Source organism: Leopardus geoffroyi, chromosome A1 (assembly GCF_018350155.1).
Source record: "Leopardus geoffroyi isolate Oge1 chromosome A1, O.geoffroyi_Oge1_pat1.0, whole genome shotgun sequence".
NCBI lineage: Eukaryota > Metazoa > Chordata > Mammalia > Carnivora > Felidae > Leopardus > Leopardus geoffroyi.
This window is the reverse complement of record NC_059326.1, coordinates 103719917-103864095: the sequence shown is the minus strand read 5'-3', so window position 1 is coordinate 103864095 and position 144179 is coordinate 103719917. Positions and strand designations below refer to the sequence as shown.

The 144179-nt window shown below is 40.8% G+C and overlaps 1 long non-coding RNA gene and 1 pseudogene across 1 annotated transcript; both read left to right on the top strand.

The window, feature by feature from the left end:
* Positions 1 to 23251: 23251 nt before the first annotated feature.
* LOC123602940 lies at positions 23252 to 121392 on the top strand. Its single transcript, XR_006714642.1, has 3 exons — positions 23252 to 23330; positions 60346 to 60371; positions 121235 to 121392. It is a non-coding gene; the product is annotated as an uncharacterized LOC123602940 (long non-coding RNA).
* Positions 121393 to 140763: 19371 nt separating this feature from the next.
* The window catches only part of LOC123578880, a 20526-nt pseudogene continuing 17110 nt past the window's right edge, over positions 140764 to 144179 (top strand).

Here is a 144179-nt window from a genome sequence, read left to right as displayed (position 1 = left end):
TGAAGGTGAGCTGGGGGAGGAGAGCCTGATTCTCACGCCACTGGGGGCTACTTTTTTAAGCACTACAGTTGAGATCTGAACATGCAATTCATTTCCAGATCATGCAGAGCTGTGAATCCTGTACTTTAAAACAGGTTCTTGGCTTATTTTCTACACTCTCTTTTGTGCTACTCTTTAGTACTTCTGGGACTCCAAAACATGAGTACTAGCCATCCAGAATTTCTCTTACAAAATGTGGTATTCATGGGGCACCTGGGTGGCCCAGTAGGTTAAGCGTCTGACTCTTGGTTTCAGCCCAGGTCATGATCTCATGGTTCGTGAGTTTGAGCCCCGAGTCAGGCTTTGTGCTGACAGTGTGGAACCTCTTTGGGATTCGTTCTCTTTCTCGATGTCTCTCTCTCAAAATAAATAAAGTAAAAAAAAAAAAAAAAACTTCAAAAAACCAACCAACCAAACAAAAGCAAACAAATAAAAGAAAACCCCCACAAAATGTGGCAGTCATCACTTCCAGGAACCTGTAATACAAACAGATTAATAGGCAGGAATGCTACTAAAAATTTCATTAAAACATCCCCTCATACAATTTTATATCATTTAACCCCAAAGGTATCGATAAGTGAACATTGTAAAAATTTGAGGCCCAGTTTGGGTTGAATGACTTAAGCCACAGTAATAATAGACTTTGAGCAATAATAGTTGATTAAAAATAAATTTTTTTGATGTTTATTCATTTTTGAGAGACAGAGACAGAGTGTGAGTGGGGGAGGGGCAGAGAGAGAGGGAGACACAGAATCTGAAGCAGGCTCCAGGCTCTGAGCTATCTGCACAGAGCCTGATGCAGGGCTTGAACCCATGAAGCGCGAGATCATGACCTGTGCCGAAGTCGGACACTTAACCGACTGAGCCACCCAGGTGACCCGATTAAAAATAAATTCTAAAGAAATTAATCAGCTAAGGAGAGAGCTAGAAAGCACATAGCTTGATTTGAATTGTGCCAAGACAATTTTTGTGAACATTACCTCAATTTCAAGTACTGAGAATTTTTAATGATATAATGCTGCCATCTGGTGGTTCTGCTCTTTTACTGCAACAATATTTGTGGAGTTGACAAGTACGGTTTCTGTGGAAGGTTAGAATTTTCTAGGCAGTCATCATTTGCAGTTTTATCGGAGCATATGTTGAATGAGTTTCCTGAAAAATACAAATTTTCATCAGAAAAGCCTTGAACTCCCCTCATAACACCACAAAAGTGAGAAATGGAGCATTCCTCACTTACATTTGGTACATTATGATCACTTTTCTCTCTGTTCTAGTTATTGGCAACAAAGCAACTTTCACAATCGTGTGGTGATATGGCTTGATCTAACATTTTAATTAATTTGTGTTTGGAGCTTTGAAGGGGAGCTTGGAATTATAAATTTAAACTGAGGACGATATGGGGTTATGGAGGAGGTCAGAAAATTCTGAAGTGGGTAGGGATCACTTAAAGGAAGAGAGTCTGAGATATTTAGCTATCACATCGGAGGCAATGGATGTCACGCCTTGCCCATGGATGAGATTTGCATAGGCCACAGAGATTTTCCTAAAAATTGCGTTAGACTTCAACAATAAAAGAGGATTTCTGAGGTCTTTTTGAAAGTCAGAATCTCCACTTGTGTGATTGGCTGGGATATATGTTGTTCACTGGGCTCCAGGTCCTGCTAGGCAAGTTTCATTCATTTACAGGCCTGGACCCTGTCGCCATTCGTGTTTGTAGCCCCTGCCCTATCGTTTCTAGATTTTAGTGGGCACAAATAAAAATTAAAGCTGTTAGTGCTGGAAAAGGGACCTGAAATCATCTAGTCTGATCCCTTTCTTTTCAAGAAATGAAAAAGAAAGCCTGACTTGCCCAAGGTCACATACTTAGGGAGAGCCAGAGCTAGAGGCCTGGGACCTCCTGCAGCTCTGTGTATTTCCTTGGGGATGGCTTACAGTTCAGGTGAGTTATTGACCCACAAGGTGCCTTACTTGCTACAGTTGTACAGAGGGTATAGAATTGCTTTTAACTTTCTCAGAAATATACTTAATTTAGCTTTTAACATCCCACAGTCATGACATAAAAGCTATCTGGTCTCCAAATAAATAGAAGAAGGAATTTCTTGGATATTATGTATCTATTCTGTACTGTCCGATATGGTAGCTACTAGCCACATTTGGCTATTTGGGTTTATATTTAGATTAATAAAAATTAAATACAATTCCGTTTCTTAGTCTCACAGGTCATATTCAAGGGCTCAGTAGCTTCATTTGGCCAGTAGCTACTGTTTTGGTTAGCCTAGATTTAGAACATTTCCAATATTGTAGGAAGTTCTTTTGTACAGCACTGATACACCTAAAGATGAGTTTTCTTTTCTTTTCTTTTTTTTTCTTTTCTTTTCTTTTCTTTTCTTTTCTTTTCTTTTCTTTTCTTTTCTTTTCTTTTCCTTTCCTTTCCTTTCCTTTCCTTTCCTTTCCTTTCCTTCCCCTTCCTTTCCTTTCCTTCTTTGAGACCTTTTCTATAGCCTTATCTTGCTTTTTATGATAAACAGAATTAATCAGAATTACCTAGTGGGCAAGAGTGGGGAATTAAAACTAGGGAATTTTCAGTGTGAGAGTTCGATACTGAAATAAGAAATTTCTGTGCTAAAGAAAGAAATAAAATGTACCAAATGCAGATGATGGAGCATTTTGCCATAAAATGAAGAGCAATGGGATGGACTTGAGCTTTAAAGAGCTGAGCCTGGGGGTGCTTGGGTGACTCAGTCCCGCCTCGCTGTCCGGCTCTGTGCTGACAGCTCAGAGCCTGGAGCCTGCTTCGGGTTCTGTGTCTCCCTCTCTCTCCGCCCCGCCCCTGCTCATGCTCCGCCTCTGAAAAATAAATAAATGTCAAAAAAAGAAAAAGGAACTGAGCCTGGTAAGTCATTTCTCTAGGCTTCACGCTGTTGCTACCTGTACAAGTATGTCCATGTATGGCTGTGGAGGACAGACATTGGTAGTGCCTGTCCGGCATCCAGTCTACCCTCCTTTGGTACCAGCATTGGGGACCTTCCATGCAGTCTCCATCGGAATCTCAACCTATGAAATCACACCCTGAGCAAAGTGACATGAGGATCTGACTCATCCCTTTGGTGCTTCTGAAGAGAGCGTCTAGCATTTTCCCAGCATTACCCTGCTTTTCATCCTTTTCTGACATCTCGTTGCTCGTCTTCTCTTCCGTTTCTTCTACTACCCTGTTTCCTTCCAAAAACCTACTTTTTTTCTTTGATAAAATTCGTCAGAACCCATTTTTGTTACATCAACCCAGACAACCCAGATGAATATGATGTCGTTACGTGGATGTCATGAGGGATGGAAATGGGTATAATAGGGTGAGAGGGAAAAGAAGGATTCTTCCAGGAGCAAAACAAAAGAAACCAAGAATGAAGGAAACCATGAGAACACATGGTGACTTCAAGTAGGTCGGAAAAAATCTGTACGTGTGTGGAGCTGTGGTGAGAGAGGAAAAGGCTTCATCTCGATCTGCAACGTTCATATTTGGTCCCAGGAAGAGCGAGGCTAATGACTGCCACACACTTTGCGCCCTTTGGCTGATGCAGTCTCCCTACCCCTGGGACCATTCTCTTAATTTGTACTGATCTCATTTTAGGTCGGGTCCTTATCCCCTCATACCTGGAGAGGCCCTGCAATGGTCTGAGTGCCTTCGCTTCAGCCCGAGCCTTCATACAGTTTACCTACATGCACCTCCAACCTAATTTGCTGAGAAGACTTTGAAACCCTGTCCTCTTCTGTGTACTGTGGGAAGCCCAGTGTTCATAAGGCTACTTTGCAGCATTAAGTGAATGAGATTGTATAAAAGGAGATCATTACCCTTGGGGTTGGAGTATTTAAATGCAAAGGGTGGAGAGTGGGTCCTTGGTTGTAAGCAAGCCTGGACTCAGAAAATGGGAAACTCTTAACCAGGCGCTGCGTCCACTAATGTCTAATCCCACTCCTCCAAATCCCCTACTTGGCTAGGAATGTTTTATTTACTGTCCTGAAGGCCTTCCCTGTCTTTTCCTGATGCCTTAAGCTCTCCGAGTTTTATTGTCCTTCTGTTGACGGCCAGCATATTTTCTAATGAGGGCAGAGGGGGTCTGTAGCAGGCTTGGCTGTACTTTTTCAGTAAGCTGTTCGTGGCTACGGCAGATGTTTCTGTATTTACACAAAGTGCTGTGGAGTTTCCCATTAGGAGCCAGCACACAGAGAGGGGAAACCGTCAAGTTCCTGGCACACCAGGACCAGAGGAGGGCATTAACAGGGTTTATCTCAAATGCTGCATAAACTCCAGTGGCTTTTAGGGGGCACGGTGTGAATGCCTCCGTAAGGAATTTTGGTGGGTTACAAATACTGGGTTGTGTCCTGGAATTGCATGTTTAGTGACCTTCCAACTTCATGTCTAGTATCCTTTCCTTCCCCATCTTGATTCCCATCCACTGCTATTTAAAAAAAAAAAAAAAAAAAGGCACCACCAACCAAACAAAAAGCCTACAGATAAGGCAGATAAGGGAAGAGCCTCATCCATCATACTGTTAAGCTTTTGTTGCTGTATTCTTACTAGAGTGTTACTGCCTTTTGCTTTACTAATTTTGCGGACTGAACCAGGCAAGCGTGTTAATTCACCAAGGCTCAGTCGGTGGCTTGACAGCCAAAGTCAAATCAAGGTCTTGAACAGCACTACCTCTGTAAATCAGTAAAAATGGGAGGAGTCCTTGTGCTGATCCACTTTATGATGAAGAGGAGATACTCGTCATTCTTTGACATTTCCAAAAGGAGAGAGTGTCCCCAAATACTCTACGTGGTGATACGATCCTATTTTGAAAGCCTGATCTCAGTGTGTGTGATTCAGCTCTAACTGCCCCTTGGATAAAAGAGGAAATACAATTGATAAACATTGTGTAGGGGGGACGTGCCCTGGTTCCATGATAGAGAACCACCCTGGAGGTCAGTATTGCTCATGTCATCAGATGAAGGCCATGGGCTTCCAAGGCCCAAATCTTTCCCTCTGGCGGGCTGTATTTCTTAGGTGTCAAATCCGCGACTAGAAGACAGCTGATCATAGACTGTGGTTATATTAATTCTTGGTGCCGAGAACATCTAATGGCATTGGACAAGGACAGCTGCAATATAATGTAATGTTCCTGTCCCCCATTTCATGCTGTACCTGATTTTTTCTCTCCCTGTAACATTGATTGATTCGGTAACGCGGAATGTTTGCTTTCCAGCTGGCAGATCTAATTGTAAATAAACAGCTGCTGGCTGCATTTAGACAGTGGATGATGTTGGCAGGTACAAGAGCAGGGTGTGCAGGATGATTTAAGGCCTGTGCAGTAGAGTGTGTGGCCGGCTGGGGAAAGAGATGCGGTGGGAGCACTTGAGGTACAAAGTCCTCTGTGCTTCAGTCTAGAAGTCTCAAGACGAAGTATTTTGATTTAACCGTAAAGTAGGAACTAGTTCATAGATTGTGAGGGCCTTTGATAGCCACGGAGTCGGACTGAAGGTGAGAAAAATATAGGTCCTCGATTCTCCAGGACTCTCTGTTTTCGGAGAATGGAATCAGATATTGGACTAATTCTTCAGGATTGTTTCCCTCTACAAGGTCGATTTGAAAATTCTGAAGGAGGGGCGCCTGAGTGGCCCATTCTGTTAAGCGTCCAACTTTGGCTCAGGTCACGATCTCATGGTTTATGAGTTCGAGTCCGTGTCGGGCTGTGTGCTGACAGCCAGAGCCTGGAGCCTGCTTCAGATTCCGTGTCTTCCTCTCTCTCTGCTCCTCCCCTGCTTGCACTCTCTGTCTTTCTCAAAAAATAAGTAAACATTAAAAATTTGTGAAAATTCTGAATGAAAGCAGCAAGAAGATGAATGTGTGTGGGGGGGAGTTCTTCCTGGTCGTGAGGGGATGTGAAAATGGCAACAACAGCAGTAACAAAAATGCCAGGATCTCAGTCCATATCATTGCCTAGTTCAACTCCGACAAACTCAGATATGGGACATTTAGCACAGGGGAGCAGAATGTTTCCCGAGACACTTAGTGTTGGAGAGCCTGAACTAAAACCCTTGAAAGCTTAGGGAGGGTCATCACAAGCATCCTCTGTTAGCATCGGTGTTAGCCAAAGTTGTCACACTGTGTGTCATCTGAGCCAAAGATCCACAGTGATTGTCCTTTCCTTTGCTCTCATGTGGGGGTCTCCCGTGGCCAGTGCCTGCCCATCACCATTGATGTCATTCTGTGTTCTGTCTTCCTTGAGTAGAGGTACCTGCTTTCATGGCTCAGAATAACATTAAGCATACCTCATTTTACCTGCCCTTGCACCTAGACTGGACAGTTAAAGGATGGATGTTGGTGCGGAAGGGGAATTCCCTGTGGCTAGGCAAGGGGGGACCAAGGAGCCCCGGAATGGAGCCAGGTCAAGGCATTCCTCTGACCCAGGACAGTGCTGAGACATTCTTCCCCATTGTAGAACTAAGGATATAAAATGTGTATAAAACAAGGAAAATCCCCATTATGACACAAGACCAGTAGTAAGAATGAGGGAATGAGTGGCAGAAGGGGAGTTACTTCATTAGGCACGAAGTACCTGGTGGCATCAGAAAGGTTTAAAGCATCTCTCAGCTCTGTCCTTCAGCAGCTCCTCAGCCCTAGCTAGGGTGAAGATAGGCTCTGGGCAGAGCGGCACCAAAATCTTGGATAAGTATGGAGGTGTGACATGGGTGCTAGACAGTGACGTAGGAGGGCTCCTCTGTTCTTCCTGAATTCTCCTTGGTTTTTGTCACAGACTGTCCTAGAAATAGTGGCCCTCTTTCTTGTACTTTACGTCAGACTATCTGTTTTTTAAAAATGCGTATTTATTTATTTTGTGAGAGAGAGGGCACGGTGAGCGAGCTGGGGAGAGGCAGAGGGCATTGTCAGTGTGGAACCGGATGCAGGGCTCGATCTCATGAACCGTGAGATCATGACCTGAGCTGAAACCAAGAGTGGATCGCTTAACCAACCGAGCCACCTCTGGGTTTTATGTTCTCTTTCTCTTCCTTCCTCCCTCTACTGCCTTGCCTGTCTGTCTGTCTGTTATTTATTTATTTATTGTTATTATTTTTGCCAATAACGTTTAGGTCTTTCCAACCTCTCCTTTATTTTTTTATTAAAAAAAATTTGTAATTTATTTTTCATTCTTACCTGTCTCAGCAGAGGCCCCCTCCTCCTTCAAGTCTGTTTTCCCACTTGTATCTTCTCTCGGCCATTCACAAAACATACTGGCACATAAAAAGTCAACCCACGACAGTTTCTTCTCTGAAACATTTTATATGGGGGTGGCTGGGCGGAGAGAGGGGGAGGGGAAGCTCACTGGTTATCTCTTTAATCATTGAAACCCACTAGTGGGGCATTTGCTATTATTTGCATTCAACAGTGGGGCAGTCTAGGCTGTGAAAGACCTAATAACTTGCCAGTGGCTGCAGCGTTAATGATGAACGGTCCACGTTGCTTTCAATGGGTTGGGCTCCAAAGGCCACATTCACTCTACTACTCATGGGGCAGGGTCCACATATTTTCTAGAGGCGGGATGTCTTGTCATGCCTGGTCTTCTCAGAGTCCAGAGAAGGAGTCTACATAAGCTAGGGAGAAGGAGAACAGCTTCCACTGTAAACTGTGTATCATATTCTAGTTTACAAAAGGCTGTTGGTCTGGCTTCCATTTATTCTACTTCTGAAATAGCCCGATGATCTGTAATGACGAGGATTTGAATCTATAATCTGAATTTACTTAACAAGATAATTAAATATTTAAAGTCAGTTCATTTAGAGGCTAGAAGGGATTATAGATAGCACACTCATAGATTTCCATCCTTATATTAGTATGCACAGCAGCGCATGCTTAATTTTGGTTATAGCTGCTTTTCAGTTCTCCTATCTCTGCATTTGCCGTGGCAATTAGGACTGGAGGGGGCTTGTGGTGTCCTTGGAACTGTGCGGGAAGAGAAATTATGACACTAAATAATACCAAATGGGCCTAGTTCTCATTGCAGTAGAAACCACTCAGAAAAGTTAATTAAACTCAGGAAATAGGCTGCAAGATAATTAAGTTTAGGCCTAATTTTACACCACAGGCATTCTATATTGTTTTTGCAAGGGTCCAAAGGAACATGAGATAGAAAATGTCCAGGTTGTGGGCTAGATTCATAAAAGGATCATTATCTGTAGTTAAATGGCCAGATAAGATGGTAATGTGTGGGCAGCAAATTGTATTTTATAAGGTAAAAGTGATAATTATGCTGCACACATAAGACATTTATAATTTCTTTTAATTATCAGTAGAGGGGAGAGTTGTCAGTATATTGGGTGTAGGAAATGATAAATGTATAAACCCCACATCCAAGACATAAGACATTATATATCAAATAATGGTTGATAAACAATTCCTTATTGTATTATGCGAGCTTAGGTGTATTTTAAACCCTAGGGTTGGGGGCCACCTTGATCACTACCATATCACTTTGTATGCGACGGAATAAAAAACTTATCGCAAGTCAAGAGCAAATGCATCTTGTTTCCTGGGAGTGTCCCCATTAGAGGACTGGATGTTTGCATTCTGACTTGACTTGCAAAATTTTCCCAAAGTCCTGCTGGCTGTTACTCAGTACATCGTAGCCTTCAAGGACATTCATAAGTGATTACATTTTCAATTGTCTAGCATTTATCCTCGTTTTCTTATGCCTGATGTGAACTCGGTTCTGCGTTTGGACGAGGCAGAGAATTTATTGAAAAATTGATCTGGGATTTGCCACATTCCTTTCATGTAGTTTTTTTTTTCTTTGCTTAAAAAAAAAAAACAACAACAAACATTCTGTAGGACAGAAAGAAATAAACTGAATTCTGTGTGTTGGCTGCCAAAATGAATTGAGTCAACTTTATTTCTTATTTACTCTTTCTGCGAAGACAGGCGAACTTGTCTCTGGTTAAATTTGATCAGTAGCCATTCTTAAGGCTCAATGCTATGTTATTTCCTCTATTGGCTGAACCCAAAAGGGACTCTTCAGGGCTCTTTCTTTCATTGTGTATAGCTTTACTGACATTTTGCAGGTGACCTGGAACTTCCAAATGCTTTTGGAGGTAAAGAAGTCGCCAGGGAAAAAACAGGTGTAAATGTAACAGTTTCTTATTGTCTCATTATTTTGATGTAAAAGCCCAAGACTGAGAGCATTTGGTACTGGGTGGCCTCATGTTCCACAGAGACTTCCACGGAACAGACAGACCTCTATCCCTTTTAGTACTTACTAAGAAGGAACTACCCCTCAGGGTGCCTGGGTGGCTCAGTCGGTTAAGCATCCGACTTAGGCTCAGGTCATGAAGGAGCTCCCACTCTGCTGCCCAGCCAGGCTCTGGAAGTGAAGACCAGAATTGATGGAAAGAAGGCATCTATTTGCATCAGGAGCTGACTTCGTTCGGCGTGTGGGGTACTGCTTTCCCTCCCCATCCGTCTGAACTGGATGATGGAAGCAAAGAAAGAATGGCAGCTGCAGTTAGAGGAATGGTCGAATTTCCCCATCCTTAGAAAACCATCTAGCGTTGAATTGGACAAGTGATTAAGGAAGAAATGCCTGGCTGTTGTGCCATACCTGGCTCATATGGGTAGATAATTACACTCCCCATACCCACGTACCTGCTGCCTGTTTTAAAGGACATTCACAAAATGAGGACCATACCACCTAATCCAAGAGAGTTCATGGCTTTGGCCCCAAAGAATGTCAATGTGAGTCAGAAAGCTTGTTCCATGGCAGGGCCTCCGGACTTTGAAGAACCAAAAATAATGTATCGATAGCTAATTGTACTTAATGCATTTATTGAGTGACTTTGTGCCAGGCACTGTTCCAAGTCCTTCATAAGTACAAACTCATTTATTGCTCAAAGAGAAGTCATGATTTAAGTATTATCTCCACGTTATTAAGATTATACAGCTGATAGGCAACTGAGCTCCCAATTTGGACACCTTTCTACCTATTGTTGTGCTACAAGCATTCTGATCGCCTCGTTACACTCTGCTACCACAGAGGTTCAGTCACAGCATCTTGGACCCCAGCTAGTGAAAGGTCCCCTGGCTGCCTCCTACTAGTGACAAAACAATGGCTTCAAGGTCACTGCTGTCTTGCCAGGGACCCAAGGTGAGGGGCAGGAAAGTGGCTTAACCGCAGGCCTGACTTCAGGGAATCTTGTGCTTGCTCATCCTTTCTAGGACACTGGACTTCATACCCATCTTTGAGTCCACTGGGCATGGAATATTATAGCATGCTCTCCTTTGGAAAATTACTAGATGCAAGATTAGATGCCCTTGAAACTTACCAGGAAAGCCCGACAAATTATGAAGGAAATATTATAGAATATCTTCATTTGGGGGTTGGAGGGGGAGGTGATGGGCCTACAAAAATAGGTGCTTAAGGTAGGAAGAACAGCCATTAGTTTCCCTAATTATCTTTTCATCTGTTAAAGTCAAGGAGAATGCCAGCTGCCATATAAGAATGGACTTGAGTAATTTAAAACAGCAGTGGATGGAAGTTCTAAGAGGACAGTGCTAGAATTTACACTGTTTACCATAATTTAGGTACTTATCTGGAAGAGTTAATGCAAAATAATATGGAACGCTGGAGGTAATCTGAGAGACCATCAATATCATTCAAGATGCCATTTAGGCAACTATTTTGCCCTTTGGCTTCTCCATGTGATCATTTTAAATGATTTTGAGAGACTAACTGTAGGTTGCATCATTGATATGATGAAATCATTCCTACCTTTCCTAATACAAGATTTGAAGTTGTTTTATTTCTGGAAAAGATCTACCATGTGCCTTGTAATACTTGTTATGAGATTTGACCAGTGCGTTTACTCCTACCTCTGTACTTAAAAAAAAAAAAAAAAATCGCCAGTAGCCATTTGCATTTACCTCCATAGGACAGTAATATATTTCCACTATCTTGCCCCAAGGGTGTGTAAATTTTCTTGCTTTCTGTCACACTGTTGATAGAAGGGATTTTAAATCACTTGGAAACTTGAAGGCTTTGCTTTCACCTATTACAGAGATGATGTTTTAATCAGGAGAAACAAGAGAAGCTGTTTTCTCCTTCTTTATTGAGTTTATGACCTTCAGGGGATGGGTGATTAAATACTAGGAAGCTCATGAACCCTCCCAGGGAGACACTTCCTTGGGCATTCTACTACGTGGAGCCCACGGGGAAACACACAGACTGAAACCAATCTTCTCTGACTTAAAAGTCCCTCTTCTAACTACGAATTACTGTACCTTTAAGAATGAGGAGAGCTTCTCCTGTTTCTGCATTAGGAATAGGTGCTGCCTATTCTAAACAGAGGCGTCTGGGTGGCTCAGTCCTTAACCTTCTGGCTTTGGCTCAGGTCATGATCTCACAGTTCATGGGTTCGAGCCCCACATCAGGTTCTCTGCTGTCAGTGTGGAGCCTGCTTCGCATCCTTTGTTCTCTCTCTCCCTGCATCTCCTTGGCTGTCTCTCTCTCTCTCTCTCTCAAAAATAAGTAAACATTAAAAAAAAAAGAAAGAAAGAAATAGGCATTGCCTCAGCCCCTCATGCTGCAAAGGATTCAAATTGCTACATGGGCAGTAAGGCCTCATTATTGCTTTATAGCCGTCCCTGTCTTGTTTTATATTCTTTCAGTAATGCCTGAAAATGTTTCTTGTTGAATGGTGTTGTAGTGGGATACAGAGACGTGCAGTGTCCAGGCTCGTAGCAGTGACCATGTAGCATGTGCCCCCTGTAGCACATGCAGGTCAGTGGCAGCAGCAGAGAATAAGGCTTTCTTGTGGTCTGGCTACGGTTGGGTGCAAAAGAACAATTGTTGCCTTAAACATAGAAATATGACCTTTGGAAAGGGGAAGAGGTGGGGAGGCTAGCCTCCGCCATGGGTTGGGGTAGGCCCATAAACCACTTGACTTGGCTTTACAGAAAAGGGTGGCCCTTCAAATGCTGGAGGGCTCATCATCGTCCAGGTGACTTGTGTCCCATCTTTGGTTTGGATTTTGAAAGGAAGCTTGGATATTTCCTTAGTCCATCTTCTATATGTAGAAACGAAGCCCAAGAGAAATCAAAGTTATGGCAGAGTCTCTTCATTGCAGTTCTGGTGCATTTCTGGTGACTCCTTTAAATATCATCCATAAAGTCTTTTAAGATACTGTCCCTGAAAAAAAATCACTTCTGTATTGATGATTCTTGACTGGTATGAAGACTGAGTGTCTTCTAACAAAGTGTTACTGTCAACATCTTTTTAGCTCGGAGGTAGCATAGAATCTGGCCCAGAAATCCTGGGAGAATATAGTAGGCCCACCCCGGACCACTGGCAGGTCTTTGGCTCCTTTTTAGTCTCTCTGGGCTTCAGTTTCCTCATCTGTGAAATGTGTGAACTAAATACAATAATATATAAAACAATAGAGTGTCTAGCACGAGGCAAGTGAGTATTAAAACAAATTTTTTGGGGGGGCGCCTGGGTGGCTCAGTCGGTTAAGCGTCCGACTTCGGCTCAGGTCATGATCTTGTGGTTCATTGGTTCTAGCCCTGCATCAGGCTCTGTGCTGCCAGCTCAGAGCCTGGAGCCTGCTTTGGATTCTTTGTCTCCCTCTCTCTCTGTTCCTCCCCTGCTCATGCTCTGTCTCTCTCTCCAAAACAATAAATAAAGCTTAAAAAAATTAAGCTTTATTTATTGTTTTGGAGAGAGAGACAGAGACAGCACATGCGGGGGAGGGGCAGAGAGAGGGAGAGAGAGAATCCCAGTGCAGAGCGTGATGTGGGGCTCGAACCCATGAATGGTGAGGTGAGGTCATGCCCTGAGTTGAAATCAAGAGTCAGACACTTAACTGACTGAGCCACCCAGGCACCCCAAGGCAAGTGACTCTTAATTAAGTGTTAGCCAATATCATTATCATGTACTTTGTTATTGTATTAATTTTAATGGATCAGAGATCGGAAAAGTGTGAAGAGTGAAATGTCTGCTCTCCCCTCTGCCTACCTGCCATTCAGATTTTTTCCCCACTGACATTTAGTTTCTTCTGTCTCCTTCCAGTGATTTTATATGTAAATAAGCACATGTGAATACATATCCTCCCCACTTTGTTTTCCAAATGGTAGCACCCAGTTCTGACCTTGCTTTTTCTTTTTTTAATTAATAATATTTTTGAGCTTATATACATATATGTAAAGAGGATGTTACTCCAATCGCTGTCTTGTAATGCATAGAAAGGATTTACTGTAATTTATCGTACTTGACACCTGTTAATGGACATTGAGGTTCATACTCAATGAGGTTCATACTCAATTGAGGGTTTCCGCGAGCAAACCCTTGGCATTTTAAGCTTACCGTTTTCAGAGTTAGCTGTTTGTCAGAAGACATTCCATTGCTGTAGTAATCTGGGATTCTGCTGGGGCAAGATGGAGGCTGGGGACTGAGTTGCCCAGCTAATGAATGAGCTCAGCCCGTGACCCATGACACATACCCTAATGTGGCTTTCTAGTTTGCAGCTCTTCAGGCAATAGCTTTCACAGTAATAAAAATCTGTTTGACTTGTGAAAATGGCCTTGAGAAAAATGTCAGCTGTTGGTTTTGATGACGGAAAGAAATTAGAATGAAAAAAAAGGAGGTAGAGATGGAGGTGATATTAGAAAGGGGGTTTTAGCAAGAAGATAGGAGTTTTGAGATACATTTTAAAGGTGGTCTCCTAAATTCGGCAGGGACTCGATCCCTATGCAAATGAACTCATTCTCTAACCTATATGGAAACCATAAAATGTGATTCATGAACTGTTTTAACGAGAGACAAAACTGAGCAAGATAAAATATTACACATGCCGCTGCTGACTAAAGTGCAATTCAAGAGAAAGCCAGAAACCTGGTTGGGTGCTTCTGTGAAGCCACCTGAGGTGAAGATACTTATACAGTAAATAAAGTTTGCTTCTAGAATTTAAAAACAGCAACAACTACGACGACAACCTCATCTTTTGCTATTATTAACCATCCTGCAACAAATAACCTTGGACATATGTTATTTGCATGTGCCTGTAGGATTAATTTCATGAAGTAGCCTTGCTGGGTTAAAGGGTATGTGCATTTTAAATTTTGGTAGATGTTGGGGCACCTGGGTGGCGCAGTCGGTTAAGCGTCCGACTTCAGCCAGGTCACGATCTCGCGGTCCGTGAGTTCGAGCCCCGCGTCGGGCTCTGGGCTGACGGCTCAGAGCCTGGAGCCTGTTTCCGATTCTGTGTCTCCCTCTCTCTCTGCCCCTCCCCCGTTCATGCTCTGTCTCTCTCTGTCCCAAAAATAAATAAACGTTGAAAAAAAAAAATTTTTGGTAGATGTTGCCAAAAGGCCCTCCCGGGGGGTTATATTCATTTATAGTCTTCACAACAATGAATAAAGTCTTCACAACTTTCCCCTTACCAAGTCGGTGTGTTATCAAACTTCAGGGTATTTGCCAATCTGATCGATGAAAAGTGCTATTTCTGTGTAGTTTTGATTTACATTTCACTTCTTTTACATGAAACTGGACATGAAAACAAATGTTCAAGAGACATTTTAAAACATTTAAAAAAATTTTTTTTTAAATTTGTTTTTGAGAGAGAGAGAGGGAGAGAGAGACAGAGTATGATTGGGGGAGGACAGAGAGAGAGGGAGACACAGAATGCGAAGCAGGCTCCAGGCTCCGAGCCGTCAGCACAGAGCCTGATGTGGGCTCGAACCCACGAACCGTGAGATCATGACCTGAACCAAAGTCAGACTCTTAACCTACTGAGCCACCCAGGCGCCCCTCGAGAGGCATTTTTATACATTTTTTTCCTGAGAACTATTTTTCCATGTCCTTCACTCATTTTTTTGTTGCATTGCTTTTATTTATGTGAATTTGCATATATTTTCTTTAAAGAGTGAAAGTAATTATCAAAATGAAAACATGTGCATATTAAGTTCAAAAGTTATAGAAGTGAATCGAAAGATAAATGAAGCTTTTTTCCCTCATCTCTATTCTGATTACATCTGATTTCCAGAGATAACCTTTCTTAAGTTTCTTTTCTGGCTTAAAAAAAATTTTTTTTTAATGTTTGTTTATTTTGGGGAGAGAGAGTGTAGAGGGTGCATGAGCAGGGGAGGTGCAGAGAGAGAGGGGGACAGAGGATCCCAAGCACGCTCTGCGCTGACTCACGAACTGCAACATCATGATCTGAGCCAGAGTCAGCCATGTAACCGACTGAGCCACTCAGGTGCCCCTCTTACAGTTTTTCATTTATTTTATATGTGTGTGTAAGCATCTATGTGTGTGCTCTTTATTCACAAAGATGGAATCAACTGACACCTGATGTTTACCATTTTGCTTTTCTGATTTGGATGCTTTCTCTCATTTGTATTCATAGAGTCATTTCATTTTTCAATGACTACATTTATTTCAGTGGTCCCTTAAGTACATACATTCACCTCAAGATGATTCACTGGGAAGTGGGAAGAAAATATTATTAGCTCTTCCACTCAGGTTTATCTCATTGAAGAGGAAAAATTTTTTGTGTCTATTTTGTACCATACACACTATGTTATCAAGGGTATATGTATATAAATATAAGATAAAATAAAAATAATAATTTATATTTAATTATGTAATTATACATTTAATTGTATTTAATTATATTATGCATAATTATATACAATTATATATAATATAAAACAATAATATAAAAGTAACAGTTATAAATATAATGTATATTTAATTATTATAAATAAGTATAATAATTCATGTTTTCATATCAGGATTATGTGTGTTGAATTATCTTTCTTTTTTTTTTACTGAAGGAATAGGCTGTAAAAATATTTAGAGATAATGGTTATGATTGATTTAATCAGCCTTTCATTCATAAATATTTAAGTTTTTTACTAGTGATTTTAAAATATGTTCACAAGGGGCTCCTGGGTGGCTCAGTTGGTTAAGTCTCCAGCTTTGGCTCAGGTCATGACCTCATGGTCAAAAATAAATAAATTTTAAAAATTAAAAAATGAAAAAAAAATGAAAAAAGAAAAGAAATACGGAAACAATCCGTGGATTCAATATAGTATTGGAATGAAGAAGGCCTTTCAAAGAATGCCACAACTCCAGAACCCATAAATAAAAAGATAAATAAATTTGGTCACCTATTTTGTAAAAATAAATCTATACAGAAAAAAAGTTTAATAGAGCTTTTAATAGACTAATTGTTTAATAAAGTTTTTAATAGATTTTTTTAATTCTTTTTTTTAATGTTTATTTATTTTTCAGAGAGACAGAGACAGAGTATGAGTGGGGGAGGGGCAAAGAGAAAGGGAGACAGAATCCACAACAGGCTCCAGGCTCTGAGATGTCAGCACAGAGCCCAACGCAGGGCTCGAACTCACAGTTTGTGAGTCAGACGCCGTAGTCGTATGCTTAACTGACTGAGCCACCCAGGTGGCCCTAGTAGTTTTTAAGTTTGATTTAAAGTCAAAACGCAAAGACAACTTGGGAAAATGATTCGCAGCTATAACAAAAAGCAAATTTTCAACTACAGACAGCACTTATGAATCAATGAAAGGCTGAGAACCAGAATGAAAAATAGGCAAACATTTGATCTACAAATGGCCAGATAGTCTTATAAATATTCAACCTGTCACTTACAGAGGTGCAAAGTAAAACAAATATCTATCAATTTGGCAAAAAATTAAAAATACTTAATACCCTTTGTTAGCAATATTGTGAACAAAGGGAGGTATAAATTTATTTACTTTTTGGAAGATAACTTGTCATATATACCAAAATGTTTAGGATGCAAACCTCTTGATTCAAAAAATTCCATATCCAGGAATTTAACCCATAGATATGTTCACACAAGAGTGCAATTATATATAAATACATAAACACACACACATTTCTTTATAGGGATATTTATAATAATAAAAATCAAGAAGTATATTACTTATCTATTACATAGGTACATAGATATTACATAGATATGTATTACTTATCTATTACATAGATTGTATCTATTATCTAGATACAATAGATACATAGATATGTATTACTTAGATACATAGGCAACAAAATTTCTGAAAATATAGCTGCTTAAAATCACAGTAAACATTTACTATCTTGAGTGGTTTCCACAAGTCAGGAACTTAGGGAAACTTCTACAGGATAGTTGGTCTCCTGTTCTTTCATGGGTCTGCTGGCCTTCACTAGAGCTAAACTGTCCACATCCAAACAGGCACATTGGTGCTGGCTTTTGACAAAGGATTTGCTTCCTCTCCAGAGAGCTGACTGAGTGTCCTTGACATGGCAGCAGTTGTTTTGTATAGAACATGATCCAAGATCAAGAGGCAAGGCACATTGTCTTGTATGGCTTAGTCTCGGAAGTCATTGCCATTTCTACCCTAAGTTTTTTAGAAGTGAATCACCAAATCCAGCCCACACTCAAGGGGACAGAAATTAGGCTCCATCTTGGAAAAAATGAATGTCTAAGAATTTGTGGACATGTTTTATTATTTTAGTTTTTTTATTATTATTTTCTTAAATATTTATTTTTGAGAGAGAGAGAGACAGAGAGCAGAGGAGGGGCAGAGAGAGAGGGAGACACAGAATCTGAAGCAGGCTCCAGGCTCTGAGCTGTCAGCACAGATCCTGACGCGGGATTCAAACCCCGTGAGATCATGACCTGAGCCGAAGTTGGACGCTTAATGGACTGAGCCATCCACGTGCCCCAACCTTTTAAATAACTAATAAGTTGTCCCCATGCTTTTTCTGGTCTAGCATTTTCTCACGGAAATACCTCCTTCATTAGATGCTAAACTAACAATAATACTTGGGGGTTTCTATAGATTTAAAAATTCTGTTCTATTGATCCAATTCTCCCTCCATGCAATGCCATGTTATTTTAATTATTACAGTTTTATAATGTACAGTTGACTCATGGACAATGTCAGGGTTAGGGGTGCCAATACCCTGCGAGGTTGAAACCTGCCTGTAACTTTTGGCTCACCCAAAACTTAACACTGATAATCTACTGTTGACCAGAAACCTTACCGTCAACATGACATTAACACATATTTGGTATGTTATATGTATTCTATACTGTATTCTTACAATAAAGTAGGCTAGAGAAAAGAAAATGTTATTAAGAAAATCATAAAGAAGAGAATATAGGTTTATAATACTATACTGTACTGATATAAAAAAGTCTGTGTATGAGTGGATCTGTGCAGTTCAAACCTGTGTTGTTCAAGATCAAGTGTATATTTATACTTGTCATTAGACTTTTTGTTAATACTTTTTTTTCCTGGCCTAAATTTTAAAACATAATTCTTTCAAGTAAACTTTGGAATGATTTTTTCTTTTTTTGTCAAGGTGAAAACAAGCAAAAGAAAAAAGAAAGGCAGGAAAAAAGGAAAGAAATTCTGCAGGAATTTTGGTTATATTACATCGAATCTTAGAGTAATTTCAAGAGGCTTAATAATTCCCTAATCACCCCTAAAAATAGGTCTTTCTATTTAAGATTTCTTTTATCTCCCTCTATCCCCACTTACACTTTTAAAAATTGTAGTTTCTACTCATTTATTGCTTAATTTATACCTTCTTTTTACATAGGAAATCTGCTTTTTGTGCAATTGATTTTAGTCAAACAGTTTACATCTTTTCATACGATTTTAATAGCTTTTTAAGGAAAATATCTTTGAGTTCTTACATCTATAATCATGAATTTTATAAATAATTAGGTATTACATCCAACAGCCTTTCAGTGTTCAACTCTCCTTTTATTCCCGATAAGAATCTTATTTGGTCGTGGCATTATAATCTGTTAATAAAACTCCTTAAATCCATATGCTAATATTAAAAAAAAAATTTAATGTTTATTTATTTTTGAGAGAGACAGAGACAGAGCATGAGCAGGGGAGGGGCAGAGAGAGAGGGAGACACAGAATCCAAAGCAGGCTCCAGGTTCTGAGCCATCAGCACAGAGCCTGACGTGGGGCTCGAACCCACAAGCTGTGAGATCATGACCTGAGCCGAAGTCGGACGCTTAACCGACTGAGCCACCCAGGCTCCCCTGCTAATATTTAATTTAGCACCTGTACATATATAATCATAAAAATATTGGCTAGTAGTTTATTTTTTATGCTGTATTTATTAAGTTTAGTATCATTCTTATGATGGCTCTGTAAAATTTCTTTATGGCCTGGGAAAGTATACATAGGATCAAAATATCTGTTTATTAAAGGTCTGAAAAAATTCATCCATGATCCAACTCTTGTTGAATATCCCTCTTATGGCTTCTTTTTCTGAGATATGTTCTATTCATATTGATCACTTTTTTTCATTACAGAAAAGACATTTATTCTTTGTATAAAATTTGGAAAGATATACAGAAAAAAGAAGAATCACTCATGTCTATAATCAGATAATCATTGTAAACACTTGTTGCCTTAATTGTGGTTTAAAATACTTGTGTGGGGGTGCCTGGGTGGCTCAGTCGGTTAAGCGTCCAACTCTTGATTTTCGCCCCAGGTCTTGATCTCATGGTTCCGGAGTTCAGCCCCACATTGGGCTCTGTGCTGGCAGTGTGGAGCCTGCTTGGGATTCTTTCTCTCTCTCTTCCCCTTCCCTTCTCTCTCTCTCTCTCTCTCAAAATAAATAAATAAAAACTTAAACAAAAATTTGTGTGTATAGTTTGAAAAAAATTTATGCATTTGTTTCTTTGTAACCACCACTGATACCAAAATGTAGAATATTCTTTTTTTTTTTTAATTTTTTTTAACATTTATTTATTTTTCAGACAGAGAGAGACAGAGCATGAAGCGGGGAGGGTCAGAGAGAGAGGGAGATACAGAATCTGAGACAGGCTCCGGGCTCCGAGCTGTCAGCACAGAGCCCGACGCGGGACTCGAACTCACAGACTGCGAGATCATGACCTGAGCCGAAGTCAGACGCTTAACCGACTGAGCCACCCAGGCGCCCCTAGAATATTCTTTTTAAATTTAATTTTAATTCCAGTGTAGTTAACATACAGTGTTATATTAATTTTTTTCAGTTTTTAATGTTTACACTTCTGTCTGTGTAGAAATATGCTATAATAAGCTTTATGCCATTGCAAATATATTTGATGAAGCCACATTATATTTTTAATATTGGTAAGCTGGTAGAACAAAAATGCTGGTAATTAGTGTTAATCAAATCTTGTGCTCACTGAGGGCACCAGAAAAAATAAGGAATTTGGGGATGGCGACAGTGAAGAAAAATGTTGTAACAGAATCTATTTCTGTTGGCTGAAAATTAGAGACCATTAATAGAGAAAATAGTTGGCTGGGCATCTGAAAAGATTGAACATGGTCTTTTTTTTCTATCTTTATAAAGATCAAATAGGATTTGAACCAGGTAGATCATGGAAAAATTATACTCCTTTAAAAATGAAGAATTTCAGGGGTGCCTGGGTGACTCAGTTGGGTAAACTACCAAGTCTCAATTTTGGATCAGGTCATGATCTCACGGTCATGAGATTGAGCCCCGCATGGGGCTCTCCCCACTCTCTCTCCTTCTCCCCCTGCCCTTCCCCTGCTTGTGCTGTCTCTCTAAAAATAAATAAATAGAGTAATTAAAAAAAATTAAATTAATTAAAAAATGAAGGATGCAGAATTTCATTTAAATTATAAATATAATTGTTTTCCTCTCTTAATGTTTTTTTTTAAAGCACTTTGCTATTTTATTACAGGTATACATTATAATGCAAACTGCGTACTCCCTCTGAAGTTCTTACTTGAGTATTTGAAGTTGTTTCCATTTTTGCCCCTAATATTAGATAAAATGCTAAAATGAGCAAGATGGTACACTTACTATTAGGGAGAAATTTTCTTCATTTTTATACTCACTCAATGGGGATAACAGTCTCCAATGTGTCAGCACAATGATATAGGGACAGAAAACAATGAAAGAATGTGGTTTGATCTTTGTTAAGTGGTTTCTATTATACTTGGGGAGTCCCTCAAATGATATATATGTGCATATACTCAGAGTATATGTGCATATACTCAAGACTTTCCTTCTCTTTATTCTCTTAAAAATGTATCACTTCTTTGTAAAGTAAGCTAGTTTCTAAGCTGTTTCATATGTTTCATAAAATCTCTTCGGAAAGCTAGAAAAACCAGAATTCTATTAATTTATTATGAATGACAAGAGAACTAATAAAAATAAAAAAAACTCCCTTCGTTCTTTGTTCTGTTATTTTGTTCTTTGATTTTAGGTAGCTGTATTAACCCAAGGAAATCTTTTTGATACTTTTGCAATATGAGATGTATAATAAAGTATTTATATCTTCCCGTGTTTCGGAGCCCTAAAGCCTATACTTTGAAATTTTGAGTAGGCAATTTTTGCACCAGCAATATATCTTTCTTTTTCTGGACTAACCATATTGGAAGCTGACTTTTCTCTGTCCTCAGAAGTATTGCTACTAAACTTTATGAATTAAATTTAATACTACAAGCCAAAATATCTGTGTTTTTCTGCTTTCTGCAGCCATAAAAATATTACTGGTGGAATTACGTGGGAGTCAAGCCTTAGGCTCTGAATGTCACTTTGTTTCTCCAACTTGGAGATGTTTCATTTTCAATTAGATTGAAGCACCTACAATACAGGCAGAAGAACTTATTCAGAAGTAAAAATTACAGCTACAAGCTTTCTCTTCAAGGTGAAAAACTGTCTTTGCTGAACTGTTCTGTTAACATTGTTTTATATAAGAAATTGGAAAAGCTGTTTTTCTGTTTATTTCATTTTTAAAAATTTTGTTTTAAATTTAGTTTTATTTAGAATATTCTAGGAGCGCCTGGGTGGCTCAGTCGGTTAAGTGTCCGACTTTGGTTCAGGTCATGATCTCAAGGTTGGTGGGTTCGAGCCCTACATCGGGCTCTGTGCCGACAGCTCAGAGCCTGGAGCCTGCTTCGGATTCTGTTGTCTCCCTCTCTCTCTGCCCCTCCTCCGCTCATGCTTTGTCTCTCTCTGTCTCTCAAAAAATGAGTAAATGTTAAAAAAGAAGTAAAAAAAAGTGCTTTGAATTCTTATGTGTGACTGTGCATATGTGGGAATAGCAATACAGTTTTCTGCAGTTCATCATCAGACTCTGATCTTGAAATGAAAAACTTTAGTAAGCCTAGTAAGTTTAGTAAGAATGTAAATTCAGTAAGAAGGCTAAGATGTGAGGACAGTGGTTAACATAGATTAAACAGTGGTCTTAGATTTTGAATTGTAGGACAATAATGCCGATTGAGCCTTGATATTGCTAAATGAGAAAATTTGTACTGTATCAAGTAAGATTTTTTTCCTTTTCTGTGACTATATTCTGATACACAAATTCATTATTCATATTTTCTAAAAGGAAATTCATTATGCATATCTATATTTTTAAAGTTTCTTTCTTTATTTTGAGAGAATGAGAATGAGAGAGAGCACACACATGTGTGCATGGGTGGAGAAGGGGCAGAGGGGAAGAGAGAGGACCCCCATAGGCTCTGTGCTGTCAGCATAGGGCACACCAGGGGGGCTTGAAATCATGAACCTCTAGATCATGACCGAAGCTGAATCCAAGAGTCAGAGGCTTTATCGACTGAGCCACCTAGGCGCCCTTGCGCCACCTGTCCTGGATGGCGTTATATTTGTAAGCAATCCTGCGAGACCAGGATTGGCCTTAGTCTCAGTATCCCAAACTCACATCCAAATTCCTTTGAGCTCTGAGTCTTTAGTGTCTATTAGTGAGTTCCTCTCTATTTCTAACTCTTGGAGGCTTTCCTTTCTTGTCTTCAACAAATAAATATGTTTACATATCTGTATCTTTATCCATTGTCTTTAATCTAACATTTTAAGTACTAGCTGCTGGAAGGGGGAGATCTTAACATGCTGTCAGTATATCATCTTGGCCTGGATACTTTCTTTTAATGTCAGCAAAATGAGTTCCATTTTCCTGTAGTGCAGTTTACTTGTTAGATCTTTAAAAAGGCTTTTCCCGTTACAAGGGGGCGTCCTAGGAGGCATGGAGTTTAAAATTTAGGTAATAAAATAAATTCGTTTTTCTCTAGAGGCGGTTCTGTACCACATGTTCTTTCAGTGTTGAAATTTAATTGCCTATAACTGCTGACTTCCGGTAACTATCGGCTGGCTGTTTCCAGGTTTGGTTCCAGGCCTAGTAGTGACCCCCAAGCTTCCTGAATGTGCCTGCGTGTATCACAAAATACTCCGTGGAAAGAGGTGAGCACTAGGATGGAATATTTATATTTTTCATTAGAGGGAACTAATTCTTTGGGAGTGGGGCCGATTTACATTTTACCCGTTATGTAAAGAGTTTCACGTGGAAACACGAGTTAATTGGCCCCGTATTTCTGATGTCTTCCAGCCGTGTGTGGGGACTCTTTATAGATTGAATCCCAAGCAGCTGCCCTGTGACCCATCTTTTAAATCTGGCTCTACTTTCTTCTTCTGGTTTTAAGTCATTTTGCTATGAAGCCTACAGTTTAATGAAAGGAAAATATCATCAGTAACTTTTGCCAAAATGGATGTGAAGACTCTTTGAACTGTGGACCGTCCTTGTAGTTTTTTCCTTGTAGCAGTTGGTGTAATGCAATCTTATCATTCCATTAATAATATGTTATGCATGGTCACATCCCTGCTTAATTAGACTTGCAGTTTTCAATTAACAGCATTTTTTGATGATACATTATTATCCTTATTAGTGAGGTCGTAGGCTATATTATAACAAAGACTGAAGACTCTATTGTCAGCATAATCTTGAAAGAACCATTTAACTTTATGAAATGTATCTGGTGAAGGAACTTCATACTTTATTTGATGTATAATTTGACCCCCATAAAGAACCAAATGATTCTTTTTTCCCTCCCCTTCTTAGAATAAAATGTCCAGCACTTCAGATGGTATGAATATTTCTCTCAGTTAAAGTGAATAACATTGTCAGAAAATGGAATCTGAATTTTTAAAAATTGAGTAGATGAGCAGTCAGATATTCTTATTCAGCGATTTATCATGTCTTGAGTTGAAATTTATAGTTCTATGTGAAACTGATTAAGTCCATTAGATTTTAATTATTGTTCCGAAATCAATACTCTTCCGAGCTTCAGGGAATATTCCATTCACTCATCTCAATAAGGGGGTGGATTTGGGATGGACATATTCTTTTAGTTGATACTGAAAGCACGTTAAATTTTTTTTTTAATGTTTATTTATTTTTGAGAGAGAGAGAGAGAGAGACAGAGACAGAGACAGAGACAGAGACAGAGAATGAGCAGGGGAGGGGCAGAGAGAGAGGGACACACAGAATCCAAAGCAGGCTCCAGGCTCTGAGCTGTCAGCACAGAGCCTGATGCAGGGCTCAAACCCACAAACTGGGAGATTATGACCTGAGACCAAGTTGGACGCTTGACCAGCTGAGCCACCCAGGTACCCCTGAAATACTATTTAGTTTAGATTCTTGTAGTTCTTTGTTGTGTTTGTTTGTTTGTTTGTTTGTTTTTCCTTGTTCCTACTGGTTTTTTTTTTCCCACTGTTCAAATATAAAGAACTCAAAACCTATAGGGATCAGAAGAGATTTGTGACAAGGTTCTATCTAAACTACCCAGCAGCTATTGAATGATTGATTTTGCTTCATTTTGTCTTTCCAACTTGGGAGGCGAGTGATCTGACCCTCTGAGAGATTTACTAGGGGCCTGCACGGTGTGGTGGGAAAGGTTAGGCAAGTGTGGGTACTTCTCTATAGTTCTGCTTGCTTTAAATGACAGGGTCACGTTTCAAGAGAGTGGTCAGTTCCACTGTTGCTCTTACAAGTTATTATGTTTCCTGAAATGTAACCAGCCTTGTGGCCTCTGTCACTTCTGGCTGACTTCTGTTAATTTTAGTTGTGTTTGAACTTTGTATAAATTAAATCATAACGTGCCTTCTTTCACGTCTGGCTTTCCCCCACCGGTATGATATCTCCTGGGGTTTGTTCTGTGTGGTAGTAGAAGTATGCTGTATAGCAGAGGTTGGCACGCTTCTTCTGTAAAGGTTTAGTTAGTAAGTATTTTCAGCCTTGTAGGCTCTACGTTGTATGTTGCAGCTATAGGACTCTGCAGCCTTAGACAATACCATAAAATGGGCATGGGTGGATTTGATCCACGGGCTATAGTTTGCTGATCCCTGTGGCACAGTGTTTTATTCAGGGGCACCTGGGTGGCTCAGTCGGCTGAGCGAACTTCCGACTTCAGCACAGGTCGTGATCTCACAGTTCGTGAGTTCAAGCCCCGCATTGCGCTCTCTGATGACAACTCAGAGCCTGGAGCCTGCTTCAGATTATGTGTCTCCCTCTCTCTCTGCCCCTCCCCCACTCATGCCATGTCTCTCTCTGTCTCTCAAAAAGAAATAAACATTTAAAAAATTTTAAAAAATTAAAAAAAAAGACTATTCCACCATTTATATTGTTAATGCATGTTTGGATTGGTTTTGGCTTTGAAAACTTATGCATAGGCTGCTGTGAACATTCTTATATATATGTCTTTCATATATATATATATATATGCTTTTATGTTGAAAAGTTGTCAGATAATAGGGATTCATATGTTTAGCTTTGGCAGGTACTGACAGAATGTTTTCTTTTTAAAAAAATTTTTTTTTTCAACGTTTATTCATTTTTGGGACAGAGAGAGACAGAGCATGAACGGGGGAGGGGCAGAGAGAGGAAGACACAGAATCGGAAACAGGCTCCAGGCTCTGAGCCATCAGCCCAGAGCCTGATGAGGTGCTTGAACTCAAGGACCGCGAGATCGTGACCTGGCTGAAGTCGGACGCTTAACCGACTGTGCCACCCAGGCGCCCCTGACAGAATGTTTTCTGAAGTGGTTTTACTAGCTTACATTCCCATTGCTAGTGTTCCAGATGATTGAAGTCTTTACTAACGTTTGGTATTGTCATTTAAAAAATGTGATATTGTAGTGGTATCTCATTTTCCTTATGATGAATTATGCTAAACATCTTTTCATGTACTTATTAGGCAATCTGGAGAATATATACATATACATACATGCACATATATACACATACATACACACGCATATATATATACACACACTCCCAAAACGCACGCGCGCGCGCACACACACACACACACACACACACACACACACACACACACACATATATATATACACACACACACCCAAAATACCTATTCGAGAGTTTTTGTTCAATTTTTGAAATTTGGCTTTCCTGTCTTTTTCTGATGGATTTGTAATATTTCTTTATATATATTCTGGAAGTGAGTTCTTGGAAATGAATATTGCAAATATCTTTTTCCACTTGTTGGCTTGCCTCTTTCACTCTTATAATGGTATTTTTTGCTGTATTGACTTTCTTTTTTGTAATGAAATTAAATTTGTTACTGTTTTTCTTTATGTTCCTTCCATATCCTATATAAGTAATCTTGATTTACGCTAATATCCTAAATATATTCTGTGTTAGCCCCTAGAAGCTTTATTATTTGTCTTTTATATTCAGAGCTATGATCTAACCTGAACTGATATATATATATTTGGTATTATGATATATGTAGTATTATGGTTTCAATAGTAACTTTTTTCCTAAGTGGATATCCAAAGATCCAACATCATTTATTCTAAATATTGTTTAACTGTATTGCATTGTGATGGCACTTATCGGACCACATATGTATACGCTGGTTTCTGGACTCAGTTTTGTTGATCTGTTGTCTTTGGGCCAATAATGCACTATTTTAACTGTTATAATTTTACCACTTATTTTTAATTAAAAAAATTTTTTTAACGTAAACTCTATGAACAACGTGGGCTCGAACTCAGGACACCAAGATCAAGAGTCACATGCTGATTGACTGAGCCAGCCAGGGGTCCCAATTGTTATAATTTTATAGCTTATCTTAATACGTCCTATATCTTCTGCTCTAAACCCTCCAATGTGGTTTTTCTTCTCTAAAATTGTCTTTGCTACTCTTGTCCCTAGTCTTTTTTTTTTAAATGTGTATTTATTTATTTTGAGAGAGAGAGCAGGGGAGGGGCACAGAGAAGGGGAGAAAGAGAGAATACCAAGCAGTCTCCCACATTACCAGCACAGAGCTCGACGTGGGGCTCGAACCCAAGAACGATGAGATCACGACCTGAGCTGAAGTCAAGAGTTGGACACTTAACCGACTGAGACACCCAAGCGCGCACCTTTGTTTTTTTTATATTCATCTTAAAACACCTTTTTAAGTTTCCACACACTGTCTTTCTGAAATTTTGATTATGATTGTATTGAATCATTAGATCAATGTGGGGGCGAATGATATCTGTCCAACACTGAGACTCTAATCCACAAATATTGTGTCATTTCACACTATCCTCTTATCTTTTTAAGGATCTGTAATATCTGTAGGAACATCTCCCATTTCATTTCCCACATTGGTAATTTGTGCCTTCCATTTGCTCGTGTCCCATTCTCTCCTCTTTCCTTCTGAGATTCTAATCATATGTATGTTAGAACATTGAAAGATGTGTTCCTCGGTATCTGATGCTCTTTTCTGTATTTTCCTTCCATTTTTCTGTTCATGATTCAAGCAGACATTTCTGCAGACCTACCTTCCATTTTGTCAATGATCCTTTTTGTTCTTTTTTCATATGCTATTAAATTTGCCTGTGGAATCTTTAAATTTGGTTATCAATCAACCAGTCAATCAATCAGTCAGTCAGTCGTCTTCAGTGAGACTGCTGCAAGTTCCAGGCCACTGCTTTGAGTTTGGCTCATTTCTCATGCAGTGAGTCAGAAAATGGTATGGGGGTAAACGTGGAGGCTAATGCCAAAATTACCTATGACACACGCACCCCATTCCTTTGCTGTCTGGGATTTAGTCCTTCAAGTTCTGGCTCACCTACTTGATCTCTAAGGACTCCCAATATCTCTTTTGTGTATTTTATCCATCTTTTATACTTGTTTTCATTTAGAGGGTTAGTCTAATCCAAATGACTTTGACATATTGACTGCGTCCTTCTAAAACAAAAGTATTTGTTTCCATTTATTGTTGGATTTGGCCAATTCTCTTAGTGGAATAGGAGCCAAATCCAGTTTGCCACAGTTGCAAGGCATTTTCTTCTTTTATTTCCCCTTCTCTTGTACAGATAGGCTCCCGGAAGACTTATGGATGGATAAGATGTTTTTCAGGTTTTGGCATTGTCACTCGTGATTGAGATGTTTGTTTTGCAGTAGATCAGCTCTGTCTTATTTTCTACTCATTTTATGACTTTAAGCCTGTACTCGGGAGCGATCATAACTTATATCATGCAGCGCTTATCATTTATAAACCACATTGTAATACATTATCGCATTTAGTCCTCAGAACAACGTCCTGTGAAGCAGCTGGTATCACAACCTCTCTTTAGCAGTTGAGCAAACTCAGGCTGAGTTAGGTTAAGGGCTTTGCTCCAAATCACAGTCAGCAGGTGACAGATTAAGGGCTGAAATCCCTGCCTTCCACTGCATGCTTTCCCCATCCTGTTCTTACCCTAATGATGACCCGGCAATTGGCTAGAAAGTGAAGCTACAGATATAATTAAAACAGTGCTTACTCTCAAGGACTTCCAAGTTTGGTGGGTTACACCGCATTGCGCTCCAGGAAGTTGCGTGGTTATTTTTCAAAAATGCCAACGCTAAAATATTCTCAAGCTTTAGCAATTCTGATAAAATCCTGGGTGATAAAGACAGGAGTAGAATAGAAAAGAGAGAAGCCAGTGTCGGAAGTTGGGGGAAGGCAGAGCCAGGATTTGCTCTCCTTACATTTTTGTAGAATAATGATTCCTGCGTGGCTTCGGGGGAAGTAGGACTAGTCATGTACATTTCAAATGAGAATTCTCTTCTATACAACTCTTAGCAATTTAGGGAAACCTACGTCATCTTGACATTTTTCAAATTGTTTAATGCTTGTGGGTCTTTTCCTGTTACTTTATGAGACATGAGAAAAAAAATTAAGAGATGAGTCTTCGGTGCCTTCATTAGGGGAGATGCCCCCCAGAAAAGAGCAGACAAGGTTAGAAACAGACCCAGGCTTGCTCATGTACATGTACAGAGTGACATGAGGCTTGTCTGTATGTCCCTGGGGACGCCCTGTCTCCCTAGGTGTATTTGGAATTACATGTGGGCATGTTTCATGTGTCCTTGACCTTCACAATGACCTCGATAGGGGGCACCGCTGTCATGTAGTTCCCCAGGGGCCTTGACATGGTGGGGCTTAGACGCCGTATTAAAGAGTTTTGGATTTTACTCTGCCAGCAGTGATGAGTAAATGGAGGCTGCAATCACTGTTGAGGGAAGATTAACCAGGTGGTGGTTTAGGGTGACTTTCAGAGGTAGAGGCTGGAGGCCAGGCACCAGGTAAAAAAGGTTTTACAAGAAACCCATATAAACAGAAGCCAAGAGTTCTATTAGAATGTGCAGGTGGAGAGGGAGGGTTGGTTATGTTTGCATCACATCCCTCCTACAGCATTTGTGTGAGGTGGGAGACAGGGATGTGTTTCATATTTGGGGGCATTAATGAGGGGAGGAGTGAGGCAGTGAGACAGAGGAGCCATTTAGCTAACAGGCCCAGTGCAGAGGGAGGAAGTCTTTATAGCCAACCCACCTGATGCTCATTAGACTCTTGACTGTGAATGGAAATATTCTGGTCTTTATATATTTTGTTAATGTCTACTTTTGAGAGAGAGAGAGAGAGAGTGTGCAAGCAGGGGAGGGGCAGGAAGGGAGTGGGACGCAGAATCCGAAGCAGGTTCCAGGCTCTGAGCTGTCAGCACAGAGCCCGATGCGGGGCTCGAACCCATGAACCATGAGATCATGGCCTGAGCCGAAGTTATGAGCCGAAGTCGGATGCTTCACCGACTGAGCCATCCAGGCATCCCAATTCAGTTTATTTTTAAGAGCAAGCCCAGTAGGATTTTCTAGACAGGCCATCCTCTAGATAGCAACTGCCTTTTACGAGCTCTTTTTCCCCATTCCCAACTCAGCGTATGCAGCTTTCATACTTTAATCTTCCAAAACAAAAAGTCTCAAATGTACAAGTGAAAAAAAAATCCAAGCTGTTGACAGAGTCTTAACTAATTGGTGCGACTTGCATACAGCTGTGTGAGTTCAAAAAAGCTCTCCTGTATGTAGATGCAGGGGCCGTTTATATGCGGGTCTGTGCATAAGACTGTACATTTATTTCCTCAGAACGAACCTAGGTGCCACCTCTTGGTGAACACACCGGCACTTCATTCGCATATCTTACAAAAAAAAGAGAGACTGTTTCCGGGCTAACAGCACTGTGCACCCTGTATTCAGACCACATAGTCTCCGCTCCATTGAGGAGAGTCCTTCCATCCGTGATCGTAGCTTCATACGAGAGCTCCAAAGTAAGAGCCTGTAAACCAACCCGAGGTGGGGAGACAGAGTCCTGACCAGGCTTAGACGTGTTCGTCTGCTCTGCTTACTGTTCGTATCTCACTTTATCTACGCGGATGATTTTGGTGGGCGGGAAGGCAGGGGCTGCTGCAGCACCTGTCTTCATGAAGTTATATCCCCTAGTGTCTGTCCTTGTGCCATACTCCTAGTAGGTACTCAGTAAATATTTGTGGATTGAACTGATGGGACTTGGCAGATATATCCAGAAGCAATAGTCTTCATTGTGGAATGTAGCGTATGTTATTGATGAGCCGGTATGTTTCTAATTCAGCCACACAAATATCTCTTAATTACATACAATGATCCCTTATTTTAATCTGGATTTTTTTTTTTTTGCTGTTGTTGTAACAGGTGTGTTTCAGCAGAGAACAGCTTCTAGCAATTGCAGTTACTGCCGTATTCGGTATCTGTGGCAAGGGAAGCCCTCCACATTCTGACAAAGGCTAGGGCTCACGGTAGTTGAGTTTTAAAAATCTTTTTTAGAGAAGTAGATTATACACAAATGCCTTGCTTGTATTCCAACAGAGTGTGGGTGGACCTGGGACCATAGCCATGTGTAACAGAAGCCCTCCACATGCACGTTGGTCGATTTCTAATTGCACGGCTGCCCATCAGCTTAGTGTTAATGTACATAGGTGTATCTGTGTGTATGGGAAGACATGTTTGCGTTTAGCACTATCCGTACAGTTGTATAGGTGGTCAATATGGCTTAATAATAATTGGGGGGAATTCTTTAGTTCTGTTATTGTTACTAGCTTACAAGGTTCTCACCAACTCCTCACTCTGTTTTCAGTGTCTACAGGAGAAATTCTGAACAGAAACAGAGCTTCAGTGCATTGGGAAAAGCATCATTTTTTTTTTCTTTTTGTAAATTTTCCTTTCTTGTGGTTGGAAGTTAAGGGCTGGAGCAGGGGGTGCCCGGGATGTGAATAAGCAAGATGCAGTTGTGTGGGCGTGGGAATTCAGGTCCTGTTCTGGACTTGGTGTCATGGAGAGGTCAGTTTGGTTTGCGGACGCTGAGGACACCTCTGAAGGATTTTTGTCTCCATGAGGTGGTCTTACTTCTGAAGTTTCACTTTTCAGCAGAGCAGGTCTTTAATTTAACTTCGGTTGGGTCTGCATAATCTGAGAACGTTGACTATTCAGCTTCTGGAAAATGTATGTTTAAGAGCATGGACTTCAGAGTTCAAGTCTTGACTCCACAAATGAAGAGCCTGTGATATTGGGCAAGTTCACCCTTTAAGCCTAGGTTTGCTCACCTGTCAACATGAGGTTATTAACAGCAGCTGCCAGAAAGTTCAATGAGAGATTAAATGCTTATCTTAGGATCTAGCACTTAGTAACTGCTCAATAAATGCTAACTTTTATTGTTTCTAGTAAATCTGCTGGCTCTTATGGCACTCATCTCCAATGGCAGAGATATCAGATCATTTCACAGATAGCATTTTCAAGAAATAGACGACATGGGTTTGTTCAGCGTTAGAAATGTTGCATAAGATTTGACTGATCTCCCTTTTCAGCCAAGAAGTAGCTCACACAAAGCATGTGGCAGAGAGACACGTGGGCTGTATTTCTCAATCAGAATTTGAGTCCATTCTAAAGTGAGGGGAAAAGATAACCTGTGTGTTGATGTAGTGGCATTGATTCAGCACAGATACGTGAACAGCCAGCAAATGCAATCAGAGCTCATGCAAATCACACCTCTGGTGCAGCATGTTAATGACGACTCTTCTATAAGTAACACTTATTCAGGGTCCTACTTATTCTCATTAAATGAGCCTGTGGTTGTTTGCATTCCTCAAAAGGGAAAACTGTCAGTAGCAGCTCTGAGTCATCCTTCATGCAACATCTACACCTGTTTCTTTGATTTGATTGAATATATATATTTAAGGAACTGGAGAGGTTTTGACTTTCAAATAAACGAGTTAAATGCCCTTCCTTAAAAATCACATTGGTAACATGGTTCACAGTTATCTGGAGAGAGCTTTAGAAGAGGTTGAGATGTGAGTGCTCATTTCTTTGTAGAACCTAGATTTTCATTTGGCTGGAGTTCCCCTATGCACACCGCCCCCCAATCTAAAGGAAAACTGGCAGTGGAATTGAAATCAAGTCTTTTGATTTTGCTTTGGACATGTGCTGGTGTACTCATTTTCTTTGGATTCTTAGGGAACAAACTGTAAATGTTTAAGCTCTGGTCTCTCAGTTTGAGTTAGTAACCAGAAATTAGAATATAGGTGTAAATATCTACACTGGAGACTGGAGGTGTGAGAAGTTGTGTACATCATGTCTCTTCTGCTCTCAACTCAAGCAGATTACTACTTGCTAAATATGGGAATTTGAGTTGAACTTGACTTCAAGAGACGTCAGGGGGGCGCCTGGGTGGCGCAGTCGGTTAAGCGTCCGACTTCGGCCAGGTCACGATCTCGCGGTCCGTGAGTTTGAGCCCCGCGTCGGGCTCTGGGCTGATGGCTCAGAGCCTGGAGCCTGTTTCCAGTTCTGTGTCTCCCTCTCTCTCTGCCCCTCCCCCGTTCATGCTCTGTCTCTCTCTGTCCCAAAAATAAATAAACGTTGAAAAAAAAAATTAAAAAAAAAAAAAAAAAAAAAAAAAGAGACGTCAGGTACTGACTGTCCCTTGTGTAAACCCACACTTCTCTGGAATGGAAAATCTGTATTATCTTTGGCCCCTGAAATAAAACCAGTTATTTTGATCCAGAACTCTGAAATCTAAAGATTTAGGCTTTGAGCACCCTTTCTCATATCCTCTTTAATAAACTTACAAACGACTTTGGAAAATGTGAATTTTCCAGTGGGAGTCGGTGAGTATTCTGACTCAGAAGCCATTATGTCCATGCAAAGATAATGCATTTTAGTAAGAGAAGAAATGAGTGACACTTTTTGTTTTTTGTGTGTGAGATTAGTCAAAGGTCGGTGTGAAAAAATGTTTCTGAGAGGTCTTTCACGGGAAGCAGAACAACTTAGTTTCTGAATATTCAAGGTGATGTGCTGCGAGGGAAAAAACATTCTACCCTTTCAGAGGAAATGTGTGTGAGGTCATTTTCCTAACCTTGCTGAACTCCAGCATATCAGGGGCAATGTAATAATTAAAAACTCATTTCACAGCAGCTGATTAGGCTTTGATTCACAATTACTCTGTCTTTCAAAAGTCTCCTCTATCTGAGCATTTTGAAAATATGATGGCTTCATTATTTGTTATATTTCCAAAGTTAGAGCTTCAAAGGAGCTACAAAAACTTTCTCAATCATCTAGAAAGTCATGAATAAAACATGCATACCCAGAATTTTAAATTAAAGTAATTAGGCCACATTAGAATCTTAAAAAAAAAAAGATTTAACATCCATGTCAATGTGGAGAAAGATGCCCTTCATTAAATTACATCTTCTTCCTGTCCAACATTTTAAACTGCCACTTTTAATGTAACATTAGAAAAATAATTACTGTGATTAAGATAATTTTAAAAAGTAAATGTTAGAAAATCCGGACCACAACGTTTTCAGAGTATCCATTCCAATAACATTTTTTTCTATAAATTATTTGAAATTAACAAAACAGCATCCTGACATTCTTTTGCCAACGTTGTGAGTCCAATTTAATGAGTGTAAACAGGAGGCCGATACTTAACTCAAGGCTGGGGAGCTCCAGCAAGACTTAGACTATGTGATAAAAGCATCTAAGGATAGGGTGTTGAAACATTATAGCTCTTTGAGAGGCAACTCTCCAGGTCATGGTGGGAAGCTAAATCTGAGACGTGGGAGTGCTCATTTAGTAGACTTTTAAGTTTAGGGAAAATGCTTGCAGACCAAGAACGATGGAGATGGCTCCAATGAAGGAAAATGGAGACAGGTAGAGGAAATCCTGTGGCTTAAGTATCACACAGCCGTGTTTGTATGGTAAATGACTTCTGATACATAGTTTATTAAATCTTTCTTGCCCAAACTCTGCCTCTTGGGTCATTTTCCCATGGGTGGAGACACCTCTGTTACTGTAATGAGAGTCAAGGGAAACACAGAGTTCGTTTTATCCTATAGCATAATTTTACCTGTTAGCATAAAAACAAACTGCCAGTGATGCCAGCCCGGGATGGCACACTAAGAGTCACTGAGCTAGAGCAATGGCTTTTAACCCTGTCTGCATGTTACATTCGCTTGTGCAGTGCTCTGGACCTTCTGATTTAATTGGCCTGGGGAAAGGTCAGGTCATCTGTAGGCTTAAAATCTTCACAAGTGATTCTTTTTTTTTTTTTTTTTTAATTAAAAAAAATTTTTTTTTAATGTTTATTTATTTTTGAGACACAGAGAGAGCATGAACAGGGGAGGGGCAGAGAGAGAAGTGGGCAGAATTGGAAGCGGGCTCCAGGCTCTGAGCTCTCAGCACAGAGCCCGATGCGGGGCTCGAACTTGCAGACCGTGAGTCATGACCTGAGCCGAAGTCGGCCGCTTAACCGACCGAGCCACCCAGGCGCCCCAAAATCTTCACAAGTGATTCTTAAAAAAGATTTTTTGTAATGTTTATTTATTTTTGAGAGAAAGAGAGACAAAGTGTGAGCGGGGGAGAGGCAGAGAGAGAAAGAGAGAGAAAGGGAGACACAGAATCCAAAGCAGGCTCCAGGTTCTCAGCTGTCAGTGCACAGCCTGACGTGGGGCTCGAACTCACGAGCCGCGAGATCATGACCTAAGCCGAAGTCGGATGCTTTAACCCACTGAGCCACGCAGGTGCCCCTTCACAGGTGATTATAATGGGCAGACAGGATTGGGAACATTTGAGTCTGAGGATCGACATCGTAATTAGGCCCAAATAAACCATGGGGAACTTCACTAGACTTGAAGTTCCAGGAAATGTCAGTCTGGCCTGCTTCTGCACACCTTGGCTATCTGGGATGCGTTGGGGCGGGTAGCGTTAGATGACCAGTTTATGCCAAATGGTTGCTGTTTGCACCTGTGTAGATGTACAGAATTGTCAGCCTTGGGTCTGTCAGTACTTCTGGAGCAGTCTGGGTTTCCAGAGGAGTTAGGCCTTGCCTTGGTGTGTCTGAAAGGATTGAGTGACTTGGTTCATCAAGTGTTTGGGTACAATGTATTTCTCCAGCATCTTCTTGCAACTCTGCAAGGACCTGCATTTTGTTGTGTTTCTCCCTTTAGTGGGTGAGAGTGCAGGTATCTAGCTAGTACCCAGTAAGCCATCAAAGTCCTCAAAATTTGGCAGTCATGTCTCTGAGAGAAACCAACTGAAGCTTAGGGGGGAGGAGCTGGGGAGCGTAGATGTGGGAGAGACTTCCTCCAGCCACACCCCGGTCTGGGCTTCCCTTCCTGGCCGCAGGTCACTGTGACCCAGCTCTGCCTAGGACTGGGGCAGACTGGGGTGAGTGTGGGGAAGGGGAAGCTCCTGCCTGTTGGACCATAATGGCCACTTTCTCCCACCTCTGGGCGTTTGGGTGTGAGGTATGCACTGACTGTTCATGAGAGGACACAACTTCTGTCAGCAGAGTGACCAACCATCCTGTTTTGCTTAGGACTGTCTGAGTTTTAGTGCTGAAAAGTCCAGCATCTCGGAAATTCCTCACGCCAGGCAAATCAGGGCTGTCGGCCACCCCATGTGTAAGCCTAAATCTGAGTCCCCGCCCTCTACTTAGCTTTAATTCATCTGTAAAAGGGAGATGGTAATACAGGTTGTGGTGAGGGTTCAGTGCCAACACGGAGAGAACTCGCTGTTCCAGGCCCAGTGCCCAAGGAATAGCTGGGGTTTTCTAGTCCTGTAGGATAGGCTGAGGAAACTGCGTAAAGGATATCTTATCACTTCCTATGACAAAATCAAACAAGAGCCCTAGGAAGCCGTACAAAAGACCAAGGAGGTTTTAAGGATGAAAGAGCTCGTATCCCTTTAAGAGGAGCATGGAGGATGACGTCATCACAGAGGAGTAGAATCAGGACCGGCGAAGGTTGTAGGAAAGTGTTCAGGTAGCAAGACAGTAAGAAGCAGGAAAGCCCGAATTACGTGTAGGGACTATTTCAGGTTATATGGCTGGAACAAATAATTGTAGTAGCTGATGAAGTTAGAAGGGCACACTGGAGGCATTAAAGTCAAGGGAAAGGATTGCTTAATTTAGTGCACGATCTAGATTATTCAAGTTTTGTGTGTTTTTTTTTTTTGTTTTTGTTTTTGGCAGTATGAGAATACAATAAGGAAAAGGAAGAATACAGAAGAAATAATTCTGAAAGAATTCATAGGCATTTTCTTTCAAGTCAAGACTGATTCCAAGAACAGGTGCTAAATATTTTCCAAGTGATTTTCAAAGAGGGAAGAAATGCCCTTGAGAAGCTGTCTTATTAAATATGTGCTTACAGACACTGGAAATCAAGGACACTCTATTCTCCTCCCTTTAGTAATCACTGGAAGGGCTTCCTCTCCCCAAAAAGCTATCAATTTATGAGGTGTCAGACAATCATTTCAATGGTATTCATTCCATTTCAACTATGTGCCCAGGAGCACGTCATGCAGGGAAGATAGAAAATGATGCATCAAAGGCACATCTCCTGCCCGCCAGCAACCCAGTGTGGTTGGGGGAAAAGACTGATCCAGGCGTAGAAATTATCAAGTGGATCCTAGCAGAACAGTGTGTGACCAATCAAGTGACCCGTGCTTAGATCTTACAGATCCAGGTAGATTCCAGTGCCGAGACCTAATGTTGCTCTTTTCTTCATTCCTCTGCTTCAGTCGTATACCTAGCATTTGACTAAGCACGTAAAATAGGATTCAAATTGCTCCCACAGTAAAAGGCTGTCTTTCTTTTGATCACAAATACATAAATCACAAGATGCCTTTTAAAGTTCATCCCAGGGAACAATATAACACAGTCTATGATCAATTCACCAGGATTTACAATCATCTTCTCATTTAAAAGCAGATCTACTCTACGGAAAGTAAAAAACAGCTTTTTTTGTGGGAGGGATTCAAGTGAATTATTTGCTTTTTTTTTTTTTCTTTTCTTTTTATAACTAAGTCAGGTGGCTAATTTGGAAAGTTTTGAAAGCTGGCTTCTTGCCAATCAACTTAAAAAAATTTAAAGGATATAAAACTCAGTTTACCTAAACTAAGAAAGAAGGCAATCTACTTTTCAAGCTAATTTTTGGAATAAGTTGAATCAGAGAAAGTTTTTAGAACTTTTAAAATCATTTAAAACATAAATCTTTAAGAAAACACTTCTAACAGTTCCTGATATTGGGAAAATTAAAAGGATGTGCAAAGTGCTTCCATTTAATTATTGACAAATTTCATAAGGTCAGCCAAAGTATATGATCCTGTATTTGCCTTCAAGCAGTTTTCAATACAGACTTACATGCATTAAGATTAAGTATCAGGCAGCCTTTAAGAAATGCTCAATAATTGGAAAATAAAGTAAATATATTAAGATTTCTTGGTAGTGTTTTTAAATTAAAAAAACTTTTATATATAGAGAGAGCATGTGCATGGGGGTGAGGGGAAGAGGGAGAGAGAGAATCTTTTTAAAAAATGTTCATTTATTTGTTCTAAGAGAGAGAGAGAGACAGAGAGAGACAGAATTCACACGTGTGAGAGAGAGCGGGGTGAGGGGCCGGAAAGAGAGGACAGAGAGAATCCCAAGCACGCTTCACGCTGTCAGCACGGAGCTCAATGCAGGGCTCAATCCCACAAACTCGCGAGATCATGACCTGAGCCAATATCAAGAGTCAGACGCTCTATGGACTGAACCACCTAGGTGTCCTGGTAATGTTTTTTTTTGTTTTGTTTTTGTTTTTTTGTTTTTTGTTTTTGTTTTTTTTTTTTAATTATTGAATTCAAATGGAACTTTAGATCTGACATATACCAGTCCTAAGTCATTACCATTCTATTTCTATTTTAGGGCAACTTAGTGAGACTTAACAGAGACTGGTAGAGAGAGAAGCACTTCTATAGGTATAATGAGTGTTAGGTATTCTATACTGAAAGAACTTGGCTGCATTTCAGTGAAGAGGTAAACCCTGTTACTTGAACAGAGAAAGATTATATATGTATATGATCAGATTTTCAGAGACTGTTGAAACTACTCCACAATGTCAACAATACCATCAAACATCAAACATTTAGACATCTTTATTGCCATCTTTCCTCATTCTTCACTGTTGGAAGAGGACTATTGGATATCAAGCCATCATTTTTGAATAAAAAAAAAAAAAAAAAAAAAAAGAAAATAGAAAGGGAAAGCCTGAATGGCCAAGAGCTGAAGGGGATGCAGTCTGCTTGCTCCAAGAAGCTTTCTCCAAAGTCCCACCCAGTAGCATCTGCTTACGAATCGTTGACGAGAACTGGGTCATGACGCCGCCCACAGGTGCAGGGAGCTTGAGAAGGTGCTCTAGTGTCCCAGCGGTGAAGTGGAGAGAGTAACGGCTTTTGTGTAGTCAGCACTCAATGTCTGCCCCAGTGACTTCAGTCTCATTAAGTTTGGGAGAGTATATACCTGTTTGCCTGAGATACACCTGGTTTATCTGTAATATCCTGGTACCCTGTTTAGCATTTCATAGGAAATGAAATATTATTATTGTTAGTTGCCTTAAAATAAGCTGAAAGGTGTTAAGCAGACCTCCATTTTGTGCCTCTGGATACGTCCATGGTCTTGTTGAGAAATAGGTGAGACCTATGAGCACTGTGTTGGCAATGTGACCAATATGTCCCTTTCAAGACAAGCATGCAGGGTGTTCAGCGATAAGAATGAAGAGTCCTGATGACTAGAGACAGTTAACTCCTTCCAGTTTTGCGCACCAGAAATATTTGGTGCTGCTGCCCCTTCAGGTCACCTGGAGTACTAGGCAGTTGTGCACAGGCCAATGCTTCAGCCTGGAGCGCTTGAAGCCATAGGTTTGACATTCAGTGGGATCAGTGGCAAATTATGGGTTAGATGCTCATGAAACATGTGCTGAAATAGAAGTGCACAGAGAGAAACAGTCTGACTGCTCTTACAGAGAGATCTCATTATTCATTTTATGCCATCAATCTACAAAGGTCTTAGTTTTGCCAAACTTTAGACAAGGATTAGAGTGAAGGTACTTTATATATGGAGTGTAGGTAATATCAGTAGGGTAGACGGGGAGGGAATCGGAGAGGAAGGAGGGCAGTAAAGGGTGCACAGTTAAGCCATTTTCCATAGTACATGACTAGAACTTAATTCTGCAGAGAAACGCTGGGAGTAGTACAAAACGCACATTTAGAATTATTCCACTGAGGGAGCACAGCATTGAGGGCATTTCTATGCCGACTCTGGAGAATTGTTAGTTGGGGTTGCAGCAAACCTTTTAGTCTGCAAAGACCTCAAAAAATGGAAGTAGACGTCTAGTAAAAATTAAATACTAAAAACTTTCTACTAAATTGGATAATGAGAGGCACCTGGGTGGCTCAGTTGGTTAAGCGTCCGACTTTGGCTCGGGTTAGGATCTCACCGTTCCTGAGTTTGAGCCCCATGTCGGGCTCTGTGCTGATAGCTCGGAGCCTGGAGCCTGCTTCAGATTCTGTGTCTCCACCTCTCTCTCTGCTCCTCCCCCGCTCATCCTCTGTTTCTCTGTCTCTCTCAAAAATAAGTAAACAGAAATAAATAAATAAATAAATAAATAAATAAATAAATAAATAAAATAATGAATGGGTAATATTTGCTATTTACCTTGACCACCATAGTGGTACCATTGACCACGTGAAAAGCAGAAGCCTGGGAAATGCAAATTAAAACAACAGTGAGGTGCCACTATACCCCTGTTGGCATCTATATATCATGTAGAATGGCCAAACTTCAGAATATTGACAATGCCAAATGTCCAAGTGAGTGTGGAGCATCAGGAGCTCTCATTCGTTGCTGGTGGGAATGCAAAATGGCGCAGCCACTTTGGAAGGCTCGTTGGCAGTTTGTTATAGAACTAAACGTAATCCAGCAATCATGTTTCTTGGTATTTACCCAAAGGAGTTGAAAACTTATGTCCACACAAAAACCGGCAAATAGATGTATATAGGAGTTTTATTCATCCTTGCTCCAATTTAGAAGCAACCAAGATGTCCTTCAGTAGGTGAATGGGTAAATAAACTAAATAAACTATATACATCTAGATATGGGCTATTATTCAGCAGTAAAAAGAAACGAGCCATCAAGCTATGAAAAGATGTGGTGGAACTTTCAGTGCGTATTACTGAGCAAAAGAAGCCAATCCAATCTGAAAAGGCTACATAGTCTTTGATTCCGACTGTATGACATTTTGGAAAAGGTAAAACTATGAAGACAGTCAAAAGATCAGTGGTTACTGGGGATGGAGGAGGGAGAGGGATAAATAGATGGAGAACAGAAGGTTTTTAGGGCAGTGAAACTACTCTGCGTTAAACCGTAATAGTGAATATACATCATTATACGTCTTCCCAACCCCTAGATTGTACAACACCAAGAGTGAGTCCTAACATAAATATGGACTTTGTTAATGATGTGGCATGTAGGCTCATTGATTTGATCAGAGGTACCACTCTGGTGGGGGATGTTGATAATGGGGAGGCTGTGCATGTGTGGGGCAGAAGACATATGGGAAATCTCTGTACCTGCTCAGTTTGGCTGGAAACCTAAAACTACTCTAAACAATAAAGTCTATTAAAACACACACACACACACAACAGGGGCACCTGACTAGCTCAGTTGGAAGAGCATGCAACTCTTGATCTCGGGGTCATGAGTTCAAGCCCCATGTTGGGTGTAGAGATTACTTAAATAAATAAAACCAGAAAAAAAAAAACCCACAACAAAAGCAGAAGACACTGATTTACTGAAGGACCATTAGCAACTACTGCAAAAGTTTGTAGCTTTTAAAGACTCTGCCCAAAGGCAGTTGTTAAACATGTGCAGCTCTATGAGGTACACTGACTCTGTGATGTGTGACTTTTCTGTAGATCACATGAGTCCTCTTCAAAATTAATTGTGTTCATTTTCAATTTCAAATTTTCTTGTGCACGTACAAGAGTGAAGCAATAGTTATCACAATGTCGGCTCCATTAGCAGAAAGCCGTGTAGTTATATATGCCAATATTTTGTGAGTGTCCTTAGATGCTGTACCCAGTAATTCCAATAGTGAGTCACTTTTTTCCCCTCATTTATAGAATTAAGGTTGCTGTGACTTCATTTTGTTGCAAGTGATACAAATGACCTTGTTGCCAATGATACTGTAGGATTCAGTAACAAAGTTCCACATTGAAATAATGAACTTTAGAAGACCCATTGTTATCATTACAAAAAGTAAGAAAATAACAAGTTTTGTAGCAAAGCTGATGTACACAAAACAAAATAAGGCACCAGTCTGTCAGGAGGCTCTTTCTCTTTCTATCGTGCCCATCCTCAATCAGACTGGAAGTGTTCGAATCTTCAAACGTTGACTTTTAAGCCAACCTAAGTGTCTCCCAATAACATTTTTATAAAAGCACTCTGAATCTTTTTGCACGTTATTATTCATAATCAGTTAAAAATCTTTTGGCAAACGATTCAACAAACCTAACACCAAAACTTCAGCGTTTCAGCAAATTTTATTTTTATTTTTATTTTTATTTTTTTTTAAAATTTTTTTTTTCAACGTTTATTTTTTTGGGGACAGAGAGAGACAGAGCATGAACGGGGGAGGGGCAGAGAGAGAGGGAGACACAGAATCAGAAGCAGGTTCCAGGCTCTGAGCCATCAGCCCAGAGCCCGACGCGGGGCTCGAACTCACGGACCGCGAGATCGTGACCTGGCTGAAGTCGGACGCTTAACCGACTGCGCCACCCAGGCGCCCCTCAGCAAATTTTAATAACTGAAAACAACCCTAACAAACAAGAAGTTTGAAAAGTCATCCTTAAAAAGCAAGAGCATAACCAAACAACTTAGTCAAATACAGTGGTTTCAGATTTTCATCTGGGAATTTTGTTTCAGCGGTTGGCAATATCTGAATTCTTGGGACCAATCTTGTGATAGAGATGTGTTTTTGGTAGGAAAAATTTAGATATAAATTTATACATATGGGACTGGAATGGAATGAAGAAGTCCTCGTGTTTTGCTGCATTTAAAAGAATCAGAAACAGAAAAGGGGGGAAAAAAAAGAAGCAGAAGCAGAAAGTCTACTGCTGCTTCTGGAACTACCATGTACTACCATGGCTTGTGCTCATGCAGGATCCCAAGTGCTGGAAGCTTTCTCTTGTGCACCTGCTCAGATTTAGGCAAGCCCTGTGACCAGTTGGTTATCACCACTTGGTTTAGATCTGTGGAAAAGTTGATGAGTAGGATAGACTGTGTGTCTGGGGCTCCCGGGGACCCTAACTTGTTATACCAACCTTACTTGGCTCTCAGGATGTTGTTAAATGTGTAGCTTTTTTTCTTATTTGCATCTATGGCAGTTTCTTCCTCTTCTGGCTGCTCTATCAGACGTGGAATAATTAGTGGTTCTTGGATTTTCTTGGAAGAGCTTGTCACCCTGGCTTTTAGTTTGTTAGTTTATCCAGTGATTTTGTGTCTCCGATATAGTCTCTGTTTTTTTGTTAAGTTTTTTTTTTTTTTTTTTTTTGAGAGAGAGCAAGTGAGCAGGAGCGGGGGAGGGCAGAGAGAGAGAGAAAGAGAGAGAGAGAGAAAGAAAGAATCCCAAGCAGGCTCCATGTTGGCAGTGTGATGCCCGAAGCAGGGCTCGAACTGATGAACTGTGAGATCATGACCTGAATCAGAAGTCCAGGTGTTTCTCAAAAAAGTATTCTTTGTGTATTACTCAGCTTGCTCTCATTGTTGGGGTGAGAATAACTTTCACTTGTGACTTTGTATATTAGGTGTTGGCTAACTTTGATCTGTGGGCCAAATTCTGCCCATCCCCTGTTTCCCTAAATACAGTTTTTTTTTTTTTTTAATTTTTTTTTTTTCAACGTTTATTTATTTTTGGGACAGAGAGAGACAGAGCATGAACGGGGGAGGGGCAGAGAGAGAGGGAGACACAGAATCGGAAACAGGCTCCAGGCTCTGAGCCATCAGCCCAGAGCCTGACGCGGGGCTCGAACTCACGGACCGCGAGATCGTGACCTGGCTGAAGTCGGACGCTCAACCGACTGCGCCACCCAGGCGCCCCCCCTAAATACAGTTTTACTGAAAGCCAGCCATGCTCATTTTGTTTACATATTTTCTGTGACTAAAAACTGAGTCGTTATGACAGAGACCATATGGCCTGTAAAGCAAAAATTATTTACTATCTAGTCTTTTACAGAAAAAGTTGGCCAACACTTGTTCCACATCTTAAGTGGAAGCAGAATTCCCCTTGACACTATGAAAATTTTGTTGCATCCTGGAATGAAATTCCACGCTTTGAATGGGACTTACAGTGTCTATTGGTCAGAAGTGCGAATGTCTATTCTCTGTATTACACGTTACTGTTTTGTTTTTTTTTTTTTTAATCAGTGTACATGTTTTGTGTTTGATTAACCAGAATCTCAGAACCAGATATTTGTTTGGCAGATATTAGGTCTTGTTCTTAAAAATGGCATTTGCTACTAAAAATGATATGGACTGAATTTTGAGTCGTTTTTCTAAGGAGATTGCTTGCTTTGGATTAATCCATTTCTCCTAGAGGCCAAGGAATCCCTGATAAGGCCTTTGATAGAGGATATCAAGTTATTGGCAGAGGTTTTTTTGTTTTGTTTTGTTTTGTTGTTTTGTTTTGTTGTTTTGAGAGACAGAGGGTGAGAAAGACAGAGCAAGCAGAGGGGGGAACAGAGAGAGAGGGAGAGAGAGAGAATCTTAAGTGGGCTTCAACCCAGCACGAACCTGACACTGGGCTCGATCTCACGACCCTCGGATCATGACCTGAGTGGAAATCAAGACTCAGATGCAGGTGCCCCTGGCATAAGGTTTTATTTGTTTGTTTCTTTGTGTTTTGTTTTGGTTTGTTTAAAAAATTTTTTTTCAATGTTTATTTTTGAGAGACACAGAGACAGAATGCGAGTGGGTTAGGGGCAGAGAGAGAGGGACACACAGAATCCGAAGCAGTCTGAGCTGTCAGCACAGACCCCAATGCGGGGCTCAAACTCTCCGACCGCGAGATCATGACCTGAGCCGATGTCGGCCACTTAACCGACTGAGCCACCCAGGAGCCCCTAGTATGTTTATTTATTTATTCATTTAGAGATAGGGCGTGGGGCAGGGGCAGAGAGAGGGAAAGAGAGATCCCAAGCTGACAGTGCAGAGCCCTACACGGGGTTCGAACCTACAAACTGTGAGATCATGACCTGAGCCAAAATCGAGAGTCTGATGTTTAACTAACTGAGCCACCCAGGCACCGCTGACATAATTTTGATAAAGGAAAAAAATAAATATAATTTACACACAGTTCATAATTTGCATGGATAATTTATATGACCATGTTATCTTTGACTTCTTTGACTGAATGTTTAGCCAACTCTCTCAGCAAATGTGAATTTGTAACTCTTTTAGGCATCATTGTCAGGGAGATGGGAAACATAGTAATCAATATTTTCTGAGTTTTAATTTTTCTAATTAAACAAACGTATAGGGAAAAGTACAAAATAAGTCAATCTTGATCATTTTTAACACTGTTTAATCTTCTTCTAAAGCTTTTTTTAAAAAAAAAAAACACTAATTTTAACATTTTGTCAAATGAGTTTCTGCATCTGTTGAGATGATCATGATTTTTATTTTTCATGTGGTTAATGTAGTGTATTGAACTGATTGATTTGTAGATGTTGAATCATCCCTGTATCTCTGGAATAAATCCCATTTGATCACAGTGTGTGATCCTTTGAATATACTGTTGAATTTGGTTTGCTGATATTTTGTTGAAGATTTTTGCAGCTATGTTCATCAAGGATATCAGCCTATATTTTCTTTTCTTTTGGTGTTCTTATCTGGTTTTGGTATCAAGGTAATCCTGGCCTCATCAACTGAGTTTGGAAATGTTTCTTCCCCTTCTATTTTTTTGAAGAGTTTGAGAAGGATTGGTAAAAGTTACCAGTGAAGCCATCCAGTCCTAGACTTTGGTTTGTTATGAGGTTTTTGATTAATTCAGTCTCCTTACTAGTATTTGGTCTAACTTTCCTATTTCTTCATGATACAATCTTGGCAGGCTGTAGGTTTCTAGGAATTCATCCATTTTTTTTTAGGTTGCCCAGTCTGTTGGTATATAATTGCTCATACTAGTCTCTTCTGATCTTGACATGGTATTTTTGTGGTATCTGTTGCAGTGTCTCTTTTATTTCTGATTTTGAGTCCTCTTTTTTTTCTTGCTGAGTTTAGCTATAGGTTTGTCAATTTTGTGTTATCTTAAAAAAAACAGCTCTTGGGGCGCCTGGGTGGCTCAGTCGGTTGAGCGTCCGACTTTGGCTCAGGTCATGATCTCACGGTCTGTGAGTTCGAGCCCCGCGTCGGGCTCTGTGCCGACAGCTCAGAGCCTGGAGCCTGTTTAGATTCTGTATCTCCCTCTCTCTCTGACCCTCCCCCGTTCATGCTATGTCTCTCTCTGTCTCAAAAAACTAAATAAACATTAAAAAAAAATTAAAAAAACACAGCTCTTAGTTTCATTGATCTCTTCTATTGTCTTTTTAGTCTGTATTTCATTTATTTTCACTCTGATCTGTGTTACTTCCTTCCTTTTACCAAATTTGGGCTTTGTTTGTTCTTCCTTTTCTAGTTCCTTGAGATGCAAAGGTAGATTGTTTATTTGAGGTCTTTCTTGTTTCCTGATGTAGGCTTTTATCACTCTGAACTTTATGCACGCATCAGTATGAATTTCCTACAGTTATTCTTAAATTCAGTGAGTATTTGGACACAGAGGCGGTGTGAGAAGGTGGCTGTGCCTAGTGGTTTGTATGTGGGATGCTCCGGGCAGAGGAAATCCCCAGGAGCTAAGCTGTTGCTTGGCTTTCCTGGGGTCACAAGCAGCTTGACATTAGCTGGGGACTGGGACCCTCTTCCCCCCCTCCCACCAGAGGGCTTGTGGCTAGGTCTATGGGAGATCAGATATTTGTTCTCTGTTCTTGAGGACAAAGAGATTGTGATCTTGTTCTGTGGAACGTTCCTCTGCCCTTTCAGATGTATGATCATATTCTCAGCATTTGCTTTTACATTCAACCTCGAAACTTCCTGCCCAATTCTTAGTAAAGTTCTGCTGCCAGCAGCCTGCATGAGGCAGAATGCTGATTTAGCTTCTAGGCTGTGCTGAGCCACATTGCCATGGTAACCAGCAGTCAAACCTGGGAGAAGCAAGGCTGCAGAGGCACTGGAGTCATCACCAAACAACAAATCAAAGGGAAATGTCTCAGGGGAGATTTCTAATTATCACACATTTGTCCTTGCAGCCAAACCAGAGTGCAGAGGAAATGGCACCGTTGGCATTGGCACCTTTGGGCCACAAAATCATGGAAACTTTCTTGTTCTTCTGTGGGCGTTCCCTGGAGCCTCCTGCTGCCTTAAGGTCTATTGAAAACGATGTTTAGATTGACCTTTTCCTTAGAGTTGTCGCCAAGTCCTTAGTAGTGATAACTATAATGCTCTACAGCTTAAGGTATTTTTGAAGGCAGCAAGGCACTTTTCTTTTTTTTTTCACTTTTTTTTTTAAGCAAGGCACTTTTAAAAAGCCTTATATCTGTGAGCCTGATAGCTAATAAACATCTGAGATTGTTCTCTGACATCTTGAAGAGATTGCCTCTGTTCCTTCCATACTTTTTTTCTTTTCCCCATCCTTTTTAATATAAGCCAATTTACTTCAGGAATCCTTAAGACCAGTAGAGTACAAACTGGTCTGTTTGCATGTAAATGTATGCAAATCATGTTACAGTAAGACAGGCCTCCTAGAGTAACAATTGGTAACATCTCTGTTTGCTCATGAACAGAGTGTTCAAGGTTACAAAGCTATCACTAAAGATTTATAGTTTTCCAGGGAGATAGTTGTAGAAATCCTTTTCCTACTTTTAAATATGCTGAGGCCAAAGGCTGTCCAAGCCTTGAGACAAGGGAGAGAGGTGATAAATGAAGACACAGCATCACGTGAATAAAATTCAAGTTGCCTTTGTTAAGACAGCAGCTCCGACCTTCTTGTAGTCAGCCTGGTCTGCAAAGGTGTCTGTGTTAGTAAGGTTCTTTAACGTATCTGTTCTGCATTAATTCATATTTCTGAATGGCATATGCTGGAGGCTGGCCTGAATCACCTTTGTTTTATTATAGGTGCATTTAAGGTCAACTACCACTAACTGCATTGTTAAATATTGATTTAGCCATTTGAATTAATGTAATTTTCAGTCCTTTCCCTACTTAATGTGTACTAGCAACCGCATGACCCAGCCAGACAGGAGATCAATATGTGGGGACTCAGTTTGTACCGAGGCTGGGTTCACCACTTTCTCTGCTTGCTAATTTTCCTGTGGAAGCCGCAGTGTTCCGCTTAACCCGCCCCTTGGCTTGTCTACTTTCTTCCTGCAAAACTTCCAAATGCTTTCGTCTCTTGTAGAAGTTTTCTGACCTACGTAGTGGTCATTGTGTCTTGGGGTTCTGAACCACACGTTTCCCTTGTTCAGGAAAAACATCAAGAAAGCAAAAAACAAAACCTGCAACATTGTAACAGCAAGGTCAGAATGGCATGGATTTATAACATTGCAGGACCTAAAACAAGCCTTAGCATCCTTTATTCAGCACTCTTATTTTATGGCTCACCAAACTGGGGGTCTAAAGGACTTTTCAAACAGCCAGCATCAGAACCAGAATCCTTATCTTCCAGATTTCTCTTTTCATTGTACTTATTGACCTCTAGTACATAGTATTTGTCTTTGTGACCTGGGGCAAAGTAAAGGAATTTTGTGACCACATTCATTAAAGACACCATGGAATCAGGCCAAAGAGAGCTCGGTGAAAAATGAAATAGTTCATTTTAGCAGAGATCAAGTGGAGATACTATCCCTAAAGAACGGCCATAGTGGGGGCGCCTGGGTGGCTCAGTCGGTTAAGCGTCCGACTTTGGCTCCGGTCATGATTTCACGGTCCATGAGTTCGAGCCCCACATCAGGCTCTGTGCTGACAGCTCGGAGCCTGGAACCTGCTTTGGATTCTGTGTCTTCCTCTCTCTCTGACCCTCCCCCGTGCATGCTCTGTCTCTCTCTGTCTCAAAAATAAATAAACATTAAAAAAAAAAAAAAAGGAAGGCCATAGTGATAACTGCCTTCTTTGGAACTTTTCCGTTTGGGTGTGTAAACAATACACAGTACCAACTGGCTTGACTTATTCTAATTTAACATAAATATAGAAGAACAAACTGTAATACTGAGATCGTGATATGAAGCTGATATATGTTCTTTTCCTGCCTAGCCTTCATTTAAGGTTAGAGGTGCTCGGGGGGCCATGTTTGCTACCTTATACAAAAAGCCTGCCTAAGAAAGCAGGAAGCATTCTGGGAGACAGAGCCAAGAAATGGAGAGAGAGAGACCAGACCGTGGTGACATCAAGCATCTGGGTCCAGTCATGCCTGAAGCTAGTGATACCTCTCAAAATTTAGGTTACATAAAATCAATAAATTCCCTTCTTTTTTTTTTTTTTAATTTTTAAAAATCTTTATTTATTTTTGAGAGAGAGAGAGAGAGAGCAGGGGAGGAACAGAGAGAGAGGGAGACACAGAATCGGGAGCAGGTTCCAGGCTCCGAGCTGTCAGCACAGAGCCCAAGGCGGGGCTCAAACCCGTGAACAGTGAGTTCATGACCTGAGCCGAAGTTGGATGCTCAACTGACTGAGCCACCCAGGTGTCCCAGTAAATCCCCTCATTTTCTTAAGTTGTCTTTTTGTTTGTTTTGGTTTTTGGTTTTTGGGTTTTTTTTTTTTTTTTGAAAACCACAACCAAGAGTGTCAACTTCCTGGCTAATACATAAGCTGAATTGGGTATTCAAGAAATACCTGGACCTTGATGGGTGTGGTATCCAACTCCTAAATTATAGTGCCACAGAAATGTGTTCCAGCGTTTCTACTTGTGTTATATTTTTTAATTTTTTTTTTTTCAACGTTTATTTATTTTTGGTACAGAAAGAGACAGAGCATGAACGGGGGAGGGGCAGAGAGAGAGAGAGACACAGAATCGGAAGCAGGCTCCAGGCTCTGAGCCATCAGCCCAGAGCCTGACGCGGGGCTCGAACTCACGGACCGCGAGATCGTGACCTGGCTGAAGTCGGACGCTTAACTGACTGCGCCACCCAGGCGCCCCATGAACAGCTCAGCTTTGTATTCCATAATGTCTTTTGATGTTACAACTTTTTTTTTTTAAACACCTTTGTTTTTTGTTTTTGTTTTTTTTTTTTTCAACGTTTATTTATTTTTTGGGACAGAGAGAGACAGAGCATGAACGGGGGAGGGGCAGAGAGAGAGGGAGACACAGAATCGGAAACAGGCTCCAGGCTCCGAGCCATCAGCCCAGAGCCTGACGCGGGGCTCGAACTCACGGACCGTGAGATCGTGACCTGGCTGAAGTCGGACGCTTAACCGACTGCGCCACCCAGGCGCCCCTCTACTTGTGTTATAAAAGGCCAGGTGGTGGGTCTCTAGTAAACATTTGTATCTGACATCTCTCTCTCCCGTCTGTGTCTAGACAAACACAGACCTATTAGTGTAAGCATTGTAAACCGACATTTTATTTTCAAAGCGCTTGCCTAATGTCACTGCTTTCTAGTGTGTAATAACGTCTTAGTAATTGTAGGCTATTTCCTTCACGTAAAAGCCACAGTCAATAAAGTTGCTTTTTCCCCCCAAAACCTGCACTGAAAAAAAAAAGTCCTTTCTATTCCCAAACTGAAATGGATTCTCTAGTAAGAGAGGAAAGCTCTGAGACTGAAATTGCAGACCTTTAGTCTTGGAAAAGTAACTTTAGAGATGGCCCAAGGCTCTCGGTTTGCAGGTGACATCAAAACTCAGAGGGTGTAGGCCATGTGGCTTCAGTTGCACAGCACGTTTAACCGTGGAGCTGACACGAACACTCACATCTTTGACCACACGCTTTCCCACCCTGCTCTGCGTTCCTCCGCCTAATGCACTTGCTAGTACCCGGCTTCTTGTTTGCAGTGTGTGGGGCGATACTTTTTATTCCTGGCTGTCTAGGGTAAAAAACTTATAATGTTTACAGGATATAGGACAGTACCGCTATTTACCGACAGCCCACAGACGCAGATTAGTTTGTGTGCACAATTGTCTAAGTGCACACAAAGGCATAGTGACACTCGTCCTGATGGAGCTCAGGCACGTAATTAGAAAATAGAAGTTTAAACCAGGCAAGAAGAATCAAATTAACTGGAACAAACACAATAAACAGAATCAAATCTTTGGTCTCAGCACCTGGTTTTACACAGTGGAACTCAGGGATCAATGACAAAACCCACCCAGCTTTTTGACGGCATCTCTACCTGCTAAAAAAGGTGTATAGGTAGCAGATTTGAGCGTCCCGTCTCTTTGGGTGGTTTTTATTCACATCACATAGACCTCCTTGCAAACACTCTACAGTTCCATGCAATTAAATGAGACCTCACTCGTTGATGTGAAAGATTTGATATATCAATATATAATATATATATAATAGAAATGGATGATTTTTGCCTCTTTTTATGTATTGACTGTAGTTTATACAGAGCAAAATCCTCTAAGAACTAAAGCATCAAAATTATAAAATGTCTGGATGTGAAGTTCATAAAGCTGAAACTACTTTTTTCTTAAACAAAGGCAGATGCTTTGTGTAGATGGATATCTCTTTTCTGTGTTCTAGGCATTTACTTTCATTTTTGAAACTCTTTTAAGTGCTACATGAGGCACCTGGCCCTGGAGTGAAAAGAGATTAAAAACACCTTGGGGAATCTTAATTCCTTCTAAATCACTTTTTCCTCCTTAAAAAAAAAAAAAAAAAAAAAAAAAGGAGTTGGTCTCAAATGAAATATGGAACCTTATCTACCTTATGAATAATCTCCTCTCTTTTCTCCTCTCTGCCCCAGAGTTCCAGGGCTTGGAGATAGATAGGGGGTGATTAAAAATTCTCATCCTGCCTATGTACCTTGTGCCCTCTCCTTTGTCATTTTGCAGTTGGGTATCAAAGCGGTAGCATCTATGTTCTTTGAAGACTAAGCAGTTTGGACATGTAATTTAGATGAAAAACAATTACTCTGTGTTAGCTTGCTTTTGGCAAGAGTGTATTAAGGCTCATCTCATTGATGGGAAACAAAAGCTCCCCTTCATCTTCATGAATTTCAAATGAGACAGAGAGAGAGAGAGAGGGAGAGGAAGGAAAGCGAACAGTGAGTTTTCTGGCAGGAGCTTTTCTGCATAACCTTTCTCTGACGAGTTGGAGTTGGCGGCTTTCTTTCTAGAACACCCTTAGCCCTGGCTTGGATAATAATGCATTTCTTGCCCTTGCACAGATGGTGCAAATGATCATTCGCTTCAACTGGTGGGAGCCTTTGAAACATACAAAGAAGACTAAACTGTTGAAGGGCAAGCTGTGGCTTTTTTTTTTTTTTTAAATTTAGGAAGGGAAGAAAATTAATGGACACCTTGCATTGATACCTTTTGTTACAGTTGTGTTTCATTTTGAAAACACAAGCAAACAAAAGGCATGCTTGTGAATTAGCTATGTTCAAAGCTGTATCAGGGGCCTTTGGAAGGGCTCAGTTGGTTAAGGTACCCTTTGGCTCAGGTCACAATCTCATGGTTCATGAGTTCAAGGCCTGTGTCAGGCTCTGTGCTAACGACAGCTTGGAACCTGCTTCGGATTCTGTGTCTGCCCCTCCCCTGCTTCCTCTCTCTCTCTCTCAAAAATAAACAAAAAACACACTAGGGACAAAAAACACTAGGGGCCCTTAAAAAACACCATGTTATCTTTAAGGGCTCAGTTTGAAAATAATAGTTTAGAGAGTTACATTGGATCTTCAACTTCTGATTAATGATGTGTTGGCACATTGCTTGTGGTACTTGTGATCCCAGAATGAAAGCCCAACAGGCTTTGTGTGTGTTTGTAGGAATGTGTGTTAAGGAGAAACAGAGCTGGTTTCATGGGAAAGCGACCTGTGTGGTACCCTGAGTCTTGTGCTTAGAAGGTTAAATGTCAGTCGGTTAACCATCCCAACGCTTGATTTAGGCTCAGGTCATGATCTCATGGTTCATGGGTTTGAGCCCTACATCACCCTCTGTGCAGAACATGGAGCGTGCCTGGGATTCTCTCCCTCTGCCCCTCTCTCCCACTCATGCTCTCTCTCTCTCTCTCTCAAAAAAAGTGTGCATATATATATATGTATATATATATGTGTGTATATATACATATATATGTGTATATATATATGTGTGTATATATACATATATATGTGTGTGTGTATATATATATATGTGTGTGTGTGTGTGTGTGTGTGTGTGTATATATATATATATATATATATATGTATATATAAAACCTTCAGGGATGGTGTGAGTATTAAATAAACATAAAGTGATTAAAACAGTTCATGGCATGTGGTGCAGGTTTTTTAAAAATATTATTGTTATAACTGTATACATTTAGTTATTTAGAGTGGCTATTATTCTGTCTTTAAAAAAATTTTTTTTTAACATTTATTCATTTTTGAGAGGTAGAGAGAGACAGAGCCTGAGTGGGGGGAGGGACAGAGAGAGAGGGAGACACAGAATCTGAAGCAGGCTCCAGACTCTGAGCTGTCAGCACAGAGCCAGATGTGGGGCTCAAACTCATGAGCCGTGAGACTGTGACCTGAGCCAAAGTCAGATGCTTAACCGACTGAGCCACCCAGGCGCCCCTCTACCTTCTTATATGGCCTGAACTCACTGTTCAAAGCCCATGTTCAAATGAGATTTCCTAAGTGCATGTAGAAAAGAAAGCAATCAGAAAAGTATAAACTAGCTTTACTTAATTTTTTCGGATATTTCTTTTTATCATTTTTTTAATGTTTATTTTTGAGAGAGAGAGACAGACAGGGAGAGTGTGAACGGGGGAGGGCAGAGAGAGAGAGGGAGATGCAGAATCTGAGGCAGGCTCCAGGCTCTGAGCTGTGAGCACAGAGCCTGACTCGGGGCTCGAACCCATGAACCTTGAGATCACGACCTGAGCTGAAGTCAGATGCTCAACCAACTGAGCTACCCAGGTGCCCCTAGGATATTTCTTAACAAAATATGTATAATATTCCTGTATAAAGTCTGTGTCTTCCTACGCAATGGGCTTAGCGTTATATCTGTGTACGGTATAGACACAAATTTTTTCTGCCTCTGAATCTGAATGTCTCCCTTCGTATAACGCAGTCTCCCAAATGTCTGCGTAGCCAGTGTCAACCCCTAGCACATATTATAGGAATATGTCACAATTTTAAAAGGTAAAAAGAAAGTACTTAAATTCATCTGAAACCCACCACAACATAATAATATAAAGGTTTTTCGTTTATGGTGCATTTTGTTCACTCCTAAATAGTATGCCTCTGAGTTGTAATCCTTCTGCCACGGATCTCCCTCGGAGGAGGTCCTGCCTCCTGGTTAACATCACAGCTGTGACACGGGGACCTTTGCTTTTCTTTCTGTGAATGAGATCCTCCTGGGTGTTTGTTGGGGGTGTTTATGCATTCCTCCCACAATTTTAAAATTTGGTAACTTAATACATTGCAAAAACACACTGTGAGCATCTCCAGCAAACCAGTTTTGTGGAGTTTTCAACATTCTCCAGTTCAAATATTGAGACAGACACACATGCTGTCTTCAGTGATGGCGTTGTTCATTAGGGTTTTCTAAGCCATTGAAAACATTTTCCATTGGGTGCTGAGTTACTGTATGGACTGCCTCTCTGAGAAAAATCCTAACTTTCTTCCAAGTGTGGGGTTTTGATGAGGGGGCAGGCTTATATAGGTCCCATAAAAGCAAATCTGAAGGGGGGAGGTGTGATAGAAAGTAGCCAGGTAGTTCGTTGAGATCTGCCAGTACGTTTTCTGAAAAAGACATCAAGGCTGAACCGTTACCCGTTTGAAATAAAATCAGGCAGAAAGAAAGTACAATGCAAAATAATGAAATTGTCCTAAGTTAGGGCGAAATTTCATAACATAAAATAGAAACCATGTATATATTTTATACAAAAGGATCAATAACTCACATTTTCTGAGGCCAGATATGGAATAAAATGAACATTAGTATTAATAACTTTCCATTATTAAAATTTCAAATTTTATATTGTACTTTATAAAATTACCTTATGTATAGATCTATAGACCCGCGCCTCTCTAAACATTGCTGCATAGATCTCCTAAATGTATTTTTCTGCCTTCCAAGGTCCATGCATTTTCAAAATAAATCATTGAAGGGAGTCAAGTGATTGGTATGCTGATTATATTAACAGAGGGGAACTTGTATCAATGTTAGAAAATATATCACCTCTCTTTCATACCCTTCTCTTCCTGGAAATTCCCATTAAAGTAAGAGAAAGGAATCCAAAATAAAAGAGATTTATACTAGCATGGTTTTAACTTTAATATGGTAGGTGGTCACACTGGTAAAGGGGAACCCTTAGCCTAAAACTTCGCTTTCTGTTCCTCAGTTCTTTTAAGTTATTTATTTATTTAATGTTTATTTACTTGTTTTGAGAGAGAAAGCATGAGCAGGGGAGGGGCAGAGAGAGAGTGGGGGAGAGAGAATCCCCAGCAGGCTCCATGCTGTCAGCACAGAGCCCCACTCGGGGCTCAAATTCACAAATTGTGAGATCATGACCTGAGCTGAAAGCAAGAGTCATACGCTTAATGAACTGAGCTACCCAGGTGCCCCTGAAGTTACTCATTTTTAAATTAACTTTGTCATTTTTGCCATGAGTTTGATATTACTTGTTATATAGTTTTATCACTTTTTAAATGAGATATAATTGACACGTAACATTATATTCATTTCCAGGTGTACAAGTTAATGAGTTGATATTTGTATATCTGATGAAACGATCACTGCAACAAGTCTAGTTAACATCCTCATCACACCTTATTGTGGCTTTTAAAAATGAAGATGTAAGCAGTACTGAGTGATTTGCATTAGGGTGGGTGCCGTTGATTAGCATTTGGGAGGAACGTGATTTAGAAGAAAGAGCTCAGCTTCACAGTCAGAAAAATGTAAGTTTGGGGCCAGCACACATTCTTCATGTGCCGTCACATGGTTCTAGGGCAAGTGTATAAAATTCTTTGACCTAGTTTCTTGATGAGGAAAGGTTGTTATTAAGATTACATCCAATACACAAATCACCGGGTACCCTGGATAGAATGACTCAGTAGACCGAAGCTGACAGTATCAATTACAGACAGGTTTGTGCTGACCCCTCTGGACTTCTACTGCACACAGTGTGCATAAAGTCAGAGAGTACCCAAAAGCTTACAAATTATACTTTACCTCCTTCCTACAAAGTGCATTTTGAAAAACCACGGTAACATAAATCTATAACTCACGGAATGAAGTTGTGTTCACCAGTAGCCTTTGACCTTTCTTTGGTTTTGCTTATAGCAGAAAATGATGGCTTTTTTTTTTTTTTTTTTTGCCTTTGGAATATAGCGTGATGGCAAAAATTAGTAGTTGTCTTTACCAATCTATGTGAATGTTGAACTGCCTTTTTAAAAGAAGACTGGTGTCCACTTATATTTATTACTATATATGTGTGTACACATATACATATATATCTATATATATGTAAAATATTTGAAACCTAGACTTTGACTTAAATGAGCAGAACTTGCAATGCTGTTGTTTTTATTTTATTTTATTTTTATTTTTCAATGTTTATTTATTTATTTTTGGGACAGAGAGAGACAGAGCATGAACGGGGGAGGGGCAGAGAGAGAGGGAGACACAGAATCGGAAACAGGCTCCAGGCTCCGAGCCATCAGCCCAGAGCCTGACGCGGGGCTCGAACTCACAGACCGCGAGATCGTGACCTGGCTGAAGTCGGACGCTTAACCGACTGCGCCACCCAGGCGCCCCAATGCTGTTGTTTTTAAATGCTATGTTGGTAGACAAATCAGAGAATTTCTGTGCACTTAGAAATTAGAAAATAATATGGCTCCCCCCTGCCCCAACTTAAAAGCAGTTCAGAGATCTCTTATTTTAAATTTTTTTTTTTTTAACGCTTATTTATTTTTGAGACAGAGAGAGACAGAGCATGAATGGGGGAGGGTCAGAGAGAGAGAAGAGGGAGACACAGAATCTGAAACGGGCTCCAGGCTCTGAGCTGTCAGCACAGAGCCCGACGCGGGGCTCGAACTCATGAACTGAGAGATCATGACCTGAGCCAAAGTCAGACGCTTAACCAACTGAGCCACGCAGGCGCCCCAGAGATCTCTTATTTTAGATTATCCTAAGTTTCTATGTAAAAGCTACGGGTTGTAATGGAGATCAGACTTTTGTATGTGTAACAGGTTGTCAGCTATAATTAAACAAAATGCCCAGAGCTTCCCAGCTGAACATATATGACAATGAACCAGTGATCAAAAAATCGTTGTTGAATGAAATAATACCAATAACCGACATCTGTGATTGCTCAGAACCTCATATGGTTCTGGCATGCATCTACTTTTCTATAAATCTTGAGCTTCAAAGAGGCTGAAAATTCTTTTTGTATTGATTTTTTGTGGTTGATTTTGTTGAATAAAGCTAATGTGTGCAGTTGTTGAGAGCGAACATAGGAGGGGCATTGGAAACATGTGGCATTTGTCTCTTTTCCAGGACAATAGACTAATACCTCTGAAAAGAAAATTGATTCAGAATATGATATAGAACATATGCTAGAGTGGATCACCAAGTCCTGAATTCATCTTGAGCATGAAATGTTAGTACCTCTGAGAATATTCCCTCGAAATCCAGAAACGTCGTCTGGTTTTGACACGTTTCTTTTTCTTTCAGTAAACATCAGATCTGGGCTGTTGCTAGCGTTAAGCCCTCGGGTGGCTGGAATGAAGCTGCCATCCGGAGAAATTCCACTATTTATCATACCAGCTTCACGGGTGACTTAAATAGTCCTCCCCCAACATTTTGACACAATGCAATTATTTTGCTTTAGACAGTCAGCATTGGTTTGTTTGAAAAGGTTGTTGCTAAAAGTACCGTCTTCAGATAAATGTGCTCAGATTTGTATCGTAGATGTATTTCACAGCTACGCTTTTATAAATAGGTTGGAAATAGCTAGATACTGATTTATGGTTGACAGCTAGTTTTAGTGGTATTCAGAATTTCTGCAAGGATACTTTGACTTGTTCCCTTGAGTCTTTACAGCTCATGAAAACTCCAAACAGTTTTGAAGACAAGAGGAAGAGAAAATATTTAACACAATATGTTCAAACCTCAGTGGGTTATCTTGTTCCCAGATTTTCCAAACCAGCTTAAGTGTCATACAGTTTTTCCGCAATTGTTTATTTGAACATTCATTGCAATAGTTTCGGCGTGATCAGTGGACAACAGAAGGCCCACCCGGTGCCCGATTTAGACCTGGGAATGCCTAGTGCACGTGCTCTTTACGCCTTGTGTTTGTGTCATTTTTCCCGTTGGTTAAGAACATGGATTCTGGAGTCTGTGTCTCCCAAATGGGCTCTGGAGGAAATGTTGCTCAAGTTAGTAACTTCTTTTGTTTCAGTTTCTTTGTCTGTAGAAATATGGAGGCTGATAGTACCTCCTTCTTAGGGAGATATGGGTGTTAAGTAAATTAGTGCACCTAAAGATTTTTGAAATGATTGAATTATAGGGCATCTGTGATAAATATTATCTTCTATTACATGTATATGTATGTGTATGTGAATATATGTATACCCACACATGTATGTATGTATGTGTTCATAACAATATGTAGTGGAAATAGACATTGATAAGTCTAAAATAATTAGTGTTCCTTCTTATATCTTATTCCTATTCCCATCATCGGTTGTGTGGAAATTGCTGTATCACCAAATATGTGTTGAATAACATAAAATACTAAACTAGTCCTTTTATCAAAGATATAAGGACAATGCATGAAGCTGGATGCTTTCAAGATTTTTCACTCACCCGTTTTCCCTCATTTTATCCTCAAATATTTTAATATATTTTGTAAGTCTCGAGAGCATTTAAGTTACTTGAATGATCCATCCAGAATCTTCCAGATGTGTTTATATAATTCATGATGTGTGGGCATTTCTCTGTGGCGATTCTACGTGGCTATCAGGTTTGAGCAAAAGGCACAATAAAGGATTTAATCCAACATTTCTATTTATTTCCCTTATGAAGAGAGTGGTCTTCCTACTACCTGGTAACTTTTGCCTCTTCAAGCAGTGTTTCTTGGTGCCTCCAATAAATGATACTTTCCCACCATTCCTTCACATGCTATGCTGTTTGCCCGATCTCCCCAGGTTCTTGTGTTTCTCTTTGTCAGCCTCTGTGTTGGAGTATGGTCACAGACATGGTGTGGGTGAAGAGCAAAGAGGACTTCCGTGCCGGAAATTCGGGGAGCCTTTCCCTCCCAAAGATGAAAAATGTTCTGGACTCCCTCTCTGCCTCTAAACCCGAAGATGGTGCGTGTCACTTGACTTTGCTCTGTCACTGCTCAGCACAGAGCAGTAACTACTCTTCCTGTTTTACGTTTTTCATTTTAAAGATCCAATTAACTTCTCTTGAATATTGCAGCGGGCCTGCTGACCTAATAATTCTTTCATCCCTGATTTCCATCATTATCTCTGCTTGAAGTTACCTCACACGCACACCTCGGCCAGAGAATACGTGTGAAGGACAGACAGTCCCCTCTTACGGGAAAGGCTCATCTCATCTGAGAGCCGAGTCTCAAGTGCATAACGAATGCTATTTTCTCATTTTCGGGGGCATTTGTCAGACATGTTATTTTAGGTTTAGATGTGGTATCACCGACTGCAATAGCATGGCTGTTCTAGTCTTCAGAAATTCTGAGACAGGCACTGCCTGGGGGTGTCTAGGAACGTTCATCACTCATTGAGGCTCCAGGTTCAGAAGTCCTGAACCTTTTCTCTCCAGGTCTGTTCCTTTGTCACTTTCTGTGACTCCCAACACCAGTCAGTGGTTTGCAGTGCGTTCTTTCTGATATAGAACCGTCACATCTCTGAGAAATATACAGTTCCTCATTCTCAGGGATTCAGCCAGTGAGAGCAAGTGTCAGTTTCCTGATGATGTCTGAAAAGATGACTTTCTGGGGGCGCCTGGGTGGCTCAGCCGGTTAAGCGTCTGACTTCGGCTCAGGTCATGATCTCGCAGTCCATGAGTTCGAGCCCCGCGTCGGGCTCTGTGCTGACAGCTCGGAGCCTGGAGCCTGTTTCAGATTCTGGGTCTCCCTCTCTCTCTGACCTTCCCCCGTTCATGCTCTGCCTCTCTCTGTCTCAAAAATAAATAAACGTTAAAAAAAATTAAAAAAACAAAAAGGTTGACTTTCTGGACTCCGTTCCTGGGAGGCAGAGTGCTGGTAAAATAAAGAGAAGAGTAGACTAATAAGAATGACTATTTACAACTATTAATAAAACAATAAGAATAATGACTATTAACAACCGTTATTGAGAATCTGCTTTGTGCCAGACACGTTGCAAGTGTTTTATGTATCGTGGGTCTGTTGAGTACAAAATAGCACAATAGCCCTGCAAGGTAGGTGTTATTTCTCCCACTAGGTAGGCTGAAGCCCAAAGGGTGGGAGATTCTTGCTTAACATGACCTACTACTAAAGAGAGAGGCAAAGTCTCCTGGTGACTGAATCTTTTTTTCTTCTCCCTGCAGGGAAGCTTTGCTGCTGAGATGCTCCGGTGAGTTTCAAATTTCTGGCACAGTGTGTTTTGGGGAGGAATTGCCCACTGATGGAGATGCCAAAGGAAGGGTCAGCACACTGTGAGACAGCATGAGACTTTCTGTGTCTCAGCCAGCTGGGTTCATCTGTGGGTGTGCAGTCCAAGGGGAAGATGTGAAGTGATTGCCACGCAAGGCCAACCAGGCTTCCTGCCTTCTCCACAGTCTGCTCATCAGGGGGCCTCATTTAATTTGTTGGGGTTTTCTTTTAGTAGTAAAATATACATAACTTCATAGTTATCATTTTAGCCGTTTGTAAGTGTACAATTCTGTGACATGAAGTACATTTACAGTGTTGTGTAACCGTCCTATACTCAAAACTTTTTCATCATCCTTAACCAAAACTCTGTATCCATTAAGCAGTGATTCTCAGTTCCCCCTCTACCCTGCCCTCCCCTCCCCTGTAACCTCTGTTCTTCTTTCCAACTCCATGACTTTGCCTATCCTCAGTATTTCAGATATACGTGGAATCACACCATGTTTATCCTTTTGTGTCTGGTCTCTCTAAGCGTGCTCTCAAGGTCCATCCATATGCTTGCGTATATAAAAATTTAATTCCTTTTTATGACTGAATAATATTCCGCTGTGGGTATATATCACGGTTTATTTATCCCTTCATCTGTTGATGGGCCTGGGAGGAAGTAATCGAATGATTTCCTCTCCCAATTCCTCAAGGAACCTCATGCCATACGCTGCATACCCAGTGTTTTGTTTTGGAGAGTACGGAGTGCTTCATGGTGTCTTAGTCAGTTTGGGCTGCTGTTGCAAAATACCATAGACTGGGTGGCTTGTAAACCACAGAAATTTATATCTATATGATTCTGGAAGTCTGCGACCACAGTGCCAGCACTCTCGGGGTCTGGTGAGAGCCTTCTTCTGAGTTGGATGCTACTGACTAATAGCCACACAGAGCGGAGAGCAGAGAGAGAGGAAGCAGGCTCTCTTGTGTCTCTTCTTATAGGGACATTAATCCTACACATGATGGCTTCACCTTCATGACCTAATTATATCCTAAAGGCCCACCTCCTAATACCATAACATTAGGGGTTAGGATTTCAGCATATGAATTTTGGGGGAGGGCACAAACATTTGGTTCATAACAATGAGATCCTTCAGGTTGGGCCATATAAAGACTGGCAGTTTATAATCAGTTTCTTTCTTTCTTTCTTTCTTTCTTTCTTTCTTTCTTTCTTTCTTTCTTTCTTCTTTCTTTCCTTCTAGAAAATGAGATACTTGTTTTTATTTGATTTGATTTGATTTTACTTTATTTTATTTTACTTTAGAGAGAGAGTGTGGGAGAGCACAGGGGAGGGACAGAGGGAGAGAGAAAATCTCAAGCAGGTTCCATGCCCAGCATGGAGTGCAATGTAGGGCCCAATCCCATGACTGTGAGCTCATGACCTGAGCCAAAATCAAGAGTCAGATACCCAACTGACTGAGCCATCCAGCCTCCCCTAAAATCAGTTTCTACCTGTTTATTGAGCCCCAAGTGGAGGTCTGTTGCTGTACTTGCCAATAGGGGATGTCCATTAGCAAGTAATGAGTAAACTGCCTCCTAAGGAAACAACCCCCAGACCTCATGCTTACACACACTTACACTCCTTCATAGTTCCCATTGCCATCCCCACTATAGATCTTCCTCTCATATCCCATCCCAGATGAGTACATAACCATGAAAGCATGCATCCAAATGTGTTTTTGAGAAGAACTAATAGAAAGTGTAAGGAGGGCAAGATGGCTGTTCTTCTGAGTGGTCAGGCCTTTGAGAAGAGAGTTTGAACCAGTTCATGGAAGATGGGTATGACTTGTGTAGGCATAAAAGGGTAGAGGTTAAGGGTCTATCAGGGCACATAAACTCCTTGAAGAAAGTCTCAGAGTCCAGATTTGGGATAGTGAGAAGGGACAGTGAGGGATTTCTGGGGAAATGTCTTTGTTGGAGAAGGGAAGTGGGAAGGTATAACAGGAAGGGAAGGAATGGATGGTAGAAAGCTTTATTTATTCACTGATTTTTTATTTGAGAGAGAGAGGGGGAGAGAGAAGTGCACATGAGTGGGGGAGAGGGAGAGATAGAGAGAATCTTAAGCAGGCTCCACTTCCCGTGCAGAATCCGATCCGGTGACCGTGGGATCGTGATCTGAGCCATAATCAAGAGTTGGACCCTCAAGTGACTGGGCCACTCAGGTGCCCTGTAAACTTTTAATTCTAGACTGAGGATGTTGAACTTTAGCCCGCACACAGTGGGGAGATTTGGGATAAATAACATCATCAATCTGAAAAAAATCTGTAATCCAATAACATTGATTAAGGGGCTCTATGTGCAGGGGCTGCCATTGGGTTGGGCCCTGGGGACAGAAAGATGGAAGTTTCACTTAGGATGGGACCTGGTGACCACAAAAGTTCGAGGTTTGGGAGGGGAGACTTTGGAAAAGAAGACAGAAAAGAAAGATCTAAGGGAGGATGTTTAAGAGTGTGACTTTTTTTAAGTTTGCTTATTTATTTTGAGAGAGAGAGAGAGAGAGAGAGAGAGAGAGAGAGAAAGCATGAGCAGGGGAGGGGCAGAGAGATAGAATCCCAAGCAAGCTCAGTGCTGTCAGCCCAGAGCCCCATGGGGGGGTTTCATCTCACGATGTGAGCCAATATCTAGAGGCGGATGCTTAACCACCTGAGCCCCCTGGTGCCCCAAGAGTGTGATCTTCAAAGCTGCCCAGGGGAGTTTCCCAGAGAGCTTGGTTATTGTGTTACAAGTTGCACTAAGATCCTGAAGGGGAAGGATGGGATCTTGCTGTGGGTTTTCACGAGTGGAGGCATGTGGGTGGACTTGGGAGGCAGAGCCTTAGTGGAGCAAGGAGGAGAAACCAGTGTACAACAAGTGGGTTGAAGAAGGGGGGGGCTGCGGACACGAAGATGCTACGGGAAGACCGTGCTTCCCAAATACATGATGATGCATAAAAGTGGTGCATTTAGTGGTATGTTTTACACTAGTGAGAAAGAACAAGAGGCAATGGGGGTTTAGGAAGACGGTTCTGGCAATGGAACGCAGACTGGGCCGCAGTGTGGAAGTGACCGGAGGATGGGGGAGTTGTTGCAGGCAGCTGGGCAGGTGGCAGAGAACTGCAGCCTGGGCGGATGCTGAATGAAGCGGTAAAGACAGTTATCAGTGAGGCTTCAGGAGAGGAAGGAACAGGACTTGGTATTGGATTAAAGACTGAAAAATCAACATCCAAGATGTCCCCGAGCTTGGCTTGGGTGATCTGGTGCATTTAACATGCTGGGCCTGTTTTAAAAAAATGTTTATTTATTTGTCTTGAGAGAGAGAGAGAGAGAGCACACGTGTGTGTAGGGGAGGGGCAGAGAGAGAGAATTCCAAGCAGGATCTGAGCTGTCAGTGCAGAGCCCAAGGCAGGCCTCGATCTCGTGAGCAGCGAGATCATGACTTGAGCTGAAACCAAGAGTTGGATGCTTAACGGTCTGAACCCCCCAGGTGCCCCTATGCTGGGTCCATTTCTGCCAACCTCCCTCTAACAGTCCAGGCTGACTGTGACACACACATCCAGGGCCTCTGACAGTGACCCTGAAGAAACATCAGACTTGGAGTTTTTCTTTGAACTGTGTCCTTTTGTATTAGGATCAGTGTTATGTGATCTTCCCAAACTAATTGCTCTGATTACTGTGCATGTCCTCTGTCATCTTTGTTCCCGTGAGGGTGTAGCCATTGAAAACAGGCTGAGTCATTAGGGGAAGAAAGAGACACAAAGGCCACATCCACAGGGGCTAAATGACCTGTCAGGATAAGAGCCTTGAGCCGCTGCACAATGTACCTGCTCACATCATCATTTTGTTGTCAAAGCTGCTTTTTTTCGCTTTCTTCCTTTTGCTCCCTGCTTCCAACTTATTTTTGGAGCATTTTAGTGACCTTGACCATGAAATGAAATGATGATGCCACTTCTCAAGGGAAATGTGTTTAAGATGTGCTGGTTCATGAAAGAGAATCATCAGTCAGAGTTCCCCAAGGGCTTAACCTTCATCTGCTTTTCAAAGAGAAAAGCCGCTTTCTTCCACTCACACGGGGAGAGCAGGCTGGCAGCTCTTTCTTCCCTGTCCTCCTCTGTCGCTTGCCTGCTTTCCTCAGTAAGAGTAGATTTTTTTTTCTCTTTGGAGTCTTGCCGTACGGCCGCACCATCTGTAGCTCGATAACATGGTAATGTTTTACCTTTTTTTCAATTCTCTGTCTGTATTTCCCCACCCCCTTACTAATTCCTATCATGGTATTGCTCTAATGAAGGGCAAAAAGGTTGAAATTGTGGACAGAACATGTAATTCAACTGTTGCTCTTGAGCTTGGCACGTGTTTGGGAAACTTAGTTTCTAGAGCAGAATGTGAATGAATGTTGGCTGTAGTGACTTTTATCCTTTCTCTGTGGTTCTTTCTGTAAGGCGAAGAGGGGGAAAGAATCACGAGGTTATGTTTTCTGACAACAGAGCCATGCAAATGACCCACTCCCCCTCTATGGATTGGGAGTCTTTTTTTTTTCATAGTAGGCTCCACACCCAACGTGAGGCTTGCGCTCATGATCCTGAGATCTAGAGTAAGATGTCAGATGAGCCAGGAGGTGCTCCTGGAGTCATTCTTTTATTGCTTATGATTGCAGTCTTGACTTTATGCGTATTTGAAGCTCTTCCTGAAGAGTCATTCAAGATGTCATGGAAGGAAATGAGAGAAGCCTTCTGGTGCACCTGGGTAAAGAGAACACAGAAGCGAAGCTGGCAATGTGGAGAAGAGTGGGGAGGAGGCCGGGTGCAGGGGGCCCCAGAGCAGGGGTAATAACGCAGCCACCTGAGTGGGCTGAAGCAGAGAGTATTGTCAGCGATGGGCTTGGGTGAGTGCCCGGGAGCTGAAAGGGTCTAAGACCAATTTCCGTTGACCGTCAGTCTTCACGTGATTGGGTATTTTGCTCCACTTGTTCTATGTCATCTCATTTGCAGCCTACCCAGAAGTAATTTAGGAGCCATGACTTGGGCGTATAAATTTAGCTCCCCTTTGGACACCCAATGAAGATGCTTCCCAGGAATGCCCCAAGGATAATTGTTGGACCCCAGTGGAGTCCTGGATTCCTCGTGTTGGTGGTAAAAAGGGGCTTTCGTGCTTGGAGATGGAGGGTTGATATTTCAGTCTCTGTCTTTGGGAGAGTGAATGCCATGGTTACCTTATGGAATATACGTGCAAGGTGCTGGACCTAACCACTCTGGACCTTCCACTACAAGGTCTGTTTTTCTTTCATTCTGGGTGAAGTCTACCTAGTACAAGGGTGCTAACATTTCTGAAAAAATTGCTGTTCCTTCCTCTTTGTTTCTACCTTTGCTTATTCTTACACACACACACACACACACACACACACACACACACACACACACACTACTCCTGGTAAATTTTAAAGAAAGAATGGACCATATTCTTAGTCATTGAAGGAAAGAACCCAAACTACTTATCTCATTTAAAAAAAACATGTTTTTGGTGAATTGATGCACATAAGTCTCAGTCTTTTAAGCACTAATTTAGTACTTTTTCACGAGGAAAGCAGTTGCATGGGAGAAGCTGAGGCACTACAGATGAGGACCCCCTCACTTGTAATGTAATAACTCGGGAAGATGTTTGATTTCATGAAGTAAATTATTCTTGCTTCCATATAATAAGACACAGAAAGATGCTTCACCTTAAATTGATGTAAAACTGGTGTCTATTAGTATGTTTAATCTTCATTCCAAATCTATGAGATTTTGATGTTTGAAGAAATGTGGCAAGACAATAAAAGCAGCTTTTTTTAATGTTTATTTTTTGAGAGGGGGGGAGAGGCAGAGAGATAGAGAGACAGACAGACAGACAGAATCCAAAGCAGGCTCCAGGCTCCGAACTGTCAGCACAGAGCCTGACGTGGGGCTTGAACCCACAAATAGTGAGATCATGACCTGAGCTGAGATCATTAACCAACTGAGCTACCCGGGTGTCCCCAAAGCAGCTCTTACTGAGAGGTTAGAATTCAGTAATTTTGAAAGATTTAAAAGAAGTTTGAAAAAAAAAAAAAACACATAGCTAGTTTTTCACGTTGACTTTAAGTGAAAGTTGAATTTACTTACCTCTCATAGTTTTTTGAGTGGGTGACACTAGAAAAGAGTAATTTTTTTAAAGCAGAGTTGAGGCTTCAGGAAATTCCTTCTTCCTTTTGAAATTCTACGAAGTCAATTTCTTTCCAAAGCATTAAGTACGAGCTTGTTTTAGAATAGCTTCTTTCTCCAACAGCAAGCTCCAAATGATTCAGCAGAAGTGATTTTTTCAAGAGTATTATCTTGGGTGAGGTAGGGAGATCTCACTCAAAAGAGAAGCTGGTAAGTGCAAGCTTTCTCTTTCTCTCACTCTCTCAACACACACACACACACACACACACACACACACACACACACACACGAATATATGTATGTCCAAAGAATAACTATTATAAAAATAACACAAAACTCCAAAAAACACACACTCTGACAACACTAGCGAGTGTGTTAATTTATTTTATGTTGCCAGCACGAGGGTAATGGAGCTGTGATGACTGACATTTCTTGTGAGATATCGGTGAAATTCATTATCTGTGGGATGTTTCCTGTACCGCACACAGATTTACTAGGAGCTGATCCAGCACAGGCAGGCGTGTGGGGAAAAATGTAGCAGCAATTTAGAAAGGGAAATGGCCTGGGATGATAGCCTAGCTGGAAGTACGGATGTTCCTGTGTTGAAGATCAGTGCAATTAAAAGGATTTAGCAGCCAGATTACCAACGTAGTAGCTGGAGGGCTTCATTGTTGGCCTCGACATGTCTTCTGTTGCCGTGATTTGAATGGGAAGGGTGATAGAACAATCACAGTTCCTAGAACAAGGTACTTCAGATTTCCCAACTCCACAATAACTCAGTAATTTAAGACCCAGTGTTTAGGATAGAAGTGTGGCCAGGTGTCAAGAGGTTTGAGGAGTTGGGGACCGTGTGTAGAGAGCTGATAGCAATTACAGGAATGTTTGCTTATGTTGGTTGTGGGTCTTATAGTTCTAAGGTATTTCTCTGGGATGCTGAAGTTTTATTGCAAATTTCTAATCAACTTCAAGTCTAGGGTCTTAGTATTTTTTAATTTTTTTTTTAACGTTTATTTATTTTTGAGACAGAGAGAGACAAAGCATGAACTGGGGAGGGTCAGAGAGAGGGAGACACAGAATCTGAAGCAGGCTCCAGGCTCTGAGCTGTCAGCACAGAGCCCGACGCGGGGCTCGAACTCACGGACCGCGAGATTGTGACCTGAGCCGAAGTCGGGCGCCCAACCGACTGAGCCACCCAGGCGCCCCAGGTCTTAGTATTTTTTAAAAAAATAATGTTTATTTATTTTTGAGAGAGAGAGAGCACACAAGTGGAGCAGGGGCAGAGAGAGAGGGGGACAGAGGATCTGAAGCAGGCTCTGTGCTGACAACAGCAAACCTGATGTAGGGCTTGAATTCGTGAACTGCACGATCATGACCTGAGCTGAAGTTGGATGCTCAACCAACTGAGCCACCCAGGTGCCCCCAGCGTCTTAGTATTAAAAGTATTGCATTTGCTAGACAATTCCAAAAGCATGTTGTTGGTTATACCTGTATTCCAATAATTAAAATTATGTTCCATAAGCTCAACGTGGCATGGTGGAAAAGAACGGTCTTTGAGTTTGGAGTCGGATGATGTAATTTCCAGACCTCCACTGGGAAATGACATCAATTTTGTCCCCCAGTTCAAACTCTCTGGGTGGGGGACAAATCATGCAGCCTCTGTAAGCCTTAGGTACTTTGTCTGTAAAATGGCAATGTTCCCTTGGCTCTACCTCCCCTAGGTGAGGGCGCGAGAATCAGGCCATGCTGTATGTGAGAGAGTTTTGTAATAACAACAGACAAAGGGAAATTTCCTTCCTACTATGTTCCTTTATTGTTTTTGTCCTTTCATCTTTCGTTTTGATGATTTGTGTCATTTGATGAAGAGGTGTCATTGATTGAAGCCACCTTCCTTTATTGGAAGTATACATAATACATTTAAAAATGAGCTACTTTTATGATTGTCTACATCTTACAAGTTCTGAAATCTGTAATTCTAACTTCTAGAAATATTCAGAAGAAAATATTTCTTTAACTGGTGAGTTAATAACAGTGTAAAATTTGATTTACATATTCATAGCTTCTATTTGACCTCTAAACTTTAAAAGTATTTACCGTCTAACTTATGTACACTATCTGTATCATCATGGGGCGAAAATGACATTACTCATGTGGGTTGCTTAGAAATGGGGAACATATATATTTCACTCTTATTTCCTTCTCTTTTATACTTTTGTGGTGGATGGAGCACTGTCCGAGGATTTGATCTGGAGCCTGTTAAGGAAAATTATAATTTCAAAGCTCTGGCTGGCTCTTCCCCTGTTCAGGATGGAAATTCAGCCTGCGTTATTTAGAAAAAAACGTCGACAGTAGCTTTTTTAGGTTATGAAACTCAAGTTCCCCGACCACCACCACTGTGACCTTAGCTGGAAAAAGGCACTTGATAGGAAAAGTGCCAAAGTGCTCTGTCAAATTTTGGAGTTCTTCTGGTGGGGTATGTACTCTGGGACTAAGGGTGTGGAGTTTCAGCAACTGGATGAGGTCTATGGAGTAAAGCATCCAGGGAGAAATTCCCATGGGTGGAGATAGCCAAATTAACTTTAAGAATGTTAAGATCTTGTTTTATGCTGTGTTGTCATTTCCCCTCTGTTATTCCCAAACCCTTGGGAGGAATCTATTAAATCCTACAGTGGTGCTTTAGGGAATAAAGAAAGGGGAACTGTTAGTGGTGCTTTAGGGAATAAGGAAAGGGGAAATGTTAATTACATTGGGAAGGTACAGGACTTGCCATGGTGTAGGGGCCAGGGCTCGGATGTTAAACTGGATATTAAGGAAGAATCTAAACCCAGAAGAATGGACTAGAGGACATCTAGATTGTACTAGTGTTGGAAAAAAATTGTGAAGTACTTACAAGTGGGTACCAAGATGGCTGGGTGATATAGAGGTTTGATGTGCAGAGTAAAGCAATTGGTCCCTGTTCAGTGAGATGCAAATAAATTCTGTCAGGTAGGTGGAGTGTAACTGATGCCTTCTTCCCCAGACAATTCCAAATATTACGTTTGATTGCCTTGGATAGTGACCATTTTTGCATCTATTAGCAAATTCGTTTCAGCGTTGCCCGTATAGAAAATCCTTTGGAAAGTCATTGGGATTGTTTTTGACATCTTACCGATTCTGTCATTAATTAATGAGTTAAATGAAATCTTGACATGTATTCATATAGTATTTGTATGAAAATCATGATTTTATCTGTTTAAAAGCGGTCTTTTAACACAAGTTTCCACAGTGCTGATGTGATCGCACTGATTTTTCAAATGACTGAGTAGAGACAGAGAGACAGAGTGCAAGCAGGGGTGGGGCAGAGAAAGAGGGAGACACAGAATCTGAAGCAGACTCCAGGCTCTGAGCTGTCAGCACAGAGCCCGATGCAGGGCTCGAACTCACAAACCGTGAGATCATGACCTGAGCTGAAGTCAGATGCTTAACCGATTGAGCCACCCAGGTGCCCCCAGCATCTTTTCTTTATTGCTACATTTCTGTGTTGTGGGAGACACTGAAAGGTTTCTACCTCTAGCCCTCACTGATGGACCCTGACTGTATCCTCGCCTTCTCAGGCTTTAGACAGAAAGGCAAAGGAACAAGGATTAGCCACTGGAGGTCCCACTCTGAGAGGTGACCTGTGCAGAAAAAAGATGATTAGTGCAAACAAGTCTGCAGCTACCCACAAAATAGAGTATTCCTGATTTTCACTCCCTTACTCTATTTTAGGAAGCTACTGCATGTGGTGAATGGTGTAGGCTGAATTAGTAAAAATTATAAATGAATTACAATGCACAATAGCTCTAATGATCGTTACTGATACAAATTTCAATCAGTAATAAATTCAAGCAGTTGAGAGAACAGAAGATTCAGGAAGATAGCTTGAAATGGATGCATTTGTGGAACGAGGGAGATTTACTCTTTGATTCATAGAGTTTTCTATCAGAGATATTACGTCTGTCCCTATTTTCAACTGTTTGATTTAATGTTATGTTATCCAGAGACTGAGGAATTCGGAACATATAATTTCCTTCCAGAGGGAGGTGACAGGTCAGATCCTATGATCATTTTTGCTCAAGAATGTTAATTTCTTGTTAAGATGAATGACGTCTCCTCTTACCATGGCTCGCATAATAATACTTCTTGTCTTTCATTTGTGACTTATAAAGAAATTGATTCATGAGATGCTCTTCAGAAAATACTGGATTCCCCAGTTGGTATTTGTAACTGTTTCAAATGTAACTACAAGACTTTCCTAGTGTGACTTTTATGAGTCCATACTGATTTCACAGTCTTTTAAAAACATCTTCTTTATTGAAGTGTAGCTGACATACAATGTTATTAGTTTCAGGTGTACAACATAGCGATTCCACAATTCTATACATCACTCAGTGCTTATCACAGGAAGTGTAGTCACCATCTCTACCAATACAATGTTATTACACTATTATTGACTGAATTTCCCATGCCGTACTTTTCATCCCTGAGACTTTTTTATTTCGTAACTGGAATTTTATGCCTGTTAATCCCCTTCACCTTTTTCGCCTTTCCCTCCATACCTCTCCCATCTGGCAACCTGTAGTTTGTTCTCTGTATCTATGAGTCTATTTCTGTTTCTATTTGTTTCATGTTTTTTTTTTTTCTTTACATTAGGCATGTAAACAAAATCATATGGTACTTGTCTTTCTGTGTCTAACTTAATTTTGCTTTGCATAGTACTCTCTAGGTCCATACATGTTGTTGCAAATGGCAAGATTTCATTCTTTTTTATGGCCGAGAAATATTCTGTGTATATATACATGTGGAGATATGCGTATTTTTGTATATCACATTTTATTTTTTTATTATTTACTTATTTTATTTGATAGAGAGAGAGAGAAAGAGAGAGAGAGAGAGAGCATGAACAAGAGCGGGGGAGAGGGGTGGAGGGCGAGAGAGAATCAATCTTAAGCAGGCTCCACATTCATTGCTGAGCCTGACATGGGGCTTGATCCCACGACACTGGGTCATGACCTGAGCTGAAATCAAGAGTTAGACCCCCAACTTGGGGTGCCTGAGTGGCTCAGTCAATTAAGCATCTGACTTTGGCTCAGGTTATGATCTCACGGTGTGTGAGTTCAAGCCCCGCGTCTGGCTCTGTGCTGACAGCTCAGAGCCTGGAGCCTGCTTCAGATTCTGTGTCTTCCTTTCTCTCTGCCCCTCCTCTGCTCAAGCTCTGTCTCTCTGTCTGTCTCTCTCAAAAATAAATGAACATTAAAAAATATATTTAAAAAAAAGAGACAACTAACTGAGCCACCAGATGCCCCTACACCACATTTTCTTTATCCGTTCATCTATCGATGGATGTTTAGATTGCTTTCATATCTTGTTTAATGCTGCAATAAACATAGGGGTGCATATATCTTTTGAATTAGTGTTACCATTTACTTTGGGTGAATACTCAATGGTGGAATTACTGAATCATATGGTAGTTCCATTTTTATTTTTTTGAAGAGCCTCCTTACTGATTTCCACAGTGACTGTGTCAGTTTATGTTCCCACCAACAGGGTACAAAGGTTCCTTTTTCTCCATGTCCTCGCCAACACTTGTTATTTCTTCTTTTTTTTTTTTTTTTTTTTGAATGTTAGCCACTTTCACCAGTAGAAGATGACATCTCATTGTGGTTTTGATTTGCGTTCCCCTGATGATGAGAGATGTTGAGCATCTCTTCATGCTATTTACAGCCATTACATTAATATTCATCTAGGCCTTCAGTTTTTCTCTTTTCTGTTAAATTCATCATTAAAGTATGTCTAATCTATGATTTCCTTATCTGGCAATGTAAACTCTGCATGTTATTATTGTAACTAAAATACTTTTGTTCTTTTTTTCTTTCCTTTTCTTTTTTTGAGAGAGTGTCCATGAGCAGGGGAGAAGGGCAGAGGGAGAGAGAGAATCTTGACCAGGCTCCATGCTCAGTGCAGAGCCCAACACAGGACTCGATCCCGTGATCCTGGAATCATGACCTGAGCCAAAATGAAGAGCCAGATGCCCAACTGACTGAGCCACCCAGGCACCCACTTTGTTCTTTTTTATCATCAAAAAAATATAAATCACTGTTGAAAAGTTAGAAAATACAGGGGCACCTGGCTGGCTCAGTTGGTAGAGCATGTGACACTTGATCTCAGGGTTGTGAGTTTAAGCTCCATGTTGGGTATGGAGATAGCTTACTTAATAAAAACAACAACAACAAAAAAACCAACCCAAAATTAGAAAATACAGATGAAAAATAATGAATTCTCCTTATGATTCTATCCCTCAGAAATAAGGACTCTTAATGCCTCTGGTATGTCATTTCAGCTAATTTTCTATGGATAAATGTAGATTTTATTTTATGCACACATATGTATTTAAAAACACACGTCTTGTTGTTAGAAAATTGTTTTTTTCACCAAAAGGAATTAAATGAAATCTTCTCACATGCATAATATATATTCTGGAGCATGTATTCTCTTTTAATTTTTTAAAATGTTTATTTATTTTTGAGAGAGAGAGAGAGAGAGCGAGAGAGAGAGAGATTGCAAGCAGGGGAGGGGCAGAGAGAGAGGGAGACACAGAATCTGAAGCAGGCTCCAGGCTCTGAGCTGTCAGCACAGAGCCTGACGTGGAGCTCAAACCCACAAACCGTGAGATCATGACCTGAACTGAAGTCGGACGCTTAACCACTTAACCAACTAAGACCCAGGCGCCCCCCGGAGCATGTATTCTTAACCGTGGGCTCTGGAGTCTGACCAATTGAAATCCCTGTTCTGGTTGTGTGGCTTTGGGAAATTAGTTAATCTTACTAAGCCTTGGTAATTTCATCTATGAAATGGATTTAATATTCACTACCTATTTTATGGCTGTGTTGTGATGATTAAATAAAACAGTACTTGTAAAACATCCAACACATGAGAGCATTACATGCCAACTTTTGTAACTTCCCTGTCATCAAATATGACTATATTTTGATTGGTCTTACAAGTTGAATTAAAAATTGAACTGGGGTTGAGGGAGCAGAGCCAGGGGAGGTATTTCTTGCATTGTCTTTAGAGATAATCAGTATGTTTAGTAACCTGATGCTGTAACCAGAAAAATTGTGAGTGGTTTTCTTGATGACATTATGCTTGGTTAGTGGGTTCCTCTCCATTTATCTACAGGGCTACCAGCTATAGACTGATGCTTTATAATTGAAGGTGAGCTACAGTGTCCATTATTGAATCAGACTCTAGCTCTAGTCTTCAAGAGACAACCAAACTGTTGTGGTGGGAAGCTGTGGAAATGTAATTTTGGTGGAATAGGGCGTCATTAATGATTAACAGAAGAACTATATACTTGAGTTCATCTTAACAGCTAATTCCCTTACTGAGTTTCTGGAGATGCAAAAATCATGGCAAATTAAATCACAGCTAATTCAAAGCAATATTTATTTCAAACTGGTCAAACAACTGATTCTAAGTCTCATACCACATTTTGGGGACTTAATCATTTTTTGGTCATGAAACCAATTTAGTTCTTTGATTACATACCAAAATGACTTAATAGCCCTGTTAAAGATAATTTCATGTTAATATTTTATTTTCTCTCTAGGCCTCTATTTATGATAAACTTAGTGATTTGAAAGTTGGCATTTGTTTGTTAAGGGATACGACCTTTTGTTTTAGGTCTTAATTGAATCTGCCAACTTACCATGTTTTGATTAAAGGCAGGTAACTGCTTTGTAAATATAAAGTTTTTGACCATGGCTTCTCACATCCCTACCTTTTTTTTTTTTAAATGAATCACAGTATTTCCTTTTTTTAAAAGATTTTTTATTTTGAGAGAGAGAGAGAGAGAGAGAGAGAGAGAGACAGAGAATCCCAAGTAGGCTCCTTGTTGTCATTGGGGCTTGATCCCACGAACTATGAGATCACGACTTGAACCAAAACCAAGAGTTAGACGCTTAACCCACTGAGCCACCCAGGTATCCCACACCCCCACCTTTTAATTTAAATTAATTTAATTTAATTTTTTTACGGTTTATTTTTGAGAGAGAGAGAGAGAGCAGGTGAAGAGCAGAGAGAGAGGGAGACAGAGAATCTCAAGCAGTCTCCATGCTGTCAGCACAGAGTCCTTTGGAGGGCTCGGACCCATGAACCGTGAGATCGTGACCTGAGCAAAAATCAAGAGTCAGATGCTTAACCAACTGAGCCGTCCAGGAACACATCCCCCCTACCTTTTTAAAACCAAAGATAAAAGATAACTACTGACTTAAGAAAAGAGATATTTTAAAATAGTGAAATTGTCATCAACAGCGTAAAACAAAAAGGTTGGAAGAAAAATGCATATTGGAAAGACAGAGCTCAGAGAGCTAATTGACTGTTCAAGTTTTCACACATCTGGTTGATGGTAGACTGTGGCTTTTTATGCTCAGGTTATGCATTTTCTGTGGCAGTACATAGCTTCTTCTATACATGTCTTATGAAGTGAACATGTAGTCACAAAAAATGTTATATACCTATTGGAGTTGAAACTTAATGTTCTTTTAGTCCTATTTGAAATGAACGTGCTTACTCTAATCAACATCAATCCCAGGTATTTATTTCTTACCTTTTAAACAAATTAAGAGTGAATTCCGGTTACAACTTGGGTGGGTTTTCTCTCTTAAGGGGTCTAGTATATTTGAACCAAGCCTTCACTCTGATCGAGCAACTGGGGATGCTGGTTGTTCCCCTGATGGTTTACACAGCACAGAATCTGACTGTGTGAAGGTTTGATGGAGAGCTCTGGTTCTGAGGGCTGGACACCTGTGTCTCCTGATCTGTGCTGTGGTTTCTTTTTCCCTTTGCTCTGTGCCTCTTCATGTTCAACCTGATTATCTACCTCCCTTCCCCACTCAGATTAGTAATGCCCTTTCTGCTGTTCTCCACAGCTTCTTTGATGAACTCTGAAGGACTGGCCTTGTGTAAATTTTGAACTAAGAAAACATTACGCACAAAATGTAATAAAGGAAAATTATATTTTATTAAAATCTTTTAATTTTAGCGTTTTAATGGACATCGTTGATACTTTCAATTCCACTGTCCTTGTGCCTTGTCTGGAAAATGACAAGTTCATGTCGTTTTGATTTCCACTGTGTTGAGATGCTCTTTTCCCCTCAGCTTTATGGAGGAATAATTGAAAAATATAATTGTATATATTTAAAATGTACATGATGATTGATATGCATATATATTGTGTAGTGATTACCAAGATAAAGATAGTTAATACATCCAGATGCTCTCTTTCAGTTAAAGAAAACCAAATGACTTTTTGCAAGAGTAGCTGTGTTAGAATTTTCTTTTTCTTTTTTTTTTTAAGTTTTTAAATTTTAACCCCACTATAATTAACATACAGTGTTATATTAGTTTCAGGTGTTCAATATAGTGTTTCAACAATTCTGTACTTGTCACAATAAGTGTACTCTTGGGTTGCCTGGGGGCTCAGTTGGTTGAGCGTCTGACTTCGGCTCAGGTCATGATCTTGCAGTCGGTGAGCTACAAACCTGCATTGGGCTCTGTGCTGACACTCAGAGCCTGGAGCCTGCTTCGGGTTCTGTGTCTCCCTCTCTTTCTGCCCCTCCCCCTCTCACGCTGTGTCTCTCTCTTTCAAAAATAAATAAACAATAAAAAAAAACCCTGATAAGTGTACTCTTAATCCCCTTCACCCATTCTCCCCACCCCCACCTGCCCTCTGGTAACCATCAGTTTGTTCTCTGTAGTTAAGAGTCTGTTTCTTGGTTTGTATCCCCGTCTCCCTGTCTTTTTTCCCTTTGTTTGTTTTGTTTCTTAAATTCCACTTATGAGTGATGCATACAGTGTTTCTAATGCTTATGGAGTTTTTCCAAAGCTTAGTTCGTTAATACTCTGTCATGTCATAAATTACTAATTTATGTTAGTTGGTTTCATATAAGAGAATCTTCTTTTACCATGTTTCATTTTATGCCCGTTATATAATATATTACAATATAATATACTATAAATATATAAATAAATATGTATATATTTTTTCCCAGGGACAAAAATGATGGCATAGCATCCCCTTATATGTTTCTTTATAATAGATTTTCTGCTGTAAAACACCATAATAACCAGAAAAGAGAGTATAAAACTTGAAAAATGCTATTTTATAGATTCCGAATGACTTTAAATAAGTATATAGTTGCAGGATCATTAATGGTAAGCCTTTTTACTTTAGTGTTGCTCTACTTGTGAGGATCTCTCACCAGGTCGTAAATGTTTAATCTGAGTTATTGATGTCCCTATATTATTCAGTTTCTAAAACACATTATAACATGCAATACAATTTTATTTGCCCAGAGAGCATATTTTCTTCGGGGATTTGTTATTGTATTTTACACTAGTTTTATCTCAAACCACCTATGAACGGCACTGTGTTGTCAGAGGAACTTGTATTTATATTCATTTTCAAACTTGGAATTTTATAAGTCCTTATCACTAAATAAGGTGGACCTGATTTGCCTGAGTCTCAGTGTCCTCCTTGTTAAAAATGGGGTGTGTGAAGGGTAAAGTATTAAGCATAGATTGAGGACAGAGGAAATCTCTGTGCATGCTGGCTGTCTTTTCTTCCTTCATGTCTATAAGCAAAGTAAGTGAGAGAATATAGCCTGTGATGGTTTGAATTCTGTCCTTGTCAAAAGACATGTTAAAGTCCTAAAACCCACTGTATCTCAGAATGTGACCTTATTTGGAAGTAGGGTTGTTGCAAGTATAATTGGTTAAGATGAGGTCATGCTGGAGTTGGGTAGACCTTTAATCCAGTATGACTTGTGTGTTTATAAGAAGAGGGAAATGTGGGCACAGAGACACAGAGGAAGTGGCCATGTGAAGACCGTGGCAGGGTTTGGAGTTGCTGCGGTAGACAAGGAGTGCCTGATGCCATTCATCGGAAGCTGGAATAGACCAGAAGCATCCTCCCCTACAGGCTTTGTGGGCCACATGGTCCTCCCAACACTTCCATTTCAGACTTTTGGCCTCCAGATCTATGAGAGAAAAAATCTGTTGTTTTAAGCCCCCCAGTTTGTGGTACCTTGTCATGGCAAGCCTAGGAAACACATACAGAGGGCAAGGGACCTGCATCAGATCAAGTGTTCTAGATGAGATTCTGGCTAGGATCCTGGCTTGTCCTTGGTCATCCAATGCCTCAAGAATCTGAGATGCTGCACTGTGTGTGCAGCTTGAAATGGGCGTGAGTCATACCAGTAGTTTATATTGAAAATCTTAAATTTGGAGGACCGTGAATCCCTCTGAAAATCTTATGGGTGCCATTGATACCTTTCAAAGCAAGGGGAATGCACACACAGACATACAGTATTTTACTTTGCATTTTATGGCATTCACAGCCTCTCTAGGGGATTTATGATACAAAGTTAAGAATGCCTGCTCTAGAATTTCACTCTCAGTGTGCTACTTGTAAAAACAGAGAATACACATCGGTAAACAGACATTGAATAAGTGATGCAACCAAAGTCATGTTTAACAAAACAGTGGTTATTAGAAGTTGGTGGATGGAGGGGCGCCTAGGTGGCTCAGTTCAGTTGAGCGTCCGACTTTGGCTCAGGTCATGATCTCGGGGCTTGTGAGTTCAAGCCCCGCGTCGGGCTCTGTGCTGACGGCTCAGAGCCTGGAGCCTGTTCAGAATCTGTGTCTCTCTCTCTCTCTGCCCCTCCTCCACTCACACTCAGTCTCTCTCTGTCTCGAAAAGAAATAAACATTAAAAAAAATTAAAAAAAAAAAGAAGTTGGTGGATGGAGAGATCACCTTGGGACTTTATGAACACAGGAGTTTGTCTCTGAATTCACATATTTGCCCCCTAGCGTTGCGGGAAGTGAGTAGGAACTAATTGTAATAGCCAGCACTTACTGTGTTCTGTGTGCTGTGTTGCTTTCTGTTCGTTGTCTCTAAGTGCAGGCCTGTGTTGGGGGTTGGTGCCATTTAGCCCCCGTTCACTCTTATAGGATCTTAAATTCTTACTTTTAATGTTATCTGCAAATTAGGTTATACTTACAGGCACAGTGATAACACTAGCAGAATCTAAGAATTTATTCAAAATGTGATTTTATATGTTTGGCCCATTAATAGGCCATACTGCCTGGAGTACAATTTGAAGGAATTTCTTATTTTATTTTTTATTTTTTATTATTTATTTATTTATTTATTTATTTATTTATTTATTTATATTTTATTTATTTATATTTTATTTATTTATTATTTTATTTCTTATTTTTTTAATATGAAATTTATTGTCAAATTGGTTTCCATACAACACCCAGTGCTCATCCCAACAGGTGTCCTCCTAAATGCCCATCACCCACTTTCCCCTCCCCACCTCTCCTGCCCCCCTATCAGCCCCCAGTTTATTCTCAGTTTTTAAGAGTCTCTTGTGGTTTGCCTCCTTTCCTCTTTGTAACTTTTTTTTCCTCCTTCCCCTCCCCCATGGTCTTCTGTTAAGTTTCTTAGGATCCACATAAGAGTGAAAACGTATGGTATCTGTCTTTCTCTGTCTGACTTATTTCACTTAGCATAACACTCTCCAATTCCATCCATGTTGCTACAAAAGGCCATATTTCATTCTTTCTCATTGCTAAGGAGTATTCCGTTGTATATATAAACCACAACTTCTTTATCCATTCGTCAGTTGATGGACATTTAGGCTCTTTCCATAATTTGGCTATTGTTGAGAGTGCTGCTATCAACATTGGGGTACAAGGGCCCATATGCATCAGCACTCTGAAGGAATTTTTTAAATATATCCTGAAACTGTCGTATGAATGGCACAGTTATATACATGTATGTCTATGTATGTATGCAGGTGTTAGTTTGAGTGTAAGTTTTAAAAATATCTTACTGTTGGAGCGCCTCGGTGGTTCAGTCGGTTAAGTGCCAAACTTTGGCTCAGGTCATGATCTCACAGTTCATGGGTATGAGCCCCACCTCAGGCTCTGTGCTGACAGCTCAGAGCCTGGAACCTGCTTCAGATTCTGTGGTCTCCCTCTCCCTGCCTGTCCCCCACTCACCCTGTGTGTCTTTTTCTCTCTCTCTCAAAAATAAACATTAAAAATAAATAAATAAATAAATAAATAAATAAATAAATAAATAAAATCTTACTGTTTTTGAAATCTCATTTTCACATCCCCCGCCCTTTTTAGCATACTTGGAATTTCAGATACTAATAGCACTCTGGGTCTCTTGCCCTGGGAGAAGCTCTCCAAACCACAGCTCTTAAAGGTGCTCCTTCCAGGGACAAAGAGGAGGGGATTTCTCAGCAGGGCGTCTCAGAGTCGGCTTCAGCTGGCCTGGGTGAGGCCTGAGCAGATTGATTAAAAAATTTTTTTTTCTTAATGTGTATTTACTTTTGAGAGAGAGACAGAACAGAGCCTGACACGGGGCTCAAACTCATAAACTGTGAAATCGTGATCTGAGTGAAGTCCGATGCTTAACCAACTGAGCCACCTTGGTGCCCCAGCAAGGAGAATGATTTTTAAGAGCTTCTCTGGTGATTGTGGAGCAAAGGCAGTTGGAGAACCACTGGCCCAAAGAGAAGAAAGAGAGCTGGAGGGCTCCATAAGGAAGAGATTTGGATTTCGCTGTTGCCATATCTCAGAGTCATTGTGTCCCCCCCTACAGAGGTTTCATGTTTGGGGAATATAGGGAGCAGTGACAGTCAACTGGCTTCAAAGAGCACCTAAAACACTCCACTGATTTTGCAAGGCAGAGAGGTAGTGATGCTCAGATGACTGATTCTAAAATGGAAAATAGAATGTATTTCCTGATTCTGCACCCCTGTCCCTGAGCAAATCACTACTTAGCTCATATGAGAAGGGAGATAGTTGAGACAAGTTTTTTCATTGTTCTAAGAAAAAAAAAAATGCATGCAGATGATCAAAGGAAGTGAAAGTACTAGATTAAAAAAAAATTGAATGAAAGAAGCAAATTGAATTAAAGCAGAAAGAGAACCCAAGAGCCAGGCCATCACAGTAAGGCAGGTAAACACTAAATGCTGGGCTCAAGGCCATTGTCATAGTTCCAATGTGGTTGCCTTTAAACAGTAACTGTTGAATCTCAATTGTCCTGAAGAGTGAGTGTACTTAGGAAAATGCTTGGAGCGATGTCCTTGTCCCTGCCTTAACGTTAACGATTTAAAGGCAAGAGTATCACAAGAAAGGTGGGCACAACAAAAGCTGTTTCTAAGTCTGGACTCGAAGCCGGCTGTGATGAAAATATTCTCCTTTCGATACAGGGAGGACATTTTTCTCATGGGAAATTTTATGACTTGCTTTTAGGTAGAAGAGAGAAGTCATAGAATTAAGAGAGAAGTCATAGAATTCTTTCTGCACCAGCTGTTTCTGGTGGAAATGAGGATCCCAAGTTGCCTCTGCACTGTCAGCACGGAGCTCGATATGGGGCTCAAACAGTCAAACTGTGAGATCATGACCTGAACAGAAATCAAGAGTTAGACGCCTAACTGACAGAGCCACCCAGGTGCCCCTCACATTGAAAGTTTAAGTAATTTCTCCAAAATTATTTATTTGCTATTAAGAGCCCTAACAAAATAAATTCTTAAATTCTTAAAACACTTCCCTCAGAGAATCTTTTTACTAGGGAGAATATAGTTCAGTATAATCTGCGATTTCAAGGTGCCCCTATACTTCTTATTCTAAAAGACTTTATATGATGGTTATCTTTGGAGCTTGAATAATTATACCAAGCCAATATGGTGGCTTATGAGAGGTGAAAGAGTGACAGATCCCATTGATTTAAGACATCAGAAAAGCTTCTGCAGAGGAGGAGGTGTTTACAATGTTCTTGGAAATACGGATGAAACTTAACCTGGAGTGAATGCGGGCGATGCAGTTACAGGTTTGTGTGTGACCAAAGGGGACAAAGTAGAGAACTCTTAGATGTGCTTAGGAATTATTCACTTTTTCCAGGGGGAAATAGCCTGTTGTCCATGAGAGTCAAGCTGAGGCTTTATTACTTGTTTTTGATGTCGCTTGAAGGAAAGATGATATGCCTGGGCTCTGTTTGAAAAATGTTGTGGTGGACAGAATGGACAAGAGTGAGGGGGCAGGTGGAAGTGGTCCAGAAGTAGGTCTTAAGGAGAACCTGAACTGAAACTTGGACAGTAGATCTCTTCCCCAGAGGGAACCTGTGGCATGGATTAAATGAATATTTGCGAACGTGATCTTTACAAGTTGGGGACTGGGAGAATGATAAAATCATAAACACAGGCAGGGAGGTCCGTCAGAAGGAAAGACCAGAATGGAAAGGAAGGTGATCTTGAGGAAATGCTGAGAAGAATAGAGAGAGGGTCAAGAAAGAGATAGGTAGGAAGAACTCAAGGGAAGGAAGGCAGGACATAAACATCCACTGAAGGAAAGTGAGTGGGCATGATCTTGAGGTAGCCACTAAATTTGTTCATTAGGAGAAGGTTATTGTCAAGCCTTAGGAGATTGTTTTCAGTGGAGTTCTAGGTGTAGAAGGACATTGAGAAGAGCAGAAAGGAATGGGTACAGATAGTAGGCTATCGCTCTTTGGAGAAGTGTGACTGATAACGTGTGTGTGTGTTTTAGTAAAGTTTTACTGGTAAAGTAAGGTCTAAAAATAGTGAAAGAGTGCCTGGGTGGGTCGGTCAGTTGAACAAATGACTCTTGATTTCTGCTCAGGTCGTGATCTTATGGTCGTGAGACTGAACACTGTGTTGGGCATGGACCCACTGGGCATAGACCCTGCTTAAGACTCTCTCTCTCTCCCTCTCTTTCTCTCTCTCTCTGTCTCCCCCTCTGCCCCCTCCCCTGCTCACATGCACAGTCTCTCTCTCTCTCTCTCTCTCTCTAAAAAGAAAAAGTAGAATAAAAAAAAATAGTGAAGAAATTATGTGCCAACTATACTCAGTTTAAAAAAAAATGAAAACAATGGTGAAGAAAATTGAGGAGGGAGTAGAACTCACTCATTCAGTCCACTGTATGCTATTGCCTGGCACCAGGCAGTGAAATGAAATAATCAGCAAAACAGATGGTCTCTGCTTCAGGAAGCATAGAATGGGAAAGACAGACATTTATCAAATAAGCCTAGTTATTTAGATACAAACTCTGGACAAGTGCTGTGAAGAAAAAATACACGTAGCTACGAGAAAATATGAGAGGGATCCAGTCTGGGGTGGTGTCAGTGATGGCATCGTGAAGAAATGAGCTGAGAGCTGGGAGGAAAGCAGTGTGGGTGGGGGAGAGGGTCTAGAGGAACAGCACAGCCCTGGACTGGGGGGTGGCAGGAAGTGAGAATGGGGCTGGACATACATGGCCTATTGTAGGAGCCAAAAAGAGTCCAGAGTTAAGGGAAGGTCTGTCCTTTTTATGTTCTAAGATAGGCTCAGTTGGTTAAGCATCTGACTCTTGATTTTGGCTCAGGTCATGATCTCACAGTTCATGAGTTCGAGCCCTGCATCGGACTCTGCAGTGACAGTGCAGAGCCTGCTTGAGATTCTCTCTCTCCCTCCCCCACTCATTCTCTCTGAAAATAAATAAATAAACGTTAAAAAAAAAGGCAGATTGTGTTCGTGAATGGCAGGGAGCAGCCACTGCTTGCAGAAGGAGAACTGAAGATTTCAGGAGTTGTTTTGTCATATGCCAGGTTAATGATACAAGCCAATGATTATTAACTCTAAATGCTGTTTCGTTTTACTGAAGATCCTGAAATAAATGTTTCATGAGACCTAATATTCAGACCTGCAGTTTTCAGTAAGGGTGCCATGCTTTAGGCTGCAAATACATTTCTGAAGAATTGTGGCCAATTCACATTTTTGTAAATTGACTAATTTTAAACCCAGCAGGGAGTATGCTTTTTAAAGGAAACCTATGGTGTATCCTTTTATAAAGTACAGAATCTTTTCAGAAAACAAATATCTTTTGTAAATCTCTCCTTTAGTGGATGGGAAGCGTATGCCATTATGCTGAGACACATATATTCACATGTACTTAGGATTTGACAGTGAACAAAGATGTTCTTCCGGAACCAAGAGCCACTTGCCTTCAGACTCTTTAGCCTGTAAATGTTTTTTTAGTAGGAAGGCCCAATCTTTCTGTCATCATCATCGTGCTTATTTTTTAGAAAGCTCATTGATATAAATAACCTCTGGTTTCATTTTAACTGAAGATCACAACGTCTTGAGAATTCTAAAGAGTTATTTTCAGAAGAAGGGAGCCGATGTTCCGTATTTTTCAAGACATACACTTTTCTTTGTTCATGTTCTTCTTGAGTAACTGCCCAGAAGAAAACAAACAAAACCAAACCAAGAACCGTGGCTTTGTAGGAAGAGACAGCACTGATTTCCTAGATTACTTATTCTCAGAGAGTTGATTGCGAGAGCGTTAAGCGATGCCATTCTGATGTGGGATTGTGTTGTTGGGGTGTCCAGGGCGATTCTTTGCAGACATTACCTTGGAGATTGATTATGAATTTTTTCTTGTTTTAGTCTTGGCTTCTGGATCTACTTGATACGGAATTTCATATCAAGAGGAAAAAACAGGAGACTTTTTCAATGGCTCATCTTCTGAGAATCATAGATATCTAAGAAAGTTCTTATGTCTATTCTAGGGTTTTTGGTATGACAGATATTTATGTTGGATGCAGAATAAAACACAAAATATACTTAACCTTTATTCAGCTTGCATTATAAATGTATCCTACATGCTTTCAGCCACAGTGAATTATATTAATAACCTGTTATTGTAAAAATGTCAAGAGTCTTTTCTGTCTCTTGGAATGATTATTTATCTGCTCAAAGTATAGTATTTATTTTAACTCTCTTGACAAGAAGAAGAAGAAGAAGAAGGAAAGTGCCTTTTAGTGAAATGTTACTTTTCAAGCAATTTTTTTGAGATTACTCCAAAAAATTTCTCTAGAGATGACATAGGGAAAATGTCTAAATAGTATACAGGATCTGAAATCATTCTTACCCCCATTCGATTATGCAGAGAACATATAGACTTTATTTACTTATTTGTAGATGTGCTAACACATCGATCTCACTGTGTTTAAATAGATTTGTCATTTAAAATGAACAAACAAGGGGCCCCGGGGTGGCTCAGTGTGTTAAGCATCCAACTCTTGATTTTGGCTCAGGTCATGATCTTATAGTTCATGAGTTTGAGCCCTGCACTGACAGCATGGAGCCTGCTTGGGATCCTCTGTCTCCCTTTCTCTCTGCCCCTCCCCTGCTCTCTCTCTCTCTTTCTCTGTCTCTGTCTCACATTAAACAAACGAAATACTCTACATATATGTAGAGAGGAAAAAAAGCCCTTCATTTCCTTACCTTCCACGTCTGTCTGAGAGTACATTCTTCATGGGCACAACATAATAAAACACTAGATTAGAGATTCTGAGATATCTTTTATATATTTTTTAAAATAGAATGACTATAGGTTCAAGTTTAGATAGCAGGGTTGGAGTGATTAAAAAAAATTTTTTTTAATTAATTAATTTATTTTGAGAGAGAGAGCACAAGCAAAGGAGGGGCAGAGAGCGGGAGAGAGAGAGAATCCCAAGCAGTCTCTACACTGCCAGTGCAGAACCTGATACTGGGCTCAAACTCACAAACCCTGAGATCATGACCTGAGCTGCAATCAAGAGTCAGATGCTCGACCGGCTGGGCCACCCAGGCGCTCTGAGATTCTTAGATCTCTTCAATGCTTTTTACATGGGCATATGAATGCTGCAAAGAATCAACGAGAGAAGTTGCACCCATAGCTAAGTGCAGCATGCGGGCAAACTTCCACAGCCCCCTCTTTGGTGATGTTTGCGGGTGGTGGGCCAGTGTGCAGTACCAGTCATTCATCCAGTGTTTTAGGTTTGAGTCATCAGAATGACCTTTGATTTCTTCTCGCAGATAGTTGAACACTGCACACTATTTTTTTTAAACATTAAAAATTTTTTTAATATGTAAAAATATTTACATAGTTTTTAATATTAAAAAAAAATCACACCATTTATTTCTTCCATCAGGAAGCCAGGTTCTAGATTACTGCGACCGCTCTCTGAGCATCTTTTCTACTCTAGGCCCATTCTTTCCAAACCTCTCCTGTTTATTGTGCACTTCCCGTTTCTAGCAGCAATGTGTCGATCCTTTTCTCAAGAACTCGCAGTTGGTTCCTGTTGCTTCTGGTAGTGGAATATACATTTCCAGTGAAGCTTCAGAGCTTCCGCGACATCATTTTGTCTTGGTAATCCAACACGATCTCCAGTTAGTCAAAAATGAACCCTCTTGACCAGTTGAGAAGTCTTGCTAGTACCCTGGGCTCCCTCTGCCTATATACACAATATCTGTGCCTCAATTCTTATCTTTGCTCATTTGGTTCTAATTTTTCTTCGCTCCCAAATGGCTCCTCTGTCCAGCCAACTTCTTGTCCCCATTGAACAAACACCTCCTGCTGGGTGTGGATCAATGACTTTCCTCAGGATGAGGTCAAGATGTTGGTTCCTTAGCTATCTTATGTTAAACAACTGTTGGATTATATCAGAGTCCGTTTGTATTTAGCAACCAGAGCAACTATAAATCCAAGTGGAAAAATGAAAGAAAGGCAAACCAAAGATAGGAGCTTAAATAAAACTGAAGAAAGACCAGTGGGAGTGTTTTGAGGATGGGTGCTGTACAAAAAGACCACGAATGTGAAGTATACACCTGTCATGAACATCAGGGCCCATTGAGGTCTCAAGTTCTTTGTGAAGAAGGATCTCCAGGGAAAGCTCACCTTAGCACCACAACAGAGAGAGGCATAAGACATCGTGTTCAGTATTTATACTGACATTTACTCATTCACTTTCCATGATTCTTCCTTCCATGTCCCAACAGCAGGGCCCCAAAACTGTGTGACTTGTACAGATACCCCTAGAGCTGCTGGCTGAATTGTTATTATTATTTTTTAATATTTTTAATGTTTATTCATTTTTAAGAGACAGAGAGAGCACACGAGCAGGCGAGGGGCAGAGAGAGAGGGAGACACAGAATCTGAAGCAGGCTGCAGACTCTGAGCTGTCAGCACAGAGCCCGACATGGGGCTTGAACTCACGAACTGTGAGATCATGACCTGAGCTGAGGTCGGAGGCTTCACCGACTGAGCCACCCAGGCACCCCTGGCTGAATTATGTAATAGGGCAAATAGAGTGAGGTGGTGTGTTGGTGAATTATTATATCTAAGCTTTGATCCGAGCTGTGTCAATCTAGAAACTTCATCCAACAAGATATCCAGAGGCTGACAGTTTTTGAGACACTAGCTCACAGTGTCTAAACTCATGAGGTACAGGTGTGTAAATCATAATGTCAGCTTATTTTTTTTTATTTTTCAGTATTTATTTATTTTTGAGAGAGAAAGGGAGCAGGGGCAGGGGGTGGCTAGAGGGGCAGAGAGAGAGGGAGACACAGAATGTGAAGCAGGTTCCAGACTCTGAGCTGTCAGCACAGAGCCTGATGTGGGGCTTGAACTCACGAACTGTGATATCATGACCTGAGCTCAAGTTGGATGCTCAACCAACTGAGTCATCCAGGCGTCCTACCCTTTAAATGTCCTATTTCTTTAGAATTATGCCAACATTCTATTGATTCTTCTTATTTTTTTAAATTTTATTTTTGAGAGAGAGAGTGAGAGAGAGAGAGAGAGAGAGAGGGAGAGAGAGTGAGCAGGGGAGGAGAGAGAGAGGAGACAGAAGATCCATATTGGGCTCCACACTGAAAGCAGAGAGCCCAATGTGGGACTAGCACTCACGAAGCGAGAGATCATGATCTGAGCTGAATTCAAACCGACCGAGCCACCCTAGGCACCCCATAATGTCAGCTTATTAATCGACATTGGTGGATATTCCTTTCCAGGGACCTCACGTATCATTTCTAGGCACCCGGCAACCAGAAGGTCAGAAGGAGGGACTCGGGGTTGCCTGGTAAGCATGGTAGCAGCACAAAACACACTGGGCTGTTTCAGGAGTGCCTCCTTTAGTCCCGAGAAAAATCTGGTGAGTTGTTGCCACACTACAAAAGAGAAATTAATACTGTTAACGCGGAGACATGAATGGAAACACGTGCCTTGTCTCCCCCTAAGAGCCAGAGGCAAATTGTTTGGCTTGGAGAATCCTTGATGATGAAAGTTAGGGAAGGGTCAAGAGGAAGACGGTAAGGCTATCAAGGCTTAACTTTTTGAAGAATGAAATAACAGCCGGGTGGCTCAGTCGGTTTCGGCTCAGGGTGTGATCTCACAGTTCGGTGACTTCGAGCCCCATGTCAGGCTGTGTGCTGACAGTGCAGAGCCTGCTTGGGGTTCTCTCACTCCCTCTCTCTCTCTGCTCCTCCCTCACTTGCGCCGTCTCTGTCTCTCTCAAAACAAATAAATATACTTGAAAAATATCTCAAACAGCAACAACAATGAAAAAAACCAAAATGAAGAATGTAGTACAACTTACCTTTATAGGAGTAACAGGAATTTCTAATGGAAACAGGCAGGCTTAGGCTGTCAAGATAATTTTGCTGTTACAGAGTCGAAATGTTTTTAGATTTTAGATCCTCTGGGGGAAGTAGCTACAGCTTCTCTCCTCAGTGGATGTTGGGCTAGATATTCCTCACTTTCTGTAGAGTTTCACTAACCTGAGAAAGCAAGAAAGGCCCCTGATGTTCAAAGCTGGGAGTAGTAAACTTGAAAGATAGAAGAAGGGAGAGGAGAACCCTGGCGCAGGGAGCCTTGGAGAGTTCTGGGAAGGGAGGGGTGGGGTGGGTTCTCCCAGTGTTGGCATTGGCATTGGGAGGTGGGAGGTACAGAAACAAAAGGAGGAAGGAGAGCATGGGGATCGTGGAATGGCGTTGAATTACTTGGAGGGCTTCTTTTTTGGTTGGAAAAGCACAGCTCTGGAGGTCTGCCCTGGTTGGTGCTGAGAGGGGAGGGTAGCTAACTAGCGGCCAGTCCTGGATTTCCCCCTACTGCCCTAGCCACCTGACACTGAACTTGGTATGGCTTTGGAACAGTCACTGAAAGCCTTTCCCTGAAGAGCCACTTAACCTTTTGTTCCATCCAAGTCTGGGCCATGTTCGCTGTAGGAAAATTTGATACGCTTGTAACTAAACATGAAAGAAGCACTTTTTTTTTTTCGGCCTCAACAGCCATGAGCTCCAACTGAAATAATAATAATAAAAAAACCCAGCCTAAATAAAAAGGGAATGTACTGATTTGTGTATTCATTGGCTTCAAGTGTGACGTTAGGGGGCCCAGATCTCTCACCACATTTGTCTCTCCTTTTGGCTCTTCATCCCTCTGTGTTGTCTGAACAAAGGGCCCCAGAGAGACACAAGTTTACATTCACCCTATTTCAAGTTCAGTGTAAAAAATGATCACCCCTTCTTGATCCTTGCACAGCAGACTGAAGATTGTATCTGGGAGGCCAAGCCTCATCACTGTGCCTATCCCCAGACAATCGTGGAAGGTGGGAGATTTGACTCTCGGATCAGACTCGCTTTGTCGATAACAAATGGGCTGAACGTGGGAAGGGCCATCTCCCAAGGTCAAGTCAGAATGAAGAGCGGATACAGGGCAGGAGGAAACATCATTACCCATTGTACTCTTCTCCAGAGACATGATGGTTAGCAGCCTGTCCCTTGGTATGAATTACTTGGCACAAGACTCATCTGGCTGCAGAACAGACAGAGCCGGACAGCCAGTAAAGTCTAACTCCCCAAATTCTTCCTCCCCATAGATTTCTGGGAAAAACCCTATGGGTTTGCGACGCAGGAAGAAAGGTAGATGGCAAAAGTTACATAATAACCTTAGTTATTATTAGTTGAGCAACTACTTTATGCCAGGTGCTATGCTAGCATTTTATGTTATCTAATTTAATTCTTCAAATACCATTATGTTTTAGGAACTGTTATCATGCTTGTTGTAGAATAAGAACATAAAGATAAAAGAGGCTAAAAGGGGGGCGCCTGGGTGGTCAACTGAGTGTCGGACTCTTGATCTCCACTTGGGTCTTGATCTTGGGGTCATGAGTTTAAGCCCTATGTCGGACTCTGTGCTGGGCATGAAGCCTACTTAAAAAAAAAAAAAAAAAAGAGGCTGGAGAGCGCTATGCTGTAGTCTATTTATTTACTTGAGTGCTGTATGTGTCCGTCCCTAACATGTAAATTCCCTGAGGGCAAGGACTTTGCCCATCTTCTTCACCACCGAGTTCTCAGTGCCCAGAACACTGCCTTTGAAATAGTAGGTGCTTAAGAAAACTCCCCAAATATTGGCAAAATAGTGACTTTTATGTTATCCGAAAACCTTAGACAGTAAGTGAAAATGAAATACACTAGACTTTTGTAACTTTTATTCCTCACTTCACCAGTTTCAGCCTGTGCTTGAACTTTGTGTTCTTCTTCACATCTTTCCCCAGGTCTCCCCACCCATCTGTGTCTCTGTTCCCCCACAATGCAGGCTCTCTGCTCAAGCCGGGCAAACTCGATGGCTAAGCTGTGTGGCACGCACCTGTGCATCTCTGGCTGTCCATGATGCACCTGGAAACTCCTGCTCCCTCTGTTCTCCTCGCTTCTCTCACCATGCCCCGATAAAGAACACACAATTCTAAAGCCCTTAAGGGTGGAAGAAGATCCCAATACCTTTAAAAATGACCATGTACCTGGGTGGCTCTGTCAGTTGAGCATCTGACTCTTGATCTTGGCTCAGGTCATGATCTCATGGTTCGTGAGCTCAAGTCCCCTGTCAGGTTCTGTGCTGACAGTGTGAATCCTTCTTGGGATTCTCTCTCCCCACCCCCCATCTCTGTGCACCTCCCCTGCTTGCACTCTCTCTCTCTCTCTCTCTCAAAATAAATACTTAAAAGAGATAAAAATAAAGTAAAATGACCCTGTGGCTGTGAAAACAGGGTCATCCTTTCTAAAGATCTAGTAAGCTCTATCTGTGTTGGCAAAACTTTGAAGAATTCTAAGCCAGGCTTTGTAGAGTTTTGACAGGGCAGGTAATTGCTATTAGGTATTTAAAGAGTCAAGGTATCAGATATTTGTGTGACTGCAAGATGCAGAACTAAAACAAGAAGGAAAACTATTGGGAAACAGATTTGGCTTTGTTTTTAACATTTATTTATTTTTGAGAGAGAGACAGAGTGTGGATGGGGGAGGGGCAGGGAGAAAGAGAGACACAGAATCCAAAACAGCTTCCAGGCTCCAAGCTGTCAGCACAGACCCGGACGTGGGGCTCAAACTCACGAACTGTGAGATCATGACCTGAGCTGAAGTTGGATGCTTAACCGACTGAGTCACCCGGGCACCCTGGAAACAGGTTTTACACCAACTTACAAAACAACTGCCAAATAAGAATTTTGTCAATGGAACTGGCTGCAAATAGAGTGAGTTCATCCTCCTTGGAGGCATTTATGCATGTCATTGAGGGGATTCAAGCATCTGATGCAGGACTGCACTAAATTATCACCTTTTTGTCATCTGTAGGTGTGCAGCTTCTCAGGGTGACGGCCCATTCCCAGATTGTGGGGGCTTTGGGAAGGGCTGACATGTTTTGGTAGGCATAAATGGGACATAAACTTTATTCTGTAGTAAACTTGAGAAGTTACAATTTAGAATAAGTGTATGTATTAGGTGTGCTGTTTAGAAGGGACACATACACCCCCATGTTTGTAGCAGCACTATCAACAATAGCCAAAGTATGGAAAGAGCCCAAATGTCCATCAACGGGTGAATGGATAAAGAAGATGTGGTGTATATATATATACATACACACACAATGGAGTATTACTTGGCAATCAAAAAGAATGAAATCTTGCCATTTGCAACTACGTGGATGGAACTGGAGGGTATTATGCTAAGTGAAATTAGTCAGAGAAAGACAAAAATCATATGACTTCACTCGTATGAGGACTTTAAGACACAGAACAGATGAACATAAGGGAAGGGAAGGAAAAATAACATAAAAACCGGGAGGGGGACAAAGCATAAGAGACTCAAAAATACGGAGAACAAACAGAAGGTTACTAGAGGGGGTGTGGGGGGGGCGATGGGCTAAATGGATAAAGGACATTAAGGAATCTACTCCTGAAATCACTGTTGCACTATATGCTAACTAATTTGGATGTTAATTTTAAAAAATAAAAAATAAAACAAGTTAATAAAAACAAAAGATTAAGTGTATGCACGCAAGAGCATGAAAAAGCAGGAAAGAAAAGGGGAGCATGGAAAGGGAGAGAGGAGAGGGGGTGGAGAGAGAGAGAAAATGAGAGCGAGAGAGACTGAGAAAAGCAGTCTGATGTAAGAACCAGAAAAACTCACTTCGTTTTTGTGCTTTTGTTCTTCATTCGTAAAGGACGTATATCCTTTGTATCCACTTTCCACCATTACCATAGCTCTTGTGGGGAGATACAACTTTCCCTAAATGTGGGAAGTAAAGCCTGATTTCTGGGCTTTATCTTTTGCAATCAGCAACACCTGGGAGAGTGACATGATTTGTGACGTGAGCAGAATGGAGCCCGTGTGAGACATGTAGGCCAGATTCTGGCTTGTGTTGTATTCTGTAATATTTAATACCGAGCTCCGGCATACTTTATAATCATTACCTGATCTTCACAGCGTCCCTGACAGGTAAGCATTGCCATTACCAATTTAGAGATGAAACAATGGGGGTGATTTAAGACTCCAGGAGTGAGTTTCGGGGCTACAAACAGAAGCTTAAATGCCTTGGTTGTCAGTTTTATGCTTAAGTTCTTTGATGAACACTTTTCACGCAACAAGTCTGCCCTGGCAGTGGTCCACAGAGGCGCTTTCTGCCAGCCTGGGCTTGTCTGGCCCTGTGTCGGGACTGCGGACACTGTCTTGGCAGCTCGAATACTTCCACGTGTCTTTGCAGGGCACAAGGGCTGACATCGCTCACTTTGTCCAAATAGCCTTTGCTTGTTCAGGATGGTAATCCTGGGGTCTCTGGTCCGTGATTCTTAGAATTTTAACCTAAGCCTTAGTATGTTTTTTTGTTGGTGTTTATGTGTGTGTGTGTGTGTGTGTGTGTATCTGTGGGTGTATATATCTGTGTATGCCTGTGTGTATATGTGTGTGTGTATATCCGTGTGAGTGCATTTATCTGTGTATGTCTGTGTGTATATCCGTGTATGCATATATCTGTGTATGTGTGTATATCCGTGTGTGTATATATCTGTGTACGTCTGTGTGTATGTGTATATGTGTGTGTATATCCGTGTGTGTGTATCTGTGTATGTCTGTGTATATATGTGTGTGTATATATCTGTGTATATCTGTGTGTGTATGTGTATATGTGCCTGTGTATCTGTGTGTACAAATCTGTGTGTGTCTGTGTGTATGTGTGTCTATTCATGTGTGTATATATCTGTGCATGTATGTGTGTATGTGTGTCTGTATGTCTATTCATGTGTGTATACATTTGTGTATGTGTGTATGTGTATATGTGTGTGTATCCGTGTGTGTATATATCTGTGTATGTTTGTGTGTGTATGTGTATATGCGTGTGTGTATCCATGTGTGTATATCTGTGTATGCCTGTGTGTATGTGTATATGCCTGTGTGTATCTGTGTGTGTATATATATCTGTGTATGTCTGTGTGTGCATGTTATGTGTGTGTGTGTATATCCGTGTGAGTGCATTTATCTGTGTATGTCTGTGTGTATATCCGTGTATGCATATATCTGTGTATGTGTGTGTATCCGTGTGTGTATATATCTATGTACGTCTGTGTGTATGTGTATATGTGTGTGTGTATCTGTGTGTATATATATCTGTGTATGTCTGTGTGTATGTGTATATGTGTGTGTGTATCTGTGTGTGTATATCTGTGTATGTCTGTGTATATATGTGTGTGTATATATCTGTGTATATCTGTGTGTGTATGTGTATATGTGCATGTGTATCTGTGTGCACAAATCTGTGTGTGTCTGTGTGTATGTGTGTCTATTCATGTGTGTATATATCTGTGCATGTATGTGTGTGTGTGTCTGTATGTCTATTCATGTGTGTATACATTTGTGTATGTGTGTATGTGTATATGTGTGTGTGTATCCGTGTGTGTATATATCTGTGTATGTTTGTGTGTGTATGTGTATATGCCTGTGTGTATCTGTGTGTGTATATATATCTGTGTATGTCTGTGTGTGCATGTTATGTGTGTGTGTGTGTGTATCCGTGTGAGTGCATTTATCTGTGTATGTCTGTGTGTATATTCGTGTGTGCATATATCTGTCTATGTGTGTATATCCATTTGTGTATATATCTGTGTATGTCTGTGTGTCTGTGTATATGTGTGTGTCTATCCATGTGTGTATATCTGTATATGTCTGTGTAGATATGTGTGTGTATGTATCTGTGTATGTCTGTGTGTGTATGTGTATATTTGCATGTGTATCTGTGTGTATAAATCTGTGTGTGTCTGCGTGTATGTGTGCCTATTCATGTGTGTATATATCTGTGTATGTATGTGTGTTTATATCTGTCTGTGTATATATATGTCTGTGTGTGTATGTGTATATGCATGTGTGTATCCGTGTGTGTATATCTGTGTATGCCTGTGTGTATGTGTATATGCGTGTGTGTATCTGTGTGTGTATATATATCTGTGTATGTCTGTGTGTGCATATGTTTATGCGCGTGTGGGTATCCATGTGTGTATGTCTGTGGGTGTGTGTATATGTGTGTGTATATCTGTGTATGTCTGTGGGTAAGTGTATCTGTGTGTGTATAAATCTGTGTATATCTGTGTGTATGTGTGTGTATATCTGTGTATGTATGTGTGTATGTGTGTATGTGCGTGTGAATATCTGTGTATGTCTATGTGTATGTGTATATGTGTGTGTATATATCTATGTATGTCTGTGTGTATGGGTATATGCGTGTGTGTATCCATGTGTATGTATCTGTGTATGTCTGTGCATGTATGTATGTGTATATATCTGTGTATGTCTGTGTGTATGGGTATATGTGTGTGTGTATCCATGTGTGTGTATCTGCATATGTCTGTGTGTATGTGTATATGCACGTGTGTAGCCGTGTGTGCATATATCTGTGTATATGTGTGTATGTGTATATGCGTGTGTGTGTATCTGTGTGTGTATACATCTGTGTATGTCTGTGTACATTTATATGCATGTGGGTGGGTGTGTATGTGTATGTGTGTGTGTTATACTATCCTTGCTTATCTCTACTTGAGCTTTATTGCTTACTACTTTCAAAGACAGAGTGAACTTTTTTCATTGTATCATTCTGCTAGCAACCTTCTGAATACTAATAAGAGAAAATTATTTTTCCTGGGAAAAATATTGCCGTGCATCCTGACATTTTTGGCAAGTCTTTTTCTACTCATAATGGAAAGTTTTGATAAAGTGAATTATCTTTTGTGCAGAGTTGTTTTCCTTTGTATTTCTCCGTGCCTACTGTTCTTTCAGTTTTTTTGTTAAATTATTATTTTCTCTGTATTACTTTACAAGTCGTAATTGCTTTGTTATCAGAAAGACAGAGGTGGGTTCATTTTATCCTTTTATCACCTAGCGGTAGTGCTGAATGAATTGTAGCGCTCCTCATTACCATAGCTTTGTTCTGCTCAGTTTTTAATGATAATTGCCCTTGTCATTTCTTGTAATGTAAGCTATAGAAATCTTCTGGTTAAAGAAGAGAGAGATTAACAAGTCAGAATATATTTTCAAAATGAATTGATAAAGAAATTTCATGTTTCATTTAAAAGCATTAATTAAGTGACAAGGAGCTCATGAAGTGAAATAAACAAGAGATGGACAAATGACATTGTCATAGCAAGTTGAAGAAAAAAGCACATGAGCATGTGATTTACTGAGACAATACTATCTGTGAGGTTATGGTCATTCATATACCCACCCCGCAATGTATAATCCTTTAGGATATATTTCTTTCTTTCTTTCTTTCTTTTTTCTCTTTTACACAAGTGCTCCCATATTTCTCTTCTTTATATGCCAAAGTTTTTTCAGATTTTGCCCTTCTGGATAAGAGACCACACGTTTGTGTATTTATACTCAGAGTGGTTAACGCTGAGCAGAATAGGGGCCAAACTTGTGCAAGTCAAAAGCTCCACATTGCCCTCTTCTGTCAGGTGGGGGAATTGCCTCTCAAACCCATCAGGTCAAGTAAGGTGGAACCTGCAGCAGTACCTAGGGGAAGATGCCTGTGTACCGGGTGTGAAGGAGTTGCTCTGTGGAGTGGAGATCAAAGAGGAGCTGATCCAGGGGTTTCTTTTTTTTTTTTAATATTTATTTATTTTTGACAGAGAGAGAGAGACAGAACATGAGCAGGGGAGGGGCAGAGAGAGAGGGAGACACAGAATTTGAAGCAGGCTCCAGGCTCTGAACTGACAGCACAGAGCCCGATGTGTGGCTCGAACTCACAGACCGTGAGATCATGACCTGAGCTGAGGTCGGACGCTCAACCGACTGAGCCACCCAGGTGCCCCGATCCAGGGGTTTCTTACTCAAGATATTCATAGGGTGAATTTCCAAGGAAATTGCATACTTTGGAAGGAGAATCCAACATTATCCCTTCTTGATTTAATTTTTTAATGTTATTTATTTTTGAGACAGAGATAGAGAGAGGGAGGGAGATAAAGAGAGAGAGAACAGGGGAGGGGAAGAGAGAGGGAGACAGAATCCGAAACAGGCTCCAGGCTGTCAGCACAGGGCCTGATGCAGGGCTTGAACTCATGAACTGTGAGATCGTGACCTGAGCCGAAGTTGGACGATTAACTGACTGAGCCACCCAGGCACCCCGATCCCTTCTTGATTTAAATCTTCTGCTGCGTAAACTGTATCACTCTTGACAGTTTCTGAGCTAGTCCAATTTCACGACCTTACTTTGGAGGAGAGGTAGGACCCCCATGCCATCTTCCTTTTGCTTTTTGACCTAGTTGAGAACAGTTGATACTTGCCCAGTCTAACCAAGATAAAGGTGTAGTGTTCATGATAAAGTGTAGTGTATTTTCCAAAAAAGCCGAGTGAAAGTATCCTAGCCTTTACAAGAGCATAGAATTGAGCACATTTGTCATTTTCTGATCCGGACTCTGCTCTGTCTCGTGTGCAGATGAAATTTGGCATTCCTTCTAGCCTGAAGTAGATGTGTGTTTTAACTGCTTCCACATTCTAAATCCTATTCTGAATTCCTTGCCAGGACCAATGGAAGTTGTTAACTACTCAAAATGGGAAGGGCTGATAAAGTGCATTATGTTTTGTGCGATTGTTTTCCTTTGTATATCTCTATGCACCTCCCCTCGCCAATTCTCTCAGTTTTAATATTAAATTATTTTCTCTGTATTCCTTTGTAAGTTGTAGTTTGTTTGTTTGTAATTGCTTTCTGTTAGAACCTGCTTCCTGGTTTTCTCCCAAGGTGTAGGTAAGCAGATCAGCTCCTTGTGAGTCAGGAAGATAATTTTGTATTGGCTTATGATGATTCTTCTCCTGGTCCTCCTCACCTGTAAGTAAACCCCCCCTTGCATTCAAAATGTATTTATACTGTTCTGAGTATTAGTGCTATTACGGTGAATAACCTTTACTGTTCCATCTCTAACACCCAGCCTGGAGTCGAATGCATGTTAGGGCCTCAGTAAATGTTTGTTGAATAAATGAATGGATCATATGCTTTCTGTTACAAGGTATTCGGCATCAGATGTAAGAGCTTACAAGTTAGAGCTGTGGGCCCCAGGAATTCCTGTCCTCACACTTGACCTTTTCCCTTAAACTTGCCTCAAGCTTATTCATGAGATGTTTCAGACTTGTTTAACTTTTTGATGGTGCACAGCAGTTCTAGCTAACATCTGGAGATCACAGTAGGGGACATGTGGACCAAGTCAGCGCCAGCTTTCCCCGTAACCCGATGGTAATAAATTACTTCCTTGCAGTAACCGGAGGCAGACTCACGCTCCAGTCTGGGTCTGGTTACTTGTTTCTGTTTCTGGTTTGAGGAATCCCTCCAACTCTTTGCTCACGTAAAAGCAGAGACGATGGTTGTGCCCAGAGCCAACTGGTTGAACAAGACATTGAATTTCACTCTCTTGGCCCTTTTTTTATAGCTCATAACCTACCTCTTCGCTTCTGACGTACCTTGAGGAAAGGATGATCCCAAATCTCCTGTATGAACCCAAATGTTCATGTAGTTATGTATCTTCAAAACAATACTTTTTTTTTTTTTTTTTTTTTTTTTACTGATGGATATGCTCTGACAGTTAATGTTTGCAATGAGAATCTAGACTTTCTGATTCCTAACCTAGTGCCATTTCCATATTATAACACTTCTGAAGATTTGGTGACTTTTGGAACTATGTGATTGACTTAGTGATACTGTGGTACTTAATTATTATTCATAGTGATGCTTCCTTGTATTCTACATCACATTCCTGTCTTTTCATTAATGGCTTGAAGACCTTGTAAAAATTGTCTCTCTCTATTTTCGCCATTCATCCCCTTGAGCACTTTTTTCAGGCTTTTGCACTTTGGCTTTTCTATCTGTCACCTTTTATCAGACTGTAATTGTCTTAGAAATAGATAAGCCCAGTAGTTTCACTGACTTCTCTCTTCCTGCATCTTTCTGCAGTACTGGAAGCTGGTGTTCAGCTTTCCCTTTTAGCATCGAAGACATGGCACTCTCCAGATAATACTGTTATGTTTCAGTAATTACTTCTTAAAAAACTTTTTTAACGATGAAAAATTTCAAATATCTACAGGAGTAGCAAAAATGGTATAATGAATCCCTGTTTACCTATCAGCCAGTTTCAATAATGGTCAACACTTTGCTGCTTTGATTTTCCTATCTCCCTATGCTTTATTTTTTAGGGGATGAAAGCAAATCTCAGACTGCACATTATTTGAACTATAAATAATTCAGTGTGGATCTCTAATGTATAAAAACCTAAAAAATAATGCTGATGGCATTAGCACATCTAAGCATTAATGATAATTCCTCAGAATTATTCAGGAATCAGTCTGAATTCAGTTCCCCCGTTCATGCCATCTATTTTGGAACAGGAATCATTTGCCTCTGAGAATTTTACTGATACTGAATCTGGCTAATTGTATCCTTGGGTGTTTTCAATATGTCCTTCTCCCCTCCAGATATTTTGTCAAGTCATGATTAGATCTAGAAGAGCACTGACCAATGGAGTTAATGCAAGCCACCAGTGTAATTTTAAGTGTTCTAGATACTGCTATATTCTCCTCCAGAGGGGTTTACCATTTTTGCGTTCCCTCCAGCAACATGTGAGAGCGCTAATTTTCTTAGAACCTTGCAAACAGGACTCTGGCCTGTCGAGCGTAAGATTTTTTGGCTTTTTTGGTCAATCTGGTTTTCGAGAAACAGGATCTTGGTGCAGTTTTTTTTTTTTTTAATTTTTTTTTAACGTTTATTTATTTTTGAGACAGAGAGAGACAGAGCATGAACGGGGGAGGGTCAGAGAGAGGGAGACACAGAATCTGAAACAGGCTCCAGGCTCTGAGCTGTCAGCACAGAGCCCGACGCAGGGCTCGAACTCACGGACCGCGAGATCATGACCTGAGCTGAAGTCGGCCACTCAACCTACTGAGCCACCCAGGCGCCCCAGTGCAGTTTTAACTTACACGTCTCTTATCAACAGCCAGGGGAAGCATCTGTTATTTCCAAGGGCTATTTCCATTTTCTCCTCTGTGAGCTGTCCATATCTTTTGGTCATTTCCTAATGGATCGCTGATCCTTTCATTCTCAAATCTTTGCAAATTCTTTATGAGGAGTATTCGATCTTTGAGTTTGTTATAAATGAAAATTCCAAGTGTTCTTCCACAGGTCCTACCTTCTTAACCTTTCACCTTGGCTTTTCCTTCTTCTCCGTCCCTTGTGCAGTGTTCCTCCGTGTGTCTGCCCTCACAATGCTTCTCATCCTCTTCTCTGAGCTCATCCATCAAGGATGCAACATGTTTATACCCCAGCTATGAGTACTTCAAGACAGGGACTCATGTTTTGTTAATTTTTGTATTTTTTTTTTTTATTAAAAAATTTTTTTTTTTAACTTTTATTTATTTTTGGGACAGAGAGAGACAGAGCATGAAAGGGGGAGGGGCAGGGAGAGAGGGAGACACAGAATCGGAAGCAGGCTCCAGGCTCTGAGCCATCAGCCCAGAGCCTGACGCGGGGCTCGAACTCACGGATCGTGAGATCGTGACCTGAGCTAAAGTCGGAGGCTCAACCGACTGAGCCACCCAGGCGCCCCAATTTTTGTATTTCTAACACCTGATGTGGTGGTTAACTCACGGGAGATGTTTGATATGTTAATTGTTTGAAACTCTCTGCTGTGATGTGCAAAACTTACCTCTCACCTCTACCTATATCTTTGTTCAGGCTATTCTTACTGCCTGGATTTTCCCTCTTTTTTATTTTCTAGATCTGAACCAATTGAAATTTCACCTATCTTTCAAGGCTCGTCTGTGCCATTTTCTCTATGAAAGCTTTCCTGGTTTCCTTAAGGTGATCTTCCCTTCCTTTGAAATCTTTTATGCTTTGTGTCTCTTGCTGGGTCCTCAACATGTGACCCCTTCCCCTTACTCATGTGCTTTGCAGAGCCTAGTACATAGGCTGTAAGGAAAAGGCAGCTGTCGGATTACACTAAATATGAATCATGTGTCCTTCATCTATTTTACGTATTTGGCTTATCTTGCCTGTCTAAGTTCTCATCATTAGTTTCTTTTTTTTTTTTTTTTCAACGTTTGTTTATTTTTGGGACAGAGAGAGACAGAGCATGAACGGGGGAGGGGCAGAGAGAGAGGGAGACACAGAATCGGAAACAGGCTCCAGGCTCCGAGCCATCAGCCCAGAGCCCGACGCGGGGCTCGAACTCACGGACCGCGAGATCGTGACCTGTCTGAAGTCGGACGCTTAACCGACTGCGCCACCCAGGCGCCCCCTCTCATCATTAGTTTCTTGAAGGCACATCAGATCACATCTGAATCACCAGAGTCCACACTGATTAGTCCATTTAAATGGACATTTTTGGTTTCTGTGTAGGAGCTAGAAAATGGAATAGATGGAGTGACTCCATGGATGCTTAAGGCCCCTTTGCCCTGAGCTAGTTGTCCCATCAGCTCGGTCACAGGACCTACAGGATGCCACCAGCCCACAGCATGGAGGGTTTCTAGTAAATACATTTGTTATTTAGGAAGGGCTAACATACTCTCCTTTAATGGTCAGTGATAGATTTGGTTGAAATAGCTTCTCAGATTGTTAACTGGTTACCCCAGACTTTGATAAGGGCCATTTTTGATCAAGAAATACCAAGAATGTGGGTCAGTTCATAGGACATTGTGTGTACCTGAACACAGTGAGCGAAGGCAGGACTGACAAGAGAGGGGACTGGGTGTTCCTTTAGACATACTTTTCCTTTGCATTTTTTTTCCCTCAGAAAAGAAGCCTTTGTTTATAGTGGTGGTCTTTCCTATTTCTTATAACGCATGTGTCTGTTCAGCTGAGTAGAGCTCATACAATTTTCAGATGTTGAAAGCTTTTGGGCTAAGGAATGGTTTTTAGGTGCCAACTATTATTTTAATGCTAAAATTACATAAGGAACCAGTAATGTTTCTGGGAAGCCTGCCTCATTTGCATGTTGATTGAAAGGTGTCTGTGAAGATTGGGGCGGGGGTGGAACAAATAAACTTTGCGTGTGGATCATGTATTTTTCTTCTGGTTGGAATTGGGACATATCCTTTGCCTAGGAAGGCTTTGGAGTGGCTGCAGAGAGAACCAGTCATTTATAAAAATCTTCTTACTAAATCTCAAGTAGCCTCCCTGGCTTTGTTCGTGCACATGCTCGTGGGTACTGAGGTGTGTGTTCAGTACATCTGTTCCTGACCTGCTGATTCTCTAAAGCTGCCAAAACAAAACAAAACACAAAACAAAATACACTTTCTCCGAACCTGTCTTCCACAGTTGTACGATATTCATTTTAGTTAGAATTAAATTTCTTGTATATGTGCCACGGGTTATTGTTGTCAATCTCCTTCAATCTTGGATACGCTGTGATTTGTAAGGGTTTTTTTTTTGTTTGTTTGTTTTGTTTTGTTTTTCCCTTTGCACTTGGACGTTGTAATTATAATCATGTTGTATCTGATAGGAACTGCCAGGTCAGTTTTGAGGATTTCTTTGTGTGGTTGGAAGATAGCCTTTGTTCCCCCCCCCCCCCGCCTTTTTTTTTGGTCACATAGCAAATGTGCTTTTCCTTGTCACTTGTGATTTTTCATCCTTTTTGGCCATATCGTTAATGCTATCTAAAATTCTATTTGGGACCCTGTTTTGCTCACAGCCATCACAAATATAATCAGGATTTTCATGTGGAAGCTGATTTGATATTTGAATCTTGCTTTTATCCACTTTTCAGCAAGCCATCAATATCCTTGCCAGATGCTAATCTTTTTTTTTTTTTTTTTTTTTTTGAAGGACTTCAGCTCAGGTTGTGATCTCATGGTTGGTGAGCTTGATCCCCATGTCAGGCTCTGTGCTGACAGCACGGATCTTGGAGCCTGCCTTGGATTCTGTGTCTCCGTCTACCTCTGCCCCTCCCCCACTTACCCCTTGTCTCTCTCTCAAAAATAAACATACATTAAAAAAAAAGTAGACTTCATGCCCAGCACAGAGCCCAGCACAGAGCCCAACCAGGGGCTAGAGCTCAGGATCTTGAGATCAAGAGTTGCATGTTAAACCAATTGAGCCACCCAGGCACCCCACCAGGTGCCAGTCTTTATGTTTACCCGATGTCAGTTATTTGAAACACGAAACATCCTTCACGAGCCATCTAAAGCTAGGTGTCATTGCCAACTGCTGTTGAAGAAGTGGTGTTTTTCCTTCAACAATATTTTCACATGTAACAAAGGAATAGACGGTTAAAGCTATTGGGGGTTCTCAATTTGATGGAGAAATAGGAGGTCGAGTATGTTAGCTATCTAAAAGGGACCCTTACCAGGACAGCCAACTTTATCATTGTTTTTATTTTATTGTTGTCCGAATAATGGGGAGGAAAGAGGAATGGAGTGGGTATGCTTTAGCACCTTTTCCACCATATTTATAAAATTCTTACTAAATCTCAAGTAGCCTCCCTGGCTTTGAACAAAAGGTATTTGAACAACAGGAATTAACATCTAGCAATAATTGATGGGATATTGTTTGTTATTATATTGGTGGCACAGGTGATTTCAGTTATGGACTATGTGCTTTCCTTTTAATAATTAGCAAATTATTAAATGTCTTAGTGTCCTTGATCCTTCCACTCAGTGGTGGGCAAGCTCTAGCCCTTGGGCCAAATACTGCCCACAGCCTGTTTTATAAATAAGTTTTATTGGAACATATCCACACCCATTCATTTGTGTATTGTCTATGGTAGCTTTCATGCTACAATGGCAGAGTTGAGTATAAGCCACAAAGTCTAAAATATTTACTAGCTGGTCCTTTGTAGGAAAAGGTTGCTGGGGTGCCTGGGTGGCTCAGTCAGTTAAGTTTCCGACTTTGGCTCAGGTCATGATCTCACAGTTCGTGAGTTCGAGCCCCCTGTCGGGCTTTGTGCTGATAGCTTGGAATCTGGATCCTGCTTCGAATTCTGTGTCTCCCTCTCTCTCAAAAATAAATAAACATTAAACAAATGTCTTAAAAAGAAAAACTTTGATAACCCACACTTTGGTTGAATCAGGTGCCTTGGGGCTGTACCCTGGTTGGGGCATTTCCCTATATTGATAATTTTATTTGGGAAAGCTGATAAAAAGATGTTTCACATTTGTTCCACATTGTGTGTCTTTGAACACACAACCTATTGTTCGAATGAATTAATTTTTATCCAAGAATGTGTTATTTGAATCTATGAAGAAGTAGTCATTACTGTGTGTTGTATGTCTCAGTAGATACAGGAGGACAATCATATGTGCAAATTCTGTTGGGTTTCTGAGAAAGAGAGAGAGAGGGAGAGAGAAAGGAGACAGGATACGAGATGTTTTTTCGTTTCAGTTCCTGTACATCTCTTTTGAGTTATTTACCTTGGCTGTTTTATGTTTCGGTCAGTTTCTTGCAAGGTTAAAATCTGCTTCCCACTCCCTGCCACAGCCTTGACGTCACTCAGCATTTGGAAAATGGAGACAGTTGGCATTGACTTAATACTTAAGTTTTGGTGAATTTGTTCTTATGTATTTGTTTTTGTCCAAGTGATATGAACACAAAGTAAGAAATCAGGAATACAGACGAATTTATGATGACGAGGGAAATCACCCTGCTCTATACCTCACACTCCCAGGCTCCTTTCCACCAGCATCTCTGTTGACCATTAAAATGGAATTCTAGGGGCGCCTGGGTGGCGCAGTCGGTTAAGCGTCCGACCTCAGCCAGGTCACGATCTCGCGGTCCGTGAGTTCCAGCCCCGCGTCGGGCTCTGGGCTGATGGCTCAGAACCTGGAGCCTGCTTCCGATTCTGTGTCTCCCTCTCTCTCTGCCCCTCCCCTGTTCATGCTTTGTCTCTCTCTGTCCCCAAAAAAATAAATAAACGTTGAAAAAAAAAATGGAATTCTAGGGGGCGCATGAGTGGCTCAGTCAACTGAGTGTCCGACTTTTGATTTCTGCTCAAGTCATAATCGTGGGGCCCTGGAATCGAGCCCTGTGCTGGGCAAGGAGCCTGCTTGGGATTTTCTCTTTCCCTCCCTCTACTCTCATGCTCTCTCTCTCTACAAAAGAAAAGAGAGGGAGAGAGAGAGAGATAGACAGAGAGAGACAGAGACAAAGAGACAGCATGAAAAGAAATTCTGGTAGTTATTGGAAAAAAAAATCATCAACCCCTATTTCTTAATTTAATGACTGGAGCGTTTCTTCTTACTCCCTGCTGTGAGAGACGATGATTGGCCCCCTCACCCTTTTCCTGAACTTTGGTAGTTACATTAGTATTTTCAGCTTTACTTTTGGTTCCTTTCATAACTTTAGAAAATATATCAACAATCCTCTCTCCTGTTCCCTTTACTTTAGTCAGTTGACTTGATTTTGCTCTAGGATGAGAACATTAGTCCCTTCCCCCTCCCCCCTGCCTCTTCTTCAGGTTTTTTTCTTCCTACGGTCCTTCAATTTAATTTTTGCTTTTATATTGTCAAGGTTGATAACATTTACATTTTGTTCTGCAATTACAACCATACTTTCGGTGCTCTCTGCCTATGTTTGTTGCCTTTGAGGCTAAAAATAATCAATCTTTTATATTACTGTAAGTATGTAATTATTTTTTACTGTCGGAGATATGCAGTGTGCTAGGATTCCATTTCTTTTCTTTTGGATTCTATTACATGCCCCCAGGCCACTCATCAGGGTAAAATGGAATCTTTTCCTTTGTACCTCTGTTTTCTTTTTATAGGATTTTTGCTAATCAGATGCTGGCCAACCTGGATTGATTTTATATGTCTCTTATCTTTTTGCTCACATTTTCAATTTCTTTGTCCTTTGTGCTCTATAGTCCGAAGCATGTCTCAACTTGATTTTTCTATCCATGTTATTGCATTTAAAAATTTTGGCAATCGCTCCTCCTTCTCTTTTTACTTGCTCTTTCTGGAGAATTCCACAATGAACTTCCCACTTCACCCCTCCCTTCTGATCATGGTTTGAGTGATGGCTCCCTCTGCTTTCATGTATACATAGTACCATTCTATTCCCTACTCTGTCATCCAGAAATCTGCAGAAATATCTGGTCCATTGATGTCCCATATGTTCTCAGCACTTTTATGAATTTACTTCCTTGTGTCTTTTTTAACTGCCATTTTAATGAGTTTCAAAGGAGAAGAGGCAAAAGCATACGCGGATTCTACCTTCTTGAACTTTATTGCTTTAAATTCGTATCTCGCTGTAGTTTTTTTTTTCCTTTAAGAAGCACAGGCTATTTTAGAGTTTATAATAAATAACCGGCCCGTTTATCTAGCATATTTAAATATTCTTTTATTCTTTCAAGAAAGCCAACACATTTTCCTCAAATATTTGGTTATAAATCAAGTTCTTATAAATGCAATACATGCACATTTTAATTTTTCCTTTCTATAATTTCTCTTCCTTCACGTCAGTTTTATTTTAAACTTTTCTACATACTTATGCATTCTACAAACTTGAAGTTTTAAAGTTTAAGATCCTTCATCAATTTTAACATGGCATTTATATTTAAACTTATTTCCCACCATAAATCAACCAGAGACTCCATATGCATTCAATTAGTTATATAGTTTCTTATGAACACAGTAGGCTCATGCTCCCTGTTTCTTTTTTCTCTTTTCCTCATTGTGATTGCTTTTCTAATGCATTTCCCTTCTGATAAGTTTTTTAACTTGTAGATAATTTACCATTTCCTTTCCTTAGAGAAGATTTAAGCACACAGTCATACACTTTTTCTGTCCGCCTCTTTTGTTTAAGATATTTTGTGTGTGGGTAGACATTGCCTATAGTTTTGTTCCCGTCAGATGCCTTCTTATAGTCTTTGTTTTTTTTTTTTTTTTTTTTTTTAATGAAATTGCTGTGGACTGAATTGTTTTCTCTCAGAATTCACATGTGGAAGGCCTAACCCTTAATGCAATTATATTTGGACATGAGGCCTTTACAGAAGTCATTAAGGTTAAATGAGGTCATTAGGGTGGGACCCTGATATGATAGGATTAGTGCCTGCATCGGAAGGGACATCAGAGAGCTCCCTCTCTCTTTCCACCTTGTGAGGATGCTGTGACAAGATGGTCATCTGCAAGCCAGGAAGAGATCTCTTACCAGTAACTAAACTGGTTGTCACCTTGATCTTGGGCTTCACAGAATACATTTCTGTTGTTTAAGTCACCGAGTGTATGGTGTTTTGTTATGGCAGCCCATGCTGACTGATACAGGCACCTACAAGGTTTTGAGTTGTTTTTCACCCCTTCTTTATACCTTTCTGCTGCATAGATGCTGACCTCCTGCTCTCCTCCTCCACCCTCTCTACTATTCCCTCCTGTGGATGAATGACAATAGTGACCTTCCTCATATATCCCCGACCCCAGCTGTATACTGTAGATGCTTCCTGCTGGGGAGCACTTTGCTACAGTTAACTTTCTTAGGTGAGTCCCCTTTGGGCCTTTCATGCCTTGGTACTCTCTAAGGTGTCCCTTGGCTGCAGAAATTGCAAATTTATTCCTGTTTGAACAAATGCTGTGCTCCCTTTTTGCCCTGGAGTGATAATTTTTGTCATTGCCATTTGCCTTAGATGGCTTCCTGTAATTATGCTTCTAAAGGTTAATGAGATTGTACTTAGTCTTTACTTAGTGAATTTCCCCTAAATCTAGGGATTTGTGTTCAGAATTTTCTTGCAGTCAACTTCAGGGGTGGCCTAGGGTTGGCCTTTGATATACTCATCAAGGAACTATCTGTTAGTGAGAAGTCACTTCCCTTCTTACAGTTTGAACACTTATGGGGAGCAGAGGGGAGTATGATGCCAGCACCCCCACTTCTGTAAATTCATGTTATTTATTTATATTATTTTTAAAGTTTATTTATTTGAGAGACAGAGTGTGAGTGAGATAGGGGTAGAGAGAGAGAGACAGAGAGAGAGAGACAGAGAGAGAAAGAGAGAGAGACAGAGAGAGAGAATCCCAAGCAGGCTCTACGCTGCCAGCAGAGTGTGATGCCAGGCTCGATCTTACGAACCATGAGATCATGACCTGAGCTGAAACCAAGAGTCAAACACTTAACCTACTGAGTGACTCGGGGGCCCCTATAAATTCCCTTTAAATAAACTCTTTAATGAATCTCTAGCCTTCTCTTACATGGGCTAGAAGTGGGAGATGGCCACCGATAGTCAAGTTCTACCACTTTCTAAGAACACTCTAGCATCTCTTCTTAGAAAGAGGAATTTCTCCTCATCTAGTGTCCTCAGCTTTGATGCTTCACCTGACATGCCTCGATTGCAGGAAAAGTTTCGTTTACCAGCTTGTTATGCTGTTTTGGTAATTAACATTTGTCTTCACCAATGCTAGTCCTTCTTTCTCGGTCAGAAGTATTCAGTGGAATGGAAGGGGAAAAGAGAGGTCCCCTTCTATAGAAATTCTTACACAAAGTGAGTTAATTCATTTTTGTGGAGAGAAAATGAATATTTCCCTAGTGTCCTTGGTGCTGTCCTCTGAAGAAGGCTCTTGTTGTTCAACGATCTACTGAATGTGTTTCTTTCTTACCAGAAAATGGCCATGTCTCCTACCACCAAGGTCCCCAGTACATAACAGAGTACACAAATTAAAACCGGACCTCTCTTAATGTTGATTGAGCTATTGACTGTGAGCTGACTGGTTTGCCGTGAAAGGGAGATTGACATGAAATGGCCATTTGGATGTGACGTTTGACAATTCCTAAAGCTCTGAGTTGAAGATGCGGTTGTGGAACGAATAAAATTGTACTGAGTTTAAGTACTGTGAAGAGGAAGCCCAGGTCTATATGGGCAGAGAGAAATTGGAAAGGATAATCATTCTCTTCCTACCTCGGGTTAGCTGCCTCAAATGTTCTAAATTTAGAAAAATTCTAAAGTCACTTGAACAACTGTGTTAATCCCGAAAGAAGCAGTTTATACACTGGTAAGGAGGGAGGTTCAGAAAAATACCTTTACTTACCTACTAAGATACTTTGGAGAATCATTTAATATCCTATTAAAGGCACAAATCCATCTGTATTCCATGCTTAAAAGACCTGAAATCACTTTCTTTAGGTGGGAAAACTTTTCCACTTAGGGCTATGTACATTCTGCTGATGCAAAATTGACTAGGCTGGCAGCCTCTTGTGATGAATGTGTGGCAGAATATTATTTTCCATGGTAACCCATTTTTGTAGCACCAATATGGGATTGACTTTGCAGTAGGTTCAAGCAGAAGTACATGTTGGCTCTCAGGAAATAAGCTGTTATCTACATTCACCTATTTGGAGCAGGTACAAACCCAACAGAGAAAATTGCATTCTATGTAGGACATTAGTGTATTCCGTTTGCTCCAGCTTAAAAAGTCTCAGTGTGGGAGAACCAAGTTCAAACAGTCTAATGCGAGAAAGGATCAGAGGATGAACAAGTGATAGAGGGACAGAGAGGGTCCCTTCCAGCAGTGATTGTGGGGTGGGGGGGAACTAGTCAGAAGTGCCTCTGCTTAACAGTGTTGAGGGAAACTGACATTGCTGATTGTACCCCTCCCCCTACAGTATCAAAAGGACAGCAGCGTGGCAGTCTGCTGTGTCTGTAAATAAAAAAGTTGAGGAAAGACATGTACTCAGCATGCTCTTAAAACATCTGTTCTAGTAAAACACTTGAAAATAATCATGCACTAACAGGAGAAAAACAGCTGTGTGTGAATCAATAGGCTGTACCATACGCACGCCAGGAATATATATGCAATAAAATCTTCAGAAATGGGCCCCTGGGGTATTTGGATCAGTGGACAGACTATTGATTGCGTGTAATTTTACTGTGAGCTGTTGTTATTTAGCTGTATGGAATATACTGTGCCCAGAAGTCCTAGGGAAAGCTTCTACTCATGGATGTGTTACTTAAGGCCTTTTGCACTAACTCTTTCAAAGCAATAGATAAGCAAAAATTACCCTCAAGGGATGGTTTAGAGGTGCCAAGAGGTGATGTTTCTACAGCTGTCATGGAGGTGACTCAATATTCAACCCAGGGCTTCCCTCTTCTTTTTGCTACATTGTATCCCAAGGTTTGATACTGTTCTTTATTTCTTACTTTAGGTCACCTTGCTTTGGTATAATCAGATTTTCTTATTTGTAGAGGCAGAGAGATTTCTTGGGCTCCAAAGGCATAGCCCATATGGATCTTAGTACTGTGTCTCTTTCTCACCCTGTCCTGGCAAAGGTGGAGTAAAACAAGGACGGTTTTCTTTCCCCAGTCAGTAGAAAATGTGTTATTAAAGACGAATAAACTTTCTGTTCATTCTTCACGATAGCTTTTAAAATTTTGTGTCTGGAAACACTCACTATTTAAATTAATTTGCTTCTAAATTCACACCCCATTGCTTACATGCCATAATTGCAGTCATTGCTTAAAAAAAAATCATTTGAAGTTGAAAAAAAATGTGGGTCAGCTCTCATCCTCCAGATGTTGATGATGTGGCCGGGAATGGGGGTGGGAAATGTCCTTCTCCTTCGTCACGCTCCATGGTGAAAAGCCCTGATTTCTAGGTTTTTCTGGTAAGGTGCAAAACGCGTTAGTACAGTATTCCATCTAGATGCTATTTTTCTTGTGTTGAAAGAACATTCCAAAATTTATCAGCCTTTACTGGATTCAATCAGGCAGCCACTCAGAGCTGCTCAAGGCACAGTTGTACTTTTCACCGCTGACATGTGGAAAAGCAATCAGACACTGAATTATATGGCTGGCTTTCTTTGTCTTCATCTGTTTAAAGTACTCACTGAACCCCATTGAAATAACAGTGCTGTGTGGAAAAGCCCTTGGAAAACCTCATTCATCATGAAGTTGGTAGGGAAACCTGAACAAACAGCTGAGGGTCTGACTTCACAAAAGGCAAGAACAGACAGTGTTTTGATGTTTTCAGGAATCTTGCTGTGAACGTAATTTTGCCTCCCTTTGCCCCCACTCCCACCTTCCAGACTTTAAACATTTGGACCCTTAGACTTTAGTCAAAAGCAGACAGAAAGCGACTCACGGAGGGTTGGTGTTGCAGCTGTTAAAATAATAGCATTTCCAGGCCTTGATTATCTACTTTGAGAGCCTCGAATATATCATTAAAAGCAGTTTATGTGCGTATCAGGGACTATGCCACCTGCAAGGCTAGCTAGGATCATCTATGTCGAGGTAGAAGGGACAGACCACCATATCCAGAGGACAGAACAAATGCTGCCTTAAAGCTGACCTTCCCTGTGGGGGTTAAGTGCTCCGTAAGTTATTGTGAGTGGTTTAAACTTTAAGTTTGGCTTTCTCTGGGGCTTACACTCAAGTCTCTTACTTAGATGTTTGGGCTTAGGGCATGTAAAGAAATGTTAATATTTGCTGAAGCCAAATATAATTAATGCCGTAATCTGGTTTCAGAAAGGTAATGCATTATAAAACCCAGGATGTGTCATTTTTAGATTATTTATAGTTTGGATAAACCATACAATAGATCCTCTATAATGTGGATAATTTGGAGTAATTTTAAAGCACGTTGGAAGTGAACCGAGCGTTCAGCTTTATTTTGGAAGAGAAGGGGAAGTCATTAAAATTGGATTTTTCAAGGAGATACGACTAAATACCTTCTGCTTAGAGGAAAGATCGAGTTTCAAGAACGACTTGGGATAAAGCATGTGGCAATCCAGTAGACTCCCTGTTTTGGCTTTGCAAGCCATTTGATATTGGATGTGAACTGGTGTGTGTGTGTGTGTGTGTGTGTGTGTGTGTGTGTGTGTGAAGTCCACATTGCTGCATGGTAGTGAATTTGATTTCAACTTGGCTGCTAACAAGAAAGGTAGGTTACTTGTCAAAGAATGATTAGGAAGCAAGACTCTCCACTTTCCTATCATGCCACAAAATGAAAAATAAAAAAAGTAAGATGTAGATTAGTTAGAGCACAAAATGCTCAGGTCAGTGAAGCCATTCCAGAGAAAGGTAGTGTTTAAGTGCCCTGCATTTTGCAAAGTGTGTTGGAGAGAAGCAAATCTCCTGAGGAATCCTGTTGCAATATCAGCATTTTACAAAGAATTTCAGCAATTACTAGGCCTAGAGAGGGATCGTTTATTTTACAAAAAGTTATGGCCCTGATATATGAAGATAATAGAGCCAAGGCAGCATGAGAGAAAAACGCATTCACATGCAGATGAGCGTTTACAACACTGGACAATTCAAGAAGGGGGTGTTTCAAACTGATCCAAGCTAGAGGCTAAATTATGAACTGTTGCAAAGTATCAGAGTCAGAAATTGATGCTTGACTTGATGGAAAAACTTTGCTACCTATTGTTGTGTTTAGGTTAATTGTACAAGTAGATAGTTCTTACTGTATACTGAGTTCATTTCTTTCAAAAAAATCCTTTTGTTTTCTTCACGTGGTCCAGAGTTGAGGAAATATTTTAACTACTAATAGATAAATGTATCTGTGAACTGGCTTCCATCCCAGTTCTGGGCTCCAGAGCAACAAAACCAGCTAAGCAGCACCACTCTAAAGGATGTTGCTTTAATTAAGTATATTTTCCAAGGGGGCCCTGGGTGGCTCAGTCGGTTAATCATCTGGCTTCCGCTCAGGTCACGGTTTTGTGGTTTGTGAGTTCAAGCCCCATGTCGGGCTCTGTGCTGACAGCTGGGAGCCTGGAGCCTGCTTTGGATTCTGTGGCTGCCTCGCTCTCTGCCCCTCCCCCACTCATGCTCTGTCTCAAAAATAAATACACATTAAAAATTTTTTTAAAAACTGTATTTCCAAACCAGGGAGTGTTATAGCGTAAACTCGCTTGCCATATCCTCACTCTTCCTGTCCTCACTCTGTTGAGTCCTTTCTCTTAGTTAACTACCTTTCTCTGAGGTCCTCATCATGGTCTATCTCAATACTAATAACAGATAATGAAATGCAGATAAATGAACCAAATAGACCTAGACCAAATACAGACCTAGAATGATCTTTCTAAAGACTAAACCAAACCCAATCAATACAAAAGCAGTCTGTAACAGAAAATACCATTCCCAGTAATCCAGGTGGTGTCAGCATGGTGTAGTGGGAAGGGCATTTAACTAGACATCATTCTAGTCCTCCCTCTGCTCTCTTAGGTGGCTGACCCTTGGGGATCTCCTTAACCCTTCCGGGTATTGGTTTCCTCATCTGTAAAATAGTGGGGCTGGGTAGTAGTAATGGCATTGTTCTCTTCTATGTAGTTTTAAGATTATGGGAATTTGATGGAAATTTGTTGCACTAGAGTGGGGAATTTCATGAGTCCATATATATATGTATATATATTTCATATGTAATTTCATATGTATATTTCATAGACATCATGTGTGAATTTGTGACAGGAGGGTGGGAGAGACGCTGGTCCTTGTCTCACGGAGTCGAAGAATGAATCTCGTGGACAACAGAGAGCAAGCAAAGTGATAGAGTTTATTGAGGGAAAGTACAAAGCTCTCAAGAGTGAGACGGGTCCTGAATGGGTAGCCAGTGAGGATTTCTGTCCCTGACTTTTTACTGGGACCTTATCAGAAAGTTTGTGACACTCCACTCACGGCACCCGGCCCAGGTGGGTCTGGAATACATTTATCTTCCTCACCCCAACCACCACCCCCCCCCCCCGCCCCTGCTTCTTCAGCCTCCCAATTGCACCTGCAGTCTGCCTCCCCAAAGGTCCCTTATCTCTCCCTGCCTAATGTTAACCCTTTCCCTATTCAAAGTTATACACTCCCTCAGCCTGACTGTTTTAGGCAGAAAAGTAATTTTATACATGAATACTGGGTAAGTTACAGGACCAAGAGGAGGGCTCAAAAACAAGTTTGGGGCTCTGCAGCTAGGAAAAACAATGCCCAAGATAGTATCATAGAACAGACCTGGTGAGCAGATTGCAGGAGAAAATTGGCGCTGCCTTCTCTGCATTAGACCTGCTGTGTATCTCCCTGTCCTTGCTGTCTGAGGAGCTGGTCTGTTCACTCCCCTTCTGCACCTGTGGGAATTCCCCATAGATTCTGTATCTTTGCCCACTGCCTTCCAATTTCAAAGTTGCGGCCCAGGGCGCATGCCCGTACCCTACCTAGAATTTTCAGCATCTGTCTGGAGTTTGGTCTTGTCTCCCATTGGGACTTATAATATGGGGAATTCCTTAAATGTAAGCAAGTCTTCTGAAAATTGGCAAGTATCTGCTATGTCACCTTTTCCCCATTTAGTAGACAAATACTGTTCTGGATGGAGAATTTCTCTATTAAAGTGCATGCAGTTAGCCTGTCTCAGGCGAAAGCTCTCAAAGAGGTCTGTGTATCTCTTCCTTATGATTATTGCTATCCTCCTTCCCAGGTGATTAAAGCCATTTCTCTTTGCTCACCTTTAATTTCTACCAAAATGGTCTTTTTCTCTCTTCCTTCCCTCCCTCCCTCTTGCCCTCCCTCCTTTCTTTTCTTCTTCTTTCAGAACACTATTTCTCTTTGGCCAGCTACCAACTGACTTGTAACATTTAAGCCTCAAGTCAAAACATGTTATCTGTGAAGTACCTGAGTAAGAATGTACCCAGGCATCTAAAGGGATTTAAGAAAATGTTATTTCATTCTTTATTGCAAGTGCCACATGGAGAAGATTTGGAGGCGGGAATGGAGGGCTTGGACAAGGGGATGTTGGAAAAAATTGTCCAGAGGCACAGTGAGTAGGATTGCATACGTGAGTGACATGGGGCTGGGGACATATATTTGGGTAGTCCTTGGTGGGGAAGCTCTTTGAAACAGAGGATGAAGGTGGGGTACTTGGGTGGCTCAGTCGGTGAGTGTCTGACTCTTGGTTTTGGCTCAGGTCACGATCTCACGGTTCATGGGTTTGAGCCCCGCTTGGGATTCTCTCTCTCTCTGCCCCTCCCCTGCTCACTCACTCTATCTCAAAATAAATAAACTTTAAATATATATTTATTTATTTTATATATTGTATATAATTTATATTAAGTATATATAACATTTACATATGTATTTCTTTATTTATATAAAGAAAAAGAGGATGAAAAGTGCAGTTCTATTAGACTCCGAGAATATTGCTGTTTGGTCCAGAAACTGGTTGGGAAAACAATAATACTCCAGTGTGATTTGAGTCCCTTCCTACACAGAATCCATGAGAAGCTATTGTTACACCTTGTGTGAAAAATGACAGTGCTTACACAAAAAATGAAGCTCTCTAGCTCCAACTGGAAAATGCGAGGAAGACAAAATAAAACATAAGCTACCCTAGTGTAAGCCTAATAAGTGAAAATGGGTGCTAAAGCATGTTGTCAGTGATATAACGTTGCTGCCTTTTGGGTGTCAGAGCTGGACCTCTGCTGAATGTATTATAATACTCATAGGGGGAAATGCATGTTCATTACTAGTGTCTAGAGCATCTGGTAAGGTAACCTCTAATTCTGCTTAAATGGAAATCGACAAAGCAGATACATGTTACCCTGGTTCTTGAGAATTAGTCCCCAGGGATGGCTCTTCTGATTCAGCATTCCTGAATTATGTGCCATCCTCAGAATAAGGCTTGAACATCAAATGACCCTCAATCGTTTAATCTGTGTAAATAAATCTAAGCCATATGAATCTGACACAAATTGCTTCGTTCAGTGAATTGAGTGATTGCCGGGGACTGCCGTGGTCGAACACTGCTGTATATATTGACTTCATGGATCTAAGGCCCCTGCTTATACCAGGAGGTAAAAGTTAGTGGTCATCAGAGGTCCAGATTACATTTTGAGCAAATAATACTGTCTGGTTGGATTCCCGACCTTGAGAGACTATGAAGCTAAAGTAGGAACAAATTCCTTCCTTTAAGTCAATGGTCCTTATTTACGTGTAAAATCTGTGTGTTCGCATCCTGGAGAAGAGGAATTGTTTTGTAGGGGATATTTCTTTTTGCTTGTTTGATTTGTTTATTTTTTCATTTCTTTTAAAAAACAATTTATTTAAATCCAAATTTGTTAACATATAGCGTACTAATGGTGTCGGGAGTAGAATTTAGTGACTCATTACTTACATGTAACACCCAGTGCTCATTGGGAGGGGATATTTCACATGCACAACAGCTAGACTTTATTATGAAAGTTGTTCTCTTTTTTGCAGCAGCCAAGCTATCAGGGAAACTTGATAAAAAATAAATTATTTTACTTCTTCGTATCGTGTTTCCTTCATCTACAGTAATTTCTGTATAATGCCGAGGAAAGAACCTCGAGGTGAACCGTGTTGCTAAAACTTGTTTCTGTGTTCAGGAGCTGTGTTCAGCTCCTTTGAACTCTTCAAGTTGTCACTGTAGAATCTCTGGAGGGATACCTCGGTCGCTACCGGCAGAAGCTATCAGGTGGGTTGGGAAGAGATGAGGTAGGAAGAAGAAAGGAACGAGAATTGTTTCGTGCAGATAGCATGGCAAGGAAGAAAGGGACAAATGAAGAAAAGACACTGGCAGTGGGAAGTCTGACCTTTAGCGTTTGTGTGGAAGAGGGAGCGGCGGTTGGCTGGTTCATCCTGGTGGTTACTGTCTGCACAGTGGAGGAGTCAGATGCTGGATCTACTTCTGGTTCTGCTGCCATGGCTGCCATGCTCACCACTTCTTCTTTGGGAGACATTTAGTCTTGTCAGGCGTCCTGCTAAAGCAAACGTGTGTATTCTCTCACTTCCCAGTCCCAAAGAGTGGGGTGGAATGTTAAAAGTCCAATGGCCTGGGGGCCAGGAGACCAACCACCTACTTTAGTATTGTGATCAGCCAGCAACGGGGGCAACTTGCATAAGTTTCTAATTGTAAGATGGAAACACCAAGAGTTAGTTCATAGGTGTGTTGTCGGGAGTGAATGCAATAGCTCAGTACTGTGGCCAGCACCGTGTCAAGGCAGAGAGCACACTATTTCTTTTTAAATACTTATTTATTTATTTTTGAGCAAGGTCACAAGCAGGGGAGGGGCAGAGAGAAAGGGAGAGAGAATCCCAAGCAGGCTCTGAGTTGTCAGCACAGAACCTGATGCGGGGCTTGATCTCCTGATCGAGCGAGATCATGACCTGAGCTGAAACCAAGAGTCAGACGCTTAACCAAGTGACTCGTCCAGGTGCCCCAGATAGCACAGTATTACGTTGAGGTGCTTTTTTATCCTTTCTGGTTAAACTAGTTTCTTCTTTTTTTTTTTTAACGTTTATTTATTTGTTTTGAGAGAGGGAGAGAGAGAGAGAACGAACAGGAGAGAGGCAGAGAGAGAGAGAATCCCAAGTAGGTTATGCCCTGTCAGCGCAGCATCCGACCAGGGGCTGGATCTTGCCTCATGAACCACGAGATCATGACCTGGGCTGGAACCAAAAGTCAGACACTTAACCAACTGAGCCACCCAGGTGCCCCTAAACTAGTTTCTTTATCTATGATAATTCAATTTTTAAAACTTACTTCCGGCTCAGATATTTAATATATAAACGTTTCCCTTATCCTGAATTATGTAATTTTGGAGTTCAATAGAAAGAAGCTGTGTTTGATTTATTGTTATATCCTTGTTATTTATTATTTATAGTGTCTAATGTGATACCTTGCACATAGTGAGTACTCAAGAATGAGAAAACCATGACATTAACAACCTTTTTGAAAAGAAATCTTTTCATGTGGGACAACTTTCAATGAGGTAAAATATTATAGGCAACAAAAACATTGTGAATGTAACTTTTCCAGCCTTAGTTTCTCAGGGGAACCAGTAGGTCTAGGAAATGTAGCCAGGTGTCTCACGTCTGATAACAAATTTCTTTTCTGGAGCACAAAGGATCCATTGCGTTTTGCTCAGAACATCAAAATCTCAGTGAGAGTCTATGGGCACTGCCTAACTCTGAAAGGATTCAACTTATCCAGAGCAAATAAAGGCTCAAGTTGTTCATTACCTTTCTGAGGTAGACTGAAACCCAGATAGATTGACATGAGCAAGCTCCTGTGTTTCCCACTGAAGGAACACTTTGGTAGAAATAATGCTTTCAAGTAATTCACAGCAGGAATGTTCTCTTATTATCTTTCATATCTGGGGTCCGTAAGCATGTACATTAACGAAGCATAAAATGAAATCCACTGAGTAGACAGAGACCTAAAGGAGACAGATTTTTGTTATCTTTTTGACTTTAATACTACTTATACTTTTGGGAGGAGGTCTTACTGCACGATTCCACTCGGGTGGTTACTGCTGGTGACCAGGTGGTTACCAAAGCTCAGGTGGTTACGAAAGCTCAGTTAGAGGTTGATAATTTGGAATACCACAGACCACTTCGTCAGGAATGTTAGTTACTGTAAAAATTGGCTGCCTTCACTAGTTCTAGGTTATATTCGTACTAGTGGGTGAGAACGGTAGCAAATTATAGGAACAACAAAAAACCCCTCAGACTCTAGAACGAGTCCCTTTCAGTTTTGATTTGTTTTCTGTATTTCCTACAGGTGGTCTTGTGCTGATTACTCTAGCTCTGTTTCAACATCAATAAAATAGGGAAAACAATGAGGAATTATCTTTTTGGATTTTTGTAAGGATTAAGTGAATTGATCTAGGATGAAGTGAATGGAAGAATGTTAAGCCGGTAGTTGACGTCACATAAATGGCATCATTTCTGTGTATTGGTGATGATTTTGGGTTTTAAACTTTCCAATCTTGTAACATTTTTCTTCTGCATGATAATATCAGGACATGGGTACAAAAGTTGGGCAATTTATGAGTGTACATGCATGTGCACACGTGTATCGTTTTTTTTCTTCTAGGTGAGTAAGCAGGTCTTATTTCAGATAGAGTTATTAACTTTGAAACATCCTTCAATAAGCCAGTTTGAAGGAGAGCCAAATAATAAGTGCTATATTTATCATCAAATGAGAAAATGTGCAGTGGGTATGTGTAATAAATGAATGTATTATGTAGTGAGGATGTAAAATTAAATGTGCGTAGGTGGATAAGAAAGTTCACCCAAAAGGACTTGCTAATTCTAGAGCTTTATAGAAGAGATTTTGTATGTCATTAAATACACTGTGGTAACCTCTTTCCTGCTGACATCTTCTTAGATCTAAATACTCCTCTTCAACATGTGAACATTCCAAGTGTTGTTTTCAGATCCATAATGGAATAGTGGACGGAATAAAAGAATAAAAATCAAATCTCAAGCTTGGTTTCCAGGGGCACAATGGCAAGGAAAGTAACAAGTAGGCTCTTCATCAAGTGTCGGTTGAGGCAAAAAAGATCACGTGTCACTAGATAGCTTGGCAGAACTTAGATGCAATTGAGACATAGAACTATTCTTTTTTTTTTTTTTTAATTTTTTTTTCAACGTTTATTTATTTTTGGGACAGAGAGAGACAGAGCATGAACGGGGGAGGGGCAGAGAGAGAGGGAGACACAGAATCGGAAACAGGCTCCAGGCTCTGAGCCATCAGCCCAGAGCCTGACGCGGGGCCCGAACTCACGGACCACGAGATCGTGACCTGGCTGAAGTCGAACTGACTGCGCCACCCAGGCGCCCCTAGGCATAGAACTATTCTTAAAGAGGTATGTTTTTTTAAAGTTGGTCTCACTGAGATAAATCAAATTTACGTTTCTGTTTGAAAGTGGACAGTGTTAGAATGCTTCAGTTCAATATTCCATAATTTATTTTTCTTCTCTCTTGGAAAGTAATGTGAGCTTCTTTCATGAAGACCTGGCTTTGGTTCATGACGCTGTCACTTAACGCCTAGCCGGGCTGTGGGCAGGTGGCTTGCCCTTGCTGAACCCTAGTTTTGGTATCTGTTAAATGGTAAAGACAACATGCCAAGTGCATGGAGCAGGGTGGTATTAAAGGGTGAACTCTCCGGGAAGTAGGAGGTATTCACCAAATGTTAGCCTTGGCATTGTACGTCTAACCACCTCCCAGCAGTCATTCAGACCTTCCCTTATTCCTACTTCTTTTACATTTCAAAGCCGACAAAAATAAATGAAGCTCCTCAACAGATAGGAAGTTCAGGATTTCAGCAAATCATCTTAACTTCTCATTACCGTTGGCACCGTAAGGAACTGTGAGCATGTGAAAAAGAGAAAGAATAAACTGTTTTTAAGATTGTCATCCCCCCTCCCTCTGTATATATTCTCGAATGCTTATGACAGTGGTAATCACCTGAAAGGTAAATAAATAGCAAGGAGCAGTGGGCACCCTTTGGTTCTTAGAAGATGGATGGTTAACAAAGGATGTTTATTCAGCCTTACATATTTTCATATTTTACATCAGTTTCTTGATAACTCTATGCATTTTTTAAAAGGAACGTTTAAATTTGCTACAGATGTTTCATGAAAACCATTATTAGAGTCAAGAGAAAATGCATTTGGAAGCAATTGTGCAAAGGTTTAATTTTTATTTCTAAGGGAAAATGTATGCATGTGGTAGAAGTAATAAAGGAAAGCTGAATTTCCCTTGAGGTATACTCGGCTGAATAAAATCTGCTACATTATCCTTCAATCAGCCACTTAAAAATTTTAATTGTGTAGACTCTTAATCACAAGGAAAGTAACCTTTGCATGAGCTTTCCTTCGTGGAGGGGAGTGGGGGAGGGCTACCGTCTTTTTTCAGCTCCTTCGGAAGAATCTTGTCTTGTTTCATCATTTCTTTGCATCTCCTATGCTCCTCTAGGCCCTGAGCATGGACGTTCAGGCTCATTATGCTGCACTGCATAGGAAAAAAAGCAGAGCAGTAATGAATAGGGTTTAAACAAGTAGGTACTTGGCTTCTGTAAAATGCCTCCAAGCTAACCCAGCTCCAAATCCCTGTAGTGTGTACAGATGGGTCCCACAACACTTGGTGTTCAACAGCCCCTGACTCAGCAAACCGAAGGCTGTGCAAGTCCCTCTCTGTGGCTCATTCCACCCTCTCTCTTTTAAGTGTCAGCGTGACCCAGCATGTGCCATTTTGGAAATGCACTGCAAATTGGTATGAGATGTAGATCTCCTGATTTTCTTTTTACACACTCAGTGGCAATCAAGGGAGCTATATAGTGTGATAACGTTAGAAGATGATGATTTTATGACTCTTAAAATTTGACTTTCCACGTATTTCATGAAGGAACTTGCGTGTAATTGAGATTCATGTGGTTTTCTGGGTACGGGATGAATTGGGAACGGTGAATTCGGTGAGAGTCAATGAAGGCACACTTCCACAGTCCAAGGGAAGCAAGGAGCAAAGCTAATTTCCCAGTGAATCCCAGCAAAACGTGTCTCAGAACAATCTGGCTTAGCATTGGTACTCCATGCCGTTAGTCTCTTCCTACCGCTCTCTGGGGTGAAGTCTGATGCTGAGATGCTCTGCCTTTTAGACTCTTTGCCAGTATTTCTTGGAGAGTCACAAGGTTCAGCCATATTAGAGCAGGATCATGTCTTTTGTCTTGAGTCATCCAAAGCCAAAGGGAAATGGGAAGCACATGGCTCAGGGACATTTCATGGCAGTTTTGGCTTGTTTTTAAGAAACAGCTTTATGGAGGTATAATAGGCATCCAATACACTACTCACATTATGGGGCAACATTTGATGTTTTGGTATAGGAACATACCTGTGAAACCACGACTACCATCAAGATAATGGACACACTTAACACTTCCGGAGGTTTCTTTGTGTCCTTGGCAATCCTCCTCTCCTTCATGGGCAACACCTGATCTGCTTCTCGTTGGTGTGTGTTAGTCGGAATATCCTAGAATGTTGCATAAATAGAATCCTCTTTTATGTACTCTTTTTTTCTGTTTGGTCTTCTTTCATGCAGCATGTTTAGTTTGATTCCCACATGTTGTTTTATAGCATCATCGTTCGTAACCTTTTATCGCTGAATACCATTCCTTTGTATATGTACCACACTGTTCTACTGTTGACGGGCATTTGGATTATTTCCATTTTCTTTTCTTTTCTTTCTTTTCTTTGCAGTTTCAAATAAGGATGCTATGAACATTGAACACTTTGCTTTGCTGCCTCCTCCAAAACAACAATAGATATACAGTTCAGATAGCCGTGTCTCATCCTGGCCTGTTTCCTGCTCTTGTAAAGTAGGGAAAATAATTGTACTTATTTCACAAGACTACTGTGAGGGCTGCCTGGGATAATGCATAATAAAGTGCTTACTAAGTTCCTGGCTTAATATTGTTTAAAAAAAAAATTTTTTTAATGTTTATTTTCTGAGAGAGAGAGAGACAGAGTGCGACCTGAGGAGGGGCAGAGAGAGAGGGAGACACAGAATCCCAAGCAGGCTCCAGGCTCTGAGCTGTCAGCACAGAGCCCGACGCGGGGCTCGAACTCACAAACCGTGAGATCCTGACCTGAGCTGAAGTCGGACGCTTAACCGACTAAGCCACCCAGATGCCCATTTTCTTTTAATTAAAAAAATTTTTTGTGGGGGGCGCCTGGATGGCTCAGTCGGTTAAGCGTCCGACTTTGGTTCAGGTCATGATCTCGCGCGGCTTGTGAGTTTGAGGCCTGTGTCAGGTTCTGTGCAGACAGCTCAGAGCCTGGAGCCCGCTTGGGATTCTGTGTCTCCCTCTCTCTCTGCCTCTACCCCCTCATGCTCTGTCTCTGTCTCTGTCTCTCAGAAATGAATAAATGTAAAAAAAATTTTTTTTTTATTTTACAGAGAGAGAGAGCAGGCAGGAGAGGGGCAGAGGGAGAGAGAGAGTTTTTTTAAACATTATTATCATTACTGTTCTTGTTTACTTGTAACATTTGCTTTTATTTCCCTCCATTTGCATTGGCTTCCACTCACTCCATGCCAAGTACTACCTCTTAAAGTGTGTAACGTACTGAGGCTGAAACGTGTGACCCACAGTCATCATTCGACTCTGTGAACAGTCACATTGAAAATCGGTATTATCTTAAATCTGGGCAAGAAATTATTGGCAAAATAACCCCCCAAAGTCTGAATTCAGCGATTAATTTCATCAGCTATGAAAAATGGTTTCGTCCTTAGAATCAACCAAAATGAGGCAATTGTTAATAAATTGAGAGAGGACATCAACCACTTTGCCAAGAGAGGCCCAGCTGTGTGTTGACAGGAGCCTTGGCAAGGGCCGAGCGTGATGGTTGAGGATGGCATGCCATTCGTTTGTGGCATTTCCACAGCTGGTGGCCAGTGCTGTCATGAGCTTTGCTGACAGGCAGTAATCTAATCTGCTACCCCATTTATTCTATTTTCCTCTTCTCAACACAACTCCAGCCTCCTTCTGGTTTAGCGTTCTGGCATTTGTATTCCACACATCACATTCCATCTTGTTGGCTTTTTTGGCCTTGGAACAATTAAGATGGTGAATCTACACAGTGAATTTGGCTATTGTATATTTGCCTGTCTGATCACTATCTCAGTCAGTAAACGATTAGCACTCCTCTCCCCCCAAGCAGTCCATAGATACTGTTAACCTCTTGTGTATGTATCAGGGTAACTGACACAAAAGTCAGTTTCCCAGGATGTATGACAGCATTTGCATGTTCTAAGGGTTTATTTGGAAAGGATGGTATATGCCAAACTTCCTAGTGTTTTTCTTGGCATCTAAAGTCTTTCTAAGAAAGAAAATATTCTGAACAAATGCCAATGGGCTTTTCATAAAAAATATTCTCCTTCTGACGTGCTATTTGTTTAGTCTCTGGCTTCTCCCTTAGAGGGTGAATGCCATGAGGGTGGCAAGTCTGGCCCTTTCATTTACTGCTGTATTTCTAGTACCTGGAACATTTCCTTCTAAGACCTCAATAAATACTTGTTGAATGAATGAATGAAATCACTCAGAAAATTTTTTGAGCATTGGTTAAGAACCAGTATTGTGCTTGGACCTAGAAGTATCAACTAACTTTAAAGACTAATTCTTTGTCCTGATGGAGCATATATTTTTAGTTGGGGCTTGAGACACAGTAAATGAAAATAATTATAGATTGGGATTACAGATTATGATTAATTATTATGAAAAGCTATAAGATTAAATGATGAAAGATTACCTGGAGGGGATGGGAAGAGACAATTTGGGGAGATCTAAGTGATGAGAATAAACTAGCCACATGAAAAAGCAGAGGTAGATCATTCAGATAGTACAAAATTGCCGAGGGGGAAAGGGCTTGGTGTATCTGAGGAACAGAGAGAGGCCTGAGGTGACTCCAAGTGAGCGAGGAGGGAATGTGATCAAGTTGGGTGTACGTGAACCACTTTATGAGACCCTGTGGACCATGGGAAGACAAATTACAAGGGTAAGTGGTTACAGGGTTTTGAGCTGGAGAGTGACATTTGATTTATGGCTTCAAAGATCATTGTAAAAGCCACGTACAAACTGTATTGAAAAGTACTGAGTGGAAGCAGGAGAATCAGTTAGAAATTTCCGGAGTCCACTGACTTCACTAGAGTGGTGGTTAGAGATGGAGAAAAGCAGGTTGATTTGAAATACACTGGAAGACACTGGAAACACAAATAATCCAGTGAAGAAATGGGCAGAAGACATGAATAGACACTTTTCCAAAGAAGACATCCAGACGGCCAACAGACACATGAAACGATGCTCAATGTCACTCCTCATCAGGTAAATACAAATCAAAGCCACGCTGGGATCACCTCACACCGGTCAGAGTGGCTACAATGAACAAATCAGGAAACTACATATGCTGGTGAGGATGTGGAGAAACAGGAACCCTCATGCACTGTTGGTGGGAATGCAAACTGGTGCAGCCACTCTGGAAAACAGTGTGGAGGTTCCTCAAAAAATAAAAAAACAGAACTACCCTATGACCCAGCAATAGCACTACTAGGAATTTACCCAAGGGATACAGGAGTGGTGATGCACAGGGGCACATGTACCCCAATGTATATAGCAGAGCTTTCAACAATAGCCAAATCATGGGAAGAGCCTAAATGTCCAACAACTGATGAGTGGATAAAGAGGATGTGGTTTATATATACAATGGAATACTACTTGGCAATGAGAAAGTATGAAATCATGCCATTTGCAGCAACGTGGATGGAACTGGAGGGTATTATGCTGAGTGAAATAAGTCAGTCAGAGAAAGATAGGTATCATATGTTTTCACTCATATGTGGATCTTCAGAAACTTAACAGAAGACCATGGGGGAAGGAAAGGGGAAAAAAACAGAGAGAGGGAAGGAGGCAAACCATAAGAGACCCTTAAATACAGAGAACAAACTAAGGGTTGATGGGGGGTGAGGGGGGAGGGGAAAATGGGTGATGGGCATTGAGGAGGGCACTTTTTGGGATGAGCACTGAGTGATGTATGTAAGCCAATTTGACAATAAATTATATTAAAAAAAGAAAGTTTAGAATTATTTTAAAAAATGAAATATACTGGAAGGAAGTGCTGACTCAACCTGGTGACAAATTCAGGGCATGGAGGGAATGTGTAAAAGCTGAATGAAGAATGACTTCAAGGTTTCTGTAGGTGCACTTAGGTAAATGATAGGGATATTCAATGACTAAGGGATGGTACCATTCACTGAGATGGCAATGACTTGAGGAGGGTTCTCCAGAGAACCATGTATGTGGAAAGGGAGTGGGGATAGAGGGGGAGGACAGATTGATTCTAAACAATGGGCTCATTTAACTATGGAGGCTGAGAAATGCCAAGTTCTGGAGTCAGCAAGCCAGACTGAAGACAGCTAATGATGTAAAGCTTCTAGTCTAAGAGCAGAAAGACCGATGGTACCAGCTCAAGCATCCGGCAAGAGGAGTTCCTTCTGACTGAGACTTTTTGTTTTATTCAGATTGTCAATTGATTTGGACAAGTCCCACCCACATGAGGGAGGGCAACCTGTTTATTCAGGCTACCAATTCAAATGTTAATTTCATCCAGAAATATTCTCACAGAGGCACTTAGTATAATGTTTGACCAAATGTCTGGGCACCCTGTGGCCCAGTCAAGTTGACACATAAAATTAACCACTGTAAGAGCTAATGCCTGCTGATGGGTGCTGACACTCCTCAAAAGTGGGGGGATGCATGAATTTTTCAGATCAGAATCAACCCGGTCAGCTTTCCCTATGAAAAAAAAGAAAAAAGAAAAGAAACAAACAAACAAATTAACCATTATAGAAGGACAGATTGTGTGTGGACATTCCTAGCTTATTGTTTTACATTTCAGTTTGAGGTATCTGGAACCCAGAAGTGTGGAGATTTTAAATCACATATTTGATATATGAGTCAAGAGATCAGAGGTGAAGTTTGACCTGGGTACATAAATTTGGGAGTGTGATAGTGATGGCTAGTTTGCTTCCCCAATGGCAGTCTTTACTTCTGCTTTAAGACTATGATTCTCATTTGTTTAGTAGTGGAAATATGTCCAGCTCTGAAAACTGTATTTCCCATTCACATAGGATGGTCACATAACACAGTTCTGGCCAATAAAATGTCTGTTGCAATTATTGTGAAATTGTTAGGCGAAAACTATTTAAAAGAGTGACGACTCATGGACCTTTTGTTACTTGCCTTTTTCTTTCTTCTTGATTGAAATACTGATGCAGCTAACTTCTGATAATAAGCTGACAAATACTTGTTTAAGAAGGCTGAACAAAATGATAAAACAGGCTTGGAATATAGTTACTGTGTCAACTCAGGACTATTTATCCCCAGATGTCATATATCCTGAGAAAAGCCAAACCTCTCATGTGTTTAAGCTAGCATTCATCAGCTTTCTGTCTCTTGCAGCTGACTCCAATTCCTATCTGATACAGTGTCATTAGCATCAAGATAGCCTATTAGCCAGGATGTTTGGGGTGTAAGTAAGAAAAATATGACTTCATGCCATTTTTAGTCTTGTGTAACTGGAAACTCTGAAGAAGCAGAGACTCCAGGATTAGGGTTCAACAAGGCTATCAGGGACTGATGTACCCCCCCTCTTTTTACTCTATCATCTTTTGTTTTGGTTTCATCTCATTGACTTCCTACTCATGACCAGTGGCAGAGGAAACAACTTTCCACCAAAAAGTCAACAGAAATCCTGATTTGCACTCCTGATGGAGGCAGTTTAGGTCACACCCTCATCTCTGAATGAATCATTGGCATAGGAGGAATTTGCTGGTTGGCTTGACCCTGGGTTTTGAACTAATCACCAGTAAGGGAGATGGGATTACCCCCACTGACTTGGACAATTCAGGAATTATTTCTGAAACAGGGTCAATAATCGGACTCCATTGCTATTAGATAATAGGGAAAGATTGGATGGATGTGGAGGATTTAAGCAAATGTTAAATATAGTTTTCCCCTTTAACTGCTCAACATTCAAACTTAGCTCCTTGTCAAATAAATATGTACCCTTAAAATGCTCACACCAGCATGATATACAGTCATTCTTCCCCAAAATGGGACAGCTCAAAGTCTCTGGTATTTTGGTTCTCTGTCTGTGGTTGAGTTGCTCTTTTTCCCATGAAATCTAGATGTAGCTTCTCATTGTATTATGGCTAAAACACAGTTATTATCAATCCTCAGCGCATTTTGTATAAGGTAGTGGCAAAAGAACAGGATAAGTGCAATGAACAGTCTATCTGGAAAAGAGCAGCAGCACACAGAGCTCACTGGTACTCAGCATAAACCATAACCTGCTGACAGGAAATGGTGAGAGCTTTCTGACCGGGTGGAGTAGTGACTGCTTTTGTTACATATAGCAACCCTATAAATCTCCTCTCCTGCATACACTCACTTATCAGTTCTCTATCACCCCCACGTCCTGCCTTAGGAAGATCACTCTTTTCGTTGCCTTTCATATGAGCTAAATATGGGCTACGATACCCATTGTGGGACTACACAACTTTAGGTGGCTCACTTCCTATAAGTGTGTGTTGAAGGGATTTAAGTCATAGCTCTTGATGGGCGAGCTCAGTAATTTTCATTGTGCTGCAAGTACCGTACTGGGAGATTTTAGTGTGGTCATGGTTTGTGAGTGTGGGACTTTGGTCTCCTAGCAACAAGTCTCTCTTTCCTAGAATCTTAGTTTAATGGCTCCTATCTACGATTGGTTTGTCCTTGGAAGAGATTTGAGGCCATAGCCTTGAGTTGATGGACACCAATATGTGTATTCTTTTTTAGGCAGAGAATACTCAACAAGACTTGTCTAAATCTCATTTTGTTAATTGTGCTTCAATCTTATATACTTCCAAATCACTTACCTTGCAACTTTTACTAGCATTTGTACTAGGGTAGATAATTTAATTTTTTAAGCTATAAAATTCCATGATTTTGATATACAGAGAGGGTCTTTGTTCTTTTTTTTTTAAATTTTTTAATGTTTTTAAATTAAATTAAATTTAATTTAATTTTTATAAATTTATAATTTATATATATAATATTATAAATATATATAAAATAAAAATATAATTTATAAAAATATAATAATATAATATTTTTTGTATTTTATAATTATAATTATAATTTTATAATAATATAAAAATATTATAATATATATAAATTTATAATTTAATTTATTAATTAAATAAATTAATTAATTTAAATTAATTTAATTTTAATTTAATTGAAATTTTTTTTAAATTTTTTGAGAGAGAGAGAGAGAGATAGAGACAGAGCATGAGTAGGGGAGGGGCAGAGAGAGAGAGAGAGGGAGACTGACAGAGCTGTCAGCACAGAGCTTGATATGGGACTCGAACCCACGAACTGTGACATCATGACCTGAGCCGAAATCAGATGCCTAACTGACTGAGCCACTCAGGTGTCCCCAGAAAGCGCCCTTCTTAATGAAGCTATTTTTCCTTCTTCTGTATTTATCATGGGCCACATCCAGCCAGTTTGTCTCTTTCTTGTAAGACTTCGTTGCTTTTCTTAAGAAATGTTAAAAATACTCCAAACATGTTTCTTACCAAGTCCCTCATTGCTATAGACTTGTTAGGCACATTGTCTGAGTTTCAACATAATAGAGGCCATAGTTTAACTGACACCTTCAATATGGAATGATAAAATTGCCAGAAAGCAATAATAAATAGTAGGACCTTCTCTGTTCTCAACCCTTCATCTTCTATTAAACTAGTATGTGTTCTGCAGTGCATTTGCTGACATCAAAATCTGTGTTAGTTAAAATTCTCTCAGCTGAAAATACAGAAATTTTGCAATGGGGGTGCAGGCCACAATTCAATCAGGACTGAGCATAAGCCTCAGGCTGCAATGATTCAGGGTTATATATGGCAGCCAAAATAGCCCAGTTGGACATAATCCTGGGAGATTACGATCCTGGAGCTGTCAGGGGCCATTATGTAAAGCCGGAGAAAGAAGCCAACTCAGTGGAAGATAATGTCAAGAGCTGGAGAGAAACCAAGTTCTAATGACATCACTGGACCTCTGAATCCAATCATGTATGGAGCCAGCATTATTTCTGGTCTTCTCAATTAAGCAAATCAATATATATATATTTCTTCTTAAGCTAGTTTGAAGTAGAGTTTCTATCCAATTCAACAGTTTAGGCTTCTCGGTTGATCTTAATAATTGGACTATGGGAAGTCACTCAAACTTATCTGGTTCAATCATTTTAAAGATGAAAGGGGCATTTAAAATTAGTTAATCCAACTGCTTCATTTTTATGACGTGAACTCACACAGTCTGGCTATATCCAGCCACAAATGGGGTGCAACCCACATTTCTGTCTGGCCATACTTTTGCGGCCTGAACCTGACAGTTGCCAAGACAAGTTCTCAGGACACAAAATGAGACAAACAAGAAGACAGTTGCTGTCCCTGGGAGAAAACGGATGGAAAAAAACCTGTGGGCTTGGATTTGGAAAGGAAGAAACAGTGTGACATTTTATCTTCCTCTCTCAATTGGGCACTAAAGACAGTGACCCAGGAGAGCTGTTAAGAATCCTCACCCTTTGCTGGCTTTTGCCAGCTTTCCCAGGACTCCATCTGCAGGGCCCTGAGCAAGTGAGGCTTAAAGTACAGTGGAGCTCTAGTATCTACCAGAATTTGCCAAGGTTTTCCATTAATTTTAACTTTACCGTGGCTCTTTAAGGGAATACCTGGTAGCAGTTTACTGGAGAATCCCTCAAAGTCTTGTCCATCCTGGGAGGGGCCCATACGGGGATGACTGTAAGTCCACTAACTTGGGGACTTTGGTTTATGGTCTTGTGATCTCTTCAGAGTGGAACAGCACTTCAAACAAAGTATCATAGACTAAATACTCTTAGTAGGAGTAAAGGAGGACAGAAGGGAGTAATAGGAGCCACATCAGTCTTACACTCTCGTTTTAGGTGCCTCTGTGTCTCTAATTTTTCATTAAATTGAAATTTCATCACGTTTTATGGCAAGTCTTTCAAGGAAATTGTTTTTAAATGTTGAAGTCTTTTGGAGGGTCCTGTATGTCAATGAAAATAGATACCCTATTGTTTATGTTTGATATGGGAATACTTACTTTCAGGTACACTTCTTTTTTTTTTTTTTTTCAACGTTTATTTATTTTTGGGACAGAGAGAGACAGAGCATGAACGGGGGAGGGGCAGAGAGAGAGGGAGACACAGAATCGGAAACAGGCTCCAGACTCTGAGCCATCAGCCCAGAGCCCGACGCGGGGCTCGAACTCACGGACCGCGAGATCGTGACCTGGCTGAAGTCGGACGCTTAACCGACTGCGCCACCCAGGCGCCCCAAGGTACACTTCTTAAATGGACAATCTTATCAAATCGGAGCATTCCCCATAATGGTCACTGTAATTCTAGGTTGTCTTAGGAAGATTTTGCCATTTTTGGAGCTACAGCCTCCAAGGTCACAGTTCTTAGACGTAAAATAAGATACTGGAATTGCACACCTAATTCTTTGAAACTTGAGGATTCCATTTCTTCAGCTAAGCCATGGGTCTCTGGTGTTAAATGAATACCTAAGAGGAATGTGTCAGTGAGTTGGGAATTTTGTGGCATTTTACAGTGTACCTCATCCCGCAGAAGTTTTCTTGAGATTGATGAGTGACCTAGTATCAATCTAACCCATTCCATGACCAACTTAGCCTAGTATGGGTGTCTTAGACTCAGGTAGCCAGCACTTTAACTGCTTTTAAGTGCTCATTCTGTGCCCATCAATTTTGCAGCTTTGGCTTCTGAGACTCTCATAACCGACAGATCTCCTTTTATTCCTTTTATGAGGAGATTTCTTTATTTTGGTAGATGCCATAATGGCTTTTCATAGTCTGACTTGTGCCTACTTAGATTTTGATGTGCCATTGGTCAAAATACTCCAAATTCCTTGTTTGAATTTATTTTCCCAAGTCCCCCAGCAATTTAAGCGACAGATTTACCTTGAAACTTTGTAAGTCCCTGTCGCAGACTATGAGTCTGGAGTTCTCTCTTGTCCAGCAACAGAGTGGATGCAGAACTGAGTATGAGAGAGGCTAGTGTCCAGGAGGAGCCAAGAGCCCTAAACAGGGGTTTCATCTCCATATTGAGCTCACAAGATATTACCCGTATGGTGAACATGAAGGAAACAAGATCTTACACACGTGAACATGGAGAAAACGATCAGACAGTAATCATTAACTTGTGTGTGTAAGAAGCAAAGGGCCTGGGGAGCAAGTGGAGTTTGTGATCAAGCTCCATTGGTACCAGATGGAAAGTAACTACCCGCAGGTGATATCACAAGTTACTCATGATTCCATTATTATATCTTGCTAGCTAACCTTGGGTGTTTTTGCCCCATGGTGGCGGCTTCTCCCTCTCCCCCCCCCAAGTTTTTTCTAACCCATTTATGTAAGTTGAACCTATTTTCCCACAGTTCCTCCTTTTTTGTTTTTCTTGATCTTCTTAAGTTTACACGTGGGGACCATCGTGACAAACTTCTGATCTTCTTTTGCTGTCGGGTGGTTTGGAGGCTGATTCTGCAAAGGCGTAAAAAGAGACACCGTAAAAGTATTCCACTTCCCAGAGTTATCCAGAATTTGAGATGGGCATTAGCCAATAGGGAGAGGGTTAAAGTCTTTCCAAAAGGACCATGAGTCAGCCCATTTGTGTCTTAGTTGTTTGGAATATTGTAGTTGTTGGTGTCATGTTACGTCTAAATTTTCTAGCACAGGGCAGCTTAGAATGGAGGATTTGACCATAAGTTGATTAAGCACATGTGCAGTTTGATAGTGTGGTGATGAGTAATTTCATCAATGGTAGCAGAAGCTATAATGCTTACCATGGCTAGGATCCCTATGATTAAGAGGCCTATGAATCACCTGTGCCTGGGTAATGACTACCAGTGATGGACAGCATGGCCATCAGATGCAAATCAGGGGTATATGCAATACCATTGTGGTGTAAGAGGACTCTGGCCTGGTTAGGCAGGTGTTTAAGGCTTCCCCATGTTATATCAGGGGCAAAAACTTGTGTTTGTGCAGTGGCTTCAGGATGAGGAGGACATGAAGAAGATTCTTCCATCTTGAAAAATGGGAGTGGTGGTTGCTCATTCAGAGTCGTTCTCTGGAAGTTCTGGTTGATTGGAAGATATTCTGGGGGTCTCCACCATGCCATGATATGGTTTCACCAACTGAGAGGGAATCCACAGAGGTCTGGAATCTGAAAGAACACAAGCATATCCGTGACCCCTGGTGAGAAGTTTGGGCAAGAACCATAGGATGAGAGGGTTCATCTAATTTAGAATGTAGCTCAGCTGCGGTTAGTCCTGGAGGGTCAAGATTTAAAAACTTAAGAATGATCATAGCGTGATCGAGGAGAAGTTGAGGTTGTAATGTAGACAGCCATGGGTAATTCCCCCTTTTATTGTTTTTTTAACATAGTTTTAAGTTTATTATGTGCTTGTTCTACAATTGCTTGGCCTTGTGGGTTATAAGGAAATTTAACTTTATCTGCCATTTCCTTCTGCCTTTGTTTCCCACATCGTTCCCCCTTGAACAGTGTTGACCCTTAAAATCTCTAAGGTTGCTGAGGGTGGATGATCTTCTCTTCTGTAACTTCTTCCTGCTAAATAGGGGCATAGAGATGTCCTTACCTGTGGGTCAACGTTGCTCAATTGGGGTAGGTATAGGGGAGTTACGAAAGGGAAAGACAGAGTTCAGGGGAAACAGAGCCTCCTTGAGGAGAAAGGATCATCTGTCTACTGGAAGTTATAGCGGTTCAACAAGAGTCGCAAAACTATGACAAAAAGATTAAAAAATGGGCATTATTAAAAGATCTAGTACCACTGACAAGGAAATTGAGTTATTTCTGTGGCACATAATACTTCAATAATCAGAATATCGAGTGATCACCTTATATAAAAAATATTAGAACTAGGAATTGCATATAGTCTCTAGAATAGTTATAGCATTTACTCAAATGTAACCTAAGGCTTATTATTTGTTTGGCAGTGCTTCCAGAGTAACTTAACATACCAAAGAAGCCTAATTGGTTAAAATGACTTAATTTAAATCTTTGGAAATTTGTTTAAAAAAACAATTCAGGAAGTTATAAAGCACAAACCATGTTTACCCTCGGACCCAAATATCCTTAGTTTCTCTGCAATAAGAAGCCAAAAGCAGATAAGCCTTGTTAAGTAATCAATGCTTTAGCATACCATCCTATTTAGAAAAGGCCTATATGTCCAAAGAACTCAATCCCAATTTATCATGCAAGCAAAACTTTGTAGGTTACTAAAGACTTTGAGGGTTATCTTAACAATTACCCATGAAAACTATGAGACAAAGTTAACCATTACCTTAAGTCATAACATGAGCTTATTTGACCTTTGATAAACAGGTCTATTTCAAACCAACAAACTTACTTTTGGGTCCACTTAAGACAATTTGTTCCCCAAAGTTAATTTTTACCTGGAACACTGGTGGGGAAATTATAAGTGGGTGGTCTTTGCTCCTTGACATCCCTGCGACAATGTTTAAAGGTTGGGAAAAGTTTCTATAGGTAATAATATGGCTTGCAGTTCTGAATGTTGGGTAGAGCCCAGTCCAGTGTATAATAAATGTTCCCAGTTTTTTTCCAGTTTTCCAAAGGCAAGAAGCCTTGTGAGTTTTCCCCAAGGAGTCTGTAAACACTGTAAGGGCATTCTTAATAGGTTGTTGCATTGGGGTGAGGATGTCCTCAGAAGGAATCTTTTGTTCCTTTAAAAGATTAGATTTTTCCCAATGACAAAGGAGGGAGTTAGCGTTCTCTGGATGTGGGGTGCCGAATGGGGTAGGCTGAAAATAAGGAGGCTTAGTTTTTTGGAAAATTTTTGTTTACTTTGGGTGGGACTGTATCTTCATAAACATGGTCTACAGTCAGAGGGAGAATGGTCGTATGGACAGTAGGCCATGTAAGAATAACCTCAGGTGGAACACTGGTGACTTCTGTATGGCATGCCTTTACTGTTTTACCTATTTGTTCCCGAATGTCTACGTCAAATGTTCTTTGCTTGAGAAACCAAGGGAAGTGTTGCTGGATAATCATTAATAATATAAGGAGTGCTATACAGATGTATTGTTTCTATTCTAGGGATAGGGAGTCTCCTATAATGATTCTCTCAAAAGTTCTGTGGCAGCAAATCCTAAGACAGTTTCACTTTTCTCTTAACCTCATCAGGAGAGATTGTAGTCAAATGCATTTTTTCCTCTTTTAGAGCTCTAGCCATTCCACGGTGTTCTGCAGTCCTTGAGTTATGTGGGCTTATTAGCCATGTTGGCTTCTAGTCATGTTGGCTTCTAGCCATATCACCTTCTTAGCCATGTCGCCTTCTGATCATGTCCCCGTCAGTCATGTTGTCCTCCTAGTCACATTGGCTTTTCTTCTTTTTAAAAAAAATTTTTTTTAACATTTATTTATTTTTGGAGAGACAGAGACAGAGGATGAATGGGGGTGTGGCAGAGAGAGACACAAACACAGAATCTGAAACAGGCTCCAGGCTCTGGGTTGTCAACACAGATCCTGATGCGAGGCTCAAACTCATGAACTGTGAGATCATGATCTGAGCTGAAGTCAGACGCTTAACCAACTGAGCCACCAAGGCTCCCCACATTGGCTTTTTTTCTAATTACATTGGCTTCACATTGCCTTCTGTCACATCTAACAAGTTACTCGTGAGTCCATTGCAGTATTTCACTAGCTAACCTCTGGTGTTTTCACCCCATGGTGACAGCTTTCTGTCCTAAGCTTTTCTCTAACCCATTTATGGAAGTAGAACCTATTTCCCCACAAGTCCCCTTGGTTTCTTAGATTGAGTGGTACCCATTATTTTCCCTTGTTGAAATAATGTTCCCTAATTCAGTTAGTCTTACTGTTTCTGGTTGCCTGAACACAGCTCCTGAGGCCTGTCAGGATTGCCCAAAGGTGCTTGCTTTGTAGGTGAGGTCTACCACAAATCCACATGCTGTGGCCCGGTAAGTTTCATCCAGGAAAATCTGGAGTCACTCACATCCCAATTTTGCACCCAGAAGCATCAGGACCAGCAAACTTGAAGAACACAAAATAAGCTGAGCTCCATCTGAGAGAAGCTTACCAGAGGTCTGGGAGAGTACCAGAAGAGGCAGCCAACCAACAGGGCTCTGTGGGTACTTTCACCCATTTAGGAGCCATCCCTGGAATCTTCAGCAGCTGTCTTTTGGACCCGTTTGGGCTGCCAAAACTGACAATGACAAAACTAAAACAATTTCGTAAAGAAGTTGATGCCCTTTATTTGAGGGAAAATAGTCCATGGATTGGAGGACTGCAGTGCCTCACAAGCAGTGGGACACTGTTCCCAAGAGATTTGGGCTAAATTTTGGGGTGAATTTTACAGAATATTAGAAGAGGCAATGTAGAAACAGGACCTGATTGGCCAGGAGATCAAGCCTTCCCTGACAAGCCTAGCGTGTCTTATTTTCCAGGATAAGGTAAGCTAGCAAAAGCTGAGTTGGACGACTGCGCTTGGTGTATGTTAGGTTTCCTTGACAGGTTTTTCCCATAAGTGCAGCCTGATTTAAGTATAGATTTTGTGATGTGGGCTGGGCCACTGGAGCAGCCTCCACACTGTGGGTCTTGATATATGATTGAACTGTATCACTTCCTACCTTGTCTGTTTTGTCTTAGTTCTTTTGGTCTGTTATTTTGCTTACTTTCATGAGGGAGTTTCCTTCACATGTGTAGTAACTTTTCTATGAATTCTTAATCTGGGAAGACTAAAAGTCCCATGGGTCTGGTTGGGTGTGCTTCACTGTAGGATAATGCGGTGGCCAGCTGTTTTGGTGAGGACACTAAAATGTATTTTTCTGGAGTCTTTTCTATAACAGGACTAACTTTCTCTAGATGAGGATCATATAATATCCAGTCTTCTGTTTAGGCTCTTTATTTCATTCTGTAGAACAACACTTTTACAAAAGAGATATTAAAGTAATGGTCAGATGTTACCCAATCTCAGAGTCAGAGAGGTCTCAGGTGACTGAAAGGTTATACATAAATTCTTTTAATATAAAATAATCTGAATGTGTCTTGCAAAGTAAATAATCCTTTAACAAAGATTCTGAATTATGGCCTTTAGACATTTGAAAAAACAAATACCCCTTCTCATAGGATAAAACTCTTATACAATGAGGAAAATACTAAGTTCATTAGGTCATTAGTAGTGAAATCAGGAAAATGCTTCTCACTTCATAAATTAATAGCAAACTCGAAAGAAACTTACTTTTATTTTCCTAGCTTTTATCTAAATATAAAAGAAGGCCGTGCCTGGGTGGCTCATTCACTTGAGCATCTGAGTCTTGATTTTGGCTCAGGCAATGAGCCCAGGGTCGTGGGGTTGAGTCCCAAATTGGGCTGTGCACTGAGCCTGGAGCCTGCTGAAGATTCTCTCTCTGTCTTTCTCTCTGTCTCTCTCTCTCTCCTTCAGCCCCTCTCTCCCTCTCGCATACTCTCTCTCTCTCTAAACTAAACTAACTAACTAGGTAAATAAAATATAAAAGAAGAAAAGTAGTATGAAATCAAGGTAAAAACATTGACTAAACCCTAAAGGAGTTATGTTAGTCTGCGTGTAATTGTCTTTGAATGATTCCTGTAAGGTAGGAGGTTAATATTTCCTGGTGGTGGCTTGTTTCCCTTGCATTACCCATTATTGCCCCAAACAGATATATTATATTAGATCAGTTGTTTATTTATTTTTTGTATAGCCTCCTGGGTCTGGCTCAGTACTCTGTTAAATGATACTACAATATTTACCTGTCTTTCTTTTTGCATACTCTCTTATTGGATGGAAAATCAAAATGTTGAAGCCATCACCTGTGTTATTCAATTAAGTCCAGCCAGTTAATAGAGAATTATACCTGTTATGTATTTTTATTGATATATTAATGAGCCTTAGTACTGAATTCAGCTATTATTTCCTTGGTTGTATTGTGTCAGGTAAGGAGGCAGTAAATGCTCCGTCTGTTTTATCATTAGGTTAGCTGTTTGTTTCTTTGCAAACTGCTGTTTTGAATGAGAAAAACGAGACCTTGTCCAAGAAGACATTTGCCTTTACTTAGCATACAAATGTTTATGGTACTTTTGATTAGTTGTGGATTTCTTTTGAATTTCAACGACCCAAGAAAGCTTGGAATTCTAATCCAACTTCATGCAGATTTAACACAGCAGTAAATAAGCAATTTCCAGGTATGTGTAAAAGAGTTCTTCCTAATTGATTGATACATTTCATTATTACATATATTTTCCCAAATTCTAAAGTGGCCATTACGTGTCCTGGAAATTAAAGCTTGAGCATTTAGATTGGCAATTTTTGAGAAAGTTGGGGATTAGAATATATAAGTGAATTTGAAGTCATTGTTACATGGTCGCAGGGTTGAAAAGCCTGGTGCAAAATTTTCATACGGTTAAACAAAAGTGAAGAAAATCCAACAGGCTACTTATTTCAACTACTATGAGCCCACATGTAAAGGAATTGCTCAACTTGAAAAGTCTTGCTTTTTCGAGCCTCCAACTTAAAAATCTCTGAGCGGTCTTTACGTGCGTCCTCAATCTGCAGTTGTCTAAAGGTCACAGTTAAATTTAAAAAATTGAAATATTAATTTAAAATTTCACATTGGCTGTTAAATTTAATTAGGTCTGCAATAACTGCTTGTTGAAAGAAGGAATATTATGAAGTCAAACAAGAGCCAGAACCGTTCAATCCTTGGGGTGGCAAAATGGGGCAGTTCCATCAAGAACTAAGCCATAGGTCTTGCCCCTACCCTTCTTCTGGCCATGGGCAATGACAAATAAAGAGGCAGCTGGTTTGCAGAAGGCAGTAGCTTTGCCAGCTGGTGAAAATATAAGAAAAAGGAGAAAAATACCCCTACACTCTTTCTCTGTGTTGGTCTCTCTCCCTCTCATATATAGAAGCAGTAAATTCTCTGTCCCCATATCCGCATCTCCCAAATCACAGCACCTCAGGTGAAGGAGCTAAGTCCATCTTACCTTCAGTGTCTTTCAGGTTGCATCGATGTTTATGTTAATCTATTTTATAATATTCCTAATAAGAAAGGAAGTAAAGATAACCACTTACCCTAGCCTTTCCACATTCCCTATTCGGTAGTTTTCACTATGTTGTGGATGGAGACCCTTCATCAAGAGTAGTGGGAGTTTGGGTAAAAATGTACATTTTTTTTTTAATTTTTTTTTTCAACGTTTATTTATTTTTGGGACAGAGAGAGACAGAGCATGAACGGGGGAGGGGCAGAGAGAGAGAGAGACACAGAATTAGAAACAGGCTCCAGGCTCTGAGCCATCAGCCCAGAGCCTGACGCGGGGCTCGAACTCACGGACCGTGAGATCGTGACCTGGCTGAAGTCGGACGCTTAACCGACTGCGCCACCCAGGCGCCCCCAAAAATGTACATTTTTATATCGCATCTGTAAAGTACTGAATCAAAACTTCTGGGAGTGGCTTCTAGATATCTGCATTTTAAACAAGTTTCCAAGGTGACTGTCATGTACCCTTGAGTCTGAGAATCACTGCTTTATGTGTGACATCGCTTTCAGATACTTATTAACTTCTGCCATGTGCACAACATAATTTATGGCTCTTATCTCCAATAAATTTATTATCTAGTAGAGATGCACTAATGAATAAGGAAAAAATAGTAATATGTTAGAGGTAGAAGGAGAGGTATAATGTAATGGAGAGGCTGAGCCTTGTGTTCATTCATTTATTCTCCCATTCATTCATTCTGTGAATTATGTGCCAGATACTCCTGGGTCCCTCATGAATATTTAGGTAGCTACTTGGTCCTTCTTACTTCTTCCTATATGGACTCCCCTGTTTCGTCTACATGTAATATGTTTTACAAGGTACTTGCTTTTATATTTAGTTTCATTTCTCTTCTTTATTTATTTGTCTTGTTCTCTATAGCAGAATTGAATATTCGTGAATAATGCAGCAAAGACATATGACAATATAAGAGACCTTTCCAAGTAACACTAACACGGAAAAAGGATGACTAATCAGTAATGTCAGTATGTATGCAAATAGAATTTTACACTAGCTGGTTGAAATCAGGGCTCTGAAAGTGGAGTCTGGACAATCTTAGGATTATATGGGTTGATGACCTTTGAATGTAAATGCAACATTATTTATGTGGGTTCCTTTTGGGGATATATAGTTTTTAATAAAGCGTCTAGAAAACTTTAGAGCTAATAGTCTGGATTTCATAAACCTAATGCCTGCAACAGCCAGACAAGTAGAATAAATGGTTAAAAAATACCCAGGGTAAGAGGCTACAGATGGATGTTCTTGTAAACAGGGAGTATAGAGAATGCATGTCGCATCTGAAGGAAGCAGTTCTCTCTGCCTTAAGACCATTGTTTTGCACTGTGAGAATTCAGGCCCTGATGGCCAGGTACTCAGATTTTTCAAGGAAAGCCAAATATATTATTTTTTCCCGTTTCTTTTCTCCTTCTTCTCTTCCTCCTTCTCTTCCTTCTGGTCACCTCCTTCTCCTCTTCCTCCCCCTCCTCTACCTCCTCCTCCTTCTCCTCCTTCTTCTTGTGAAACTCACTGTATATTTTCACTGGATGTAGGATTCTGGGTTGATAGTCCTTTTACTTCAGTGCTTCAAAAATGTTGGGTGACTTCTTTTTATCTTCCGTTGTTTCTGGTTAGAAATATTTGGGGGGGGGTTTGAATTGTTGCTTCCTCATAGGTAACATACTGTTTCTCTCTTGCTGCTTTTACATTTTTTTCTCCTTAATTTTTTAGTTTTGCGAATTTTGACTATGATATATCAGAGGATGTATTTCTTTGCATTTATCCTATTTACTATTGTTCTTTTTTTTTTTGTAGATTTATGTCATTTTTCTAATTTGCGAATATTTCAGCCACTAGTTTTTAAAATATTTTTTTTTCAGTCCCAGCCTCTTCCTTATTTCCTTCTGGGACCTCAGTGACACAAATGATAGATCTTTTATTATTGCCCCACTATTCACGAGGCTCTGTACTTTATTTTATTTTATTAAAAATTTTTTTTAAGTTTGTTTATTTTTGAGAGAGAGAGAGAGAGAGAGAGACAGAGTGTGAGCCAGCAGGGCAGAGAGAGAGGGAGACACAGAACCAGAAGCAGGCTCCAGGCTCTGAGCTGTTAGCATGGAACCCGACATTGGGCTCGAACCCACGAACCCGTGAGATCATGCCCTGAGCCGAAGTCGGAATCTTAATCGACTGAGCCATCCAGGCGCCCCGAGACTCTGTACTTTATATTTTTAGTCTATTTTCTCTTTATTCAGATTACATAATTTCTATTGATCTGTCTTTATGTTTATTGATTTCTGCCCCCTCTGTTTATTTCCATTCTGCTCCTGAGCCCATCCAGGGAGGTTTTCAACTTCAGTTAGTATATTTTTAGTTCTAAAATTTTTATTTGATTCTTAGTCATATCTTCCATTTCTTTGCTGGAGCTTTCTATGTTTCCGTTTGTTTCAAGAGTGTAATTTCTTGATGGAGCATTTTTATGATAACGGCTTTAAAATTCTTGTCAGATTATCCCAGCATTTGGATTATCTCAATATTGGCCTCTGATAATTATCGGTTGTCATTTGAGTTGAGGATTCATTGGTTCTTGGTCTGACACATAATTTTGGATTGCGTTCTGGACTTTTAAAGTATTAGGTTATGATACTCTGTGTGCTACTTAAATATTCTATTGTACCAGGCAACAGACCTGTTTCGGTTCAGGAAGCGTGACCTACTTTTGTAGGTGGGTCATAGTTCCAATGTCAGTTTAGTTTTTAAACTTTTGCTCGGTGATTTTGCTTATCCTGCTCGTGTGCTGCTGAGGCCGGTTTGAAACTTGAGTGGTATTCTATACCGCAGTTCACTTTTCAAAGCTTTTGCTGTATTGCTGCTAGTCAATTTCACCCATGGGTTGGTTGGGGGTGTGACTGAGTTTATGCTGAGATAGAAGAATCTGTGTACCCAGCTAACTGTTCTGCTTATTCTGATCTCCCGATCTCCCTAGTCTGACTGGCAGAAGGTGGAGTGCCTCCCCTTGGCTGATCTTTCCTTGTTGCACAGCAAGGACTGTAGACATGGTTCCTGTTTATATTCATGTAGAGCAAGACGGGCTGTTGGATGAGGTAGGGGACAGGGCTCGGCCTCTTCTGTAGGTACTGCATAGTGGGGTTTGTTGACAGGATTCTACCCTGTAGTATCCACAGCACCCAGGGAGAGGTGGGCAGGAGGAGGGACACTGCAGCCTCTTCTTCATTGGTGCAGTGTGGGGATGTGACAGGCTCTGCTCCACAGACACTGCCAATGCCTGATGAGAAGAGAGACAGGCAGTTTCTTCTGCAGTGTTTGCCTGCAGCAGGTGAGGTTTGGTCCAAAGGGTCTGTCCTAAGGGGTGCCTTCCTCTCCATGCTCTGGCTAGCAAGGGCAGGCTCTCTTTAATTTTTTTTATGTTCATTTATTTTTGAGACAGAAATAGAGCATGAGTCTGGGAGGGACAGAGAGAGAGGGAGACAGAGAATCCGAAGCAGGCTCCAGGCTCTGAGCTATCAGCACAGAGCCCAACGTGGGTCACGAGATCATGACCTGAGAAGGGTAGGCTCTCTTTTATTATTTTTTAATATTTATTTTTGAGAGAGAGAGAGAGAGCTCGCTCGCATGCACATTCATGTGCATGCATGAGCAAAGGAGGGGCAGAGAGACAGGGGGGTACAGAGGATCCAAAGCGGGCTCTGTGCTGACATCAGAGAGCCCCTCATGAGCCCTGAGATCATGACATAAGCCAAGGTTTGCAGCTTTACCGACTGAGCCACCCAGGCAAAGGGCAGCCTCTAATTTTTGCATCGCTTTATTGCTTTGTGTTTCAGGTTGTAGGCTGCTCTAGTGTGAAGGCCAAGAAATAAAGGAGACAAAACCAAAGCAAACCAGTAAACTCACTACCCCATTGTTCCTTAAGTCTGTAGGTCCTTAGCCAGTCTGCCTTGTCTACCTCTCACGGTCTCCTGATAATCACTGTGTGTATTTTGTTCAGCGTGTTTAGTTGTAGTTAGTGAGATTGGTACGATGCAACGTGTTTACTCCATCTTGTTTAGAAGGCTTGGCTCCTCTCTGGCAGCAATGAGTAGGGTATGAGGTTCTCATCTAATCATCCTCAGATTCTTGATGAATTTTTAATCAATCACCATAAGTATAAGTGACCTGTAATTTCAAACACTCAGGGAAATAAATTCATTGTGAATATGATATTATATGTGCTGTTAATTTAGGAATAGAATTTAAATAATTTCACTTTGCTAAGTTTGCTTCGCATGTTTTTACTTTTTAGTTTTTTAATTTTTTAAAACAATTTTTGTGTTTTTTAAAGAAGTTTGTTTATTTTGAAAGAGAGAGAGAGAGAGGACACAGGGGAGGAGGGGCAGAGAGAAAGGGAAAGGGAGGATCCCAAGCAGTCTCTGCACTGTCAGCACAGAGCCCAATGTGGGGCTTGAACTCATGAACGTTGAGATCAGGACCTGAGCCAAAGTTGGATGCTTAACCAACTGAGCCACCCAGGTGTCCTGCTTCTCAGGTTTTTAATGCCGTATTTTGGATACACAGAAAGATACAGGAAGGGTAACTTTTCTCCTCTTTTTTTCCTCTCTTCCTCTCTCTTTTCTTTCTTTCTTTCTTTCTTTCTTTCTTTCTTTCTTTCTTTCCTTCCTTCCTTCCTTCCTTCCTTCCTTCCTTCCTTCCTTCCTTCTTTCCTTCCTTCCTTCCTTCCTTCCTTCCTTCCTTCCTTCTTTCCTTCCTTCCTTCTACAAATTACCTCTTTCTCTCTGAGGGACTATCTATCGTGCCTTAGCCTTCATATGTATAGGATAAGCATGGGATTCAACCTTGACCAAATGTGTGCTCTCTCTCAGGATTTGAATCATAGGCAGAGGAACAAAAATGACTGAATAGATTTGAAAGTTACCTCCTGTGGCAGCCACAGGGCCCTGCATATAATTTTGTTTTAGCTGACATGTTCCTGAAAGAGCAAGAGAAGAGCCTAGCACAGGGCTTGTGGGCAGGAGGTATGTCTTCGGAAGTGGTTCCAAGCAACAGATGCGGAGGACAGAGAGGCTAAAACAGGGAAGGAGGGAGAGTTCATTCAGAGATTCATGTTCAAGTTGATCACTGCCGTAGGCAGTTGAGATTTAATCTTGCTGGGGACCATATGGGGTACCATGTGAAAAGCAGCTCAAAATTACCCAGTTGGGGGATGGAAGATGGTAATATTTATTTTTCCGGCAGCTCATGTCCCATTAATTGCCACATGAGTTGCTCTTCCTTCCCATCTCCATGTTTTTGTGCATGTGCATGAGTGGCTCTCACAAGCATACTCTGGGGCAGAGAAGACAGTGTACGGAAGAGCCTGTCACATTATACCTGGGTAATTGTGTTCGGTAGCAATGGCCGAATAGAAAATTGACCCAAGAGGATGTGAGGTGGGGCCAAGCGGTCTCCAATACACGTTTCCATCAGTGCCCCTTTTCAAAGCCTCACAGGTGCCTTGTTGTCCTTCCTCACCTTAATCCAATGAGCAATTCCCAAATCTATTTATGATGAATTCTCTCTCTCTTTGCATGTGTTAGCCAGAACAAATTTCTGTAGACTGCAACCAGAGAACCCTGACACTTCCATTAATCTGTTCTCTTTCACTGCGAGATAGTTTCATCTGTGGTAAAGTCTGTCTCCTTCGTTGAATCTTGGCATGTCTATCAAAATGCTTGAGCTACGCTTCAAGGACCATATGCGTGTTGTTAAAATAGAATCTTCTGGCCCCAGATGCTGAAGTTTCCCTGTTAGCTTCTGATCCTTCACAGTTAGGCCTAACTTATTTACATAGTATTTAATGACAGGCAGGAATTCGGTTTTGAATCGATGTAAACAGGCAGTAAATTGAAAATACAAGTTAAAGAGATACAGGTGGATGTTATCACATAAATAGCATTTGGTTTTCTGAAATTATAATTATGACACTCCTGAATGATCTCCGATCCCACTGTATTATAATGTGACAGATGTATATGGCTGTGATTTCTCTAGCGATGCTCGCTGTTGCTTCCTTGTCATCTTTAATAACAAAGCAACTGGACAGATTAAATGGAAAAGATTTATCCTCTGTGAATGCCAGAGTCAAAGCATGCTGTCATAGTAACAGGTTAAAGCATTTCCACGAGGAGGTTATTATGCATGATAGGGTGTACAGCCAGCCATCTCTTTCCATCCCATTGTATCAATGGCGCACTATATGCATTTCTAACTAGGAATTGATGGAGAGGACTTTTGTGATGACTGGCATCAAAATTTTAAATGCTAATTATAGTGAACACATTAAAAAATGCCCGTATCATCAGCGTATTGAAGTTGTACAAAGTAAACATATTGGCACACAAACCGTACCCAGATTGAAACACAGAACGTTTACCAGTCCTGCAGAGGCTGCCTCATTTCTCTCTCAAGTCACAGTTCC